The 121896-nt window shown below is 36.7% G+C and overlaps 2 protein-coding genes across 13 annotated transcripts; both read left to right on the forward strand.

Annotated features, from left to right (window-relative positions):
• The first annotated feature begins 10207 nt into the window (after nt 1-10207).
• On the forward strand, nt 10208-108466 carry PHLDB2 (pleckstrin homology like domain family B member 2). 12 transcript variants are annotated; one of them, XM_081300841.1, is made up of 23 exons: nt 11170-11352; nt 22021-22168; nt 28844-30189; nt 47205-47588; nt 54116-54259; nt 55317-55454; nt 67098-67226; nt 72707-72862; nt 73776-73886; nt 77884-77973; nt 81193-81336; nt 81974-82159; nt 84853-84993; nt 86160-86259; nt 88839-88853; nt 89889-89909; nt 91722-91757; nt 93356-93560; nt 97450-97540; nt 98476-98622; nt 100047-100266; nt 104223-104308; nt 104813-108466. In XM_081300841.1, the coding sequence occupies exons 3-23, from the start codon at nt 28858-28860 to the stop codon at nt 104951-104953; spliced, it is 4017 nt and encodes a 1338-aa protein (XP_081156967.1). In that variant the 5' UTR covers nt 11170-11352; nt 22021-22168; nt 28844-28857; the 3' UTR covers nt 104954-108466. The 12 variants fall into 12 exon arrangements, with proteins under 12 accessions (XP_081156968.1, XP_081156967.1, XP_081156966.1 ...); XM_081300842.1 differs by lacking the exons at nt 11170-11352; nt 22021-22168 and adding an exon at nt 10208-10989; XM_081300840.1 differs by lacking the exon at nt 22021-22168.
• Nucleotides 108467-109108: 642 nt separating this feature from the next.
• On the forward strand, nt 109109-121398 carry ABHD10 (abhydrolase domain containing 10, depalmitoylase). Its single transcript, XM_081300847.1, has 5 exons — nt 109109-109339; nt 111318-111501; nt 116293-116404; nt 116756-116893; nt 120726-121398. The coding sequence occupies exons 1-5, from the start codon at nt 109198-109200 to the stop codon at nt 121059-121061; spliced, it is 912 nt and encodes a 303-aa protein (XP_081156973.1). The 5' UTR covers nt 109109-109197; the 3' UTR covers nt 121062-121398.
• Nucleotides 121399-121896: the final 498 nt, after the last annotated feature.

A 121896-nucleotide genomic window follows, 5' to 3' on the forward strand; every position in this document is an offset into this window, starting at 1 on the left:
TAATTTGGGTAAGTGATTGACGATGGGATCATTTTCTACAAAAAGAAATACAGGAAATGGAGCCAATGTGTAATGAAAAGGAAAATTCAATTTTGAACATATCAAGTTGGAATATATCTATAGTATATATTTATATACTTTACATACATAGAGTATGTAAGTACAGAGTATCCAAGTATCCAACTATAGAGATATAGACTTAAAGAATGTAGATTATGAGAAATTTGTTTTTTTCTCAAAATGGGAGAAAGTGAGCTAAGCTACCACATTCCTCTTCAGCTGCATCCCCAGCCTTTTTATTTTGAGACATGGTCTTGCTAAGTGTTCAGGCTGGCCTCAAACTTTCAATCCTCCTACCTTAGCCTCCCAAGTCACTGAGATTATAGGTGTGTGCCACCACACCTAGCAGATATCAAGAATTCTTAAACTCAAAACTTAAACTCAAAATGGTCAAATACACTAGTTACTTCTCTCAGTAAAATATACAAATAGGTAATAAACACATGAAAAATGCTGAACATTGTTATCTGTTGGGGAAATGCCTATCAGTTTCACAATATGATACCACTCCACACCCACTAAGATGGCTATGATGAAAAACAGATAAAAAACAGTACTGGAACCAATATCCTTCTCCATAATATGGGATTACGTAAAAGTTAAAAGAAACAAAAATGACAAAACACCTAAGAGGGTGGCTGGAAAATAATAAGGATAGGATGAAAAACAGAAAATGAGCAACAAAAACCCCAAGCAAATACAGCCAGTCCAAGAAACTGGTCCCTCTTTCAGTCTGTGTGTTGTCTATCACAGTAGTACAGCAGTTCTCCTTTGTATAAGTTTTCAATTTCCATGGTTTCAGTGTCCCGCAGTCAACCTTATTCTGAAAATATAAATAGAAAATTCCAGAAATTAAAATTCATAAGTTTTAAACTACATGCTCTCTGAGTAGCATGAGGAAATCTCATACCATCCAACTTCATCCTGCTTGGGACATAAATCATCCTTTGTCCACTGTATACATAGGGTATATGCTACCCACTTGTTAATCACTTAGCAGTTATCTAAGATATCAAATTGACTGTCACTGTATTGCAGTGCTTATATTCAAGTAACCCTTATTTTACTTAGTAAAGGCCCCATAAAGCAAAAGTATTGATGCTGGCAATTTGGATATGCAGTATATCTGATGGATATATATGTATAATACATATATATATATATATATAATTATATATATATAATTATATATATTTACATTCAAATGAGTAAACTGTATGGTTTATAAATTATATATCAATAAAACTGTTATATATATATATATATATATATATATATATATATATATATATGATGATATGCCAAAGACAGGCCACAAAATACTCAAAATGCTCCTTTTAAGTGGAAAGGTGTATGTTCTTGACCAAATAAGCAAGCAAATAAATCATATGCTGAAGTTTCTGAAAGATCTATAATATGTTATTTCTATACACAGAAAAAAAACCCAATCACATAAATTTTATTATACACTTCCATTTTTATTAGTTACTATTAATCATCTACTATACCTAATTTATAAATTAAACTTTATCATATATAAAAGAAAAACATAGTATTCATAGGGTTCAATACCCTCTGCAGTTTCAGGCATCCATTAGGATTGATAAAAGGGAACTTCTATCCTTATTTGTTGGAGGTTTTTTTTTTTAATCTGTAAACATTCCATCTAAAAATGTGGGGGCTTTTTTTTGGTGGTGATGGTGGTGTATTTAAGTTTCGCCATTCTAAAGGAGAGTTAGCAGTGAGATAACAGAGATATCTGTTTTTCAACTTCAAAAGGAGTTCGTGTTTCCCAGATATTCAACATCTGTGTTCAACAGATGAAGCTCTGTTGACCTTCAGTATTCAGAAGTCACTTCAGCTTTCAGCTTTCTGATCATGGTGCCTCTCTTTTCTTGCCAAGTACAGACTGGTATCAGCCCCAGTGTCTCCTTTGAGAATCAGCACAACACCCTGATGGAAGAGGAAGATACCCAGAGAGAGGAGCCCAAGGAAGATAGAGTTGGTGATGCACAACATTTTGGTGAGAACTCTCTCAGTATGTACTTCATTCCCAGAGATTTTAAGCACATATTTACAAGTATCTACTTCACAATACATACTAGGAATGAGCTGGCATTTTTAGTACAAATTCAGGAGTCCAGCAAGTACCAGGAAGAGCCTGAGGCTGGCAATCCCTGCCAAGAGCTCTAGTCGCCAGCTCCCCCACAGGCACTGCTCCATATCTCACTGAAGTCATGCTGAGGGGACTGGAAGATGAAAGCAACTGGTGTGAAGTGGTCTTTTCCAGTGGCTCATTGGTCATTTAGAAAGCAAAGCCCACATAAAATGAGTGGGATGGCATGCACAAAGACAGATCCCAAGTTTTTAGGCTGTAACAGATCCTACTGTTTCCTCCCAGGAGGGACAAGGCTCCAACTTGACTGCTTCCAATTCATAGGTGCGTGGTGGTGGTTGAAATCTTTGCAAAATGTTTGCTGACAATCAAACAGAATAAATGGATTTATAAATTGTGGATTTTCTTTATTATTTCTTATTATATATAAGATGAACAAGTAAGTAGGAGGCTCAGGGATATGCTGGGGATCTGATTTCAGCCAAATTTATTAGTCTCTCCCTATGATCAGCTGATTCTGCCCTGCAGCGTCCTCCGTAATAAGGAGGGTGATTTCGAAGTAAGTTTAATTTTTCACTTACTCATTATGCTGAGTTCTAGACACAAAGAGTAAAAATAGAAAGCTCCTATGTAAGGGTTCTCCAGAAAACCAGAAACATATATTTTATATTCTCTTTCTCTCTCTCTCTCTCTCTTTCTCTCTCTCTCTCTCTCTCTCTCTCACACACACACACACACACACACAGAGATTGATTTTTGAGGAATTGTCTTACTCTATTGTGGGCAGTCCATCGAGCCTGTGTATCTCCAGCACACATGAAAAGTAAAAGAGAAAATTTGAAATGACAATGAAAATACTTTGGCACCTGATTAAAACTGGGCATGGAGCTGGGCAAAGCTTTCTGGAGAGGGTGATTCCTGAATTAACAATTGCTGGGTAAACTGTGGTTCTGAAGGAAGAGGTGAATGAGTGTGACACACACAAATAACTGTGAGTCGTTTGTTGTGATTGAAATGTTTTCTCCTTGTAGAAAGAGGAGGGAGGAAAAGGTAAACTATTCGGAAGAACCTGGCAAAACCGGATGATTTATTTTGTGTTGTTTGTTTTCTTGCTAACCTGAGGATTCCTGATTTATTTTATCCTAAAGTCCTTGAGGCGTCACTGAAGAATTCCAAGCATTGAAGTGATAAGATTAGATTTTCAGTATTCATGACCAATTTATGTAATTATTCAACAAATATTTTTAAAAAATATTTCTTTTTCAGTTGTAGTTGGACACAATATCTTTTATTTTATTTATTTATTTTTATGTGGTGCTGAGATAATCAAACCCACGGCCTCACATGTGCTAGGCGAGGGCTCTACCACTGAGCCACAACCCCAGTCCTCAACAAATATTTTATTTTATCGTCTGTCACATACAACTTATTGCACTGGGAATATAAGGGGGAAAAATCCCTGCCCTCAAAAAGCTTAGAATTTTGTGGGAAAATGGCGAAGCTAATAAAATAATTGAAAATTTAATTAGTGCTGTTGAGACCAGAAACTTGATTTGAGAGCTGCCAATGTCTGGCTACTCCTGTTCCCCAGCCGTCACATCCAACCATAACACAAGCTTCAAGTACTGAGCCATTGATGAGCAACTCCTTTATTCCCCATCACTTCTCATGTTCAAATGCATAGGGTCTCAGGTTTGATGCTTTCAGACCCTTTCTCTAAGATATGGCTCTTCTACCTTCCTTTGCCTTGGGTAAATCTTGCTTACAACATACCCAGTATCCCTCCAGCCACAGGTCTAAAAAGGATCCATATCCCCATGATCCCTGGGCTTATTCATTGTCACCTTTTGCAGTGGGATTTGAAAATATTACATAATCAATGAAAGTATAAAAGATAGGGAAAAGAGTATTACTGACAAAATTTTAAGAGGCAAAAAGGAGTAGGAATGTAGCTCAGTAGAAAGGCACTTGCCTAGCATGTACAGAACTCTGGGTTGAATCCCCAGCACTTCAAAAATAAAAAAAGGTAAAAGTTATAGGATTATATGATTTAGTTATGAATTAATAGGGATTAAGGAAGCATGAGGAACTAAATACATTTTTCAGATTTGGAGGGTTGGATATATAGGGTGATCTTTACATAATCATAGAATATAACAAAGAAGGAGCTGAATGATTTGGACATGTTGGGTCTGCTATGTCGAAGGATTTCCCTCTGGAGGTGTGCAATATGTGATCCCCACCCTCCTCTGTGTGTTCTCCTTGGTCCTCCTTTCTTGTACTGAGGATTGTGGCAGTTGGAATGGAAAATAAGGGACTGCTATTTACAATAGTACCAAAGCATTCAACTCTTTACAAAGTCATTGAGGATTTAACCAGAAATACTCTTAGCAGCCCAGGAGAGCTAAAAGTCTTTTGAAAAGTAATTGCCAGTGAATTATTCATCAAGGGTAATGTTGCTCTCCACTGATATGGAGCCTTCCAAATTGCCTGTGTAAAGAATTTTCCACCTGGATAGCCACTTTGATAACTTCTGCATGTGGGACAAAACTAGCTTTTGCAAGAGGAAAACAACAAACCACACTGGGACTTGTGTTGACATTGCTCATCAATGCTCACCAAATGTGAGGAGTGAGACTCTCCTAGGAAGTTTCCTTTTACCAGCACTTCAGTTGCATATGTGAAGTGGGGTGGCCTAAGGGCTGGGGAGCCCTGACCTGGGCAGTTTTTTAGAGGAATCAGAAAAAAAAGCCCCAGAAAACTGGGCCAATAATCCTAGTGTAGACTTTAAACATATCTATATTTGCTTTTCAACTACCAAATTCACTTCAATATATGTAACTTTCCTCCTGTGTATTATTAGATTAAGTTTTGTGTAAGGCTAACTCTAATATTAACACTGAAAATATACTAAGTAAATCCATATACCCATGTTAAAGTTCTGAAGAGTCTTATATCACTCTTGGTAATGCTGATACTTTAAGAATTGAAATCTGGAAACAAAAAATAAGAGAAGGACATTTTAAATAGAGTTTCTTTGGGTTCTCATTTAGACAACACAGCAAGTGAATTTTTATCATATTTAGGGCATATTTATAACTCACAGAAATTCTTGGTTCATGAAGATAGCCAGAAATTCAAATGCGTCTACAAGCATTGTACTAGTGATAAACATCACTACCTGTATCAGAAATAAATTCTTCCATCATTCATTTTGAACTCATTAGGGACTAACAATAAATCTCTACTTTCTTTTTCTTTTTTTTTTTTTTTTGTTTGGAGTTTATTTTTTTGACACTGGGGATCGAACCCAGGGATGCTTTACCAATGAGCTATCTTCCCAGTCAATTATTTATTTAGTGATATTAGGGATTGGACCCAGGGCACTTCATCACTGAGCTACATTCCCCAATCTTTTTATATTTTATTTTGAGACAATGGGTATCATCGAGTTGCTTATGCCTCACTAATTTGCTAAGACTGGCCTCAAACTTGTGATCCTCCTGCCTTAGTCTCTCAGATTGCTGGGATTATAGATGTGTGTCACCATGCCCAGCATAAACGATGTTTTTATTAGTTGTATTTATAAATCCCTGATAGAACCAATGAAATTATCCCCATAATGTGGAAGAGTTAAAAAAAAAAAAAAAGAAAACAGGTCACACGCTGAACGTAGCAACACATGCTTATTATAATCCTAGACTCTGGCGGCTGAAACAGAAAGATGAAGGCCAGTTCAGTAATTTAGCAAGGCTCTAAACAACTTAGCAAGACCTTGCTCAAAATAAAAAATTAAAAGGGCTGAGAATGTAGCTCATTAGTTAAGTGACCCTGGATTCAATCCCCAGTAACCAAAATAAATAAATAAATGAATGAAATAAAAAGCTCACACAAGTAGGCCTGAAACTCTGGGGGCAATCATTTAATTGTATTGTCACTAAATTTCCACTCCAACACTTGACCCAACCATTTAAAGTTACCTGTTCTTTATTTATTTCTGTGAGAATTGCATGATCTTTAACTTTGGAGTCACCATAAAATGAAAGAAAGAATAGCAGCCAGGAGTGGGAGGAGATTCAGTGTCTTACCTGGGGCTTTCATGAACACAGTTGTTGGAGAGATTCCTTGTCTACCATAGGAAACACCATCGGTACAACTTTATTGGAGCCTCTAAATTTTATGGCAAAAGCTCATCTTTCCCTTTCTCTTTTTTATTTTTTTCTAATTTGTTCTAATTAGTTATAAATGAAAGTAGAATGCATTTTGACACATCATACATAAATAGAGTATAACTTCTCATTCTTCTGGTTGTACATGATGTAGAATCACACAGGTCATATAATCATGTACGTACCTACGGTAATAATGTCTGATTCATTCTACTATCCTTCCTACTCATCTTTCCCTTTCTTCCCAGCCTTATAGAATCAGGTTTTGCTTCCTGCACAGCCACTGGTTCTTCCTGTGTTTGTCAGGCAAGGAAGGGCCAGCGCAAGTTTAGAGCAAGGAAATGACATAATTAAAATGGTATTCGACATGGAATCGAACATTCAAACCCCTGTCTCTCTGGTCCCCCCAAGTCTGGCCTCAGCTAGTTAGGTCTTATCTCCTGCACCTCCCTTCTGTCTGCTCGGGCAGGCTGTATTACTCACATTTCCCAGTCTTCCTTGGCTTTTCTGTCCTCCAGCATTGGTCGCATCATTTCCTCCACCTAGAAAGCCCTTTTCTTTCAATATGACAGTTTTATATATATATATATATATATATATATATATATATATATATATATATATATATATATATATATATATTGTCTTCCTTGGTGGACTCACAGAGGCACACATACCCTTTTATCTGAAGTCATTTGTATTTTTTCTTTATAGTACACATTATATTGTATTATCACATTCCAGTTACATATTTGGCAGTAAATTCCTCAAAGACAGGCACATCATTAAAATGCTTTCTTTTATCGCCATTTTCCCTGCATCTCACACATTGTACAGAAATGAGTAGGTGCTTAGTAAATTGGCCTTTGTTTTAACTTTCCTCATGTTCTAAATTCTAATCCTGCTCTGAGTTGTCAGAAGCCTCTCAGGCAATGAGGTCCACATACACCTGACACATCAAATTTGCACCTCTATTCCTACCCCAGGTGGCTCAAAACACATGCTCATGCACACATGTGCACAAGCACATACATTAAAACATCTTTTTTGAAATCAAGGTATGAAATAAGTGGAAGGATGGCAAAAGTCAGATAAAAAGAAAAATAAAGACTAACAGAAGAGAAGCTGAGATCCCTGCATTTTTGAGGAGCACTGCTGCAGAAGGGACTTTTTCCCCTCTATTTAAGCAGATAACTTACAAAGAAAACTCCTTGTTTTAAGCTCTTTATGCAGGTAAAGAAGACCAATTCAAGGTCCTCAAGTAATTAGAAAAGTGAGCCAGATAAAGACAGTGGGGGTAGGTTAATCCGAAGGACACACACACACACACACACACACACACACACACGCACAAATGCATACACACACTTAACATACTCACACATCACACTTAGCATCCTTTCCTTGCCTGACTGCAAAATAAATTCACAGAAAAGATTGAAGACAAGGCACAAAGAATGTTTTGATGCAGAAATTAATCAGCTGTATAATTAGAGAGCCAGTCTTGTAATAGTTTAAACATAAAGCAGCATGTGGGGATAATCATTAAACCTGTTAAGGAGACAAAGTTGAGGTATTTGCCTTTTTGTCTCCCTGGGAGGTTAAAGTGATTTCCATTGTATTTTGGTTAATTTTCTCATATTCATTTGAATAGCTAATGTGTTACTTATACTTCATCTATTAAAGTATATATTTGAGAACACAGAGTAAAATCCAAATATCCAATAAGTTTTGGGAATAAAAATACATCTAAGATGTTTAAAAGGAGAAAGCAACATCTTTATTACCATTACACAATAATTGAATAGCAAGTTTAACTGAACCTCCTGAACATTAAGATACAAAGGGAAGCATTGGTTTACAGAGTTCTCCTTAACAATGGCTGCAAATCCAATGTGAAAATGGATGAAGATATTTAAAAAAAAAAAAAAAAATTTAGGGGCTGGGGATGTGGCTCAAGCGGTAGCGCGCTCGCCTGGCATGCATGCGGCCCGGGTTCGATCCTCAGCACCACATACCAACAAAGATGTTGTGTCCGCCGAGAACTAAAAAATAAATATTAAAAATTCTCTCTCTCTCTCTCTCTCTCTCTCTCTCTCTCTCTTCTCTCACTCTCTCTTTAAAAAAAAATTTTTTTTAGTTGTAGATGGACACAATACCTTTATTTTATTTATTTATTTTTATGGTGCTGAGGATCAAACCCAGTGCCTCACACATGCCAGGCAAGAGCTCTACCTCTAACCCACAACCCCAACTCGAAAGAATATATCTTTTTAACAGAGAAAAAATTTACCCCACTACTAAATTATAAAAGGAGTGCACAATGTGGAACTCAACTTATGTAGGACAAAGTACAATGTCATGGTCAATGTCATCAATAAGAAACAGTTCCACAGAAGAATGACTGTGGTTGGAGACCCTTCTTTTGATGGCACTATTAGTGCTATCTATCCCTGGGCAAAGAATGGTACTGACATTATCACATTTATCCATAAAGGAGTTTGGAGAATCTAGCAATTTGTTTCTCAATGAGGATAAGTAATGCACTCAAATGACTTGGCTGAGTTAGGTCCTTTGCCCAGCTCTGGTGATGGATTGGCAAGAAGAGAAGTCAAGGACAAAATTTAAAAACTGATGTGGGGATGATTTCTGCGACTAAAGGACTGAGGGAGGAATTTCAGTGGAAATTTAAGTGTGAGAAGCTTAATAGGCATCCAAGTGGGAAGTTGCCAGGAGCCTGGAATTCAGGCTAGAGGTAAAATTTGGGAGTAATCAACATACAGATAGTATTTAATGTTATGAGATGAGATCCCCAAGGGAGCAAGAATAGACAAGAGGTTCCAAGTTTGAACTCAGAACACTCCAATTAAACAAATGAAACTTATAAGAAGCAGTGTAGTAGGGCACCCTCCTTCCTATCCAGTGGATAGGAAGAAAACCATGGAAATGTATAACAGAAGTCAAGTAAAAGTGATTCCAGAAGGAGAAAGTGATCAACTGCTAATTGCTTGAGTAAGATGAAGACCAAGAAACAATCTTTTATTGTTGTATCTTTTATAGTTTGATTTCAACAAGAACAATTGTAGGGACATGGTAGAAACAAAGCCCAACTGATGTAAATTGGAAGACAGAAGTTGAAGACAGCTTTTCTTAACAATTTGTTAATGGAGTTTTGCTGTAATTGAACAGGAAAAAAAGTGATAGGGGAAGTATGGGGGGGGGGGAGGCAAATGGCTGGCTGGAGGGGGAAGAGGCCACAACAGAGTTTGTTTTTTAAGATGAGAAAAAATAACACATTTAAGTTGATGAGGATGATCCAATGAAAGGGGAAAATTTATAGGTGTAAGAGAATTACTGGATTCTTTAACCACTGAATTGATCCTTGTATATTTCTGTAGGGCAAAAACTCAGAAAAGTTGAAAAAAAATGTCCTATAAAATATCAAGCATTCTTGGGGCTGGGGTTGTGGCTCAGTGGTAGAGCCCTTGCCTAGCATGTGCGAGGCACTGGGTTCGATCCTCAGCACCACATAAAAATAAATATAATAAAGGCATTGTGTCCTTCTACAAATGAAAAAAATATATTAAAGCATGCTTGTAGGTGAGGTACTTCATGAGATTATAAGCTGGGCTTTTACTTGCTTAGATGACAAGCATATGAAATAAGCTATTTGTTAAGTGACTACTAAGTCTACTCACTGTGACAGGTACTTTGCATATAATATATAGAAGCTTATTAACTGGCCTGCAGCATTAGTACCATTATTACCATGCTAGAAATTAAGAAATTGTTTCTGGGAGCTAAATGACCTAAATGCCACACTGTCCCAAGTTGAATAGTTAGTTGAATAGTTTGTTGTGTTTTCTTGCGGTTGTAAGTTCCTCTAAGGCTGTTGTCTTTCATCCCTGTAACCCCAGAGACTGGCCCAGAATTTGGCAGCGAGTTGCATTCTCGCCTGCGGAGGTGGATCGTGGGCAGCTCTGGGTCCATTTTATTGCCTTCCGAGGACGCACTGCTGGAGGACGTTCACATCAGCATTGTTTTCATTGGTTACTGCAGCTCAGAAAAATATCAGAAAATATAGAAACTTTAAGAGAAACGACTGCAAGGCAATCAGTATGAATGAATTTTAAACTCTCCAGACTTCAGCCCTTGCCTGAGGTCGTTCGCCAGTCATTGCACAGCTGCTTTTCTGACGCATCAGGTAAACCTACCCGGGGGCCAAATGTCTAGAGGAGGTGTGGTCACCTGGAGTTTCCCCAGCAGAAACTTCATCACTGGGTGAGGAAATCATCACTCCGGGACGTGTACTCTCCCGCCCTTCTTCCAGCTCATAAAGAAAGTCTGCCTTCAAAAGTCTGTACGACCTTGCGGTGAATTCGGCTTTGAAGGGTGGCGCCCAATGATGGGGCAGCAGTAAAAATCCCCGACAGCAAACTACCCTGGAGCAGCGAGGGTACTCTACTACACTGCTGGATTCCTCGGTGCCTGCCGCTGTGCTTACGAAAGGGGGCCCGGGGCGCGGGACCCAGAGGCGCGGAGCCCACCAACGCGGCCCAAGGGGGGGCACCAAGGCGTGGCGTGGCGCACCGACTCTGCCTTCCTGTCTCCTGTCGAGAAGACCTGGCTGCACCTCCGCGCCAGGTGAGGAGAGGGCTGCGGTCCGCCGCGATCAAGGAGCTGTGCTGGTTCTGTTCTCCCGAGCGGCTCTTTGGGGACAAAGCCTCCCCCGCCGTAGAGTTGGTCGCTGCCGTTTGCGCAGCGGAGGGTTGGGGGCGGAGAGTAGGCAGTGGCCGCCTGGACTGAGGAGGGGCGCGCTGACTGCGCAGCGCGAGTCCGGAGTGACTGGCTTGCGCACGGTGGTGACTGGAGTTGCGTCCGGGCCAGGGCCGGGGCCGGGGCCGAGACTAGGACCCGAGGGAGGGAGAAAGGGAGGGCGGGGGCAAGGGCCAGGCCACAGAGTGGCGGGGCCCGCAGAGAGCCGTAGCTCAGAAGAAAGATGAGACGGTGAGTAGGCGCCCAGGGCGCAGACTTTCTTTGCTTCTCTTGCAGTCAACAGGGACAAAAGCCCGGGCCAGGGTCGCCGGAGCCAGAGCTGTGCAATTTTAGGGTACTCGGAACCCCATTGTGTATGACTCTGGGGAACTGGGTGGACCTCCAGTTGAGGGAGTCGTGGAGAAGAGGTGAAGGCGATGATTCCAGAGTTATTGTAGGGAACAGGCGGGATTTAGGGGTGCCGGGGGCAACTTTTGCGGACAATTCTGGAATGTTGAAGAAGAGAGGGATGGTTCTTCTGGTTAGATCCTTTCGAGAGAGGGTCCGCAGCTGGATGGTGTGGGGAGTGGGATCCAGAAAAGATCCTCCTCCCGTCTCCAAAGGTCTGGCTAGTTATGCTTGAGCCTCAGTCTTGAGTCTTTCCAACCGAGAGCCTCTGATACTAATTCGACTTTAGATCCCCGAAAAGTTTTATGATGCAGCGGTCTCTGCTCCCCTTAAAGATAGCGAGACTGGAAACCTTAAGGTGCTTTTCAGTCCTCTGTTTCTCCAGCACCCTGTTCGGCGGGCAATAGTGAAATGTTTGTTGGTACATTTAATAACTTCGCACTAGCAATCATCACTTATTAAAGCGCTGAGGACCTGGCTAACTCCCGCCACCGCCAGGAAATTAAAAGGCTGACAGGCTGTCCCTCCCAAGGTTGGGGTTTCCTGTTTGAAAGAGCTTTGGACTGGGAACCTGCTTCCAGAGATTCCTCATTTACCTTTCATATGTAAAAGAAGGACTGACACTGTAGCTTTTTATGTGGATAATCTTGCGGGAGACTGGAAATCCTCTGGGCTAGCCTGGTCCTCTTTCCTAAAGTCTTCCTTCTGTTGTTCTTCGGAGTTGTAGGATGCTATGCTAGTCATAGCCAGGTGCAGTTGGGAGGGGATGAGAAGAGGCATTAAAATGTGGAGGCTTGTTAGTGTAAATATTTGAGAGCCACATTTCCTTCATTATGTGGATGTATAGATTCCAGATGGAGATTTTCAAGTATTGTACTTGTAACTTTAAGCTTTCTAATTTGGTTTAACCTGGGTGATTGAAATTTGTCTTCTGTCTGAATTCAGCTGGGAAACATCTGCACGAGGTTCAAAATTTCAGAGGGTTAAACTTTTGCCCTTGGAGCACTTGAATTCTTGGACCCTGGTAGGATAGCAACAGAGTAGTTGGGTTTAGGATAAATAAACCTTTGGAGTAACCCACTATTTAAAAGAATAGCCATATGCCCTCAATTGTGTAAATATTTGTTTGAATAAAGAGCTGAGGTTCTTTGAGAAGTAATGGTGGTGTCTATACATGGCTCCCTTTTCACATCCTCAACTTAGTGATTTAAAGGGCTTTTTCTTTATACATTTAATGTAGAAATTTAGACACTGTATATACATAAGAAGCTGCAAAATCTCCAAAACATCAATAACTGGTGTTAACTTTAATAGCACAGAGGAGTCAAGCTTTTGCTCTCAGTTAACTAATGTATCCTTCACCTTCTGGGACCCAAAGATTTGCAAGTCCCAGCCATTCTCACAGATGGAAAAATGAGATGTTTGGCTTAGAGTAGTCATCATTTCAGTCAATTTGCAGGCTTTAGTCTGTTTCATGCAGCTGGCAGCTGCTGTTCTTTTGGGGGCTAGATGGGCTGCAGGGGGTGTCTCTTCCATTCCTGTGTGAAGTGGGGGAAGGAAAGATACTTAGGAAATTGGGCTAAAAGCTTGCTAAATCCTCTTTTCAAGAACTTTGGCCAAAGCTGACTGCTCCAGAAGTATTATTTGTGTGTGTGTGTGGGGGGGGGGGGGGTGTAAGTAAAGAAAAAAACAAAATGATTATACCAAACTCTGGCTTTTCACTATTTTTTATTTTGAAATCTGTAAGCAGGGTTAGTTTTGGAATGCATTGGAGAAGTTACTGTGGAAGATGTGATTACTTTTGAATGCTTTTAAAGAGTAGTTGACGTTATGGTTAGTTTACAGTGTAATCCAGGTTAGGGTATGCAAATTTTCAACTCTTAGGAAGGAGGCAGTTCTATGGATGACTTAGAAAGAGTGACTTTGCATGTTTTACAGGTGAAATGCATGTGGTTTATAATCTGTTAAGTCTTGGTGTACTTTGTTAATTGTGTAAATGTTATCCATTTGGGGGAAAAAAAAACCTTCTAAAGGATGTGATTTTTCTTAAAGATGCTATGTGTTACAGCAGGGGTTTTTCTTGGGGAAGAGGGCTTGTCCCCCAGAGGATGCTGGAACAATGAATTTTTAGTTGTCATAGCTGGGAGCAGAGGAGTACTACTAACATCTAACAAATAGAGACTTTGGATGCTGCTAAACTTCCTGCCCAGAACACACAAAGAATCATCCTGCTCCAAACCCAGTACTAGAGTGTTGCCTCAGGGGCAGATGTTAACAAGATTAGGGTTCTTAATTTAATTTAGATCTTCAAGAAACTTATTTAAATTTAAGTGTAGGAGCTCAACACAAGGAGATCATGTCAGAGAAGCCTTTTCTTTGCTAGATTCTTTGCCTTTGGCATTAAGGGTCTCAGTATACCATAAACATGGGAAAACTTGAGCTTATTGATGATTCTAAGTTGGGTTTAAATCACAGGAATTTGAAGTGTTAGAGCACAATGGAGCCTCGGAGATCACCAATTTCAGTCTTTTCATTTGATAGAAGAGGTGTCCAGAGATTAGTGACTGGCAATTAGGGGCATATTTCTAGGTACAATCCAGAATTATAAAATTTAAAATTCTGTCTTTGGGCAGATGGGAATTTAGAAAAAAAAAAAAAAATGAACAAAAACTGGGCCTGACCCAGTTTGAGAGAATAAACTCTTAGCTGTAAGAAAATGAACTTTTAGATGGGGGAGGGGTGGCACTAGCTTTGATAACTGTGAAGCATATGTTCGGGTGCATCAGCCCCAAGAAGGGGGTAATTCCACTGTGTGGCCTGTGACACTCCTGAAGCCTGCACCATCCTTTCCATGGCAAAGTGGGCAACAGATGGTTTCACAGACACGACAGATGCTGCTTTTGAATCCAGGTATAAAACAGGACATTTGAGATTTTCCACCCCTGCCTTCCTTATTCATTAGGAGCAGAGCACAAGAATGGTTAGGGTTGTCTTAGAAAGAAAAATGAGAGAGGCCTCCTGAGTATGTAGGAAAAAAATGATACCTGACATCTATGAATATGGTCTGGGGCAATTGTAGGAAAAATTCATAAACTATGGGTGGGTATCTAAGATGAATTCAATTGAACAGAGTTTGGATTAGGAATCTAAAGACAATTCAAGCCTGACTAGTTTTTGGATAAGTAGGACAAAATAACTTCAGGGGTAAGAGGAATCTTACAAATTCTTTCTGTCTTACACTTTTTCCCCCAATCCACTAAGTTGGCTAGATAGTGCCGAAACAAACCAAATAGCCTAACTCCTGGGCAACTGTACTTACTCTTACACCGGGTCTCCTCTTCCATCTGTGTCCCTAATGGGGAAGAAAATGATATAAATACAAAATTATTGTTAATTTCCTGGGAGAGACTGCTAAGTATGATATTCATGAATAGCTCTGTGTATGGAAAGGATTTACTTCAATAAGTTTTTTATTATCAGAAAGTTGTGCACATATGGTCTGATCAATTGCAAACATGTGTACTCTCACATTCAAGTTACTATTGGTTAGACATTAGGTCTTTGATTGGGGGTTCTAGTCTTGTATGCCAAGTAATTCTGCTATGGTTGTTATTTCATCGAATCCTCAAATCTGTGAGGTTCTGACAATTTAGGAGGGCTGTTAGTAAGCTTTTCCTGGGAGAGGTCAGAGCTCTGAATGATGCTGGGGGAGCTATCATTGTGATAACTGGTCAATGGGTACACTACAAAGCAGAGTGCCTGCAATGTATTTAAAAATAACTCCAGAGTGATGACTTCTTTAAGAGACCTGCCCCCTGCAGGTGCTGCACTAAAGAGGTTAGCAGCCTTTTTATTACCACCTTTCATCTGGTTATCCTTATTACTCTTTTTTTTTTTTTCCTGATGGTGAGAGAAGAGAGAGAATATTTTTTCAAAAAAAAATCATTGAAAATATTTTTGGAGATTTGATTAATGTGACTCTTGTCTTTAGAAAATAAATGGAATCAAAAGAGATAGTTCAGATTTTCAAATCATTTCAACATAAACATTTAGTAATCATCCTGGAGTCACCCAGAAATTTGACTTTTTAGGGATTAAATTTGCACACAGCTGTTTTTATGATATTGAGGGGTGTTTTTAGACATTGTTGAAAAGAAACTTTGTGTTATAACTGCTTTAAAGGTAAGATTTTTAAAGCAGTGTGGCAGCTAGTGATAAAGAGAAACCCAAGAGTAAAAGTCATAGCTTGCTATATAAAGAAACAGATAAATAACTTATAGGCTAACAGGCTAAGTTATGTGGAGAAGTTATTAGAGGTTTTTATATAGCTGTTTGTTTGGTGCCTATAGCTTGACTTTATTAGATGCATTGCTTTTCTTTACAAAGTAAGAGGAAGAAAAGTTTGTGCACACCAGTATTTGATACTGTTACCTTAAGTAGGGTCACTCTTTTCTAAGATTTACTGTTAAACCTAGAGCTAGTGGAAACTAGTGTTGATGATCTTCTTAGACTGTTTTGTTTATACATTTCATGTGACTTCTCCAGATGGCAGTATGCCTGCGGAATTAACCTATGGAAAAAAGCTAAAGTTTACAAGAGTTTTCCAAGAATCATTTCTTGACCATTTTACAGCTAACACCAATGCAGGTGAAGGCAAAGGAAAGCCAACTTGTGCATTCTTTTGACCAATTCAGTCTGAATAGTGCTTTATAGCCAAGGGATGCTCAGAGGGGACTGGGAAGTGATGTCTGGCTGCCACACTGCTTATGTCATTGCAGAAGTAGGTTTTCAGGAACAGCTTAAGGTTTGTTAAGGAAATTTCAAGCCATGGGAAGGTAGACAAAATACGTCTTGTATATCATGCTGAATCTAATATCCACACTCTATTACATTAACATAATTCTGACCAGGCCTTTTCCCACTATGTTATGCTGCAACAATTTGCCATGCCCTTGGAATGTCATGGTCAGCAGTGCCAGTGAAATCTTTTCCTAATTAAATAGCTGCCACCTTATCACTGAAACATGCTTATGTTCTGTGGTCATTTCCATTTCCTGCATTATATAATGGGCACTCTTGTGTTATTTAACCTGTATCCATGGAAGTCCAGAAAGCTAGAGAAAAAACACATCTGGTTTACTCTCATCTTCAAACTGGTTTACTCTCATCCTGAAACAAGATGAAGAAGGCAGATGAAGTGGAGTGACTTGCTCCAGGTCTCCCTCCTTTAGGTTAACTGGCAGAACCAGGGCTAGAATGGGTGTCCTGACTCATGTCCTTGGCAGCCTGTCTACTGTTCTTTGTACTGGATTAACCATTACAATAAAAATAACATCCTAATGTAACCACTTCCTTTATTAGGTCTGGTGGCCAGAGTTATGAAAACCAGCATAGATTAAAATTAAATTTAGCCCATTGTTTTTTGATCTCTACTGGTTTGGATGATGGAAAACTCAGCAGATTTTTGCTCCCATGGACAAAAATCTTCAAGTCCATAGTGATAGTTTCAGGGTAAAGATAGAGGATGTTTACCTCCAATGATCCTGGAATTCTTTATTTATCTTATTTTTTGGTTGAATTCAAAGAATCAGAAGTGTTGTTGTTGTTATTTTCATCTGATTCAAAAGAAGTATCTGAAATATGGTGCATGCAGATATTCAAGACTTCCAAGTCTCTAGCACATGTCTGCCTTGATTTTGGTGGGCATCATTATACTATGGAGGACTTTTCTGGGTTCAAAGGGGACTTGGCAGAGTCACCCAAACCTGGGAATGAATTGTACCAATGGTCAAGAATAAGAAACATCTGGAAATATTTATTTAAGAAAATTTAGAAATCCTCATCTAAATACTAAAACTGTTTAGAACCCTGAAGACACGGATTTATAATTTCCTACTTAAAGAGTTGCTCCACTTTCAGACAAGCAGTAACAGAATGAAAAACTTTACAAGTTTATCAGTTCCTTCCTCATCATAAATATGTAAGTGGTGTATGGGTGTTGGTGCATTTTAGCATTATTATTTTTTTCTTTTTGAGGATGATATTCCTTACAATCTGGAACTTTTGGCTGTGTTTTGAATACTTTCACATTTCAATTTTCTGAAGAAATTCCAGTGCTGATTAGGTACTCCACCTAGAACTATCTTGCAAGTGTGCAAAAAGAATGGCCTGCTTACTGTAACATTGATAGCACATTTGCTTTCAAGTTTCTCCCAGGTATTTAAAAATAAATTCCTTCTAAGTAACATAGTTCAAGATGCTAGGGGATTAGAATTCTGCTTTTAAAAAGTAATCTAGGGGCTGGGGCTGGGGCTCAGTGGTAGAGCACTCGTCCAGCATGTGCGAGGCGCTGGGTTCGATCCTCAGCACCACATAAAAATAAATAAATAAAATAAAGGTATTGGGGCCAACTATAACTAAAAAAAAAAGAAATAAAAAAAATTAAAAAGTCATCTAGGAGCTACAAATAAGACCCTGTCCTTCTTTGTAAAGTGAATCACTGTATTTTTTATGTCTGTGTATAGATATCATTTTATTAATATTGGCTAGCAGAAGGCATAATATTTTTTAATGTTTTATTGTGGAAAATTTTAATATACATGAAATTTAAAACTTGCACTAAAAATAAGATAATGAAAGCCTAGTTACCCATTGACCCACTTGAACATTAATTTACATATGCTAATATTGCTCCCTCTGTAAGACTTCACTTTCCCTCAAAATGTGGATTGTTATAAAGCACATTGCAAATACCTTAGAATTTCATCCATAATTTACAATGGAATTATAAGAGATTAGCATTTTAAAAAATGTATTATAATCACACTTTTTTTTAAAAAAGGCAGTGATTGCAGTAGCATCTACTTTCCAGTTGTGTTTAAATTCTTTGGTATTGTCATCTGTTTTTTATAGATGGATTGTTCAAAACAGGATCCAAAGTCATGTCCATGCATTGTATTTAATTGGTGTGTCTCCTGAGTCTCTTTAATCTAGAACTGTTTCCTTTCCCTCCTGGATTTCTTCCCCTTTGCTATTTGCAGACTGAATTCACTGGTCATTTTGTTGTTGTTGTGGGACTGGGGATTGAACTCAGGGTATGTCACCCTAGCCTTTTCTCTTTTTTATTTTGAGACAGGATCTTGCTAAGTTTCCCAGGCTGGCTTCAAACTCAGGATCCTCCTGTCTCAGCCTCATGAATCCCTGGGATTACAGGAGTGGACCCCCTTGCCCGGCGAGTTTCCCACATTCTGGAATTAGGTGTATTCAAAAATATATTCTTCATAGTGTATGTCAAACTATATTATCTCTCCTTTGTATTTCTGAAAGAAGAGACAGAATACTTTTAATTTGAATAATCTTGAACTTACTGAATTAATACTATATATTAAAAATATTGCTAAAACTACTTTAATAATTGTTTAAACACAAATTTGAATATAATTGAAAAATGTCACATCTTGATTATTTAGGCAAATTTAGGAATTTTGCAAGTGGGAGGAAAGTTTAATGACCTAAAATTCTCTTAAGATTGCTTCTGGTGTTCATAGCAGCACAATTCACGATAGCAAGATTGTGGAACCAACCTAGATGCCCTTCAATAGATGAATGGATAAAAAAATGTGGCATTTATACACAATGGAGTATTACTCTGCATTAAAAAATGACAAAATCATAGAATTTGGAGGGAAATGGATGGCATTAGAGCAGATTATGCTAAGTGAAGCTAGCCAATCCTTAAAAAACAAATGCCAAATGACTGCTTTGATATAAGGGGAGTAACCAAGGATAGGGTAGGGACGAAGAGCTTGAGAAGAAGATTAACATTAAACAGGGATGAGAGGTGGGAGGGAAAGGGAGTGAGAAGGGAAATGGCATGGAAATGGAAGGTGATCCTCAGGGTTTTACAAAATTACATATAAGAGGAAATGAGGGGTAAGAGAAGAATAATACAAGTGGAAGAAATGATTTACAGTAGAGGGGGTAGAGAGAGAAAAGGGGAGGGGTGGGGAGGGGAGGGGAGGGGGGATAGTAGAGAATAGGATAGACAGCAGAATACATCAGACACTAGAATGGCAATATGTAAATCAATGGAAGTGTAACTGATGTGATACAGCAATCTGTATACGGGGTAAAAATGGGAGTTCATAACCCACTTGAATCAAACTGTGAAATATGATATATTAAGAACTATGTAATGTTTTGAACGACCAACAATTAAAAAAAAAAAAAAGATTGCTTCTGGGGCTGGGGATATGGCTTAAGCAGTAGCGCGCTTGCCTGGCATGCGTGCGGCCCTGGTTCAATCCTCAGCACCACATACAAACAAAGATGTTGTGTCCACCGAGAACTGAAAAATAAATATTAAAATTCTCTCTCTTATAAAAAAAAAGATTGCTTCTGTTTTCTGTCTTCCTTCCCTGCCTTCCTCACTGGCTACAGAGAATTATCACAGGAAACAAGCAGTCAAATTCTTTGAACAGTCTAAAGAATATTTTAAAGTTCCTACAGACAAGCATTATTTAAGGGACTAGCTAAAAAACTTATTTAAAAATTCCTATAATTGATGTTTTAACCTCTTCACTGAGTCTTGGAAGATTCTTAAGAATCCTTAATATAAAACAAACCTAGACATTTAAAAATAGCCTCTGATCACAGGAGAGAATAATCCTCATTCGATGTGTGTTTTTTGCAGTTGATGGTGATTACTTTTAGGAACCTTTGGGTACCATCTGGAGTTGCTTTTTTAAAACAGACCTTAGACTTCAATACAGCTAGGGCTAACAGAAGGGAAGGGTAGCCTGGGGTTAGTCGAATTCCCTTATTGTGACAGGAAGGACTTGGAACTTCTTTTTATTTTCTGTCCCACTTCTTCCATCTGTGTTCAATGTTCTCATTATCTCCTGTCACTCTCTGCTCCCATCTGGGCTCCTTTCTCCTCCTTATAGCCTCATATGACTCCCCCCCCCCCTTTCCTTAGTGGTCTTCCTTATTTTTCCTTTTAGACATCTTTAGAATGTAATAAAACAAAAATTCAAAAGACGAAAAAAAAAAAAAAAAAGAAAACCAAGAAAGAAATCATATATTCACTGTCCTGAGACATCACATCAACATTTAATATATGGTGACCTTCACCTTTCTCCCTAGCCTGCTGTGCATCACTGTCAACATCTGGTGAATCCTGAGGTTGCTGCTTCTTGTCTGGGTACAGAAGAGTCACCTCTGTCACAAAAAGCCTTTGTGCATTTTAGGCTATTGTGGCATGTGGACAGCATGTGTCTGTCTCTGTGACTGTCTGTGTGTATGCCTGTGTGTGTCTATACATTTAAGATTTATGGCTGCCTATTGTAATGGGCTCAATCAGCAAGAATAAAATAGGCTCTTTACTCTGCCATTAAAATACATTTCTCTCAAAGTGTGAAATATGATATATCAAGAACTATGTAATGTTTTGAACAACCAATAAAAAAAAAATACATTTCTCACCATGGAACTGCTCTTTCTGGATCTTTTGGGGAATGGAAAACATCTTCCTTAGAAAATATCAACCTATCTACATGTGTCTAGTAGATAATAATTATTCTGTTTAAACAGAATCATATCTTTGAGTAACAAAAACATGGTGCAAAATGGAGCTGGAACCCATTTGTTGCTTTGTTTATTTCAAAAAAGAAGAAGAACAACAACAATAATGCTACTATATCTGTTAACAAAGTGATCTTTCTCTCTGTCCTAGGATATAAAATCTTGGGTGCTTAAGTGTAGAGGAAGAGTTTAAAGGAAGAGAAGTTAGGAAGCCTGGATGAGTGGGTAGGGAGAAAGTAAGTTCTATGAAAATGGGATTGAGACAGTGGGAAGGCACAGGGTTAGGGACCTTCCAGAATCTGTGTGTGGGCGGTGATACTGGAAGGAGAGGGTCTGGGAGTATTTGCTAGGGGTGGGGAGGTGGGTGCTTGCAGAATCGCATGGGGATATGTGGACTGGTCAGGTTTGTTTGCAGAGATGGAAGAGGCTGAGGATGAGGGGAAATATTTGTAAAGTAGGAGGGCTTATTTGTAGAGAGGGAGTTGAAGGGCTGAAGAGTTTGACAAAAGATAGTTTTTAGAGAACAGGGGATGGGGCAAATGGGCTGCTTTTGGATTTCTGAAATAATAATATTGGATAGAAGGAAGTGGTTATTCCTGAATCTTCCAATTAGCCCCCTCCTCCTCATGTTTGGATGCTGTGATTAGTGGAGAGAGAGAGAGAGAGAGAGAGAGAGAGAGAGAGAGAGAGAGATTGAGTTAGTTAGTTTTGTATCCATTGTTCTCCAAGAGCTTAGAGTTTGGGTTTTAAATAAGTTTCTGAGTTTTCCCCTTTCAGTCCTCCAAAAGCTTCCCCCAGGCCCCATCTGCTGCCATTGGTGGCCACAGAAGTATCCCATAGAATTCATGTGAAGAATGGCACTGCTTCTGAGAGGCTAAGCTGGGTCTGAATTCAATTACGTGTCATCAGCACATGCTTTATTCATAACAGTGCCATATCGTAAACATCAGTGCTGAAAGAGACCAGCCTGTGGACCACCAGTGTGCAGAGAGAGCTTTGAACACCAGGCATCCACCACTGTCTGCCACAGAATATTTATTTGAAGCAGCCTCTCAGCTCTCCAATCCTCTGGAAGGATGTGGGTATAGAATCAGATTTTATTATAATGTGAACATTTTGATACCAGATTTTCATTTAAATTATCTTTCCTAAAACTGCTTCTATAATATACATCCATCCCCCTAAAATTGCCTCTATAATATACATCCTCTCCAACAACATGAAGCTTTCCTGTCAATTGCCTTTTTAGTATCCCTGTGATCCTAAGCAGGGTTCAGCACTTGGAAATGTGAAAAGATAAGTAAATGGTGTATCTTAGATATCCCCCCAAATCACCTGGATAAATCCCCTATATGGATAATCGCAATTTACGTAGGACAGACTTTATGCTCTTCTTCTCATACAATACAACACAAACTTTGTCTTAATGTGTTATTTTTCAAAACTTTACCCCTTGAATGTGTTTTCATTATCTTAAAGCCAAAATCCCTACAGTTTTGTCAGTCACAGTGCTGTAAACTCGCCCTTGATCATTTGTATTCTGAATCGATGAGCAGCCTTATGTTGTTATCTGCCATAAAGGTAGAATTATATTAAAACAAATGCCAGAATTGAACCAAATCAAAGAGAATCTCCAAAGAAACTTTAGAAAATGAGCCCTGAGGTGGGCTTTTCAAGTAATTTCTCCTCCAGGGAAGAAAGTGCTGTGACTTTCCTTAGTACTTCCAGAGACTTCTTCATGGCTTTTAACACTTTCTGATTGACAATGAGATGATGTACATTTCAGGTGATAAAATAACAAGAGTACTGGAGGGATTCAATTTATGGATTGGAAAGTAAATGCAAACCTTTCAACACACATTAACTTCTTTCCTGTTTAGACTTCCAGCGTTGTCTTCTCTCTCAGATGGGCACCAGATGCATTCTTCCCTTCTCTCTCACCATTCTTTGGATGTGCATGTGGTCATGAAATCCCTTGGAACTGTTTTGCTTCTACAATAACATAATGCAGGGATCACAGTTTCACTGAGACCTCTTCTTCGTTTACATAAAATGTACAGGAAACCCAGAATAAACACAGCAGCGTAGACCAAGACCACAGACTCTAAAGCATACCCATGTTAATGCAGACCTCTCTTCTTCACTGCCCTCCCCTTGTTCTGTTTGCCACCTCAATGAGGCCTCTTTGCAGACTTCTCCTTGACCTCCCACTGTCCTCTCCCTTCTTTCTTCTAAATCAGCTGGAGTCTCTGATGCATTCTGCATACAGCCTGTAATCACATCCTTTCCTCCCTCCTTGCTTAGGGAATTTAAATCCAAACTTCTCCATGGTGTTCTCCACTCTCCTGCCTCTACTCCCCTAGTCCTCATTCAAAGTACATTTGTGGTTACTGGTTTATACTTCCTAAGTGGTTCCAATTTCTAGGTGTTCAACTCATGCAGCCACACCTCAAACAAAAAGAATATTCTAGAAAATATTCTAGTAGAAAAGGGGAGAGGTATCAGTACCATTGATGTACTCATCAGGTCAGAAAGACATCTATGGGCTGATTCTCTTAACTTTGGGGTTGAATGATTTGCAGGATCAAGAGATACAAAGTTCTGATAAATATGTATATGTGTTCAGCAATGGCAGGGAAATTAAGCTTAGGGAGAATGTATAAATTCCACATCTGTACCTAATGATCAATCTTTAAATATACAACCTTTTGCACGTACTTCACAGGCCCAATGAGTTTGAAATGAAAAACTGGAGTATCAAAGATGAGTATCCCTTTAAATTTTCTCTGACATGTCCTTTCATCTATGTCATCAGTAACTTTTCTCAACACACATGCATGGCTGAAAAATGTCTCATGGCTGTCTCTCAGATGTGGCTTAGGATTTGTAAATGTTCTGCTTGTTTCTTTCCTAGAGTATAGAACCGATCTTCTTTCAGTTTATACTAGTTTGTAATATTTTGATATTGTGTTTTGCTTGGAAAATGAAACTGCCCTAGTAATTATACATTTTTATTAGGAAAAGAAAAAGACATGTGTGAGCAGGGGAAGAAGACAAATGTTAGGGAATCTGTGGTAGTTTACTATTCTATAGCTTTATTAGTCCAAATAAAGAGGGGACAGAGCTTGGTAATATTTCATTCAGGTGATGAAATAACATTTGCGATTTCAAACAGGTTCAAGTGTATTAATACATCTCATCATCTAAAATGATATCCAAATCATGTACTGCTGGATCAAAAGTTTTACATATGCATTTTCATATGAGGGGTTAAACCCTTGAATTTTCTACTACTGTAATAAATGGGTAAAAGTTTGAGCTTGGGCTGAGTGCTTGGATTTTGACTTATGACTAATGATATCTGCTCTGCCTGCTCTCTGGCCTGCTGCCTTTGCCCCATGGGAATGCCTCTTCTATTTAATTTAGCTCTGTTCCCATGAGGATCCAGGTGGTGAAGATGGAAAAAGATTTAAAATGAGTAACACATGATTATTAAATACAGTTCATTTTAGGAGAGATACATTCCTAGGTGTTTAAGAACCATGATACAGAAATTAGCTTGTTTCTTACACAATTTTTGTTTTTATTATGTCATAGTCAGGAGCCTTGTTGAATTACCAACACTGAGGTTAGACCACCTCAAGTGGGCTTGGAATTTCACTTATTTTCTTAGATTCACAAAACTTTAGATGTGAAAGTGAATTTATGTCACAATTGGATAAAACCTGCCAATCCTCTTTGGTTCACTGGGACTTGGCTTCATTGTCATTTTTTCCATAGTTACCTCCCAGAGACTGCCATTCTTACTGGATTAGTCCGACTCCATGTTCTTTACCAATCTGTTGATCAATCCTTTATTCATGTGTGAATGGTTATCATTTACTCCTATGTGCATCTTTCTCTTTGGACTGTAAGCATTGTAAGGACAAGAAGTTATATCTTGTACCATCTTTTTCCAAATGCCTAGCTCAGAGCTTGGTAAGCAAGCACTTAGTGAAGATAGCATCTTTAGAGTAACAAAAAAGGAATAAACACGACCAAATCTCAGTAACTGAAGATCATCTTCAGAGTTGGCAAGGGTGCATGTCTTCCTCATTCGGGGGTGGGGGGCGTAGGCTGAAAAAGCCTCCACAAACTTGTTTAGAAGCTAATCATCTACAGGAGGATTGGAGATGGTGAACCATGCTCAGCTCCTGATGCTTCAGCTAGAAATTGACAGGTCTCCTTCTCTCAAGTTTGATTGAAAGAAGAATGTAGCCACACATACCCTCATGGGGATGAGGAAGAGCCACCCTCCATGTTCTTGAAAAAAGGCTAACTGGAACATCAGTGACTAACACTAATGAATGCCCACTGCATAAATGTCTGATATGCTGTATGCATTTAATACCTATTTAATGAATGAGATACCCAGATCTAGTTGTTAAGAATTTTGGGTTTTTTTTTCCTGTGCAATAAACAGAACCACTTCAAATAAGAAAATATCCTAGTAATTAAATTTTTAAAAATGAACATACTAGTATTATTGTCTAAGCTATGTTCAGCAAGCATCTGAAGATTTTTTTTTTTTTGGTAACCATTCTGTTACTTTTATTCACATCAAGGATGGTATTATATTTGATATTTTAGGTTTTCAGATGCATAAAGTATGAAATGGATAAATATGTGTAATTAACATTTTTATCAGAATGTTTTAGCAGAGTAAGAAAAATGTTACAGTCTTCAAACATTACATATTAAGTTAGTCTGGGGCTGGGGATGTGGCTCAAGCGGTAATGCGCTCACCTGGCATGCACAGGGTGCTGGGTTCGATCCTCAGCACCACATAAAAATAAAAAGATAAAGATGTTGTGTCCACCAAAATCTGAAAAATAAATATTTTTTAAAAATTGTCTCTCTCTCTCTTTAAAAATAAACTCATATATAAACTATGAAAAATAAAAACTGTAGGAGACAGATAAATTAAAAATCACTGGTAATACCACCACCCCGATAATACTACTAATTTTTGGTGTAACTTTTTCCAGTCCATTGTTACTGCTGCTGTTGTAGAATAGGCATAGGAGGAAGAGAGGAAACTGGCTTGTACCAGGGAGGCAGCAGTGGAAATCGCAAGAAGTGATCAGATTGAGAATCTGTCAGGAGTAGATGTTGATAGGGTTTGTTAGTGGATACTAACAAACTAGAGGTGCTAGTGTTGAAGGAGATCAATAACGACTCCCAGGAATTTGGCCTGAGCACCTGTGTGTGGGTGGATGTGTTAGCTGTTCCTCACTGACCAAAATACCTGACAAAAACAGTTTAGAGGAGGATAATTTTATTTTGGGCTCACCATTCCAGAGGTTTCAGAGGCTTGGTCCATAAACATCATGTCAGAAGGATGTGGCAAAGGAAAATTGATCAACTCATCGAAGTTGTGAAGTAGAGAGAAAGAGAGAGAGAGAGGAAGAGAAAGGGGACAGTGACAGATATACTCTAAGGCCACACCTCCAATGACCCTACCTCCTCCAGCCATGCCCACTTGCCTACAGTTAGCATTCATCAAATGGATTAATCCACTAATGAGGTTATAGCCCTCATCACTGCCTAAAGCCCCACCTCTGAACCTTTAAAATGTTTGTTATATGAGTGCATTTTATACTATAAAATATTCTTCAAAATATAATTTTAAATGGTTGCATTCTTTTCACTCATATGATATATTGTTGATTATTCAACTCTTCTCCCTGTCAGGCATTGAAGGTATTTTTTGCCGTTAAAATAATTAGCACTAGAAAGTCTTATGAATCCATTAATTTCCATGTTTCATCAATATTGAAATATTTAATTTGGGAAAACTGGTCAAGACATGCTGAAATTTCAATACAGAAAACCAACTGGAGATAAATTAGTTCAGAAAAGAAGCAACTAAATCTAGGGGTCCTCTTAGTTTCAGTCCACCAAGGGAGCTGGATGAGCTATATCTCAAACTAGTATGGTGTTGCTGTCAAGGTTAAAATTGGTAGTCAGACAAATGCTGAAAGGGACATTTGTCTTGGGAACAGAGAGGGTATCAGCCTTGAGGAATGAAAGACTTGGCAAGGGCCAGATGACAAGGTCAGATGCCAGCTGGGAGACAAATCTAGAGAAGAACCTCAATTTTTTTTGACATACACTTTAAAAAAATTAGGCTTGTATGCATCCAAGCAAGACTTTGAAGTAGAGGGAAAGGGACCCAAGACAGAATCTTTTTGGTGAAGCTGCAGCTTTATGGGTAGTTGGATCATCACCAGGATGTAAGCAGCCATACTATTTCTTGGCTTTAGCCTATGTAAGAAGTTATTCCTCACTAGGTAACCTGAATTGCCCAGGAAGTCCTTGAGGCTGAGAAAGCAGGGTGAAGTCCTTGATATGCAGCTGGGAGGGAGTGAGCCGCAATAAAATAATGGGAGGCAGTGATGGAAATAAGATAGCAATACTAGACATACTCTCTTTAACTTTTATAGAGACAATCACATGAAACTTATCACTAACCATAAGCGACACTGTGCATATAGACCACAGATGTAATAATTTGTGTCTTTAGATCCCAGAGAGCTGGAGGACAGCCTTAACAGTGCATCTGTTCAATAGGAATGTTTAAATTGTGTTTTTCCTTTGTTGATAATTAAAGAACAATATTTTTATCCGTTAAAAATATAACCTTTTTCATTTTCAGAAATAGTTTGTACTTCAAAGACATTTTCATAGCCTAGAACTTTGGTTTCTTAATGTTATTTAAACTAGGATCCAAAACATATCCTTAAGGAAATTTTTGGAAAAGATTTTGATTGTACAAGACAGAAGAACTCTGATCTGCACTTTGAAGAACAGATAGGTTCTGAAAGGTCCACAGAGGGAGAAAGATGTTCCTGGTGGGGGAGAGAGTTTGATACCAAAGATGAGCTTGGTGGTGTATTTGGGACTCCAGGGAATTTGAAGAAGACAGCAGTTTCAGGTTTTTAAATATGCTGTCCTGACCATGTAGCAGAAATTTGGGGAACATCCTTTCCCTCTGTTATCACCTGCCTCTTTCTGATGAGTACAGGAACTATAAGTCTTCTTGTTAAGAAGGAAACTCCCACAGCCCGCTTTTAAAGAGCTATCTTCTAACCCTCATGTTTTTGATCAGTGTCTAACACAAAACTTTCTTTCTCTGCCAAATGTAGATTGTTTCCTCAGGACTACTTCTGAGCACTTAATAATTTTAGCAGGGAAATCTAAAAGAAAAACCACCGCAGAGTCCTTTTAGGCATTTGCTAGGTAGGAGCAGGTTTTTCTCCAAGGACTTGAACATCAAAGGGAAACTCTCCCACACCATTACTTGGTTAGAAATCTGCTTTCCTGGGCTGGGGTTGTGGCTCAGTGGCAGAGTGCTTGCCTAGCATGCGTGAGGCACTGGGTTGGATTCTCAGCACCTCGTATTAATAAAGAAAATAAAGGCCCATTGAAAACTAAAGAAATATTAAAAAAAGAAATTTGCTTTCCTCAAATATCATGTCCTCTTGAGATATTTTTCTTTTTGTACAAAAAAAAAAAATCTCTGATCAGTGGTCCTTTGTCTTCATTTTTCTGGTGCAATTTTATTAGGTTATTAGAAAAATAGAGTTTGTGTTTTTTCGTTGGGTTGGGTCATATTCCAAGACTATTTGTTCAGTGGTAGACTCACAGGGACTTGGGTTTTGTTGTTTTGTTTTGTTACATAAAGCTTTCTCTATTTTTTTTTCCCTTACAGAATCCAGGGAGATTATGGAAGAGTGTAGCCACATGCAAAAGCAGTTGGATTTACAAAATGGTAGCACCGAGGAAGGATTTGTAGTGCAATCCCTGGACACAGATTCCCAAAATATGATGGAGAGCCTAAGCCCCAAAAAATATTCTTCCAGCCTGAAATTTAAAGCCAATGGAGACTATTCTGGTTCATATTTAACCCTCTCACAACCCGTGCCTGCTAAGAGGAGCCCTTCTCCTTTGGGCACCAATGTCAGGAGCAGCCCCTCCTTGACCAAAATCCAGGGGAGCAAGCAATTCTCTGATGAAACCGACAAGAGTATGTCCATGAAGCCTCCCACTCCCGTCCTTAGCACTACACACTCCCTCAGTGGCTATCCACTTGGAAGGGCAGATTTTGAGCATTATACTGGCCGGGACACTGAAAGGTCCTCGAGACTTTCAGAGAAACCTCCCTATTCTAAATACAGCTCTAGGAATAAATCCCATGATAATGTCTACTTTTTTGGAGGACTGGAAGGACGAAAGGCATCTGGCTCACTGCTGGCCATGTGGAATGGTGGTTCCCTGAATGACAGTGGGCCCCCTCCCATCAGCAGATCTGGGGCAGCTAGCATGCCTTCAAGCCCAAAGCAAGCCAGGAAAATGAACATTCAGGACAACCTGGCACTTCAGCCCAAGTTAACCCGACACAAGGAACCTGCGTCTGAAAATGTCAGTTTAAGAACTAGGAAGTATTCAGGCAGCAGCCTAAGCCACATGGGAGCCTACAGCAGATCGCTTCCCAGGTTGTACAAAGCCACAGAGAACCAGCTGACGCCTCTCAGCTTGCCTCCAAGAAATTCTCTCAGCAATTCCAAACGAACCAGACCCGGGGAAAAGGATCTACCTCATAGCGTGATAGACAATGACAATTACCTTAATTTTTCCTCTCTAAGCTCAGGGGCTTTACCTTATAAAACCTCTGCCTCTGAGGGCGTTCCTTATGCAAGTTCCACCCTCAGTGTACCTGCCAGTCCTCGGGTGGCTCGGAAGATGCTTCTGGCCTCCACCTCCTCCTGTGCCTCTGATGACTTTGACAGGGCTCTATTCTCGGGGACCAGCCCAAGCCATTCATTTCCTACTGTGGAAATAGACAGAGTGTTCGTGGCCAGGAGGAACTTCTCTTGTGGCTCTGTGGACTTCGATGACACTGAGTTGGACAGCCTCAGACAGGCCTCAGGGACCCCCCAGCCTGTCCTTCGGGAAAGGAAAAGCAGCATCAGCTCCATTTCAGGACGCGATGACCTCATGGATTATCATAGGCGACAGAGGGAGGAAAGATTGAGGGAGCAGGAGATGGAGCGATTGGTAATCTTTCTGTTTGCCTCACTGTTTCATTGATCAGAATCTAAAGTTAAGCCTTGGAGACACATTCCAAGGGTGACGTGGGAATGTAGGATTAATATCACATGTACAAGCCACTGCTGTCACTTCCTAGACTCTCCCACTATCTTTACTTTTCCCAGGACACTATTGTTAGGCATGTGTGGGTATTTTGAAGGCCTGTAGGAGCCTAAATATCAATTCAGTGGCTCTTCAGAATCCTTGTAACTATACATTTGGTATAGTTACCAACAAACGGTAGTTGTGAGTTTACCAAATTTCTAGCATCTTATAAAATTTTAAGACTGAGGAAATGCGTATTTGAATTATTTATATTGTTAGATCTGCAGGTGTATGATTATGATAGATGTAGAAGGTGGAATCATGAGTCATCAGGAATTAGGCAGTGAATTTGGCAAGTTGTCTAGAACTTCGTGGCAAGTTGTCCAGAAAGTTGAAGGGTGTGTCATGGTGCTCAGCATTTCCTGCACATTATGTACCCCGTATTCTCCAGCCTTGTTTCTGAGCACATACAGTGACTCTCCATAACACATACTCACAAAATCTATTGAGTTATCCTTTTCCATTTAAAATGAATTTATACTTAAATTGGTTAATATTGAAAATAAGAAGACTAGAGGAAATGTCCCTTGAGCATCCCACTAATCAATGAAAACAAACAATGGTATTTTTCCACTCTTTGTTAAGCATATATTTTCCTCTTAAAATGAATACATGTCAGAGATCATTTTGCTTTATTAATCATTAATGATTTCCTTAATGAGAGAAGCTATGAGATGGTAAATCTGTTTTACAAAAGTATAGGATTATTAAAGTAAGGTAAGTTTGAATCACATCCCAAACTCATTAACACTCTGAAGTACAATAAAATTGTAATCCTTGGATTATAATGGGCAGAAATGATTGACATCTATACTGGGCAAAATTTGTTGGACATTTTAGAATGAGAATCATATCTATTACTTGAAGTTCTTGATAAGTTAAGGTCTATTTTTAAGGAACTTTCAAATATCCCAACTAACAGTAGTGAATAAAACAAACATAAATACCCCTAGAGAATTAGATATTCCTTAGGTGAATCAGTTATTCAGGCTCTGGTATGATAGCTCCCATTGTAATAATAAGTAATCTCCAGAGATTATATATAGTCACAAAAAGCATTGTTTTGCAGCTTTGATTCCTTGATGTAAATTCAGAAGTTTTAATTAGCATATAAATACTTTCTTATAAATTGACAGCTGATATATACTGTGCTGATCAACTATTATTAATAAAGCCAGAAAAATAACTCCATTTGATAATTTATCAAGGAGTGAGGGAGAACGTTTTCAATGGATCCTATCACTCCAGAAATCTTCCTTAAATCTTCTTAAGTATTCTATTACAAGGACAGAAAGCAAAACTCAAGAAATGTGTCTACATTGGGTTTTAGAATCTTTAAAAAATCTTTAGAATCTTTAAATGTTAGCAAATCTCTCTTACCTCTAGATTTTCCAAATATGCTAAGGTTCTTTTGACAACCCAGAGTGACCATTCTTACTGACTATAAGTTGGGACCCTCTAAGTCATAAACAGATTTAACTTTTTGTGAGAGTTTTGTGGATATTGTTCCAAATACTAAGTTCTAATAATCCCTTTTCCTCAGTATTGGGCTTGTCATACTTGATGAAATGAGGCTTTTTTTAAAAAAGGTGACACTCCATGTACATATAGTTATTTGTCTTAGAAAAGAAGGACTGTTTATTATTGAGTTTGTGCCATTGAAAAGTAAAGTGATATGGCCATTGAAAAGTAAAGTGCCTCAAAAATATTTCTTCCTGAATTCTAAGGGGTCAATGAGAACAAACTACCCACTAAAAAGAATATTTCATTTAGTTTGCCAATCAGAGTCAACTAAATTAAAGGTTGGAGATAGATGAAGATGAATGCTAGAGGGTTTCCCCATTACAACAAAAGATTCAAAATAATACCAATAATACTCCAAAACACATATCCACATTAGAAATTTGATTTCCATTAACAGTTCAAGTAGTCCTATGTAATTAATTCTTATTTAACTGCAATTTGGGCCACTGTTGTGATTTCATTAAATCATCTATTTATGAACTAAAAATAGTTCTAAAAATCTGATTTAGCTTCCTAGAACTCATTCTAGTCAAGGCCAGGTCAGCTCAGCACCTTCTCCTCACAGGTCTGTTCTCTGAAATGTCAGGAGGACTTGATAAGGTCCTATCTGTGAGGCTCTGAAACTGTCTTTGTAGAAGGCACATTTTAGCCCACAATTTAGGCACAGTCTTCAGGCAAACTCCAGAGGACACTGAGACCACGTGGTGAAAAGTAAGAACAAATAGTAGTGGTGAATTTATGGCTATTTAACAAACAGTATCAGCGTGGAGAGCTCAGATTCTTTATCAGGATGTAAGACTAATGTCTTGTTTAATCAGTGTTTCCCCTGAATGTAAGGGCATATTACAGTGAGAACACTAATGTCTATGCAGAACATTTCTGTAACACATGTACATAATTTTGAGCACTTTTAGTAATATTAATAATAATGGTATTTTACCTGTATGGAATTATCTTAGGGAACGATGAATGTCTCATTTTATTTCATATATGTCCCTATGTTGGACAGTTTAAAACTATTGTAAACAAACTTAATCATTTATAGCAGCTTTCCTTTTTGTAAGGTTAAAAACCAAAACTTATACAGATGATTATATAAAGTATTTAATAAAACTTGAAGATAGTTTAGATATAAGATATCAAAAAGGTATCTGTCTGATTTGGGGGGAAAAGCAAAATCAAATATTAATTAGAGGAGATTTCTTCACTTAAATAATATAAGATTTTGGTTGCTTGAGAGCTTATATTTTTAGTAAACTAAGATAAGGCATTTTAGAAGTTCAGATATACTAGTCTTTTCGTATTAAAACAAGTTCCAAATGTTTTTAAGATGAGATTACACGTGGATTAATTCTACACAGATTAAACAAAGAAAAGATGTGTAGTGTGTAATTCTTTTTTAAACCAAGTTATCGAGTCAGTCTGATTTGTGTAAGGATTTATTTTATATATAACTTATTTTTTAATGGGAAAAAAAGAAAGATTGTCAATCAGTTTTAATAAGAAAGGTCTTTTCCTTAAAAATATTTAAAGAATGAGAATTTTCCTTAATTTTTTTGGAATTTTGGGGCATGTTGGAATTGTTTAAATCCTTGTAAATTTTTAGAAACCAGTCAGAGCAGCAGAGCTATTCTATAATTTATTATTATCCTCAGGAGGAAGGAAAATATTTACACAAACGCAGTGAATTTTTTTTTTCCTCAAAGACTGTAGCATAAGTTCTACAGCTTCAACCATACCTTAAAAGTAAACACTGAAACAAATGTCACTCCTGCAGCTCTCAAAAGGTTGGTTGCTTTTCCATTGGGAACAAATTATTTTTCTGATCTGGGACACAAACAGAAACCAAACAAGTTCCAAACAACAAAAGCAACAAACAAATGCTTTGTCATCTCTTACCTTAAGAAAGATAGATTCCATTTCTACCTGACAGGTCACCAAGTGGTCAAACCATTAAAAAAAAAAAAAAAAAAAAAAAAAGACTAGTCATTGCATGCCACCAATGGGGATAACTCTAGTGGTATGCCAACCAGAATTCCTATGCAATTTGACCAAAATTCCCAAGCAAAAACAATGGCACAGAGTCATGAAAAGAAAAGCTGCAGAGAATGTGAGTCAGTGAAGGTAAAGCTCTAGTGCCATTTGAGATTTACTCTGGGAGCCAAGAAAAGATGTTCTGGGCTCCCAGCCTGTGAGATGTACTCCATGGGCAGTGCAGTTTAATTGGCTCCACAGTCAGTCCACTTTCAAAAAGTAAACACTACTCTTATATAAATATAGAATCAATAGATGCTGCAGACTTATTTAACTCCCTAATGAGGAAAACAAGCAGTGGAGATTTGGTTCACTAAACATGATATCTGCAGTATTTTTAGCTTGATGGTGATTATACCAGTGTTTCATTTGGATTCTTTTTTTTTTTTTTAAACATGTTCAATCTTTGTTGAAAACTCAGGGTAATTGCAGTTAGTATTAAAGGTGGAGCCATAATTATGAAACTCCAAGGTTCATAATTAGTGAACAAAGCCTGTTAATGAATTGTAATGATCCATTTTGAGTTGATATTAAATAGCCTCCAACTGCTGTGCTATTTTAGATGTTTATTTTTTTTTTCATTTCTCTCCCTTTTCTCTTCCCCTCAACTGCCAATTCATATTTTTGTCATTATGCCAGCCATTTTCTGTTTTGTGATTTTAGAAACCAGATACCAAGTCTTGATTAAAAATGTCCTGAAGTAAGGGTTACTAAGTGCAAGGGAGGTCTTGGCAGGGTGCCGAGTTTGTGAAGTGAGTGCCCTGAAGCCCACGGACCTCGCTGCACCCATCTGGGCATCAGTGGTCATTTTCACTCCCTCATTCTGAGTTCTGTTCTAAGTAGGACTGGGTTGCTGACTCTGGCAAATAAGATGTTTTGTAGGCTAGAAAAATCATTATAAAGTAGAAAAATATTCTTTTATTCGCCTTATTTGATATCTGCATACTTCCCAGTATAGAGGTAGTGATGGCTACCTAGTACATTATAGTCCAGGCAGCAAAAGTCATTTTTAAACAGAAAAGGAGAAAATGAAAAAAAGCAACCCCTGCTGCTGTTAAGAGTATTTATTTGACAACTGCCAAAAGCATCTGGGTTCTATTATGGAGAACCAATGGATTCCCACAAATTGCATTGTAGCAATCCAGTATTTTCCTTCTGGCTGATGACAGTCATCTGCAGTGCCTTGGCAAATAACAGTGTCGCCATTTAGAACTATGGAGGGTCACACTTGATACTTATTTCTCAAACATGTAATATGATGCCAGCTCTCATGAGGCACCATGGAATAGGGTTTTCTGGTTTTTTGCATACCCTATCACTATGCATTCCCTAAAGATAAGCTTGGCTTTCTTTCAAGACACAAATTAATATTTCCATGGTAGTTGTATGAATAGGTGAAATGTGTGGGTCAGCAATTCTTTGCTGTTTGGGGGGTGTTTTGCTCTTACAGCCCCTGTAAAAGCACTTTACAACTAAAGAATTTTAATTTGCAAGAGACTGGGATCATGTCTGTCTTGCTTGGTGCTATACATTCACCTCCTATTGAGATGAGTAGAGTATCAGAAGCATCATATACATGGTGTTTGAAGAGTAAGTAAGTATTTTCAATGCCTAATCATGACATTCGTTTTGTTTTTCCTTAATTTGTGACTGTTGTTGAACCCCTAGATCCCAGACAGTATGCATTTGGTTCCAGGCAACAGTGAAGCTCTATACAAAAGAATGCAAATATGTTGACATAATTACATCCTTCTTAGTTCCAGAAAGGGAAATTCCTGTCCAATTTTCAATTTAAAATGAAAATATGAAAATTAATAAATTTTCTTTACTTAGAAAACTTTGTAACATTCTTTATAAGAATTGGTGCTCTATGGGGTTATATGAAAACCAAGGCTGCAGGCCCTGGAATCTTGCTTGTGTACTGTTGAGCAGATCATAAAGTTAGTGTTTCTAAAATTAAGTGAAAGTGTAATCGAGGATGTTTATTTAATAAATTTTGGTGTTTTTTGAAATAAATGTATATGTTCTCTCATCCCTTAATGGTCAGATGCAGATACTATTTTAAAGACCAAAGAATCTACAGATTGGTATCAGTCAGTTTTGGGATTAGGAAACTACACTTCCTAGTGACTCCTGAGCCTGCAACACAGTTTAGGCATTCAGAACCTTTTTGGCTGAGCTGGGCTGAATTATTAAGATCCACAGCATTTCTTTCTTCATCAGTCAACATTCAAAGAATGTATTTTGTTGTTCAGATTACTGATCTCTCCTATTTTAAGAACAACGTCTTTGAAATGTGAAGGCACGCTTAAGTATGGAAAAGTATTTTGTCTTCCAGTCTGACTTGAAAGGAATCTCTTTCCTGATGTGGCTCTTCCGTTTGCTACATCCTGACTACAGTTTTAATTTTTTTTTTTTTTATGGTTTCACCAGTGGGAATTGAGCCAATTAAACTGCAAATAGGGGAAGAGGGTCCAGACTTTTTAAAATAATGAATGTCTTTATAATCTAGGTTTGTATGATCTTTGTTGCATTAATTGATTTATTTTTCAGATTTAGTCTAATCCTTAAATGGAATTGTTTCTGTGGATCCTTCTCTTACCTCTCATGTTTTAAATAGTCAGTATTCCAACATTCCCTGTCATTTCCCCCTTTCACTCCCTGCTGTGATGATTTATAGGATCTAGCTCAGAAATATAATGCAAGCCAGAAATGTGAACCATGTATGTAATTTGTTTTGTCTTTTTTTTTTTTTTTACATCAGGAGAAGCAGCAGGTTAAATTATAATATATTGGACATCACAAGATTAGATGGATGATGCCAACTACTGCCTAAATAAGCTATCCATTTTGGAAGGCTAAATAAACAATCTTCCTTTGTTTATAAATAAAATACATCTGTAACCACTGGGTAATAAAAAGAAGAATATTATCATCAAATCACCTTTGGTTATTATAAAGTAAAGCAAGTACTTTCTCTCTGTATCTTTTGAACAGCAAACTGCCTGCATATATGTAGATGTTCATTAAATATTAAGAAATTAATCATTAGCAAATTAGGTCTGCCAGTCGTCCTTAGTGAACTGAGAGAGAGATGTTGTCATGTTTTTTCCCCTTCCTTTTCCATCGGAGAGATAAAAGGGCAGAAAGGGAGTGAAAAGAGAAAAATAGCATTGAATAATAATTCAATTACTTCACATTGGAGAAACAGAGTTAAAGTCTTAATTAAGTCTATGTTGCTTAGTCTAAGGCAATAGCTATTAAAAGCAGGCTTCTCTATACTTGAAAGCCAATCCTGGGTTCTTGTGGCAGTACAAGCTGTTGCCTCTTGATGGTGCCACACATTTAAAAATGGCTGCTCTGAGTTAGGGATGTGTCCAAAATCAACAGTTTCACATCCTTAGGCTAAATGCTGACATATAGAAGGCATCGGCATCATGCAAGCTATGGAAGAAATTTCATTCTTTCATTAAATGATAAATCAAGATACAAACACTTGTTTTTAAATAAGAAATAAAGCTTATGAATAAAGTTCATGGGGAAAATATGTATCAATGAGATGAAAATTGAAAATATAGTGTATTGAAATTTATTCTTCATAGTAAAATGATCCCCATATTTGTTGTCAAAATACCCAGTGTATTTAAATTATAAGTGACTTATTGAGCTTGCTTTTTATTTTTTTAAATTCTTATCATCGAATAGGTTTTAGTGACTCTTCTGGTTGATTCAATAATGTGAAATTTTCTTACCCAGTTCTAGAAAAGTTTGTGGGAATATTTGCCATGGATAATATTTTTAAGGTTCAGGATTGATTTTTCAGAAAAATAAAAAGAATCCAAAATACTCACTACAATAGAAACAAATTCTTCATTTTCTTGATGGAAAATTTTTGTTTCAGCTGTTTCAATGTGCAGGTTAAGACCTATTAGAAGACACTTTGTTTGAAACATTGAACTCTTTAAGATAATCGTAGAGTCACTTTTTTTTTTTTTTTTTTTTTTTTTAGAAATAGTTCAGGGAGTTCCTGTATACCGTTCACCCATTTCCTCTAATGGCAATGTCCTGTAAGCTAAGGTACCACATCACAGCCAGGGTATGACTTTGATACAATCAAGACACCGCAAGGTCCCCAGTTGGTTTTTTTATAGACACACCCACTTCCTTCTCCCTTAACCTCTAATAATCCCTGATCTGCTCTCATTTGCATAACTTTGTCATTTCGAGAATGTCCTGCAAACATACTCTGGACAGCCTGTAGCCTTTTGTCACCCAAATTTGTTATCTGGAAACTGAGTCCATTGTTTTATGCTTCCCTCCTCCATCTCTGAGACTGGAGATCTGAGTAGAAGGAAATTACAGGGACCACACTTGGGGCTCTGTGGTCCTAGCTAATCTGCTTTCTTCTTTCCTCTTTTTAGAGTCTTCTTTTATTTGTCTTACATATAATGTACCCGGTCTAGCTGGACTTAAAAGGAGGAATAGGAAAAAATATGGCTAGTAAGCTTCATCTTCCCCGAAGTCGAAGTCAGTGAAATTTGGTTTGGAACAGCCAAGAACTTTGCTCTGGTGAAGTCTAATTCACTGTAGGGGGGGAATCTTTCTGTGAGGCATGCTCTGTTGACAATCTTTGGGTTGGGTAAATTGCTGTTTCTCATTCAAAATTGCTAAAATCATATCCCAGCTCTGGAATCTTAATTGAATTTTGAGTAAAGACAGAAGTTTTAAAAAGTGCTGAGTAGAAGTAAAAAAAAAAAAAAACAAAAAAAAAACAAGTTTCTTATATATTTAAAATATACTTTTTTTTGGTTGTAAAAAATAGCTCTGCTACTTTACATAAGGTCATCTTGTTATCAGATCACAAAGTCTGGGCCTAAATCATGTTAGGCCAGAGTCAGCCTTTACAATTTGTTCTGGAAGAAAGAAAAATATGGTTTGTTTCCTGACATTATTCTTAGGTCTGGAAAGAAGACATACCATCTTTTATGTTGCCTTCTATACATAAAACTTTGTAAAATACATTTAAAATTTTAACACATAGTATTTTTGATGTGATATATCTATCTCTCATAAAATCACATAACGGTACTGTTCCAACTGATATGTTGTTTGGGTAGTAGTTATTAATGAGCAGTGAAATATGAAGGTTGGGGCTTCAGCTTGCCACTCTCCTGTGATAATCTGAGAGTCCTCCTTTTTTGTTACATGTAGACTTTCCTACACCCTTACTAATTATGCATTTTAAAAATTCTTATTTTTAAAATAAAAATAGGATAGGTTTAAAATAGGATAGATTTTCAAATGTGAAAAAGATCATGATCTCTCTAATGCACTGATCATGATTGAAAAAAATAAATATTAAATATAATTCTAAATTTTACATTTTAATTTGGGCTGGAGATGTGGCTCAAGCTGTGGCACGCTTGCCTGGCATGCGTGCGGCACTGGGTTCGATCCTCAGCACCACATACAAGTGAAGATGTTGTGTCTGCCGAAAACTAAAAGATAAATATTGAAAAATTCTCTCTCTCTCTCTCTCTCTCTCTCTCTCTCTAAAACAAAACAAAAACCATTTTAATTTATTATGTTTTGTAGACTGTGGTCTTTCAAAAGAAACAAACAAGAAAATTTCTGAAACTTTGTTAAAGCCAAAGTGAAAATGTAAACAGATGATGGTGCTATTAGATTTTGTCATGTTTTCTTAAATGGAGCAATAGCATAATTTCTTTAACAGAGGAAAGTCAGGTACCTTTTGGATTTTCTTCTGAAACAAGGTCAGTCCACTTAAAAGTAAAATCATCTGGCACTTTTTTTTGGATGTTATGTGGAACTAATGGTCATGTTGATCACATGAATTTCCTTTCTTTACAGCCAGTGCTTTGATAGGGAGATGTGCATTTACCCCCATTCATAATGGGCATTTTCTTTCTATTGCTATCTCTTTTTAAATTTTTTTTAGATGTTGATGGACCTTTATTTTATTCATATATTTATTTGCGGTACTGAGAATCGAGCCCAGTGCCTCATACATGCTAGCCAAGCTCTCTACTACTGAGCTGCATCTTTTAATATTTTAAAAATAGTTCACTTTTGACCTTAATTTTTTTTTTAAAAAATGAACATCTCATAACCCACAGGCCTGCCAGTTGATTTTAAATGGCAAAATGATGTAAAAAGGCATCACAAAAAGGAATAAAATACAGAGAATCCTAGCTAAATGATATCTAGGACCAGAGATTAACTTGAGCCTGCCTAATGGAACTCTAGGGATAATTAGGTAGAAAAAGTATGCCTTGAAAACATTACTGGATAAAAGCTAACAGGATCAATTAAACCAAAGTTCTATTACTTCAGAGCATGTTTGGCATAAATGAAAATAAAAACAAACATGTATTTTATATGATTTATATAATTCATGACATTATTAAATATTTTTATTAAATATTTTAATAATTAAAGATATTATTTCTTAGGTATATCTATTTTTTCAAGTACAAGTGTCTCCTAAAATAGGAACACAGCTAGAAATAGTAGTAGGCAGAGGCAAGTGGGTTTGAGGGAGATGTCACCACACAGGTGAGTAATAGTGAAACAATTAGGTGTGTGAGGAACAGATTTATGAGAGGAGATTAAAAGAACTGAATGTCTTCCTGTGGGAATGAGTAAAGGTAGGAAGTGACAGGCTCCTCAGGTATTTGGATGATGCATGGCCTCATTGGGGTAAGATACTCATGACCTCTGAGGCTTAATGTGGAGTCGGGGGCAATGTGAATAGAAACCTGAGTTTTATGTCAAGAATGAAGTGTGTGCACTGGTGGGAGAATGGATTTATTTGGGAGGGTAGTATTTTCTAGAAGCTACTCCAGTGGCCTTCCTGTGCTGTAGGGAATATATGTGGTTTGTGTTGGTGGGGATAGAGGGACCAATGACAGTGAGAGATGGAAAAGATTCCTTCTCCCTAGGTTACTGTGGAAACTGGAGAGAAATCTCCACATCTCTATTATTTCATTACTCTAGTTATCCCCTCTTTTACATCCCTTGTTTCTGGAACACAGAAAAGCTGAATGCCTTGTGTAGGGCCACACAGATAGTTACAGAACAGGATCCAAACTCAAACAGTCTGGCTTCAGAGCTCATGCTGTCAGCCCCTGTGATAACCTTGGAGGAAGGAGGATCAGACAGATACAGAGGGAAATCTGGGAGTTTAAGCAGGATGGCCTTTATCTCCTTAGGGTGTTTGTTTATTTTGGTATATTTAGTGTATTTGAAACAATATACTAAAAATCACTGAGTGGCATCCATTGCCCTAGTTATTTGTATATGTCTTACTCTCTTGATATATAGTTATTTATTAGTACAGAGGAGAACAGGTGTATATGATCAAAAACCTTAATCTGCACATGATGAAAGGTTGATGAGAAGTTAGTATTTGTCACATTATTAGTGACTTACCATTAAGCTACAGTTTCCTCCAGAGCAGGCAGTCCCCAAAATGATGTGCCCTGTTTCTAGCTTAACCCCACCGATGGGAACACACTCATATTCAGTACAAACTGAGGGTACAGAATGAAGTGCTTTCTTGAAAACTTGAAGGCCGACTTATCAGTCCATAAGATAAAATGTTCTTAGCAAAGCATTAAGCTGACCTTTTTGAAGATAATTTGTAAAGCCAAACAATAAAAATCCCTTACTTTCATGTACAGATTCTTAATCAGATTATCTGTTCTAAACTGATTAAAAACAATTCTGAGGTAATGTTTGGTAAATGTGAAGGTCAATTACAAGGTTAAAAAATACTGTCTCCGCACAATATTTCTCTGGCTTCTGACACTTGCCTTCAGGAGTTTCCAAGACTACCCTCCGGTTCCATTGTTCACTAGAGGACTCACAGAACCCACTGAAAGTAGTACAGTCTTGGTTATAGTTTATGACAGGGAAAGGAAGCAGATAGAGACCAGCCAAGGAAAGAGGCACAGGGCAGAGTCTAGAGGGTTCTAGAAGTGATACTTTCATCGTCCTCACTCTGTCAATCAGGATGCATCTCTCCACCAAATTTGGGCATGATGTGTGCTAGTACACACCCACCAGCGAAGCTTGACCTAGTTCTAGTTTCCAGAGTTTTTATCATGAATTCATTGTATAGTTTTGTAGATCTGTAGATTGAGTGAGTGAGTGATTGCCCATGTGGTTGATCCCAGTTTCCGGGTTGACTGATATCCCATGACCCAAAGCTTTTACACTGACTCACATAGTTAATTGTTCTGGTGGCCAACCCCCATCCTGTGATTATCAGGTGCAGCCAACTCTGCGCTAGACAGAGACTCCAATTCACTATGACTTAGGTCACCTTCCAAAAGTGAAAGGCAAAGGCCATGCCTCTGTTTGGATGAAACCGAATTCTTGATGACATAGTAAATAACTGAGATTTCCTTAGGAGGTTCCTTGAGTTCCTCCTCTCCAAGTTTTGAGCCAGGTTTCTGCCTAAAATTAAGCACAGTTTATCAATCATAATGAGTTTCTTCTGTTGGAAAAGGAAAAGCAAAAAGAAAAATGTATCTTGGAGGTTTACTACAGCATAGATCTATTTCTCCCCTATACTCCATAGCCAGTGTGGGTTGATTGAGCCCTCTATTTCATCTCTTCACTTGGGACCCAGGGTGATGGAGACAGCACCATCTGGAGGGTCACTTTGCCATAGCAAAGCAAGGCATTTAATGAATTATGTACTTACTGTTCATGCGGGAATGACACTGCTTCTCAAATTTCACTGGTCAGTGCAAGTCTGAGGTCCACATTGAGTTTGGAGATGGGCAACAGAAGAGATTTTTTGCCCCAGTTACTACCCCCAGGGATTTAACTATAAAACCAAATAAACTCACATAAAAGATTTTCAGCCATTGCTTCTTTTTCCTCCTGACTATCCCACCTGATTAACACACCAGCATGTGTTGGTGAAATCCTGGGAATTCTTCACACTTGCTACCTCTTCTTATTCTGCCGCTCATTTTAAACTAGGGTTTATGACTCTTATTGATGTATTTTAGGAATCTTTTCCAAAAGTTTATTTGGAACTGTTGGAATTCCTTGAAGAGGAATTTCTATGTAGGAACCTCATCCTACTTCCTAGCTGAGAATCCCTCACTCTAGCTACAGTCTAGTTGCTAATTTCTGAGCATACCATGACATTCCTCAATTCTGTATCCTTGGTTCTGTTATTCCTTCAAGGACATGCCCTGCCTACCCACTGCCCCAACATACCACAAGACTTATATTTATCCTTAAGGACTCAACTCAAATTTATTTTCTGTAATTTTTGTGTATTGTTTCCCCATATGTGAATCCATAGGTTTTCCATAAACTGTTACCATTGTTTCTGTAACTGATCACTTATTCGGACCTCCTGTTAAGGACTTGATGGGGGATACAAAAATTAAGAAAACAAATTTGTCTTTTTTAATGTCTTTTTAAAATCTATGTATCCCAAGCACATTACTAGGCAGCAAGTAACTTAATAAATTTTTTGTCAAACAGAAGATTATGGAGACATTGAATCCCTAAGGTTAACGGAAGAGAAAAGTAAAACCATACTTACAGTACATGTCTTAAAAAGAAAAAAAAACTAATTTCAATTTAATTATATCTAAGTATTACAACCTTTTGTTGTATGCAATAAGTGACCCAACATACAACAGAATGATTTAATAAAGATTTCACATGTGCTTAGGTGTCAACAGTTGTTTCTCTACATAATTATTATTATTATTATTAGTAGTAGTAGTACTGGGGATTGAACTCAGGGGTACTCAACCACTGAGTTACATCCCCAGCCCTATTTTGTATTTTATTTGTAGACAGGATCTCACTGAGTTGCTTAGTGCCTCGCTGTTGTTGAGGCTGACTTTGAACTCCCGATCCTGCTCCCTCACCCTTCCAAACTCCTGGGACATAATTCATTTTTTATTCAGTACATTCAGTCCTAAGGCCTAGATGGACTGGTGTTGGATATAGGAGACAGGGTGCATGCAGAATGTGGATGGCTATGTAGCTGCAGTGGGGCAATGTCAGACGCATGCCTCTGAAGAAGAAAGAAAGCTCTGAGGTCCAGTTCACAATTTTTTTTAACCTCTAAGAGAAAAACAATTGAATAGCAATATTTTTTAGGTATTTTTTTCTAACATCTGAATCCCCTTCAAAGCTTTTTATGACGTGGGGGATATGAAGATGGAGGGAAGAGAAGGGAAACACAAATTTTTTTAATATTTTAACTAATTTGATTCAAAGTGACCTAATCTTAAATCCTTAGCACCAGTGTTTTCTGGTCATTTGCGGGTATTTAGTCTTCGTACTGGTAGCTTTAAAAAAAATAAATAAATGGTTGATGGATGGATGATTTGGGAAACTGGGTAGGATTTGGAGAACTTAAAGAAGGTAGCCTCCTGAATTTGCAGGTTTCCAGGTGAAACTTCAAGGAAAGTTGAATTTTGGGGAGGACGCTGTGCCTCTCAGTGCTGAGAGCAATTCCAGTTTGTATTTGAGATTTCAGCATCATTATTAACATTGCCCTCTTTGATTCTCAGAGAGTCCTTATCCATAATCATTACTCTTCTTTTGGGTCACAGAGTGAAGGATATTATTCTGGTGGCAGCTGCAGAATAAGATGATGTATAAGAAGAAATAAGATGCCAGAATTCAGAGGGCTGAAGGGAGTATTATCTTAGGAGGGTAATTTCTGTTCGGGTTTTCCTTAAAAGGCTTCCTGAAGTGCTTTCTGGAATGCCTTGCAGACTTTCTTCTGACGTACTTTTCGACATCAGTTTATTTTTCTTCGGTGTAGCTTTTATGGGGCCAGAGTGTCTCAGCACAGCCTGGATTTCTTTTAGACGTGTGAGCAGCATTGTGGTGTGTGTGTGGTGTGTGTGTGTGTGTGTGTGTGTGTGTGTGTGTGTGTGTGTGTGTGAGATTCAGGACTGAACAGACTGGCTGTGAATGGTGTGATGAGAATAGAGAGAGACACATACCAGTAGACCAAACTTCCTGTGCACAAGCCTTTGAATACTGCGTTTCACTGTCTGAAATAGCATTCATCATAAGGCTAGGATCATTTATTCCCTTTGGAATTAAGCAATAGCCCTGGCAGCAAAAGAAACTATTTGGGGAAGGATGTGGGAGGAATTTTGCTATGTGTTCCAGTCTAGGCAGAAGTATCTTTCATGCTTTTGAAGACAGCAGCCTTCACTAGATCAATGGAAACTGATAACTTTTAGATAATCCTGAATGTAATTCATGCCAAGACTAATATATGCATATAAAGATCTATGAAGATTACTAAAGGCTGAGGTTAGGTGCTTCAACTTAATTATCTAAATGCCAGAAAGGGAACTGTTCTTTGGAGATTAGCCTCTAATGCAGATGCTGTGGAGAAAGGGTAAGATAACTTTTTGCTCCTGTCCCTCTCCCCACTTACACTTTTGCAAGTTGTTCGAGTATTTCCATGTAGAATTTTCTTTATTGTTGGAGAAGTTTAAAACAAAGCAATGAAGGTTGCATCCTGGCAATCCCTCCCCATAAAGCTGAAGTGGGTAGGGCTTGGCAGCTGGTGGCAGCTGTAGAGATAAATAAGCAGCAGGGTTGCTGGATGGACAGGGTGCCGAAGAGCCTGGGGCTGAAGATGTGTGGCCATGAGTGCCTGCCCTGGGAAGAGGCCATGAGGACCGAGCTGCAGCTGGAGTCCAGAAGTTCAGGCAGTGAAAGGGAGGTGGGAGTTTATGGGAACTAGTTTAAAGGTCTCTTTGATCAAGCTATTGCCCCCTTTTTCAGGGGAGTACTTTAGAGGGTAGATATAAGTCAGATATACCTTACATGACTTCTAACTTGTCATTTAATTGATAGGTTTAATGGTAACTAGGGAGTTGGTCTGTTCCTATTTGACTTTTCTACTTGTTTCTACCTCAACTAATAAAAGAACTAACTGCATCTGAGTTTTGACTTTACAAATTAGCTAAAATTGGAATGAAAACAGCTGTCTAGTGCTGCTTAATATTTTCCTGTTTTATTACTGATCAGCAGTTTGGAATGTATTTTTATATGGAGGGCTTTTGGAGTCTTCCTTCAGTGTGGTAAATATAATCACAACAGATAGCCTTTGTTTTAGGCTCTTTTTTTTTTTCATTTCAGCATGAGAATTAATGTGAAGGGTAAACACATTGAGGTCCCCCACCCCAAACAATGCTGTCTAGGTTTATGAGAGGCAATTAGTAAATTGCTTCCCATTGCTCACAATATGTAATTAATCTACCTAAAATAAAAAAGCATCAATGTCTGTTCTGCATGAGGCATGTGTCAAGGGGGCATGTTGTAGGACTATTTTAGACATCAATGGCCTATATGTTGATTTTTTTTAAGCAAATGAACTATCATTTTATTTTCCAGCTCAATGAATCAAATGTTTAATGATTTTAGAATTTGAGTTACATTGATATCTCTCTATTTGGATTTATTGTGGAATTGTCATTTTAGTGCAACATTTGTACTTTTTAAATAATTTAAATTATTCACATAAGAAAGTAGTAGAAAAGATCTTTACATGATAACCAGGCATAAAAAAGTTTTTCAAATTTTGAAACACTTCAAGAAAATTAGGAAGACAGAGATATATCTTTTTTTTTTTTTTTTTTTTTTTTTTTTTTGGTACTGATGATTGAACCCGGGGGTGCTTAACCTCTGAGACACATGCTCAGCCCTTCTTTATATTTTATTTAGAGACAGGGTCTTTCTGAATTGCTTTAGGGCCTCACTGAATTGCTTTAGGGCCTTGCTAAAATGCTGAGGCTGGCTTTGAATTTATGATCCTCCTGCCTCAGCCTTCTGAGCCTCTGGGATTACAGGCATGCACTGCCGGGCCCGGCAAGATAGAGATGTATCTTTTAAATTAGAAGATTTTTTTAAGTACTTTTTTTCTCTTTGTGTGTCTAATAGTGAATAATAGGTAGATAAGTAGAAGGTGGTAAAGGATGGATAGGAAGAGAAGATTTTAAACATCTTTGGAGTATTTAGAGATTTAGTCATAAGAAATGGCTTCCCGAGTGCTAAGATATGCACTAGAGTCAATCCTGAGATATAGAGATCAACAAGGACAGCCAAAATAGTGTCTAGGACAAAACCAGGCATTGCAAACAGTTTCATCTTGATCTTTAAATACATCCTTAAAAGATGATGCAAAGTCAGCACCAGCCAAGTGTCTGTGGGTTGATAGCCTTTATATTGGGAGTTGTCTCCATTCTCACAAATTCGTTGACCTTGCCCTTCTCTCTGTGCTCTAGGAAAGACAGCGTCTGGAGACCATCCTCAGTCTCTGTGCTGAGTACACAAAGCCTGACAGTCGCTTGTCCACAGGCACGACCGTTGCAGATGTGCAGAAAATCAACAGGGAACTTGAAAAGCTGCAGATCTCCGATGAGGAGTCCGTGTTTGAAGAAGCCCTGGTGTGCCCTGACACAAGATACAGGTGTCACCGGAAGGGCTCTCTCCACAATGCGGATTTGGCGGGCTTTGGGAGCCTCAGTCAGAGCAGTGCCAGCTTCCTTGCCCCCAGGAACATCAGGAACGATGAACTGCTTGGCGACCTCACCAGGACTTCCCCAACACCCCCGTCTGCCTTTCTGAAAGCTTCCAGCGAGTCCTCCTACCTAAGTATCTTACCAAAGGTAATGCCGGGTAGCAAAGAAACCAGGATTTCGAGCCTAGGGATATGCCTGTGCTTTTGGCTGGAAACCAGAGATTTTATCACACACGTTTTCCAGAATATTTTCAGCGAAAAATCAATATACAAGGTTTAGAAAATTAGAGTGTTTACTGATAAGTAAACAATAAGTAACCAATTTACATTGTAAAAAATATTCAGTACAGATGATAAGAATGAAGTTTCTCCCTCTCCACTCCCAGTTGTACACCTGAGAGATAAGTATAGTTAAATGTCTCACCTGTCTTCCTAATATTTTCTGTTCACAAACAACCACATATTATAGGCATAGGCACACATATGCACACCCATGATAGTATGCATTTATCCTTATTACTATATATACTGGGCATTTTGCATATTAGTACACACAGCCTTACTCCATTTTTTTTAATGGTGAAATTGAATTCTATATTTTGAAGATACCATGGGGGTTATTCCAAGTTGTTTGCTAATAAAATCCACAGCCAAGATTCTAGGATATATATATATGTTTGTTTTTTGCACACTGTGCAAATGCATCTGTAGGTTCACTCATTTTAATCAATATTTCCAAAATTACACTCTCTAAAAATTATATTTCCATGTGACAGTGTCACTGATAGTTTATGAGCATACTTTCATCTCCATACATTGGCCAAAGTTGCATATTATCAAAATTTTTCAATTCATCATATTGATAGGTATTCAAATTTATCTTTATACATACAGTAGGGCATATTTTTACATTTTGAATTGTTAATGTATTTTTCAATCCACATATTAAAAATTGTTTCGTCCTGTGTTTTATTGTAGAAGAGCTATTGTAGGCAAATTAAGCTATCACCATGAGTGGTTATCCCATTGACTTTATGGGATTTTTGTTTGTATGTTTGTTTTGCTTTGCATGTAAGAGTTTAACATTTATTTGTAATCATAATTATGACTTAGTTTTCTGATTGTAGTTGGTTTAAAAATGTCTTATCAATTTTAGGATTTCCTAAATTGGGTTCAAAGGCAATCATTAGTATTATTATTATTATTAGTAGTAGTAGTGGTAGTAATAGCAGTATTTTTGCACAATTAAAAATTTCCCCATTCTTTTCTAAAAAGGAATTGAAGGAGCTTACAATAAAAGATATATATTTTATTAAACTAAAATTAGAACACCAAAATAAAAGGAAAAACAGTGCCATAATTATAAGGTAAATTTATTTATTTAAGAATAAATAGGATTAATTAGTTAACTTAAGTAATCTTACCATTAAGTCCCACTCTGAATTCTTGGTGATTATGACCACAGAACAATAACAACGTAAAAGGACACATCAGGAATTTTTGTTATAAGGAAAGGGTGCACATTGATTCTTTGAGAGAAACATCATGGTGTTAAATTCTGATAGCAGTTTATCACATAGTCATATTCAGAGGAGTTTGTGTGTTTGGTTTATTGTTTCTGTCATTTCAGGGATTTTTGTCTGTTTTTTTTTTTTTTTCGTAACCTCCATCTCCTTATTGAAGTAATCTTATCTAAATGACCTTTTACTGCCTGTATTTGCTCTCTTATATCATCCTTTAATTCACAGAACATTTTAATTATGTACATCTTGAACTCCTTCTCTGTCATTTCTTCTGCTGTGCTGGCCATGGATTCTAATAATGTAGTATCTTGATTTGTTTGGGGTACTTTCTTCCCTTTTTTTTCATGTTGTTGTGTGTCTTTCCTTCTAGCACTGCAGATCCGCGGTGTTACCTTTTTTTACACTTTAGGTTATAGTGCCCCTGCAAGATTCCAATACCTCTCCTTTGAGGGAAAGAACAATGTTAATGATCCTAATATACAACCTTAAACCAAATGGTTGCTATTAAGGCGTTCACAGTTTGTCACAATATACAGAAGTGGTGAGTTCAATTGATTTCCACAATATAACAGTAGGTTTGCAAAAGGGTTTACAGTTTCTGATGGTGGACAAAGAACCAGGAGTGAGGTATAGGATAAGATGTTGAGGGGGTAGGAGGTGAGGATATAGAGTTATTAGATCTTAGGACATATGAAAAAGAAATCTGAAGAAGACAGTAGCAGGGGAAGAGAGAGGAAGTGATCTTGGGGAGACAAGTAAGTGGGGAGACAATAGAGTATATAAAACACACATAAATATTTAAAAAAATAAAAATGTAAAAACAGGAGATAAAAGAATATACAATACAACTGTAATATACTATTCAGACATCCCCATTCTCAGTATCCTAATTCATGCACAGCACTTGGTTTCACAAATGTTGGGGATGTGAGGGCAGGAGAATAGAGAGGGATAAAAAAGAAAAAAAGTCCTGAAGAAGAAACAAGGATTGTTTTGGTTCAATATCAGAATCTTTCCTGCTTCCTTTCTCCTCCAATAGGTGGTGTTTTCTGTTATTTGCTGGTATCTCCACCCTCAGGATGTTGTAGGTTACCAGGGTGGAAGGGTTGGTCTTGGGTGTAGGGCACCTGGAAGTGGGGTATGGCACCAGTTGGTCCCAGATAAAAGACTGCACCCCAAGCATCTCCTTTGGGGCCTGCTCATATGATGTGGGTGCTTGGTCTTATCTCCTTATATCGCCTGTAGACCTCACAGTTCCTAGTCTCTAATTTAGTCCCTAAACTGTATTTCACTCACCCTCTTTCTTTCTACTTCCTAAATGAAAGACCTTTCTCCCGGGAGGTCTTGTGGGTTGTGCTCAGGGGTCTGCAAATCTGTCTCGGAGAACTGTTTTGTTTTGCGCAGTCACTATACCAGGTTAACGGCTTCCAGGGAGAGGGGTGAGTTGGGGACTATGGATACCTGTGCAGCCAGTGTTCCAAGCTGGGAGTTACCACAACTGAAGATGGCAATGAACGTGTCCCAAGATGGAGACATCTGCTTTCAGCCATGCAGTGTCAGGTCGGGGGTTGGGAGGTGCGGGCTGTGGCATTGGGTGTTCAAAGGGGCAGTGCAGCCTCTGAGGGTGTTGATGGGGCTATCCTGGTCCTGCCTGGGCTCCACACTGGGACTGTGGGGCTCTGGAGTTTGTATGTTTGTTCTTCATTTTTGTTTGACTTCAGCAAGACTTATCTTGGATGTTCCTAGTCAGAAGTCCTTATCTGCCTGCCAAGTCCTCCTATCACATACATTAGGACTCTGGACCATTAAATCCAGCTGGACTTCAATCCCTTCTTTGAATGACTGTATTTACCTTATTAATTCTGAGTTGAGAGAAATCCTGAATAGGACATCTATCATTATTGCTAGAAAGTTAGAACTGTTAGAAATTTAGGATGGCGAGAAGAATGGAACATGGAAGAATCAAAAGTTGTCAGTTGTTCAGGCTAAGTATTTGACCCAGTTGAAAAATGTGATCTGTTGTCGTCAGCCATTGGGCTTCCTTAGAAATCTGTGACTTACTTTTCATCTTAAATTTTTCTACATCTCTCCCTTGATGGACATCTGCTCTATTTTGTTAAAAACATTGAGCTGTGTGCTCTCTTGGAAATTGCTTTGACAGGTTTCCTTCTGGAGAAGGCTTTGACAAGAAAGCTGTTGGTGTGTAAACAGGCAGATCCTGGCAGATGTTTTTAATTTCTCAAATATACTCCTGTGGAATAGGAGGCCTCTGAAGCTTAGAGCAGCATCCATTGTTACAAGAGACATAAGTCCTGCTTCCTTTAAGACAGGAAACTTCAGGGGCACCTCAGGTTACCCTGCAGCAGCTTATAATGCAAGTGAGAGGCTGATAGGTCTAAAGGAAAGAGTTTTCACTTACTACTTTTCAAAGACAGGGAGGCACATATTAACTCAAGAAAAAAGACAAAAGGCTCAAAACAAATGAAAAACCCTGACCATTTGTTTTGGATATTCTTCTTCTGGTAATCTTTTCACTGGATTATTTGCTTAACGAAGTATATAATATTCATTATAATCAATTCAGGAATAAATATGGAAGGGAGGAATATGAAAGCCACTCTAAATTTTAACTAAATGAAGGTTTAACTAAATGAAGGTTTTAACATTATTAATGAAGCCTGAGATTCAGCATTCTGGAACTTACTTTACCCAACACTTACTTATGCACAGGAGTTGGAAATATGCTACGTTTAAAGGGCCATTGTGAACCTGCCAACCACCACCTGAACCAAAAGCTGAATGGAGTAGCTCCCGCCTCCTCTTTCTGACCAGTTGTTCCATCTATGGTGGAAAGTTCTGCACCCCCAACTCCTTTGGTTGCAAGAGGGTTCTAACAAGATATCTGCCCCAAAAAGGGACAAGTGGAAAGTATCTTGTTCCTACTATCTCTCACCTTTCTCTGTGTGGATTAGATTACCTCAGAGATGGCATATTTGAGGATGCATATGTATGTGTAATGTGCTTATTAAAAATGTCACTATATCAGTGTTTTCTATCCATTACTATAAAAAAATCCCAAAGAAGTTAAAATGAACTTACATTTACATTTTCATTTTTTTTTTTTTTTGGTCACCATAAAAGAAACAATTCATTGGCTGCTGCACCTTGGCTCTCTATAGGGTTTCTTTATTTGATTAATTAATAAGATTACAATGTTTTCACCTCATTCTATCATAAACATTCTGTCTTAGAATGCCTTTTGATTTTCCTTCTTATACACAGCAAAAAAAAAAAATCTCACAGATATTTCCTAGATGCCATGTATTTCTATAAATAGCTTTTATTGTTTTAGCAACTTCAAATTTCTAAAAATTTTTGAGTTATGTGCAAATACCCATCATGGCTGCTCTTTATTATCTTTATCCCCCTACTTACTTATAAAGTTTATCCTTTGCAGATTGTTCAGTTGTTTTGTCTTTTCTTAAAGCTTTGCTTCCACCACTGAGAGATATTTTTAAACCGCCTTGGAAGTGGAAACCTAATATGTAATGTTGACCCAACAGGATGTTAGCCTTCCTGAGCTTTCCTGCTGGGATGTCTGTCAGTGATTCTGGAATGCCATTCACTGTGGCAGGCATTCCTCACAGCCTGAAATAAGCGCCCAAGTATTAAGACAATGAGCTCCATTGTTTGTGATAAAAAGGTCAGCAGTTGTTTTATTTGATAAAATATTGGACTTGAGTGACAATTAAATCCAGCAAAATGTCAAAGCTTGGAAAAACCGGGTTCCCTTGTTCTAACCACCCTGAGATATTGTATGCTCTATTATTTAATCTCCTTAAGTAGCTACAAAGTAAAGAAAAAAGAATATGAGTAAAGAACACATTAAATACGACATGATGGAATGTTTTCTTAAAGTTATTAGGATTTATAAATAAGTTAAATAAACCTAGTGAGGTATAAGTAAATTTCAACAGTTATTTTGGTTTATCTGAATATTCTTTTTAAGGATTAGGGAGTAATTAGTCTTCAATAATTAATTGGGTCGCTGTTTTCAATCTTTAATTGTAAAATTGCCTAATTACTGACTTATTCATTCAATATATTCTTTCTTTTTCAAAGAAAGATAAGAATCAAATACATGGTATGTCAATACTGGCATGTCCGAAAGACACCACCAGGTGATACCCAAGATTGTTAACCTGAAATTCTAGGAAGAAGAGGCTCTTTTAATTTTACTACGTTCTCTTCTCAAACAATAGGTGGTCATATTTGAGCTGTGTGTTATGATCCACAATATTCCTTTCTTCTTTGAGTTTTTGCCATTAACTTTGTTCAAGACTATATGTATGCCCTCTTTCACTTAATTTGTTGGTTGGGTTTCTCATTCCTTGCCAAGGAACTCAGTATTTTATGAAGTAAATGAATGTGTCCTATTTTCAGTCATAAAACCCATTGTATCCAGATAGTGTCTTAAACATCATCTACAAGAAGTTCTGTAGAACAAAGACAGCAAATAGTGCCATAACAAAAAGTGAAACATTAGCTGGCAACATTGAATGTGAAGTTCTAAGCATTTGGGGAATTGCCAAAATGATGTGCCCTTGTTTTCCTACCTTACACTGAAAAAGAAATTAAAAAAAGCATGAATTCTCATTTGCAGATAACCCTAGAAGTGACATCACAGTTTGGATAGAAATTCAAGAGGCTTCCATAGGAAATGAGAGAAAATATTGAGCTTGCAATGAAGGTGGACAGCATGCTTGAGAGGTCCCAGAGGAAGATGTCTACAGTCCTGTCTTAGTTCTAGTTCTCTGTTGTGCCAAATTTTCTCTGTAACATTGCAGAAACCATTTCAATCTGTCTATACCACAGCTTCCTTATCTTTTTAACCACTTAGTTATTTTAGCTTTAAAATAATATGGATTTGTGCATTGAGGTTGGTTTATTCGAGCTTATCTGAGGACATAGCTGCTGAGGATAGCATACCTCTATGGGAAAATGTATTAGAGTTCAGATTAAACTGTTCCAGGGATGCTTTGAGTATCTACATGGTCATGGAGGTTGTGAGACAATAGATCTACAGCTGGCTTGTTAGTCAAATCAGGAAATTATAGTGTGAGAAACCCATTTCTGTGTTGATTAATTTCAGACCCCAGAAGGGATAAGCGAAGAACAGAGGACTCAGGAGTTAGCTGCAATGGAAGATGCCAGAATCACAATTCTGAACAACCTTGAAGAACTTGAACAAAAAATCAAAGATATAAATGACCAGATGGATGAATCCTCCAGAGAGGTATAAACCATGAGCTCACCCTCTCCTTTTTCCCTTGTAGCTTAAAAACATTTCTGCTCACTAAGACACAGTTCTCAGAGGCCAAATACATAGAGGTTGACACAAGCAGACATCTGTTCAATGGGTACCATGTGTAGAGCAAAAGTGCCCTATATACCTTTATTTTCTTTCTGTTTTTTTTTCTTAATCAGATGATAAAAAAAATTAAGCCATCTTTAATGAGCTTTAAACCAACTTTCTCTTAACTAGTATTATGTGTGTCTGATCACAGAATCTGTTATCTGAAGTACCCTATATTTAGGTATTCAGCTTCAAATCTAAGCAACATTTTTCTGAGCATATTACTATGAGTTATATATCACAATATCACTACAGGGCAGTTCCACACATGAATTAGACATAAACCCAGCTTTCTAGAGATTTGTGAAACAGGGAGCAGATAGCACATATTCTGTAACTCTAATGGAAGATAGTGGCAATTTTATGTTTCTGTCATGGAGTGAGAGCACATAATTATTCCTGGTGAGGATCTGCATGTCTGCACTTACAGATGATGTCAATAGCCCCATAGAGGAGTAAGGGGACTGCTCACCTGTCATCTTGTGCATAGACCCTGGAAGCCCCTCCTGCCAGCATTGTTAGGAATGCGGAGCCCAAGTGCTGGGCTGGAGTAACTTTCACTCCTTGTGCCCTAAGGACAAAGACAAGGCTGTTCTCAATGTGGTTTGTGACAAGGCTATTTCCAATGTGGATTGTGCTTGAATCTAAGTAAATAGCAAAATATCTCTGAAAAGTAAGCAGAAAGGGGGTTGTACTAGAAAAGTTAAGTGACAGGATGGCTAGATTTCTTAGCAAATACACTCTGGGCTCTCCAATTTTCTTATATAGAAAATTCTGAGTCTCACATGGGCTCTTTGGAGTGCTCTCTGTGTCCCCCAATCTGGCTGATATGGTAGTACTTTTTGACATCGTTATCTATTAAACTGTGCCAATGCAGTGGGCAGTTGAGAATATTCCTGAAGGTGAAATATTTCTGAGTTTTGTTTTATGTCCTTAGTTGGATATGGAATGTGCTCTTTTGGATGGAGAGCAGAAATCTGAAACAACTGAACTTATGAAGGAGAAGGAGATTTTGGATCATCTAAACCGGAAAATAGCAGAACTGGAAAAGAACATTGTTGGTGAAAAGACCAAGGTAAAAGAAAATTATATTTGAATGCAATTCTTATGGTTAAAGCTGTGAATTTAAATGCTAAATGGAATTACCATATTCTTGGATTTGTGTGTCATGTTCCTGGAGATAGCAGCACCATAGAAAAGTTCTAGATCTCATATTGTCACAATACTGTCAGGTACTGAGCAGGTGAGGCAGAGAAAGCAGAGCCCATATGAATGATTTGCAATCTGATATTTCGTGGCAGCTCATTCTATTTGAGGTGAGTTGCTTTTTACTTTTCCATCAGCTTTTCTGTTTCATTTTTAGAAGAATTTTTTCCTTTTTTTTTAAAGTATAATGAGCTTTTTTTTTTTTTTTCTTAATCACTGTTGCCCTGTAAGGTAGGCTTTGGCATATTCAAATAAGGTTGCCTCTTTTTTTTTTATTTTCCTTTCTATTAAAAAGATAAATGGGAGCCATTCATCTTACCTGTCTTGCCTTGCTATTGTCTCCAATGCAAGTGCACTGCTCTTTGAAAAATATGTTGAAGTTTTCAGGGGGTTCTCACACACTGCCAAGTGAAAATTGTCTATGAGACACTGACACTTAGCGTGGATGAGGTCTTCTGTATATATTTCAGGCCACAAACCTGTATGTTAGCTGATATCTACTAGGGGAAATATGGAAAATTACCTGCAGATTTTAGAATTCTAGATGTTAGTTTGTCTGTTTCAATTTTTCCTTCCCTCTGAGAATATTATAAATTTCTTTCATTATGATTTAGCTACAGCTAACTAAACCTGATATTAAAAATAAAATTTTGATTTTAGAAAATAAAAAGCAAATGAGCTTTAGCACATTTTTTCTTACCCATCATGTTCTCTACTAAGCTGAGAAAAAGTAAAATGTTCCTATTTGAGTAAATACTAATGGTCATGTGTGGAAAGAATTTCTGCTGAATGTGACTTCCTTTTTAGGCTCTTATGTGTTTGAGCCTATAAATAAGGGCATTTGATCTTGGTGCCAAAGAATGAGCTCAAAATGATATTATCAGAAATGGAAGTTGCGTTAAAAACTACACATCAATTTTTGGGTTGCCTACGTGTCAAAATTAAACTGCACAGCTTCACATTAAACTTTGTGGGGTCGGCTTTAGCTCAAGAGGTTACTTCCTCATGATGGACTTCCAATCCATCATATTAAACTTCATGTGTGCTCTTTCTACCTCCAGCCTTTGAAATAGTAAAAAATCTATTTGAGTAGTCAGTATGTTTTTCTTTAGAAGCTCACAGCAAGTCAAAGGATTGGTTTTCTAAATCTGCAGTGCAGTGGAATTCATTTAATAGCTTATGTTTTTCAGACTCTGCATTGATATAGTCAGAAACATTTTGTGAGGGGTGGAGTATTGGGGATTGAACTCAGGGGCACTCAACCACTGACCCACATCCCCAGCCCTATTTTGTATTTTGTTTAGAGACAGGGTCTCACTGAGTTGCTTAGTGACTTGCTCTTGCTGAGGCTGGCTTTGAACTCACAATCCTCCTGCCTCAGCCTCCCAAGTTACTGGGATTACAGGCATGTGCCAACGTGCCCAGCAATACAGCTAGAAACTTTTGATGGAGGCATCAGATGTCTTGTTTGGGCATTTATTAGTTTACAACAGTATTGCTTAATTCAAGGAGTATTTACTAATACAGTAGCATTAGTAAATTAGCTATACTATAGCATTATATCAATACTATAGTGTTATAGCATTAGTATTCATACTGTGGCATTAATACCATATATTAGTGAATACTACTTAAGTAATGCTGCTGTAAAGTATTACTGTTTATGTCATGTCGAAAAGTTTGTGGGACATAGGAATAAGGTATTGCTCTCCCTGCGAATCCTCTGCCTTGCGCATCTAGTTATTTGACTCTGTATAGCTCACTAATGGCACAGCCTACAAATTCTATTTGTCCATCATGAGTATCAATTCTGCAAAAAAGTGACGCAAGTTGAGTCAATGCTAAATCTCACTTCCTGAGGAAATTGCCATGTTTTCCAGACCCAAGGTAGAGAAGAACTCCAGGAACATAAGCAGAAACAGGCGAAGAAGCCACCCCCATCCCTTCTGTTTTGTTTTGGTGGCTTGACAGAAGCTATGCAAGGAAAGAGGACTGCAGGGGCCTAAAGTATAGTACCCGCTCATGCAGCTGTTGGGGGATTAGATGGTCTCAGCAGGCGGAATTATTATTGTCTGTCATCACATAGTGTGAAAAATGGGAGAAACTGGCTTTGGGTAAGGGGCTCCAGAAAGTGATGAGGGGAGTGGAAACAAAGGCTGGGCTAGATGATGTTACACTGTTCTTGAAAAACAGTCTTAAATAGAGACTCAGCACTGCTTGGCAGCATGGTTATGATTCTCACATAAGCTTGTTCTGCCATTTTATGACATAGCTATTTTGTACCTTCACTTTCTTCAAATCTCTAGCCCATTTTCCTCCCACTGGCTTAGAAATGATCTCACCACCTGCTTCAGTGAGAAATTGGAAGCATCAGTCTTCTCACTACCAAGGAAGGTGCTCTCCTCTCATCAAAGATCAGTCCTTATGGATGTGCCCGGAGTGCCATCCCATCCCACCTTCTCAAGCCTTCAATCAGTCCTTCTGCACAAACCCTGCGAGTTTGTTGCACTCTGATGTTGTCATGCCACCAGTATCATTTAAAAAATTATTGTCATTTAAAAATGAGCTACTATCCTATAATATGAAAATAAATTTCTACCTTATCTCTCCCCTTTTTGCCATAGATAAACTTTTCAAACAGTTTTATGGGTACACTATCTCTCTTCTCCTTCATTTCCAAATTAACCTTTCTTTTCCTTGCAGTTGGCTTAAACCTCCACTAATCCAATAGTTTTCTCATTTTAAGATGACGGAAGACCTCAGTGCTTCCCAGGCGACTGGTTGCTTTTCAGTTCTTTTGTGATCATACTCCTGAGCAGCATTCACTAGAGAGGACAGCTCCTATTCTCGGCTCTTTCTCCCTCCTCCTCATCTTTGCTCTGTGCATCACCCTCTTATGGTTTTCCTTCTATTACTCTTCTCTCTCTAATCATACACATGTCTCTAGCTCATGATGCTTTTCTGAACTTCTGACTCATCCTGCAGTCCCCTGACATCTCTACTCAAGACACCGCACAGTTATTTCCCATTGAACGCATCCATAGCTAAAGTCTGATCTTGACTTTCTGCTTGCCTTCCCACAACAACCTGCCCCAAACTGGTCATGGTCCAGTTTTCTCAGTCTAGGAAATTGCATCTCTGCCCTCTGATGGGTTCAAACAGAAATCTAGAAATTGATCTTGACACTTCTTTTCTCCATCACATACAGCTGATTACCAAAGTACATCTCAATTACTTCAGTGTTTCCACATGTCCACTAACTGCATTCTTTCCTAAATCATTGAGGTCTCTTTAGTCCTTTTTCAATGTTTCCCTTCCAATCTATTTGCAGCAAATGAAACACGGTGATTTAAAAAAAAAAAAAAGGAGAAGAAGAAAGAAAGAAAACAAATTAGAGAATAGAAATCTTTCAGTATAACACTCTGGATTGTGCCCCATTGTACCCTATGTAAATCTAAATTCCCAGCTGTAATCTGTCACTAGTCTTTCTGTCACCACCTTTCCCATACTTCATACCATCCTTGCCTTGGCCTTCTTTTTATTTGTTCTAAGATCCATCCTCGATCCCATCCCATCACCCTTGGTCCTTCACACTGTTTCTCCTGCCTGGGATTTCCTTCTCCACACTCCATGGTTTCATTGTCTCTGCTTTCAGGGCTAAGGTTCCCTGTCTGTTTTTTAGAAAAGCTTTTCCAGATCTTTCTAGTTGAGATTATATTCTCACGGCTGTTCTTTTCAGATCTTTTATTTTTCATATTTTATAATTCACATTTGTTTTGGGAGTACTGAATATTTGTTTTCCCCTCTAGCCTGTGAAATAGAAGAAGGCATTGTGATCCACTGTTTATCCATCCTGTAGTAGGTGCCAAAATACTGCCTAGTATGCTTTGGGAATATTGTCCTTGGATTCTCCTGCTAACGGCTGGGCCAGGCTGGGCATTGCAGAAACACAGAGCCAAACACCTGCCAAAGAGCTATGTGTGGCCAAGTTTCAGGACAGCTGCTGTGAGCTGCCCAAGTGCACATGCCAGGGGCCCTGTAATCACATTGCCAGTCAAGCCAGAGCGTAAGACAGAAGGAGGAAGTGGCCTTTGCCCTTTGGATCACGTTTCCCTTTCCATACACCTGTTGCTGTGGTCAGATATAAACTGTGGAATGAGAAGAGCAAAACCTGAAAAGATATCCCTGCTGGGCAAGTTCCAGTTTAAATGTTGATAGTACATCCTGTCATCTTGTCCCTAGTTTTTTGTAGACAAGGCCTGTAGCCTCAGAACTTAAATCTTAGTGTAAAATTATTGGCAGTGTTTCCTTGGTTCTTGACAATGGTCCTTAATGTTATTTCTTTTAGTGGATTTGGAACTAATATTTTATTTCACATATTTGGTAAAAATTAATACATATTATGTGTGATTACCATTCATTATGTCACATAAAATGCAAACCATAGACATAATTATATATACAGCATCAAATATAGACAAGGTATTTTATTATATATTTATTGAACATTTTACCAGAGGTTCTGTGGGCTGGCCTTTTGCTGTCACAAGCATGACTAAGCCTGTTTCCATGTGACTTCAAGTTAAATGCCCCCTGTGTGCTGTATTCTCAGGTAGTAGCCATATCTCTAGTATAAACATGAATAAATCCTGAACAAATATGAGTGTCTGATTTGAGCATAAACTCAGAGGGGATGTTTATTTAGTGAAGCACTAAGTGAAGAGACCATCAAGTGAAAGGAGAGGAGAATGTTACCACTGGCCTAGTTTTCTGTTTTAGTTTAATGGTTTGTTGACAGAGTTAGGGAAGCTACCAGCCCATGAAACCCAGTTCCGGCAAAGTCTTCCCTTCACTGCCACTCCCCACTCCAAGGGCAAAGCCCAATTTTAGTACCTTCTGAGAAAGTACAGACATGTACATCTATTTATGTAGTTTTCTTTCATAAGACAGGTTGTCTGTTTCTGACTATATTAAAAATTCAAAACTAAAAATAGTTTTTCAGTTTCTGCTAGTTTTGGATTATCTGTTTCATCTATGTTCCTTTAGCACATAAATATCAAAAGTCAATTGTGCCAAAATCAAATAAAATGCTTAAAGAAAGGTTCTGCTTCCATCCTCTTACTGAAGTCTTTCCATTACCCAGATGTTAATCATAAAGCTTAAACCATCCTTTTGTAAATATTTTATGTCTTCATGTGGATATCTTGTGATATTTCATAGTCACTCTGGCCTGCACGCTTGTTTAGCTACCCAGAATTAAATGTGAACTGAAGGTTAGATTATTCTCCATATGATATATTCCTAAGTGAAGTCTGAAATTTTTGACTTCCTAGTTTTTCTACATAAGCATATATTACTAAGTAGTTAAACCGTATTCTCCATGACTATCTTGCCCAAGTACCTGTTACTTCCTCCCCCGCTTCCTTCAGCGCCAGGGGAAGGCAGTGAGCCTGGCCCACATTCCTCAACAAGTGTTCGTGCCTCCCAAGTGCAAAGCATTTGTCAAGGACCCAGCCCTTCCCATGCCTCTTTCTTACATTTCAAAGTTAGCTCCCTGGCTAGAGGAAGTGGAACTATATCGTGGGATTTGGGGATTAAATCAAGAGGATTCCAGATGGAGGTTATTTTTTCTGATGGTTGCTTATTTCATAAGTCTCCAGTGTTCTGATTTGCTATTTTTTTCTACAGTAAACATTCATCAATTGTGTAATTAAAATGTCAAAGCCAAAGGAAAAAATATCCTCAGAAATAGATAGAAGGATGTACCTCTTTAAGGAAAAACAATGGATTCCCAATTTGTTGACATGGGTCCATATCTTTCCTTTGTAGTTCCAAAACCTGAAAAGATTTTGGAGAAAAAGTGTCTTGTAAAATTGACTTTCATAAGTGTAGCTACAGAAATAGTAATATGTTTTATTAAAGGGTATTGCCCCAGACCTCATTGGAAATGCCATTTAATATGTGCAATATGAACAATGCTATCTGCATAAAATTCAGAATATCCTGAAATTTAAAACACTTCTAAACCTTAAATCATGGTATATGCATATATACAAATCATCAAAATCAATACATTAAACATAAATTTTTTATGCATCAACTATATTTCAATAAAGCTGTTTAAAATAGTTTCCACAATTTCATTCACAATAGCCTCAAAAACAAATAAAAAACCCTAGGAATAAATCTAACCAAGGAGGTAAAAGCCCTCTACAATGAAAACTAAAGAACATTGAAGAAGGCACCAGAAGATGGAAAGACCTCCCATATTCACAGATAGGCAGAATTAATACTGTTAAAGTGACCACACTACCAAAAGCAAAATAGAGATTCAATGCAATCCCCATCAAAATACCAATGACATTCTTCACAGAATTAGAAATTCTTCACAGAATTTAGGGAAATGTGAATAAAACCTACACTGAGATTTCATCTCACACCAATCAGAATGACAGTCATCAAGAATACAAACAATAATAAATGCTGGAGAGGATGTGGAGAATAAGTAATATTTTACACTGTTGATGGGATTGTAAAAGTACAACCACTATGGAAATCAGTAGGGTGGTCCCTTAAAAGATTAGGCCCGGAACCATTATATGACCAAGCTATACCACTCCTCAGTATTAATCCTAAAGAATTAAAGTCAGCATGAGAGAAAAAGGGAAAATTGGTGAAAGATATTAGCCAAATTATATTGCTATATTGTGTACATTATGAATGAGTAACAATAAATCCCACCATTATGTACAATTATAATTCACCAATTTTAAAAATTGTGGGAAAAAAGTTTTAGGGCTATGATTGTATCTCAGTGGTAGAGCATCTGCCTAGTATGTGTGAGGCTCTGAGTTTGATCCCCAGCACTGCAAAAACAGGAAAAAAATCAGATTAGTACTTACAGATCTAAAATAGATGACTCATCTTTGACGCTATGGGGATGTCTGCCTTCCACAAGTTTTAATAACTTAAAGAAAAGGGATTATTAGGATATGGAGAGGACTTTGGGTTGACTTTCCCTAAAAATAATGACTTAGGGACTACAAATTTTAACACATTGCTGCATCTGTTCCCAACCTAAGTCAGAGTTTCATGAACAGGAAGCACAGTTATGTTTCAATTTTAGATAAACAGAAAATAAGATTTTTTATATGTATGTCCCAGACAATATTTGGAACATATTTACATTAAAAGATCATTTCTTATTCATCTGAAATTCAAATTCAGTGAAAGGTGTCCTCTCTTTTACCTGGCAGTCCTTCAAGCTAATAAGGTAAGCCTCTTTTCAGGATAACCTTGAACCATCTGCTTAGTATTTCATGCTTAGATATGATAAAACGATTCTTACGTTGGTATTAAAGAATTTTTTGTGTGTGTATCATTGGAATTCACAGAGAGCCAGAAAGTTAAATTTTAGTTTCTTCCTTCAAGAATACTACTGAGAAGAGAGAAAACTTATTTATTGTCTTCTAACCCAAAGATCTGGCAAAATACATAATCCTATGATGAGCCTTGGACATTTATTCATTCGAGATTATTGGCAATTCTTGGATATAAGTTCAAATTATTTAGGGTAAACTTATAACCATTCCTAATTATTACATCAGGCAGGCACTCTGCATCTGAACTTGAAACCTATCATCTCTTGATTTACTAGCTGCATTTAATTTGAATGTAAAACAATTTACAGTTGGAATACTACTTGCAATAAAGGGCTTTTATCCTATGAAGAAATGGCACTAGGCACTAAGAACAATTTTTGATGGATCTTGAATTAATGTCTTGTGTCAACATTAAAAAAATCAAGTCATAATTGCCGCGTCACTCACATAATCTCTGGTGGCTGTCAGTAGTTCTCAACCTGGCTACCTGGTGTTAAACTTGGAAAGATTTTTAGAATGCTTGTGACAGTCTTTATGCTCCATATTTGTGACCCAATCAATACAGGTGCCTGGAACGTTGTATATGTAAAACCTCAGGTTATTCTAGTGTGCAGTCAGGGTTGGGAATCACAAATCTAATAGAACTGTGCAATATAAGGAGAATGCTAAAATTTCCTCCTTTCTCTGCCTCTGTCTTCTTTTAATCTTTGTTGAATAAATGAACAGACATATCACTATGAAAGCAAGCATAGTGAGCCATCTGTTTGCTTGGATTCTGCATTCACCAGTTCAACTAACCAAGGATCAAAAATATTTTTTAAAAAATCCATACTGAGCATGTATACACTTTTCATTATTCCCTAAACAAGGCAGGATAATAGCAATTTATATAGCATTTACATTGTATTAGGTGTTATAAGCAATTTAGAGATGGTTTAAGGTATGTAGAAAGATTTATATATAGGTTATATGCAAATTTTATGACACTTTATATAAAGAACTTGAGCCTTCACAGATTTTGGTATCCTTGGGAATCCCAGAAATTAAAATTCCTTAAAGACACTTAGGGACAACTGTATATAACGATTTTACACACTGGTTGATACTTTAATTTATCCCTGAGAAATTTATCATTGGCCATGTATAGCTATAGAACTTTAGGAATATTAGTCTTAAATATACAAAATAGGCAGAATCTCACAATAAGTTTGTGATCCAGCTGACTTGCCAGTACATCAGGAAGACAAGGCAAGGCAAAAAAAGAAGCAGCTTGTCTCTAGAGAAGTCCCTTTCTATTCCTGTTTTGTTAATGTCCCCTTGTACATCTGTATTGTTACAGAGTACTCCAATTCCTTATACTTATATTTCTTCAACAAAGTGAAATTTGTTAAATCTACTAAAAATGCATTTAAATCCACCTATTTCCTGAACATACACTTTTGAATCTTGAAAAAAAAAATGATGTTCTCTCCTACTTTGATGTTTGGAAAATTTCATCTATAGTTGTATCTATAGTAGTTGGGATAGATGAGTTTACCAGTTGTAATCTGGAGAAAGAGAATAACACTCAGTCTTCATATTTTATGTGTAAAAATCAAGAATCCCTAAACCATCCAATGCTATCTAGTTCATCCATGTATTTTACCTTCACTAGAGACAGTGATATTTCTCCTCTAATTAAATGTTTGCCTCCAGCTAATTTTCCTTTGAAAACTCCCTGCATGATAAATAGAAGAGAGGAATATCAATTTCCTTCTGGCTGGAAGTTGTTCCACTTCTGGCTCTCACGGGGATAATCTCACCTCTGTGGTCCTCTGTGATTTATGACGCAGCCCACCTGCCACTAGTCCTTCTCGAATCCTTCCCCTTTCACTTCCTTTGCCCTCACTTTGGCCCCACGGAGCTTTTGCTCTGAGACCAGGTGCTGGTCACAGCATTAGTGAAAAACCACAGAGAAGCTGCCGAAGGCCCTCATGGTGCTTGCTTGCATAATTCTCTTAACTGCCCCCTTGTATGGGATTGCAAAACGCTTTGAGCACCTCAGAAGGAAGGCACTGTGTAAACATGAGGTATTTTTTTTATTAGTTGTTTATTTGTGTTCATTATTAATGATTAAAAAAAATGAAAGCCTCAGAGTGCTACTTTGGTAATTTCTTCAAGGTTTGAGATCATGTTTTAGGGCAGTGGCTTTCCATAGTTCTAATACTGCATCAATGTTTTCTGTAAACAGAATTTTAGGGCTTTCCACCTGTGGTATTTAATTGTGATGATTATTTATTTTTAAATTTCCTGTTTAGAATTAAAATTGTGGCAAAATCTGATGATACCATATTTAGAAATCGGACTCTTTGGGGATAAAATTCTCTTGTTGTGTAAATCGGGCAATCTTTGGTCCATATATAGAGGAAATAATACATTTTCTTAGCCAGAAGTCAACAGGTATTCTGTATTGTTGGTTTTATTTAGAGGAAAACAATTCTGAAACCAAAGGCTAAATGGTTACATTGAGGTACTACTATATTCAGTTTTCCTATGGATTAACTTTTTGGAATTCTTTTTTTCCTATTAACTGAACCCTTGAGTTCTCCAGCTCTTGCTCAATAGGTGTGCACACTGAACAAACTTCCCATTAAAAATTGGACAAACTTTCTTTGTAGAGGGTTTAAATTGTTGTAGAATCATTTTTTATTTATATATGAAGCAGAATTCTCAAGTTTATTATTTCTGGACTTAATTATTTGGGGAGAAAAACTGCAACTTAAATAAATATTCTTCAAATAATCAGGAAATTTTAAAATTAAGTAAAAAATGGAGGCTTAAGTGAACCATTATAGGTATTGAGTGTCACACAGTTTTAGATTCATTGTCAAGAATCCAAATGTGTGCTAACAGGAAATCATGACTATTTGGATTAAGAAATCAGAGTAGGGATAATTTGATAGGGCTATTTTAGAACTTTATCCTTTAAAAATTTCTTCTGTGATATGTTCAGAAGCTAGTTTTCTTTCTACCAGTTTCTATAGAGGGAACATAAGGAAAGTAAGGTGGTCATCAAATCATCATAGTGCTGCATAAAATGCTTTACTTTGGGATGAAAGAGTTACACATGGAGAGACTCATGCCTAAAATTTGCTTTAAAGTGTTCAGAGCATCACAAGTTGACAAGACTGGCACTAAAAGAATTGAAGTTTTATTTTTCCATTTAAGGGGTGGGCACCAAGTCAGGATAAGCATGGTGCTACAGTATGGACCTGTTATATCCTGGAGTGTGTCTGGGGTCACTTTGGCATGTGTGGCTTGGCAGGGATTTAGTGTTACCTTCTTGTTCTGCTCTTCTCTCTCCTGGTGTCTCTCCTTTATTTCACAGTTTGTGTTTTTCATGTTTCGTTTTTATGCCATTCATTTTAAGGAAGTCTATGTTTCCACAATGTCACAGTTGTGCTGTGTCCAAACTGCCTCCTAACCCTTCCCCTTGCTGTTTTGTCAGTGTTACATTTGTACCAGCTCTCTCAAACCCTGAATTGGATGCTCTCCCTGAGATAAGATTTTTTCATTGCTTAAGCTTCTAAAGCTTTTCAAATAGCTAGAACTATATCAGATGACCCCGGTATCAACTAGTGCACATAGCGAGACTTTGACCTGAGAACATATTTCTAGGACTTGCTTAGCAAATAAATGCCTTGAGCAAATAGAACCATGGGATAGTACTTTGATGTAAATAAATGCCCGCTTTTTCTTGTCTATTCCCTGACAAGTGATTTTTGCAAGGCTAGCTTCTGAATTTGGTTGGCATTTCTTTTGTACTTTTTTGGCCATGGACCAACATTCAATCGTAACTATTGCTTCCCTGCTTTTGTAACAGGGTGGCAGGAAGGAGGGAAGGAAGGAAGGGTGGGTCGTTCGTTGTCAATACCCAATTAAATGGGCTGTTTTGAGAATGCACAATCTGGGTCCCCTTGTCTTAACTTCCACTTATATCCCTTTTTTGAAATCACTAACAAGCTGTGTTTCTACATTCATAGAATATCTAGAGTTTGTGTATGTTTGTGTTATTCTTGGAAATGTTTGCTAACACCCTGCTTGGGGTATGAAGGTAATTTCTATTCTATTTTCTGATTTCTGAACTTCAGGAGAAGGTAAAGCTTGATGCTGAAAGGGAAAAACTAGAGAGGCTTCAGGAGCTTTACTCCGAGCAGAAGACCCAGCTGGACAATTGTCCTGAGTCCATGAGGGAACAGTTACAACAACAACTGAAGAGGGTCAGTAGCAAACAGGAATGCACCCATTGTTATTCTTTTTTCTTTTTTTCCCTCCTAATTAAGTTCCACTTACCTATGGCTTCCTACTTTACATAGGATAAATTCTTAGTTCTAGTCATTATATACTTTTAAAATAGGAATATGCATGCTAACAGTAAATATTATTCCATACTAATCAGTTAAAATATTCCCTATTAGAATCTTTCTTCTAATTTATAATGCAAAAGCATTTCTGGATTTGTTTTTTGTAACTAAAGAAAACTCATTCCTGATTTAGGACCGACACCAAAATTGCAGTGTTTAAATCAGCTAGCATATCCCTTGTCCCTTCTGATGTATTGTACTATTTTTCCTTGATTTTTTTTCCTTAGTGGATTTTATGTTCTCTCCCCAAATTATTCTATTCTGATCTGCCCTTCACCTCTTTCCATTGCTTTGCTTTTCTATTTCTTCTTGCTGATTAGTAACATGGAAGTCATTAGCATGATTACAACAGTCAAACACCAAGGATCAAGACACAGGGCATTAGGAATGTCCTCAGCATCTTCTTATACAAGCATCCTATTTTTCAAAATACTTATTACTATTTAAATTTTCTCAGGTTGAATAACCTGAACTACCACAGTCAGAGATGACTGACTGTGGTAGCTTCTACCACTGATATTGAGGTCTACTAATTCTGTTTTCCAGAATTTCTACTAATTCTCCTATCCTGAATGTTTGCAGTGTTTAACACAACCATGCTGTTTCTATTCTGCAAAGGAAGCTTCCTAGGTGGATAATTTTATAAACACGGACACAGCCACTTAGTATTTTACACTTGCTTGACAACTGAGTTGTTTGTTCTGAACAGCAGCCCAAACCAACTTTGATCCTGGAGCAGCTGTTATTAAAAGTCTCGCTCCTCTAAAGGAGTTATGTAATAGTAATTTGTCCTAAGTGAGTAACAATTTATGATTTCATGAGTCAAAAATTGAGGCTAGTTCATTTGTTTTGTTTGTCCCTTCTTGTCAATAAGCTGAGTTAAAATGTCAGTTGACACACTTTTGAAAAATTTCAAGATGACCTCTAGAACAAAAACACTGATACATCTGAGAATATAACTGGATAATGAAAAATCACAATTAAAACTAATGTATTGCAGAGGTTGAGAGCATCTTAGTAAAATATCCAATGTAGATAAGTTAAACATCAGCATAATAATTTTAACATTTATTTCTTTCAGTATTGAATCAAAGAAAGTTGTGACAATTGTGTATTCCTGTTTACTCATTTTAGTCAAAAGATGAACTTGCTGTAAGAAGATAAAACTTGTTGTCTCTTGGTGTCACAATTCTCTGGAAATTTTGTGATAAAAACGATTGGAGAAGACTAGTATTTATAAAAGTATTTCAGTTGGTAATTGTTTTGTTTATCCCACTTAACAGAAGAGGTGGGAAACCTGAATCTTACATTTGTTTACTGTTTTTCAACTCCCTTATGGCTAATGATTTTACGCAGTCATTGTAATTTTTCATTTAAGGTCAGCATTGTACTTTTATATTTTGTCCTTTCCTCTAGTTGCCCTTTTATTATTTGTATTCTTTATAAATGTTGCTTCCAATAGAAGCTGATAGGTTCTATTAATAACCTGGACCCAGTTTAATTTAAATAATTACTGTATGCATGATCTAGATTTTGAAGAAGAACTCATAAATTTTCATGTGTTCTAAGAATTTTGACTGCAAAAGAGGAAAAGAAATAACGCAGTCTGTTCCATTAACTGAAAGCAAAGACTCTTTCCCTTTCCTCTCCAAGCAGAGTGTAAAATTCTTATCATAAAGACCCCTTTCCTTAGCAGAGATGACTGACTGTGGTAGCTTCTACCACTGATATTGAAGTCTACTAATTCTGTTTTCCAGGGATGATGACCAGCATAACTCTTCACCAGACCCTTGGCTTAATGAGTAAAACCTTACTTATTTCATAAGAAGCCCATTTATATTAAGAACTTTCTGTGGTATCACACTTATTTCTCTTTAGACTTTGAATCTTCAGAATACCATTCATTACCAAGTTTTTCCAAAGGCATTTAAACCAGATGTCATGAAACTTATTTGATTATGATTAACTTCATTAGGTGGCAAGTCTCATAGCATAAAAGTACATGAACAGAAGGAAAATCATTTTCTTAAACTTCATGTTCTCTTGAATACTTAAGCTGTAATGATGAAATGATCTTGTGCATGCAACATTTTGGACTTACAACTGGGTTTTGTACCTCTGAATCATTGCTTAGAGTCAAAATATGGTTTTCAGTTGATGTTGACTTCATAGCCTATGACTGGCATGCAGTCAATATGGGCTCACCAATCCCAGGATACTGGCAATGTGGAAAAGAAAGCTGATGTTAAAAGTGACTCATTTGCCAGGATAGGGCCTGCTGTAAAAAGGAGGTGACAGATACATGGAAGGGGCAATGTTCCTCTACTTTTGATATTTCTCGACTGAATTGTTGATTTTGGTCTCCTGATTTTGTTTTTAAACTCTACCCAGTGATCTCCACAATTAGGAAAAACACTTAACCCTATCACTGGCTTCAAAATCAGTTTATCCTTCAGTATTAGAAAAGCCATTCAACCTCTATAGGCTTAGTATCTCAGTATAAGAAAGAGGAGGTTGAACTATTGTCTTTTTCATATTTTAAAAGCATGTAAAATATTTGACTTTTAAGCAGAAGATGGAGAAAGGTTAACAAAATGAGCCCCATTTATGTTTGCTTCTAGTGTTGGCCTTAAGCCACCATGAGGTTGTTTCTACAATTACTCCTGGCCATACCACATCTATTCTCTTCTTTTTCCTCCATTAGGCAAAAAAAAAAAAAAAAAAAACCACAAAGATCTTGTATATATACTTCTGTTACATAAATTATCCAAAAAAAAAAGTTGCTGGAAAGAAATTTTTTAAAAAAGGAATTGCACAGAATTTTCTTTATTGCGGTTGTTTTAGTTCCTTTTATGCTGGCCCCCAGAGCTTGCCAGTCAATAGAGATTTATAATGTCCTTTTAGTGACTAAAGTTTATAGTTAAAATTTTCATTCAACTTTTCAAGTACTTTGAGCTTCCTGTATATATAATTCTGTCTCAGTTAAACTAGTCCTGGCCCCAAATTCCATTCTTTGAATTCTTATTCTTATCTAAAATCTTTTAAAAGTTTTTATTCCCCTCCCAAATAGTTTTTCTTTCAAAGTCAAAGTTTATAGACACGTGTTTGAATGGTTTAGATGGCTTGGTTAGATGATTACACCACAGAGTCCAAGTGCTGAGCTTGGCCTAATTTCCAGCTTTCCAACCTAGTGTGCTATAATTTTTATGCAATGGTTTAAATATTTACTACAGATATTTACTACAGATAAATTAGTGAGTCTGTGGCCTTCATGCTAACCATTTGTGGAGTAGGTGAAGGCCTTGCATAGAGTACGTGTGTGTATTGTGAGCCATATGCCCACTTCTGATGAAGATTATTTATAAACCAAAAAAGTGTTTAAATTTTTTATCTCAGTACTCTTTAACCACAAACTAAGCTTAAATGAAAGACCTGGAAAACTTGAGTGTGTATGCCTATATAAGAAAATATATAAGCTGGTCCACTATTTCAAGACTGTGGATATTTTGTTACAACATGTAACACTTGAATTGTCTGCTATTTTTTTTTTTTAGTTTCCTTCATTAATTCATTCATTTAGAAGTTATAAACTTGAAATGTCTGATAAACAGCAAATGTCAACCAAAAACTTCAAATCAAGACCACATTCTTTTTGGCCAAATAAAATGTAAAGAAGTGTAAGAAATGCTGAATATATTCTTCAAATTGTGTTTTTCCTGCTCTTAAAATTGGAGAACACACAGTCTGTGTTAACATAATAGCCCTGTTGCTATAGTGTTGACCGTAATTACATGGTAGCTAATAGCCCTTCTATGAATCATTGCTAGAATATAATTCATTGCAGAAGATAGAAATATATTCCATTGATTAAAAACCCTAATTTGTCATTACTTAAAAAGTAGAACTAATTTACCATACAATTATTTTCCAGTTCCCTTTAAGAATTCAAACATAATGAAATGCCCTGATTGTTTTAGCTATGTAGAGCTAAGAGCCACATAGCCCAGCTACCTCTTCCTTTTGCCCATAGATTATTTAAAATTTTTATTTTTAAAAAATTCATCTACACATAACACTTTTATTATTCTATCAGAGACTCCAAAATTAAATGGGTGTTTTAAAATTTATTTTAAAAAGTGTTTTGTAGAATATTTTATACAATGTGTAGTGATCTCTTGTATGAATGCAGATACACAAATAGCATTCCTGTCTTCAAGTATCTCATAGGTTGAAGAATTCCTATTCAAAGCCATCTGATTTTCATGTTGATTTTCTGTAAATGCCTTAAAGATTATTCTTAAAGTAGTAGTGCTTAACTTTTTGAGTTGAACTTGTGCCTGATGAAAGCTTTTGTTCTACTCTTAACCATTTAAAAAATTTTATGTGATTTTAATGGATTTATAAAAGGCTACTTTGAAAATTTGGTCTCCAAATATTTTAATAGAATTTTTTTTAGAGCAGTTGTAGGTTCATAGCAAAATTGAGCAGAAGATAAAGAGATTTCCCATAAGCCCCTGCCCCACACATGCACAGCCTCCTCCATTATCAGTATTCCCCACCAAAATGGTTCAATGGTTCACAATTGCTGAACCTATAATAGTACATCATTATCACCCAGAATCCATGTCCAAATGATTTTGATTGCTTATTCCTCCAGAAAAATTATTTGAGCATGCATACTCTACATATATAAAACATTTAACCTATATTATAAATATATTTATTGCATGCATGCTCAAAGTATAAGTTTAAAATTGTGTATATGTACTATTCTACTGGTATGAATGTTAGAAAATATTTATTAAGCAAAGAAAATAAAACTCCTCACAATCTACTGCATTGTGCTGTGTGCATTTTGGATATATGAATCCTGCTTAGAGAATTCTTGCCTGAATTTTGCTGAATTTTGAATTATTTAATCTCCATACTAAAACCTTATATAAAAATTGTGAAAAAAAACAGAAGAATTTGCTTGAGAAACTATAGCTTACCTTTGATCTGCAGATAATGTTTAGGTTATTTGTTGAATACTTTTTATACTTCACTATCCATTTTAAAGCTGCTTAGTAGATTTAAAGCAAGAATTTCTAAAGCATGGAACAATCTAAAACAAAAGGTAAAGTAAATGCTGCGCTTTCCTGTGGTGTCCCCTTCAGTTCCACTGTAGAGGCACTGCTCTGGAGTTCAACTCCAAATGAGAGGGTCATCGTATTCTAACCCTGGTCCATGTTATAATCTAAAGTTATCTTGGACTATGACTTTTCATATCGTTTCTTAATATTAAGAAGGTTGCAGCCATTCTGGTGTGTCTTCTTTTCATTCCCTTTTCTCCAAAGGATGCTGACCTGTTGGATGTTGAAAGCAAACACTTTGAAGACCTAGAATTCCAGCAGCTTGAGCATGAGAGCCGTCTGGATGAGGAAAAGGAGAACTTGACCCAACAGCTCCTGCGTGAAGTGGCTGAATATCAGCGGAACATAGTCACTAGAAAGGTACCTTTCCCAGGTGATGTTTAATGTGAAAAATCAAGATATATTCCTCCTATGTGACAGTAAATAGCATTCCTATAGCTATGGTATGTGTGTGTCTTTGTATCTGAATATCTTTGTGTGCTTAATCCCATCATATTTAGCATATTATGGGGCTCTGAACATGTTACAGTCATCGTTACATAATGTTGTGGATGTATTTATGAATAATAGCCAATTTTATCTTTATGTAAAAACCAAGTCTAGAAAATCAGGAATTCAGATATTTGTTTTAAATTACTTCCTATTTAAAGCACAGTAACTAAATTCAGAATAATTCCATGGACAAAGTTTAATTTGGAATTTTTTGTTTCCATTGCTGAATAGTTCCCCAAACTGGCAGATAGCTTATTTATTATTAGAAACCATTCAGTCAAATACCATGCAGATTACTACTAACTCCACCCAACACTTAGCTGTCCAGTCCAGAATTTAGTTTCTATTCCAAAATTCAGAACTATGCCCCAGAACTCTAACCTGATAACACTGAAGGATAAAATTGAGGGAAGGATGAAAAAGTGACTTCTCCAACTCAGTTTAAATAAGAAATGCCATTGTTATCTTTTCCCAATCAGTCATCTTCCCAAATGACGTTTAAAATTAATTGATAGTCTAAATCAAGATTTCCTGTTCATTTCTGGACTCTTCAAATAGAATTTAAATCACTTGAACTGTGTTAACCGTAAGAAAGACATTGAACTTGGCAGGTCAAAGTAAATGCCTTCTTGTCTCTAGGTAATACCAACTGCCTATCACCTACTCAAATGCAGTCACCATTATTTCAATGGTAAAGGCCTTCTCCCCCTTTCCCACTACAGACTGGCAAACCTTGGAATGTCTATTGGGCACCTTTCTATGATGATCTTCTTTCCTACAGGAAAAAATTTCTGCACTGAAAAAACAAGCCAATCACATTGTTCAGCAGGCTCAGAGAGAACAAGACCATTTTGTAAAAGAAAAGAATAATTTAATAATGATGCTACAAAGAGTAAGTATTTCCTGTTCAGCACTGGTTATAATATAACAGAGCTTCCAACTCAGGGAAGGTTGCCTCTTTCCAAGTAAATGCCTTTTAAAAGTGAAAGCCTTCAGAATCAAGGAAGATTTTTGTGTACATTTTTATTTAATTTTCCACACTAGTAAGCTGATCCCTTGCATGGTTAAAATTCAGCAGAAAATCTTTACTTTTCCTTATTTTCTTTTCTTAAAAAAAAATCACATTTTCAATCAAATAGTTAAAATATATTCTAACACAAGTTTAGGGTAGATTTAAGGGAAAATATTCTTTTCACTGCTGTCAAATATTGTGGCTCAGCTACACTAATGTTTTGAACTCCAATTATTTGTGCATGTGTCTTCCTGGAAAATGTCACATTGGAGTTAGATTGGCTTAGTTGGGTTATTAGACACCCCAGGTGATTTGGTTAGAGGAGTAGCAAAATCATCCTCAAGAAAGGAACCATGTCCTTGTTTGTCCCAGCACCTAAAGTGACAAAGGGAGTCCTTCAACTAAACTCAGCAACCTGTGTCTTGACTTTCTGACATGGTTCCTGGTGTAATTTCATCAAACATAAAAGTTGATGGGTCCAGTCTCATGGTTGAGCCAAGCATGCAGGCCACTACCTAGGAAAATAATGTTTTGGCTCATGGAAATATCAGATGGACCTAGAATGGGATACAGGAAGAAGACTAAATCCAGAATGAGGATTAGGGAAAGAGGCTGTACTGTGACATGCACATTCCTACCTACAAGAAATGAGCATTCCTGTCTAGGTTCAGAAAGTCCCTAAGGTCCATGATTCTGGTATAAATCTGCCTGGGGTGTCTATGCAGCCCTTACGGGTTCCTGACACTGTCCTCCTGCCTTTTCAGCAGCTAGAAATCTATAAATGGAGACTTTTCCATCCCAATCCCCTTCCCTGATCTGTGGGGGTAAACTCTGTTGCCATCAGCTTCCCTATGACCACTTTACTCTTTGTGAAAATATTCAAAGGTATAACAAATTAGCATCATATGTATTTAAGTAGCTGTTGATGTTTTAGGAAAAAAAAGAGCAAAGAAAAAAATTTCTAAGTGGTAGGTCTTTAAAAAGGGGTAAGCACAATCACAGATATGACAGTTTCTAATTAGAAATACAGAAAAGAAAATTAGATTGTAAAATACAAAGACCATAAGTATTAATATTTTTGGTTTCCTAAAATAGCCTATAGACATTTTAATCCAAATCAAATCCCAACAGGTATTTTTGTAGCAATGACAAGCTGGGCTTAATCTTTATCCTCATCACATATACAAATCCATTATTTCATGGATTCCACATTTGTGATTTTACCTTTTGTTAAAATGTATTTGTAATCCCAAAATCTATACTTGTAGCCCTTTTACAGTTATTCATAGACATACACAGACCAGTGGAAGTTTTGAATCACCCAACATGCATATTCCCAGCCAGGGGTGAAGGACGCAGCATCCAATCTCCCCCTTCATCTCTCGTACTGTAAACAAGTGTCCTTCTGGTAGACCACTTTAGGGCTGTGATTTCCCTTTTTTTTTTTTTTTTCCTTTTAGTTGGTGATTTTGCTGTTTCAAATGGCTTCCAAGCATGGTGCTAAGTGCTTCTAGTATTCCTAGGGGCAAGAAGGCTACTGTGTCTTGTGGAGAAAATACATGTGTTAGATGTTTTGCTTGCATGAGTTACATAATAATGCTGTTGAATTTTGTTAAATGTTAATTCATCAAGGGCATATACTACAGAAAGTGTGTTCAAAGAGAGACACATATAAAACAAAGTTATTATTGATCAGCTTATGAAAATGTGACCAGAGGCTCATAGGAACTTAACCCTGAATTTCCTGAAGGAACAGTGGTTCAGTACTTAAACAATTTAGTGTTTGTGGCAACAGTAAAGAATGTAACATCCACAAATGTGAAAATTGGCTATATATGAAAATGCAAAGAGCCTAGAATAGCCAAAGCAGTTTAGAACAAGAGGAACAAAGTTGGAGGATTTTTACTACCTGATTTCAAGGTTTACTATAAAGCTACAGTATTTAAAATAGTATATAGTGCAGACATCCAGATATTCATTTAGATCAATGGAACTGACCCTAGAGTACAGAAATAGAACCATATTATACAGTCTATTGATTTTTCACAAAGTTTCCAAGATAATTCAATAGGAAAAGGAAGTCTTTGCAACAAATTATGCTGGATTACCTGGGTAACCATGGAAAAAAATAAACATCAGATCCTCATATCACATATATAAATTAATTCAAGAGAGATGACAGACTTGAGAACAAAAAATTAACATGATAAGGATTCCAGAAGATAGCATGAGAATACAAATATATCTTCATGATCTGGTGAAAGCAAAGATTTCTTACAGGAAATGACAAAGGACTTGAATCTAGAATATGCTAAAACTCCTACTACTCAATAAAGAATAAATATCAATGCTTTTTTAAAAAATCAGGCAAAAGTCTTAAATAGACACTTCACAAAATAATATATACTTAGGGCCATTAAGTCCCATTGAAAAGTATTCATCATTAGTTATCAAGAAAATATAAATTTAAACAGTAATGTGGTTCCACCTTGTACCACCTAAAATGACTTAGGTGAAAAAGTGAAGCTTTCACATGTTGGCATGGATATGAAGCAACTGGAACTTTGAGGCATTGTTGATATGAGTGTGAAATATACAGCCTTTTCAGAGAACTCCTTTTATAACTTTTACTATACACCCACCCTTTGACCCAGCCACTCTACTCCTAGCTATTTACACACTAAAAATAAAAACATATATTTATCAAGAAAATGTATCAAGACTTTTTGAAGTAACTTTTTTTTATATTAAACTGAAACTAGAAACACAAAGTAAGTAGCTATGGAGAGGGGCACAGATAAAGAACTCCTCACCAATACACAGGAGTAAACTACCATTGCTACAACATCACAGAGAAAAAGAGGGCAGTACAGAAGCATGCATATTGTATGGCTCATTTATGTCACGTTGGAGAACAGGCAGAATTAGTGTAAAGCTATGGGAATTGGAAGAGTGCTTGCTCATGGGTAGGGTTGACTGGAAGGGGGCATAAGAAAACATCTGGGTAATATAAATGCTCTTTATCTTAGTTATGATGATCCATTCGTTAGAAGCCATCAAATTATTTTTTAATTTTTTAATTTGTTTTAGTTAGTTATATATGACAGTAGAATGCATTTATGCACTTTGATATATCATACATAGGTGGATATAACATCTCATTTTTCTGAGTGTACATGTTGCAGAATCATATTGGTCATGTAGTCACATAGATACATACAGTAATAATGTCTGTCTCATTCTACATCTTTTCTATCCCCCACGTCCCTTCCTTTTCCCTCCCATCAATCAAATTATTTTCTTAACAGTTGTGTATTTCACTGTATGGAAATCACTACCACCAGAACTAATGTGACCCATAAATAGTTTTCCTAAAGTTTGTTTAATACTGGATTAATTTAAGTGGATCATAGACCCAACTTCAAAAGCTAACACCATAAGGTTTCCAAAATAAAACCTACCTGTGGATTGTGATGCTACATCACCAGAAGGTACACGATTACCTTTTACTTAGGAGGATAAAAAAATAATCTTAGAAAATATACAAAAGACAAGGACTGAGAGGCCCTCTGGTTCCTCCCTCCATTTTTGGTCCAACTAGAACACCCAACTTATTTTTTCTTAAATATGCTTACACTTTGTAAAATTAATCCTGAATGGAAGGTTATAGAACTAAATATAATTGAAAACAACTCAAGCATCATGTAGCTAGCAGAAGGTGAGATATATACTAACAGGAAGTTCTGACTGAGTGTGAGGAGGGGAGGTGGAAATGGGAGGAGAGTGCAGGATTCTGATGTTCACCTCTTGCGCAATCTCTGTGCTTCTGTGGTACCCAAGGTCAACTCCGTGCTTAACAAATTTTGTGTTCCTTCAGGAAAAGGAAAATCTTTGTAATTTGGAAAAGAAATACTCCAGCCTTTCTGGGGGAAAAGGGTTTCCTGTTAACCCCAGTACTCTCAAAGAGGTAAGCCGTGATTCTACCTGTCCACTCATAGCATCTTAGAAAAGAGGAGCTGTGCCTCAGTGTTGTGTGACAAGCTGAGGAGCAAAAATATTACTAACCTAAGAGATGTAAACGAGCACCCAGTGCTTGGATGGTTTTCCTGCCTCTCATCATTTGTGCTTTGAGAATTCCAGGGATAATCTTTATGTCCAATTCACTGTGCACGAGTGTGAGCGTGTGTGTGTGTGTGTGTGTGTGTGTGTGTGTGTGTAGTTTGCTTGGAATTGACATTGTGGAGTAACTTGGAGGTTTGAAATATTTAGGATCTAGACCAAGATGAGTCTTCCCTTCTTCTCTTTCCTCCTTTCAATCTCCTTCCCCTCTCTTCTCTTTCTCTGCAATTTTATACAAGAAAATGTCCCCAAACATTTAAGAAGATTGTTTGCTTTCTTTCTTTTCTTCAGCTCTTTCCCCCACCACATGTTTTCTGCTGCTTCCTCCCCTGAATTGGGAACCTTTGTTTACAGTAGGCTGTATTTATCCTTAATCTATTGTTCCCTAGTCCCCAACACTTCTCTTTTCCAAATGTCCTCTTGTAAAGCTACACTGTCTCGTGGGTAGAATATTTTAGCTCTGATTTGGAAAATTATAATGCTGACTAAGAAAGAAATCATTTTCTTTTATTTGCATTTACAAGCTCAGGAAAAGGTTAGCTTCTACATAAAATTTTGCATAACCAAAAAATTTGCTTTTGTTTATAAGTTACTTATCAAAAGACAGCAGAGTTAGGAGTTTCTAGACAAAAGATTTTTTTTTTGTAGGTGAATGAAGTAAATTGCTCATCACAATAAAAGTGTGACTCAGTGTGTACTTCAGAAGCATTTTTTAAAAAAATATTTCTATGACCATTTCATCAGATTATTATTTTTACAGTTTCTCTCCATTATTCAGAACATGGAACTGGCAGGTTCTATGAACAAAGGGTGGTTTGTAAATGGAGTGTAGTGGCATAAGATAATGTCAAGGAGGTGGTTAGGAACAGGCCTGATGAGTCATGTTGGTGAAATACAGCTTATCTTAGGTGTGATGGGAACTTCTCAAGTGGCTTTAAGAAGGGAGGTGACATTATGTTAAAGATCACTCTGGACTACTAAAGAATACTGGATCATGAGGAGTTGAGGAGAGGCAGGGACGCTAGCGTGAAGATGATTGCAGTTGTGTAGCCAGGAGATGGTGAGGCTTGAACTAGAGCAACAGCAGAGAGGTGGAGAAAATGAGTTGGATTAGTATATATTTAGAGGTAGAGCTGAAAATTCTTGCTGATAGATTATGTGTATGGATGAAGTAAATAAAGGGAAGTGTCAGGAGAGATGATGCCAATTGCACCTTGAATAGTGAGGTCGATGGTGAGTACCTTTTCCTGAAAGAGGAAATTCTGGAGAAAGAGTAGGTTTAGGAGGGAAGATTTGGAGTTTGACCTGGGCATTGTGAGTTTGAAGGTCTGTGGCATCGAATGAATTAAGCAGGTTCAATACTTCATCTATCAATAGAAGAATAAAATTTTTCCTTTTCTACTAATGAATTGGCCTTTTTTTTTTTTTTTCCTGAAGACCATGGTTTCAAACATACATTTGGTTTTTGGTTATTTGGGGCATCTCTGCCACTAGTGCTTATTGAGCAGCTGTTTCCTCTTTTATCTACTAAGCAAACTTGACTTCTGTTTTGATTTTTTTACTGTCTTTTTGCATTCTCTTTCATACTCATATTCTCTCTCCCTCCCTCCCTCCCTCCCTCTCCCCCACTCTCCTTTTTCCTACTTTTGAGAAGTGATGTTTATAACCTAACTCCTTAAAAGAGCTTTTGACAAGCAGCATACATTTTTGAAGCAATGAATTGTATTGAATTGAATTGTATCTTGGCTTTGAAACACTCTATCAACTGAGCAGAAGAATAGCTCCATGTTGTTAATTTTCTTTTTGATTCATTATCACAGGCAAAATGGAATTTGACAACTTTGTTGACTACTTCCTTTCTTCTGTTTAATCTTACACCTGGCTCTTTCTGAAGCGGAAGACTTTAATAGATCCAAATTATAAAAAGTCAATTCTAGTTTTTTTCTACTTTGTTGTAACTATAAGTTCTCAGTAAAAACTTTGATATCCTTCCTGGACTTTTCGTTTCAACAGCATCACATCACAATGCCATATCTTTTCTAGAGTCACTTTTTGAAAGGATTGATGGGCTAATAGAAGACACTGAGTGTTAAATTTAACTTGCTTTTAAAGGAGTGTTATTTTATGCTTTATTATTTTTTTCAGATTGTTTTATCGGTATGGCAAAAATCATAAGTGCTCTGTGTAATTCCTTTACATGATAATTTACAGGTGCCTTTTCCACAAATAAAAATTCAGGATTTCTGATTTTCAGAAAGTTTGATTCATATATCTTCTTTCAGTTGAATCAAAACTGAATTATTGAGTTTGAAAGTAACTGGAAATTCTCTGTCCTAGGGATAGAACTGAGAGCTGGAGAAACTACCTTGAATTGAAACACCCTCCAGTTGCAACTCTACCTTAGAGTTGTATGTGTGTGTTTGTGTGACCATGTGTATCTGTATTCACTTGAATGAGAAGATAGTGTCCTTTTTATTCTCATGTGATTGAGATGCTCAAAAGTTAAATTCCATTACAAATGAATTACTGTTTTATAAGTCTTTTCTTAGTGTAAACCCAGTATCCCTCAGCCCACTTTTATTGACCCTCTAATTCATCAGGAAACAGCAGGCTCATCAGGAACTAAGCAGGTTCAATACTAAGAGTGAAGATTTGTGGAAAAGGCCCTTGAATCAGGCAGTGAGTGATTGCATTATCAATTTTGTACCTCAGAATTTTTTGATGTGTGATTCTTTCAATGTATGTGTAGTGACAACCTCATTCCATCCACAGAATGAATCCTGATGCCTCTGGATAGTTTGAATTTGAAGGTGTTGGGTTATTGATAATATAGTCATTCTGATTTCACCAGAAAATTTCTGTTTAATGTTTGCAATGCCATTTGTCAAGATTAAAACACCATAAATCCATTTTAATTGCTGATTATTTCCTTGATGAAACATTTGATCGTACCCAGATAGCTGGCTGTGCCGCTCTCAGCTAACTCCATTGTACTGGGAACATTAATACTCTCGCATGCCTCAGCTTTTGCTTTCTGTGTGTCTAACTTCTGAATTCCTCCTTTTAGGGCTATCTCAGTGTAAGTGAAATTAATGAGCCATGTGGCAATTCCACGAATCTGTCCCCTTCCACTCAGTTCCCTGCTGATGCTGATGCTGTTGTCACTGAGCCCGCCTCAGCTGTGCCGGTGAGCCAGCCACAGAGTACGGAGGTGTGTTGGCATGACATTTCATTCATTCACTGCTTTTCCTCATGTCAAAAATTAACCCACGGTTAACTGAGAATAAGCAAAATGAAAGTGTGTGTGACAGATACATGTCTATTTGATCCGAGGGCCAGAGCGATGTTAAGTTTATAAAATGAACTGATTTGGGAGTTTTCCTCCACCACAGAAAATGCTAGAAACCATGAAATATGAGGTACGGGGGGGGGGGGGGGGCTAGAAGAAATAATGTCAAACAAATGAGCTCAATGCCTTAGCACTCTAACCCAGTCTAGTATTATTAGAAACTAAGAAGTCGTTCTACAATTGTTGTTTTGAATCACCTTTTCAGTTTGACTCTGTTTTTTATTTTGTTTTGCAATCTGAATATTTTTTAATGTTATACCTTTTTAAAGCATTCTTGGGAATGTTCCATGATAGTAAACTACAATGCCCTCTAAGAATTCAAGATGCTTGTTTGTAGTGTGGGATTTTTAACAAGACTCTGAATTGAAAGAGACTGTCCATCATTTGTGACTTCTTGATTAACTTATAACAAAATAGAACAGATTGTCAATTTCATTTCTTTGTCTTTTTCCTTTCATTTCATGTGGACACATGTATACATTTTCTTTCTCCTATAAAGCAAAGACCACCTGTCTGTTCTGGATTTATGTTTCCTTCCACTCTTTCTCCTCATCCTGTCATTCAACCTTCATCAACCCCTTGGCCCGAAGTCATGGCTCCACCTGTTGATCCTTTCCCTTTAAATGACACACCTCCTCCTCTACCAGCTAAGAAACACAGAAGGCAACAGCAGCAGGAACCACAGGTAATTAGGGCCTAGTATTTAGGGTGTGGGAATTTTACCTTGATGACAAAGTTACTTATGTGGAATCTTTCTTCAACTTTTCCAAAAGAGGATTCATACTTCTCTGCTTTTATCTTAGATTTTTTTTTGTATGTTCTAAGGGTGTTAGGATTATTATAAAGCTTTGAGATCTTATTCATCCACAACTGGCAAATTTTACATCTTTATGTTTCACTTCCCATTACAAAATATTACGACTTTTCTAGGTCTTTCTCAAGATGCTAATAGGTATTTCCATAAAATCCATCATATAATAGTTGTGTTGCCAACACCAAATGTTTTTAGTATGTATTATTGAAACCATATAGAATTCCTTCCCTTGCTATATACCAAAATTTACTAAGCACTTTATAAATATCTCTTGAGCCTTCTAACAATGCATTGAAATAATATTTGTATCTGTCTTGAATTTAGGGAATTGAGGCTTAAATAGCTAAGCATCTTGTCCAAGGTCACATCACAGTAGAGCATTTGGTCCCTAGAAAACCCAGTTTTTATTGAGCATATTTTTAAATAAAAAATTTATTATTATATTGCATTCATTTTATTATGTGTACATGTAAATTAATTCTTAGTTATTTTTTAAAAATCTATTTCAAGACTCCATCTCAACTATTTAATCATTAGTTCCTCAAAGTATAGGAGCCCTGGTTTGTTATGCCAAGTCCTTACATTTCCTTACATTCCTTTACTATCAGCATTTGTTAAAGATTGTATCCTGTATTGCCTCACTTCCTTCAGGGTACTGTCTCCTAAATCGATATAAAAAAGAACTGATGCATTATAATTATATGTAGACATGGGATTCATTGTAGTGTGTTGATATGTGGGCACAGCATAATTTGGTAGATTTGTTCCCCAAGACTTCCCCATGCTCTCCCTTCTCCCTCCCTCTAGACCCCCTTCCTCTACTCTCTTCCTCTCCCTTGTATTTTAATGAGGTCCCCCCTCCTTTTTAAAATAAATTCTCTTTTCTCTTCCCTCTCTCTCTCCCCCCCTCCCTCCTTCCTTCTCTCCCTCCCTCCCTCACAGCCCCCTCTTTCTCTAATATGAGAGAAATCATTTCACCAATAATAGAAGGGAAGTCAGTAGAGCAGAGCAAGCAGACCTGGGAGAGGGAGGAGAGAAGGAAAGGGAAGGTACCAGGAAAGAGATTGATCAAATTATGTTATGTGCATGTACGAATACAGCATAATGAATCCCATTATTATATATAATTATAATGCACCAATAAAAATAATTTAAAAAGAGTTGATGAAAAGAGTGGATCAAAACAGGTGATATGTAGAAGGAAGAATGAAGAACTAAATGCCTCCAATTTTGATGTTATGTTTATTGCATTAATAATTTCATTCTGGTAGCAAAACAATCACAGTTTTCAAACCTGTTGTTTTCTGCCAAATATCAGTTAGATTATGTTTTCAAGGGCTTTTGCTACCTATTTATTATTTTATTAAGCTACCATTATGAGATATTGAGAAGTTTTGAATTTTGGCATTTGTGACATTTGGTCATAACAGAAAAAAAGATTGAAGTGTTCTGATGTCATCTAACAAAAATATAGAGCATGCATTAACCAAACCATGAAGTTTTATTATTAAAATGTGAACTACCTCGCCATGAATTCTAGCTCTGCCACTTTTCAGCTATGTGACCTTGGGCAAGTTTACTGAACCTCTCTGCCTCCCAAATTCTTCATTTGTAAAACAAGTATGCAGAATCTGCCTCACAGGAATGTTATGAGTTGAATGAGATAAGGCATGTAGAGCAATTAACCTGGATCATAATACACTCTTAGTAGATTTTAGCAACTATAAATAGATAATTGTAAAGTTAAAATTTGTCATAATTGGCATTCATTCATTTTTATATATTTCAAAAGCTTGAACACAGCATTAAAATGATCAAACCTAAAGAAACTTTAATTAAGAAATCACGTTACTATTGAAGACATCTGGGGGAAGAGGCCAAGAAAAATTTGGATAAATTTCAAATTGACACAGTCTTGCCTTAGAAATCTAGGGGAAAAGAAAGAAGGGTATGGGGGAAAGGAAGGAGTTACTATAGGATTTTTAATTATGCGGGATTACTGTAAGATCTCTTTGGCCAAGATCTTTTAAAATATAAGAATAACGTAGAAGAAACCTTACATGGATCTTTATATGGATTTGGAGTGTGTTTATATGACTGAATTTATTACCACTTTCAGACACCTTCCAATTGTTCATTCTTTCTCTTCATCCTCCTCCTCTTCCCCTCTCTTGTCCCCCTCACTTTAGAATCTGTCCATCACATAGACGCATCTGAACAGACCAGGGAAGAAACCGCTTACTTGCTCTGGCCACTGGCTGTCCATGCCATCCAAGTGGTGGCCATGATAATAACTTGTCCTGAGGCCTCAAAGTAGCAAGCACTATAGAAGTAAAAGGTGGATTTGTAAAATGTATTTAGGTTCAGCTACAAATTCTTCCAGTGTTTATTATCTTATCATACGCTATCCCAAATCTGGTAATGAACACAAGAATAAGTTCAATAATTAAAAAAAACTGTGTTAAATTCCAAAACTTCTTTTTAAATGCATAATTCTTCATTTTTTTAGTGATCTGTTTCAGTCAGTCAAGTTTTGCTATTTTGCTTTACATTTGCATTTAAAGCACTTTAGAAGTCTGGAAGAAAGGAAAAAACAGCATAAAGAAGGCCTCTATCTGAGTGACACTTTGCCTCGAAAGAAAACCACACCTTCCATCTCCCCACATTTCAGCAGTGCTACAATGGGGAGAAGCTCCACCCCAAAGGTAGGACACGGAAGAGCCACGGGCTTCACAATCCGTGAGTCTTCTTATATTCACTGATGTGCAAAGGCCTTTAAGAACAGTGCTAAATAATAAACCATTAAATGTGCTCGTTCGGCAGACATCACCACTAAATCAGCTTTTCTATTCTGTTCAGAAGATATTTGAAATTGTACTTTCTGGGATAAAAGAACATGGTCCAGGATCTTCTCTGTCACCACAGTACAGGTGGTGTGGCTGACTTCTACTCCCGTGATGGACACTCAAATCTGCATCCCAGATTTAGTAATGAGAGGCTCTGGGTTTCAGGAATAATAGCATTAAATATTTATTGGGTTATTCCTAAGTTCCTGACCCTGGGATTAACTTATTTTTGTCAACTGTCTCATTTTAAAACCCAGCAATATACTATAAAATAGGGGTTCTTATTAATTATTATCCCAGTTGTATATATGGATAACTTGAAGTGTAATGAAGCTAAGTGCTTACCTAGTGGAGCCAGAATGTGATCCTGTTTGTTCTGACACCTGCACCCTCCCTCTCATACTGCTGATGTGTCCAAGGGGTCATTGAAGAAACAGAAGAAGTGACAAATGAGAAGGGAATCCTTAGTGGAAAAGACTTCGGACCCTTCTCCTGCCCTTAAGCAGACTATCTGTGTTTTGATTCATTTTATAAATTGGTATCTCAGATGTATGTTATTTACATAAAGGAATTTGCTCTTTAAAGAGAATGCTAAAACCAGTGAAGTATCAGTAGTTTTCTCTAGTTTTCAACCTACATATAGTAGAGGCAGATGGAAATTGGTACATTTAGAACAAATGTAAATCTTCGCTGTCCTTGTGCATGATGTGCATGCATCCCTGCCCCTGCATCTGCCCTCTGCTCCTTATGCATGAAGAACTTGCAGACAGTGTCTTCTTCCCACTGTCTTCACTCGTGGAATTGCTGCCATCAGAGGAAGTGCTGTGATGTTGAGACTGCCATGGAGCTTCTAGGGAGGGACAGCAGCTGACCTGTACCAGTTGGCATCAATAAACAGGACACAAGAGCCTACCCTCTCTGCCCTCCACATTTAGACAGGAGCTATGGAAACAGGGATGTGGCTTTTTCCTGAAGAACCATTTGGTGTGCATTTTGGTTAAAGTGTACCCTCCTGGTTCCCACAGGCTCACCTGCCTCTGGGACAGAGCAACAGCTGTGGCAGTGTGCTCCCTCACTCTCTGGCAACCATGACCAAAGACTCAGAATCTCGGAGGATGCTCAGAGGTAAGTGTCTTTTAAATCAAATACCACGTTACAATTAGAATTCCTCAGGGAGGAATTACATTACTCTTCAATGTTTCACTTTGGAGGAGGGATATATGTATATTCTTATTGCATCAAGATGATTTTTCCTATTTATGCATAAAGCTGATCCATTTTAAACATATTCATTGTACTTTATAAATTCAATAGAACTCTCCAACCAGGAAGACCCCTAGAGAATTACTAACCTTCTCATTTGATGGGTAGAAAGAAAAGAGAAACCGCTGAGATCCAGGGAGATGATCAGGGTGCTTAACCAAGACCACTCTCCTGGTTTGTGGCTGAGCCACTATGTTGAATGAGCCTTGAGCTGAAGTCACTGAGTTGACACATAACATAGAGCACTGGTGGCCCACAGCAGAAAATCACTGGGCCTTTAATGTAGGCTCAAGCTCTTATACCATGTAGTCACTCTGTTTTAGATGGACTTTGATTCTTCCCATATTTTCTTTGTAATATTATTGTGTGTTTATGAGAGTCTAAAATAGTCTTCATGAGGCTGGAAGAAATTACTCTAACATAGTTCCAGAAGTGAGCTTCTCCTTGAGATAGATTTATAATGGTCTTAACATTTGAGCAGAAGAATTCTAGGTACCAAGAATGCAAATAAATGACCATCCTTGCCTTAAAATGCATAGTCTAGTGAGGGAAAAGGCACAAAACAGATGACTTCAGCAATATGCAGTCAATGCAGTACATCCTGACAGTATGACCAGGATGTACGTGGGAAAGCTGACAGGATGGCAAGCGTTGGCTCCACACACATTCAGGCATTGATAGGATTGAAACCACTCCCTCTGAACAGGCTGAAATTTAATTCTTTTTTTTTTTTTTTTTAGTTTTCAATGGACCTATTTATTTATTTATGTATTTATTTATGGTGCTGAGTGCCTCATACATGCTAGGCAAGCACTCTACCAGTGAGTCACAACCCCAGCCCCTGAAATTCAATTTTGACCGCTTGGCCACTCTGCTTATGGTGCTGAGGGATAATCACTGATTTCCCACCAGCAGAGAAAAAGTATATATAATATATATATATATATATATATATATATATATATATCACATAATAATATATGTAAATAAGTTTATAAATACATGTGATTATGTATGTATGTGTTTATATGACATATATATTTGAACAAGGCTTTCAAATTATTTATTACTAGTGCTTCACACTAGAAGTGATTTAAGAGGCCATAGATTCAGGAAAGGTTGATATGTATCAGAGATGTTTACACTGGTGATATTTAAATAAAATACACTTGATTGACCTTCTCTATTTTTTATATAATTCTTCATAAGCTAAAATATCTCTTAACATTCATAAATAATAAACATAAATGAGTCTTTCTATTTCAGCTCTCATGTATCATTGTTAACCTGTGGGTCAAGTCTATTTTCTGTTGAAGTATTTTTCTGTACTATTAATAAACTTCTTTTTAAATGTATTTTTTCCACTGGCTGAAAATGTCAAAGCTTGGTTTGGCCATGACACCAACTAAAACCATTCACATGTTCATGTGCTTTTTGTATTAGAGTGATTTAAGGAAAGATTGAGCACTAAGGATGGAGGGTGGGATCACAAATGATTTAATTCTGTGAAAAGCTATTAACATTATCATGTCTGCAGATTCTTGTGAAAATACTTTGAAACTGAAGGAATGCTTCAACTTTGTTTTCTAATCTCTGTTCTCCCTCAACAAATGGGACTCCTCATGATAGTTTCATAAAGGAAAACTGAGCCAATTTTCTTATGTCATATGATGGATGTGCGACCTGCAAAATCTTCTGTGTTTGATTTATCTTTTGTGAGCTTCTCTTTCACTGATATGTCTTCTGTGCACCTGAGAAGACAGCAGCATCAGTCCTTGCTGCAGCTCTGAAATGGGGTTCTGCTGAGAGAGTGTGTGCAAGGATAGGGCAGCTTCTGAGGAAATAGAATACCATCGTACCTGTGTCGATCCAGGAGATATGTCCTGTGAGTCCAGGGTCAGGTTCCCCCACCTAGAGAAGTGGGTCAGAGATGGTAGTTCTCACAGCCACTGCCATGGTAAAAGTGGCAGCAGAACCCATACAGGTGGCTCACAGAGATCAGGAGGAATGAATCCTGTATTCATTTAGGATTGTTTCACTGGCATCTATTGGTTTTGTTAAAATAGCAAATGCAATTCAAACTCTAGGGTTTTGATAAACAACTGTACCTAGCACCTTTTGATTAACTGAAATTTAGTAGACTTTATCATTTGCTTTTTACCTACACAATTAACTTAAGTGCACCATTTTTTTGCTGCTATTCATAATGGATGCATCAAGGACGATGGTGTAAGTATAAGCCTTCCCACATCAGTATCATTTTCAAGGTGCTGACAGTGGGACTCCCACAAAGATCTTGAAAACAAAGTTAAAAGCTGAGAGCTGAGGAACCCAACTCCTGAGGTTGTAATGGTCTTTGGTTTTTGCACAATTTATCAATTGTTCCTTTGTAAGCTTTAGAATGAATGAAATCTTTGTCCTTTTGTTTTTATTAAATACAGGAAAGTCCAAGAAAGGTATGACAACTTCCTTGTGTGCTGTTTTTGTTTCCAGCAAATATAGAAAGGTCATTGTCAAGTCATCGTTAAGAAACGAGTGGATTTTAAATTCTACAATGGTGGATTTTTAGGCTAATGATTATTCCTTTGACACAATAGAGAAAAAAATGTTGCATATTTGCACAAAAGCATAATGCTGGGGGCAGCTGCTGTCCATTCACAGGCAGCTGCATGACCCTCTTGGTCTTGGCCTTTTATCATAAGGTCAGACCATGCAGGAAATATGGGCGCTGTGGAACCACTGATTTGTAAGGCTCAGGATCTATATAAAGAGAAGAGTGAGCATTGTGATGTATATAAGCTAAGCTTAAAATATGCTGTATCTCCTTTATAAAAGCCAGGTATAAATAAATCAAGCAGGCTGTGAGGGGTGAGACAGAAGGATTTAAGAAGCTCCTACTTATTCATTCCACTTAAGCCTGTTTTAAAGAAGACTTGGTAGAGACAGGGGTAGCTTACATGACTGGCTTGAATAAGCAAGCTGGCTATTACAGAGGGGAATTAGGAAGATGTAAGATGTTAGAAGACTTGTCATTAAAGCTTGATGGACTGCTTCAGATTGTTGAATGACATTTTTCAAACCTATCTCTTAAAAACTACTTGCTATTGTCTGCTTGGGGGGAAAAAAGAGTTGTTTTGTAAATATAACTTATTCTTGCTCTTCCTATTTTCTGGTTGATGTGTAAGGGTAAAATGTTTTTTTTTCCCCTCTAAAATTGCTTTTTGACTAACTATGCATGTATCTTAAGAATTTTTTTAACTTCTTGAGTTTTCTCTGTAAACTTAGATTTAATCTAGAAATGTGAACATCATCCTGTGTTGCTCAGGTATTGTTACTAACACCATCAGAGAGACTACATGTGGGAAGTGTTGGATATTTTTCCTGTTGCCTTGTCATCCTTTTGATCTTATATCTTTTTCCCTTTCTCCATCCTTCTCCTCATCCATTCCTGACTTGTCCTGTATCTTCTTCTGGCTGTGGATTGTCATTAGGAAGAATCAATTCCTTAGCAGGTGAGCTATGAGAGGCTGAAGTGTTGGAAATCTGGCTCATTCTATCCTTCTAAGCCCAGGTTACAATTTTAGATCACCTCATTTTTCATGTGAAGACCTAGATAACCATGTAAAAGTTTGTAGCACACATTTGGAATATATAGGCAAGACTCTATATCTCACATGGCTAACTCCAAAAGGCCCTTTGGGTCCACTTATCCAGAATTCATACAGACTGGCATTAACAATAATGATAATGATAACGAATGGACCTAACACATCCAATTTGTTGGCTTTCTTGGGCAAGGAAGAGAGCAGAGTTGTTTTGTTTCCTAGTGTATGCTATGAGATAAGCCTCAGATATTACCAGTTCTCACTTTATCAACCCCCTTTAAGCACTATATTTTTATAGATGGCAAGAATTTAGGGAATTTTCAAGGCCCCTTTTCCTTCTTAGTTGTTGCTGAATGTTATTCTTGCTTATATAATCAAAAAATAAAAACAAAATCCAAGTAGACATGGGTTGGAAAAATGACAAGTCTCATTTTTCCCAGTCTAGTTCTGTTGTCCTGCCCCCAAAAGTAGATGCATTCCACTTCCATATCTGGCCACTAATATAAGGAATTTACAGCTGAATAAAAACACCATTCAATGACTTTTTTTTTATAACAGTCATGTATTAAATAAATGGGGATCCTGTGGTTAGCAGGACATTCCTGTCCTCCCTGACAGAGCTAACTTGGTGGATGCTTAGCCCAGTTTATGGCTATCCCAGAGCTCTTTTCTGCACTAGTGGTGCCTCCTGGGCTCCTACCAATTACCCTCCTTCAGCCCCAAGCTTTTCTATGAGGTTTCCTTTCTGGAAAGGACCAATGCTTTTGCATGGCTGGGCCAGAGCCTGAATTTCCAGACCAGCTCTTCATGATCATACAAGTACAATTCCAGGATCCCAGAAGAAAGGTCCTGGCCCTTATTTATAATGGTAGGTAAAAATTTTTTAAAACCTTGTTCAATAAGGAAGAGGTCAAGCCAAGTGACAGTTGGGTTCACTGTTACCACTGAAGTGCTGCCAGTTGGCAGAAATGTGTAGCTCTGTAAGGGGGACATCCCTGCTCACGTTGGACGTATGGCAAATGAAAATCCTGTTCTGGGAAAACATAGACTCATTAGCCATAGGCTTTTCCATTTAAGCTGAAATGAAAATATAAGTGGCTTATCCTGCCACCTGAATATCTAGAAGATTCTTTCAAACAGAGTTAAACCTCGGTGAATATCAAGTTGGTCTGGGGATTCTGTGTTCACAGTCTATAGAACACTGTGCACTAGGTCACAACTGCCCCTCATGAACCGTCTGAAAGATTCAAGTCCTTGTAGTTTACTGGTTACTCTCTCACCTGAAAATTATAACTTTGCTTTCTTATTCTGTGATACTTATGAAAAAAAACTACAATGAAAACCACAACCCTGGAAGAGCTAAGGGAGGGACATATAGCTGCTTTAAGAAGAAACAGACCCTCTTTCTGCTTTGCCACAAGGTGACTCCCCCTGGCTTTTCCTCTTTACAGGAAACTGAAGGACAATGGGAGGTCTTGGCACAGTCATTGCCAGGGAAATAATTCTGGCATGTTTTAAATTTCATGGCCGACTTTTAGGATATGTTTTTCATATTAAAACAAGGAAATGTCTTCCATGTAGTTGGTGCTGATGTGAATTTTCAATGCCACAGACTCTTTTGAAATCATAAGGAAACACACATGTGTAACCTTTTTAATAATTTCTGTTATTTTTTTTTGTCCTCCTTGTTATAATGAATATTTGGAAACAATTTAAAAGGCGCAATTAGTAATTCCAAAAGTTCAAGTGTGAAAGGTAAATATATGAGTAATGAATTATTTGTCTTTCTTTACAACAAAAAGCACGAGCTCCACGCTTAGGAATTCACTGGCTTCATTTTATCCTTTATGCATTAACCAGTATTATTAATGATATTGTATCTGCTCTCATGGTGTGCTTTTATATTTTGCAACTTCCCTTGGCTAAGTGATATGTGGCTTTAGAATATACCTACGCATAATCTGCCATGATTATGATGGCAGATTAAATGACGAGAACATTTTCCAAGAAATGAATTAATTTGAAATAACATTTTTACCTAGACATCTAAAGCTGCTCCAAATACTAATGGCATGAAAACTCTGCATGAAACTAAAATGACTTTACAGAAACTTTGGATGGATAATGCTTTGTTAAAACATCATGGATGTGGCTTCTGTTTCTAAATGGAAATGTTTAATCAACTGCCAAGGAAACTGTTGGAAATATCCCCCCTCCTCTTTTTTTTTTTTTGTCATTTTGCCTACTTTTCACCATATATCACTAATTAAAGTCTCATTGAAAGGTAAATAGAGCACAAGAGTCAAATTTGAATAGTCCAATTGTAAACTCTTAATTGGCATTAACTCCCTGAACAAGGGGAGATATTCACATAGTCATTTCTTTAACCAAGGAGAGAGAGATTTAAAACTGTAGAGAAAAACCTTTTGATGAATTTAGAGATGTGTTCATCATCATGATCCGTACTTACTGAATGTATTCTAGAACATTGAAAAGATGACGGTTTGATTTATAATGCCTGAAATTACCTACTGGTGAGAAAGCCAAAGCAATAACACAAGATAAAACCAATAACCTAATATGCCACATGTTTGAGTATCAGGGTAAAGAAAATGCCTTCTATTTATGGTGTTTTTGATCCTATTTATGCCTTCATTTTTCAAGTGGTTATCACTAGCTAGTTAAAGGCTGATTGTTAAGCTTAGAAAAGAAGAATGTTCGAAATATAGTATTTAGGAGGAGTCCAACCATTTGAATGAGTTGGCAGTCAAGAGGCAGATACAGAGAGAAAATATGAATGAGAAAAGTACATAGTTTGGATCTTAACCAGATTAAAAACATTAGACCTGGCATGAAATGTGAGTTTCTCAAAGCCTACACCTGAACAATCCACCTACTGTTTTATGACCTGAGTGCCCTGAAATTTGAATGCCATTGAAGAAGCAAGTGCCCCATAACCCTGGTGTTGCTTGTCACTTGGCATCACTTTGCCTTCACTTAAACAACTATTTCTAGAGGATTCAAGGTCTTTAATTGCATTTCTGGTTTTCCGTTTCTTTGTAGTTGTGTGTGTACTGATATGTTATTCTCAGTTGCACTGAATCGTAGGAATGAGATAGGAAAGTGCCAAGTGATCCCCACTGACAAAGTCACTCACAAGACCACTTCTTTGAAATTCTTGCTTGCACTGAGCATGATGTTGTTTCTTTGATCTTCTTGGCTTCAAAACAAATTCGAACAGGGCTCAAACTTTGTATGCAGATGTTTTGGGTTGCTGTCTTGAGCCTGTAGATTTATGAGATTCTAAGACTGATAAATGAGGCCTGTTTACATATTCATGGATTTTCCCTTAGGTTATAATCACCAGCAGATGAGTGAAGGACAAAGGCAGAAATCCGAATTTTACAACCGCACAGCATCTGAGTCAAATGTGTACTTGAATAGTTTCCATTATCCAGACCACAGCTACAAGGACCAGGCCTTTGACACTTTGAGCCTGGACAGCTCTGATAGCATGGAGACCAGCATCTCTGCCTGCTCACCCGACAATATCTCTAGGTAAGATTTCTTTATGGGTAAGATTTTTGGTTTGGAAAAGCACCTTCTGTTTTCAAGCCTAAAATCATCAGTTTGGGACATTGTATATGTACAAAATCAAATGCAGAAGAGAGTTGGGGGTCAGGGTGACCTTTGAACCTTGTGTGACTTAGCCAGTCGGACATTATGTAGTCCATTTTCCTACTTTATTTACGTTTGAGTTCACCTTTATACTATGCTTCAAAATCAAGTGCCCTCTGTTGATGGACTCCAAGTTCATTTTCACAGCTTTTGAACAAATAAAGAAAGAAATTCCAACAATAGAGTCAGAGCTCTATTGTTTTATCCTTAAGTTTTGTTAGAAGGAAAGCCTCGCTGTTCTGGACACTAAAATTTGGTGAGAATGTAACTATTCACATTTGTGTTCATACTTTGGAGGAAAGCAAAAGTAGTACTATAAAATTGGAACCAAAGGCACACATAAATATAAGCTGGTCACAGGGTTTCTCCTCTTCTGAAGCTTTAGCAATGCCCAGCTACCTCCTGAATAAAGTCAGATGCAGGTCCTGGCATCTTGAATCCAGCCCTGCCTTCCCTCCATTCTCTCCTGACACCCATCACAGAACGACTATTGGTTGAGAGGGAAGAAACTCTCAGATCTCTGAGCCTTTGTCCATACTGGCTGTTAACATTTTCTGAAAGTACAAGCACAGAGTCAGGGCTTTAGGAAGATAACCAAGGCAACAGCAATAACAGGTGTCATTGCAGGTGGCTTTCAGAAGATTGTTCTAGAAGATAGTTCAATAATATTAGCAAAATAAGGATTTGTGCAGAATTGACTATCAATTGCTAGCTTTCTAAGACCCAAGACCTATTTTCTGAGCCTTGTGTTTGTTGACAATGTAAGTAGTGGTGCTGAAAAAGCAAAAACAATGTTCAGCTCATGGAACATTCTGGTAGTCACAAAAATGATGTCTCAACAAAAAGTGGAGGTAAATTATCCACAACTGAGTAATTCTATAACTCTATGAAAAGCTTTTTGTGACATAATAAACCACAAGACCAAGTTTATGTTACTAGAATTTCAGCATGGAATTACCTCTTTAATAGACTTATAATTTGGGGATATTTTAATGCATAATTTTAAAAAAATCTTCAACACAGCAATTTTTTTGTCTTTATTATTCTACATGTCAGTCTTCAAGAACTTCCCTATTGAGATTGTTTTGTCATGACACTCATTCCAAATATTAATTCCTATTACTTTCTTGGTACTTATCATATTATTTTCTATCATACTAAAGGATAAAAGCTAATTTTACTGTAACATGAATATTTTTAAGGCAGATGATGACACAAACGAGAAATACCAATTCTCCTCTCTCTTCCTTTTACTTTTAATCTTTCATAGGAATCTTTTACTTTGCCCTCAATTTTTGGACATTTGGAACATTATAAACAGTACTAGTAATTTCTGACCATGAGGACTGGCTACCTGTGACAGTACAACTGGGTCAGTACTGTGTGAAGCAAATGTGAACAATTATCATGGCCAGGCACAAGTATTTTCCAGGATCAATCATTCCACAGTAGCATCATATAAAGAATTAAGGGACAGTGCATCTTCACATTCTCACACACACACACACACACACACACACACGGAAACTACGTGAAGTGATGGGTATGTTGTTGGTCATGATAATCATTTCACAATGTATACATATATCAAAATATGTTCTATACCACAAATCTATACCATTGTCAATTATTTATGAGTATATATATACTATGTATATATACAATAAATAAGATATAAATATATAAATACAATAAAGTTGAGAGAAATGAAACAAGAAAACAAAATGGTAGACAATGAAATATAAATAGTATAGATTGTATAAAACTGGAACAAATAAGGGTAGTCTATTGGTGAGGTTTTTTTAAATTGGTGAGTTTTTAAAACTGAGAGTTAATAAAACTCAAAAAGTTTCCAAATTAATTGGAGACACAAAACATACATATCTTATGTCCCAATTAGTTCTATAGAATATAAGTATAATTTTGTGCCATTACATGGCCTACCACTATATATCTTCAGCTTTCTCAGTTGGGCCAATGAAATTTGTCTCTTTTTCGTCCATGAATCAGATATTGTCAAAGAAGGAAAAAATAAGAATTCCTGCACAAGCATTAAAGATTTTTTTCCTCAAATTCTTTTTTTTTAAAGAGAGAGTGAGAGAAGAGAGGGAGAAAGAGAGAGAATTTTAATATTTATTTTTTAGTTTTCGGCGGACACAACATCTTTGTTTGTATGTGGTGCTGAGGATCGAACCTGGGCCGCACGCATGCCAGGCGAGTGCGCTACCGCTTGAGCCACATCCCCAGCCCTTTCCTTAAATTCTTACTAGCTGAAAAGAACAAAACTTACTCTTTTGTACCTCTCCCAATAGCTAATGACAAAAAGAAGAAATTACTGGATTCTCTTTCTCAGGAGAAAACACCTGCCTAAACAGTTGGGCCAAAGTCACTCTAAGAAGTCAGCCTTGTTGTTAAGCTTGAGAGGATCCAGTTGCTCTCTCTCTTCCAAGAGTGTGTTTTTTAATGGAGCTGACGATACTGACTTTAAGAGAAGCCATTGCCCTGTGATACTGTGGTCATTTATCTCTTCAAAAGAACTCTTAGCCCTGGATTTGAGTCATCCTAAGTTTGGTTTGAACAAAAATATAACTTAGGGATATTATACTAACAATCATCTATGACCAAGAGGGCTCAGCTTATTCATTTTTAACATGCATTGTTATAAATTCATTATTGCGTGAATGTTCACTGTCCCTTAACTCTTTCTGTAATGCTATTGTGGAATGATTGATCCTGGCAATCATTGATCCTGGCTCATACCAGGCTCTGTGCTATGAAGACACAAACATGAAAGCCTGTCTGTGCCCAAGAGAGACAAGGAAGATGACAGGCCCTTAATGACTTCAAGGTACATAAGCACAAGAACAGCAATGGCTCCCCAGAGTACAGAACCAGGGTAAAGAGGCTGTGACCCAGACCATGTTCATCCTTCCCAGAAAAATTAAGAAAAATGTAAACAAGTGAAAATAAAATGTTGTCTCGAGTTAAACATTTCCAATTCTTTCCTTCTCTTTGAGTTCCCTGAGCTGTTCGTGTGTCATTCCCTCTGTAATGTTTTCCTTTCCTTGTTCATGTGACGTCTCTTCCAAGATGTATTTCTTTCGAAGCTCCTGAATCACTTTGTGGGTTTCTTCATTCACACCCTGGGTAGGTTAGTGTTCGTGAAACTGGCTGCCACCCAGCTGCTGCATCTATGGATGTCATATTTTAATTTGCATCATCATTTAAGAAGTGAAATGTCCAGTAGTAGAAAGACACAACAAACAGCAGCTGGGGACACATATTCTGCAACTGAATAAAATGACTTCAAGCGTTAGGTGTCATTTGTGTAGAACTTTGGTGACAGTCTTATTAGGTGGACATCTGAACATTAAACCAGTGGGAGGGCCTGCCACAGGCTATCAGTTTTAGACTTTGAAGGATATGTTTTGAAGTCACACCTGGCAAGATTTGGCTTTGGTTTATTTATTTATGAGCAAAGCAGTTTACATTGGAATTATTTTGCTTGCCTAGTTTTATCCCCTAAACTGAGATAAGTCAGTGTCACCTACAATTTTCAAAGTTGAATTGATTTGCCTCTTCAGAAAAATGACTTGTAAGGAACATCCTTTAAGTTGTGTATGATCGGGTTTTGTCGTGCACATCTCTTGACTGTGTGTGTGTGTGTGTGTGTGTGTGTGTGTGTATGTATGTATGAATGTTGTCTGTCTGTCAGAGAGACATGTCAGTCAGAACCAATATTCTTAAAAGGCTTCTGTGTTTGCTTCAGTGCCAGTACTTCAAATATTGCTAGAATAGAAGAAATGGAGAGGCTGTTGAAACAGGCTCATGCCGAAAAGACACGGCTGCTTGAATCCAGGGTAAGTATAATACCTAAGTGCCAGAGGTCAGTGATGTGGTAATTGGTGCAGGGAACCCTGTATTCCATATCAGGAAGTACTCCTCCTTGAAGAGCCTTAATAAAGGCCGTGATGTTTGAAAAGTCACTCAGTCTTCTCAGTCTCCTTTTTTATCTGAAATGTAAAAGTGTTAGAGGGTTGGTTTCTAAGACTCTTCCTGTACTGCAATTCCCATAACTTGAAGTACATATAGTGCTGATATAAACTGAAATGGAGCTTCGTAGTGTGTTTTCCTTTGATGGACACTTAATGACTTTGCCAAGGAACAGAGAAGAATGTCTGTCTTTATGCATTCTCCCTTCCTTCCCAGCTTGTGCTAACTATATGGCTGTAATATTAAAAATCCCAAGGCATTATGATTATATTTCAAGTCAGAACCCAAACTTCCTTAGAAATCCCCCTAAATGCCTCTGCATCCTGCCCAGAGGGCACCTCCTTTCCTTTTTAACTTCCCTATGTGCTTCCTTTGTGACCTTCAGCCAGGAAGCTATGGAGTAACAACAGGAATTGAAAGACCCATGACCTTCAATTAGAATACGGCCCTCCAAAGAAAGGCTAAACCCCAGGACTAGAGTTGGGGGACATTTTGTGAGACTTTTTATTAAAGATGGTAGAGCTATGTCATGGATACACAATAACTGCATATAGTCACAAGCTGGATTTTCACCTAAGATCAAGATGTGTTAATTAAATTTAATGATTGCATTTCTGTGTATGAGTTTGGAAGCTATGCCTGAAGTGAGTATGGGTTGTGTTAACCTGGGTTATATATTTTAAGAGAATAAAATGCAAACCAAAAATTATCTGATAGAATTTTGTTTTAGGTATTGGTTGGAACCATCCAAGTATAACCAGGATGTCTTAAAATAATCATTGTTCTGCATCATGATATTTAGGAACGGGAAATGGAAGCCAAAAAACGAGCTCTGGAAGAAGAAAAACGACGTCGAGAACTCCTAGAAAAACGATTGCAGGAAGAAACTAGCCAGAGGCAGAAATTAATAGAGAAGGAAGTGAAAATAAGGGAGAAACAAAGGGCGCAGGTTAGTCGGTAAATCTAAATGAATAAGCATGGGTTGCCCCCTGGTGGTCATTTCGTAGAAGACAGTCATCCTGTGTGAGGTGCCCCTTTCTTCACCCCTCTTGAAGGCTGAAGAGCAAAAACAGATGAAAGGTGTCTGTGAGTGGGCAAAAATATTTTATTTCAAAACCTCTAGGTAACTACCCATCAAATGACATTTTACTTCCATGGAACATGTTGATGGGAGAGGATATTTTCTTCTACCCATTCTCCAGAGTACACTTAAAAGGAGAATATTTTTTTGATCCACTTTGAAAAATGCCACTGCGTTAGCCTCTGAAAACAAATACAATATCAATACAAAATTCAAAGACAAAAAACATCGTTTCCCTTATTCTTGCTAGTTACTTGCAATTTGATAGTACTGCAGTTAAAGACTCTTTAAAGCTTTGTGTGTTCCAAGGGCTCAGTAAGTTGTGACACACGACCACAGTCAAGAACCACAGAATCAAAGGCAAAATACAGAAGAAAAATACAAAGTAAAACTTGTTTATTTCACTTTCCCCTACCAAATTCTGTTTTGCAGTGAAGGTCATCCATGCCTATTTAGTATCCAGTGCCAAACCAATAATCACAATTCTACTTTAATCCAGATTATAAGTTTTTGCCTCCAAGTATATGATTACATCATCTCCCCAGGGCCAAGGGGTAGAGTTATTTAACAGGATAAAATAGAACACCATTTCATAAATATTACCCATGGTTATATTAGGTTATCTTTCTTGGTTAGATAAGCCTTTGCACTATTAGTGAAATGAAAAACATCTAATACCTCCCTTTGACCTCTAGTTCTGAATAACTTATGTTAGGTCCAGCTTTGATTTGACTTCTAACATTATGTTAGCTTCACTTTTCAAAACATACATTTTTTCCTTCAATTTCTTTCCAAGTGTAGATAAGCTGACATTTATAATTTAGGAAGATCTCTGGGGGTTGTACTTATTAAATAGTGTTCAACCAGTCATGCCATGACTGGAATTACTTAAGGAGAACTATTGTTTAGGTTGTGGCAGGGAGAATGGAAATCTTCCCATGGAGGAATCTTCATTTGCAGGAAACAACCCAAATAGCTTTATGCTTCATTTCCCTGTGTTTGTTAGGAGCTAAGTACCTCTTTTAAGCTAAAATAAATGACATTTTTTCCTTCTCCCATCTGCCCACCTCAAGGAGTAGGATTTATTGGTCTGAGTTTACCTATCCTTTCCGTAGTGCTCAAAATAATATCCACTACTCAGTCTCCAAATGATAAGCATTTTATCCTAAGCTCTCATAATGATATGGGCACTTTAAAGCTTAGACTTTTACTTAGTTTCTGCTTCTAAACATCTATAACCTAATGAAAAAAAATACTTAGCCTTATTTGGAACGAGTTTCATTCTTTTTCAGGCTCGTCCCTTGACACGTTATCTACCTGTCCGGAAGGAAGACTTTGATTTGCGGAGCCACGTAGAAACTGCTGGCCACAATATTGACACCTGTTATCACGTATCCATCACAGAGAAGACCTGTCGAGGATTCCTCATCAAAATGGGTGGAAAAATTAAAACTTGGAAAAAACGTTGGTTTGTTTTTGATAGAAATAAGAGAACATTTTCTTATTATGCAGGTGGGTGATAAAAAAAACTTGAAGTGATATATTCAAAGAATATAGAAAATATTCTATATTCTGTTAAAGAGGAAAGGCAATTGAGAGTCAGTATAAACAGGTTGGTAAGTAATAAGAGTAATGGAAACATTAGCTTGGAGGATGTACCGTATTTTATATTTAGATTGTATAGTTCAATGTGGTATGAATTTCCTTTTCTCAAATAATAAAAATATTATTAACAAAGTGTGAATCAGTCCATTCCAGTTCTGCAATAAACTGCAACCCAAACACATATTAAGTGGAATTTATGCTTTTAACATTAAATATTGGCCTTTGAACCACAAGGCCAGAAAAAAAGTTTCTTCTTATTTATTTATTTATTGCCATATATCTTATTTAACACATACAATTAAGCAGCCCTAGCTGACAGTCATTCAGCTAATGTTTACAAACTGATATGATCTTTTAAGTACAGAGAGTAAAGCTCCTCTGTGAACTAGTGAATAAGTAAATCCATAAAGCATTTTTGGACTCTCACTTGCTGGATTATAAGAGATGTACCCTATTGAATCTTATATAAATACAAAAATATTAGTATTACTGGCCTACTTATATACTTATTAATATAACTGGCCTCTTATTTACTCTTGGATCATATGTGAAGTATGTACAATTATTAGCAAAAGTCTAGCTGTACTCTCTTTCCAGCTGCTGAGGAGGACAGGTATCTTACCAGATATTATGCTTTGGAGTGACAGTATCAGCAGTCATGAGCATCTCTAGGAGTTGTTGTAAATTGTGTTAGTGTAATAAATGTAAAACTTCCAGGTGCCAAGGTGCATACCTATGATCCCAGCAGGTTGGAAAGCTGAGGGAGGAGGATCACAAGTTTGAGGCCAGCCTCAGCAACTTAGCAAGGTCCTGTCTCCAAAAAAAAAGGTGGTGGGGGGAGAAAAAAGAAAAAATGTAAAACAACAGTTCAGCCATCTAAGCCAACCAGTGAGTGCAGGTTACTGTATTTAAGGAGGAGTGTGAAAACCCACCACCCTTCAATTCAGTGAAGGACACACTGGCTTAGAGAGCCCTAGAATTGGGGTGGAAATGGGCAGGAGTGCATGCCTTTCAGTAAGGGGCTTCCTTGAGTGGGGTCCAGCTATTTCAGAAGTCAGTGGTTGAAGAACATGGCCTGTCCCTGGGAGGTGCCTGCTTTGCCTCCCCAGGGCTTTCTGACCTTGGGTTTTATAAAAATCCAGAGCAGCTCTCTTCAGTTAGTGCAGTAGTAAAGATGCCTATTTAATAAGAAATCCCACCTCTTGTTGGCAAAAATTCCCAAACAAAATTTTGCAGCATGCTAGACAACCTCACCCAGAATTTTCCAAAAATAAAACTTTAAAAGAACTTCAAAGACATTTCCATCTCCCACACTCCTCTTCTTTGTCAACTTTATTTCATTTTTTCATTCAGCAGCCAGGTGACTGGCTCGGTCCCCAGGCCAGCTTCTCAAACTTGTATCCTTCTGATCCATGTAAAGGCAACTTTCCAAATCAAAACTTTTGGTGATTGTTTTTCAGTTTTTTAAAAAATATCCAAAGCTTTCTGGTATATGAAAGACTACTCAGAATGCTAATACATCAAACAGATAAAATTCCGTTTCATCAGCTTTCTAATACTTACATAAGATGTAAATGACCAGTGAGACCTAGTGGGACAAATGCTTCCCAGTAGGCTCTGTTCATAGCCATCACCATCAGCTTTGTCCACTCCCAACCACATTCATACCTCTACCAGGTCCCCTTGCCAAACACCAACAAGCACAGGCTTAGAGCAGTCCTTATCTAGTCCCCCAGATGGCTGCTCAGGCTGGACCTGACCCCACAGGAGCAGTGCCCTTCAGCTTTTCCCCGCGTGACCTTGCATGCCTAAAGAAGCTGCAAGTGTGAGTGCTGAAGGCTGAAGTCCCAGCTCTCTCCATTATTCATGATCCTGCCTTTGTCCTTGGCCTCCTGTACCTTAAAACAGAGAGTCTAGAAAGAAAGCTGAAGCACAGAAAAAATGTCTGAAAATTGAGGGAATAGTGCTGTTGAGAGAGAAAGAATAACAGCATTTGCTGGTCCATGTACAGTAGCACCATTGATCTTCTTGCCCCTCCATGTGATTGAGAGGCTTCTGTTCTGCAGAGGGCTTTCCCACAGAGGAAGTGCCCTACAAACAGAAGTTTCATTCCTTAGTTTTCTGTCTGCTTGAAACACTGACAAGATGTACTTTTATCTCCAGATTGTATTTTGTATCTGTTTTGAGAAAGTAAGGTATCACTGTATTCCCATGGATTGTTGCAGGAGCCTTTCCATGGTAAATGTTTGAGGGACACATTGACCTTTTCTTTCATTCAAACTGATTGAAACCCACTCAACATGGGTATTAATAAAAACAGTATTTCCCAAGGAAGAGCAAAACACAAAGATATAGTCCATTATCAAATAGTTCTGGGTTAAATGTAATTAAATATATTGTTTATTTTCTGAGGAATTTCTCTGAGTCACTATTTTTTAAGATGAGTTTTTTTTGTTGTTTCTTTTTTATTATTATTGGGGAAAAGATGCACTTATCTAGTAAAAAAATTTCAAAATAAAATAAAATCTATATAATGAAAGAAAATCTCTTTTCCATCAGAGGTGTCCTGACCTTCTGCCACTGTTAAGTCTGAAATATTCTTTCAGATTTTCTGTCTTTGTTTTTTTAAAACATATTTTTAGCTGTATATGGACACAATGCCTGATTTGTTTTTGATGTGGTGCTGAAGATTGTACCCAGTGCCTCATACCTGCTAGAGAAGCACTCTACCACTGAGCAACAACCCCAGCCCCTGTCCTTGTTTTTTATATGCTTTGTTATGTGTATATATTCTTTTTTCTTCTGTGCCTTTTGGTAACAAATTATTCACTTTGTTCATGCCCTATTTCACATAAAAGTATGTCAAGAGTGCTTTCCTCTCCGTATACACAAAGGCTGCAGTGGTTTTAGTGGCCGTATAGAAACCATTGTGTGGCTGGCCTATAATTAAATCAGTACCTTATTAAATCTCAAGCAGATGTCCTGTAGCCAGTGTGCCATAACAAAGTAGATGTTATACAATAAAGTTTTAAGGTAGAATTAGTAAGAGGATTTTTGCATTTTTAATTGTGTTTGTCTGTCTACCAATTGCCATCCAAAAGGGACTGTCTCAATTGTATTTCCACCAACTGGGTGTGACAGTCTCTTTCCTTGCCTCCTGACCCATGCTTTTAAAATTCTTTAATAGGCTCACATGCATTGTGATCTTTGTAGAGTTCAAATTATAAAATATTTCAAGAACTTAATAAATCACAGAGTGGTGCTTTTCATTGGAGCCTTTTGTTGTTTTGTATTTTGTTTTCATGATTAAATCTAAAAAAATCTTTGGAAACAAGTTAAAAATGTTGCATTGAAAGGATAATAAATTATTGATGAGAAACTGTTCAAGATAAGAAAAAAAATGAAACATGTTGGACAAGTTTGATAAAGATATAAGTAGAATATTATTTAAATTATAAATAAAAACACTCAAAAATTTCACTATAACCAATCTGCATGTTAATATTTCCATTATGAAGATGTTGGAGAATGTGGGAAAAATTTTGTATGGGTTTCAATAATGTTTCTGCTTTGTATGCTCACCTAATAGTCAGTAGTTCTGGTTGTTTTGACTGCTAATTTGCTGAAGAGCCTTGAACCAAGTCATTGAGCTTCTTTGGCTTGGAACTGGGAATTTCATGGGTTTTGGTGGTGATAGTTATTATTATTATTATTCCTTCATAAATAACAGGCCAATGCACTAGCCCAGGTTATCTTAATAAATCTTAGATAATTCAAATGGTAGGTAAATATGTTAGTGGTGATAATTATGAGTTTACCATTTTTCCTGCCCATCAGTGGTGATCCTCAATCTGTCTTTGCAGATAAGCATGAAGCTAAATTAAAAGGAGTAATATACTTTCAAGCCATTGAAGAAGTATATTATGATCACCTTAAGAATGCTAATAAGGTAAGCATCAGTTTTCTAAATTCATACAATTCAAATGCATAATTAATCTGGGAAAATATATTTTTGGATTTTAAGCAATTTACTTGTTCCAGAATAACAAATAGATATGATCAGGATGGTGCTGGAAAATTAACATTAAAATAAGTAGGATATTGCTTTTTGAAAGGGAAAGAAGTTATGAGGGGAATGGTAGTTTAATAAGATCTTAATAGAGCTAAGAATACCAGCCACCACTTATTACGTACCTCTTACCAGCTAGGTACCAAGCTTTATAAACTAATCACTAGTAATTAGCTCTGTGTGAGATATCATGTGCGGAAAGACCAGAAAGATGGTCAATCCTGAGAAAGGCATTGGGAGTTGGCATGGGAGTTATAGTTAATTAAAAATATAAATTTCTATAAGGAGGAACATTTAAAGAGGAAGAACCCTTCACACGTCTTTGTACTTACTGTTATAACTTCAAGATGCTTGTTTGACATTCTTTTTGTTTTTGGAATTTAGAGCCCTAATCCATTACTCACCTTTAGTGTCAAGACGCATGACAGAATCTATTATATGGTGGCCCCATCACCCGAAGCCATGAGGATCTGGATGGATGTGATAGTTACCGGGGCAGAAGGATACACTCACTTCTTGTTGTAGTGAATAGAAGAAATCGTCCACTTCAGGGCAGACTGCAATAATCCCATACAAGAATGAAGCCATATGCAATCTCAGATGGAATGACCTGACACACCCCTCCTTTAACTGTACACGCTCAGAACTCTTTTCTTATTGGGAAGTCTTTTGTAAAAAGAAAGAAGAAGCTTAATTCAAAGTTTGATCATACATAGCAAAAGAATTAAAGTTCCTGTGAGAAACACTATTTTGATAAATATCACATATGAACATTTCATATGAACTATTTTTATCAATTGTTGGTTTTGGTGAAATGAATAACAGTTTACAAAATGTCTGTATATATGTACTTGGAAATATGGAATTATTTTAGCATCCAAATCATTGCTATTGACATTATTGGTAATCAACTGACTTTTTAAAAAACAGCATTTTATAAATACAAGCAAATAAGGGCTTGGAGGAGAATGTCCTTTAAGAATTTTGCCTTAATTTTTAAGTACTGCACCAAAACCAAAGACTTGGCATGACTTCTATTTAACAGTAGTAGTTTCAAGTAGTGAACTGCACTTGGTGTTGCTCTATATTTTAAAATGATATTTTGATGCCATTAAGTGTCGTGGAAATTGACAGTGCAATGTCATCATCAGTATAAGCTATGAAACATATATAGTAAACCATTTATTATAAAAGAAGAAAAAATAGCTGTGTGTTTAAAAAAAAAAAAGCCCCTGTAGACAACAGACATTCTCTCAAATTGGACAATTTTAAATAAAGAGAACATTTGATGTTAGGAACTTATTTTGCTGAAGATTTCTCCATTCCCAATGCTGAGAGTAAAGGCAACCAGTAGCATATTTTCTTTATGGATTGTTATGGAGCATACTTGTTAACTGCAGCCTCTCATGACTTAACTCTGAAATCATAGCTCTGTTTTCGCCAAAGAACAGAATAATTAAAATGCCTATTTACAGAAATGGTGTAGTTCTATAAAAAGGCAAGCAAAGTTCACTTAACATTCTCTATAATAGTTTATTATGTATTTCTTTTACTTAGCTTTTGTTTTTTGGAGTTAAATTAATTTTTGTTGAATTAAATGACTTCAGGCAAGTCTCTTTTATAATGGTTTTTCGGATGCCATTTAATCTAGTTTTTCATGTTTTGTGTGTTTGTAAGTATGAATGTACTCTTTCCCAAACATGGCAAATAAATAGAAGTAGAAAACAATGACATAACTTACAAAGGGGAAATGACTAGCTTAAAAGTGTCTATAAAATCCGTCAGGCCTGATTGGGTACAATTTTCTTTTTTATTTTGCAATGTAGTCTGTATACATATGTACCTGTTGCCAATAATAAGATTTTGCAACTGGATGACACAAGATTTTACTTGAACAATGAAGGACAAAAATCATGATTGTAGAAGATATTTTTAAAATCTGATTTTACAGAGATCACCTTTAAACTGATTAATGATCTAAGAGATTGAAATGCAATTGTTGAGATTTTGTTGGTTAATATTAAGACAAAACTTTTCTGTACTGTATTATCTCCATAGGATTGTAAGGGTATTCTAATCAATTTTCATGATTTAAACCTTTTAAATTTGTGTGTTAAATGTATTGAGTTTGGATTAAAATGTTGACCTGATTTCACATTTGAAAGTAAACTCCTCTCTGATTAAGAAGTTACCTATCTGCAACATGATGGGAGATTGATTAATCAGCAAAAATCAATTGTAGAATCCACATAAAGATTGTTGTGTGCTAACATTATGATTTTTAGCTTGAAAACTAATAATTGGAAGGATCTCTGGCCACATTGCTATTGCTTACAAAATGAGATGAAACTTAAAAACTCTGACATCTTATTGTCTTCTCGCATGAAGGCAGTAATAACTGTGGATTTCCAGGACTCTGTTTACTTATCTTTCTATCCAACAAGAAAAAAAAAATGCAAATGTGAAGGAAAGCTTTGGGATTTTATTTGATGAGTACTTCATTTGTCCCTCTAAATTAAGATAGCAGATTTCTGAAAGAGAAACTGCCCTCAACAATATGTTCTTTCACACCGTTGTTAATGAAGGCAACGTTGACAGTAGATGGCCAGAATGAAAACAAGTTGGTCAATATCAAGTCCATCACTGTCAGGAAAAGTATTTACACTTGTCTTAAGCCACAGATGTTCCTGAATTGCTAGGTTAGGATGAACAAAGAAAATGATTAATGGGTTTGCTTTTTCTGTGCAGCATTTTTCAGAGTATGAATATTGCCACTAGTTTGCTGCACATAAAATACCAAAAGACCTGAAAAAATAAAGGGGAAAGAAGGAAGAGGAATCATTGGAAACATTTGCAATTATCCAAAAACAAAAAAGAGAAGTGTTTTGTTGTTAAAATACTCGGGATGGTGAAGTGACATTCCTTGGGTATCACCTTGTAATTCAGTCCCTTTGTAGCCTAATGGAAAACTAGCAAAATAGCTCAACATCTTGTGTAGTATGTCCTGAAGTTAAGTCCTTACTCTATGTCCTTCCTATTTGGGAGATATTACAACTGTTTTTTTCGTTGTAAAAGGACAGAATGCCTTTATTTGTTTATTTTTATGTGGTGCTGAGGATCAAACCCAGTGCCTCACACATGCTAGGAAAGCACTCTGCCACTGAGCTACGGCTCCAACCCCGACATTATACCTTTTAAGAAAGAGATCTATTCAGTCTCTATTTATCCAACTTTTCCAGTTTGTTCTATTCTAACAGGACAGGTTCTTAAGACCCCAAAGACATGCTGGATTTACTATATACAACATTTGCCTTTAGCTCTGGTACCAGTCATTTCTCCAAATTTTATAATTAAAAATAGTCAAGTGGTTTCACCTCAAAGCATTACACCAACTAAGTGACTTTTAAGCAGAAAAATATTAGAGAAGGCCTTATTGGTTGATATCTGTGGCCCTCAGGAATTACTTTGAAGGATGTCAAGAGTTTTAGTCCAGAAACACTTGTATAATTTATCCAACTTTTTTTCTATGGTCCATTCATTTTTTTCCCTTGTCTGCCTCCAAGAAATGGTGCTGTAGTAGATAGCATGCATCATAATGGACTTGTGTTTCTTGTTTTCAATAAGGTACTCACAAATGGGAGGGCACTGGGCCAAAGGGCATTGAAAATAATGCTTATTTTAAATTGTATTAAATGTGGCCAGATTACTTGTCAAGATTTTAGCATTTCACCCTCCCAGCAACAATACATAAATGATAGTTTCCATCATCTTTGCAAATAGTTGCCCTTTTAAAATTTCTGCCACTCTGATGGGGTGGAAAAAAGTGATATGTTATTTTTTAAATTCACATTTTTTTTCAATTAGACATCATGTTTATTTACATAAACTGCCTATGCTGTTGGTCAATTTATGGAAATTGTTTTTCTTATTTCTAAGAGTAAACTGAGTAGAATCAATGTATCTATGCTGTAAAGCCTAGTTTTTTCCTAGGTTCTCATTGGACTTAATGTATCTTGCCATTAAAAATGTCTAAATTCATATACAATCAAATGTATTTTTCTGTATAATTTGGGGTTTTCAAATATTAATTTAAAAATTCCCTTCTATTCCTGGATTATAAAATATTCTACTAAAGATTATCTACTCTTCTAAATCCTATTCTTCCATTTAGATGATTTAATCTGCTGAGGTTATTCTTCCATATAGGAAGAAGCGGGGGTCAAGATAATTCAATCATTCAGCAGGCACATGAAAAACTAGAACAAATACTATGACTTGAAAATGGGCAAGGGAACCAGAAGATGTCTGATTTCACATCAGAGATTTACACATCAGGATTAAGGTCGCATCTTGGAGGCGTTTTCGGTGGAGGTTAAGACTGTCATGAAGTCACGGGAACTTGGGATGCACCAAGCCTTTTGGTTCCTCTCCCAAAGGTCCTCCGAACCATAAGAGGGTTTCCTATCTAGAAACTCCGGATGTGGTTCCTCTCCGAGCTTTCAGCAGCCAGCTGAGAAGGCAGCTTCTCGAGGTCACTCAAAGTATTCCAAACTGTTAGAGGCAAATTTCCCTAAAGAAGAAACAACAATGCAGTAGAAAGAACGGGATGCGCGACGGATGCTCTACGCATGCGCGCTCTTCCGAGCGGAAAAAGCTGAGCAGCAAGGTTTACCAAGTTCCGCCTCTCAGTGAGCTGGGCATGCGCAGCCTGGGAGCTATGCGTGTTGCGTCTCTCTAGAAGCCGGCTGGGCGCAGGGACAGCTGGGAAGATGGCGGCTGTGGGCTTGACGGCTGTGGCTGCCTGGGTACCCTGTCGGAGCTGGAGCTGGGCAGCCGTCTCCTTTGGCCCACACCGTGGCCTCAGCGCGTTACTTCCACGGAAGCCCCAGCGGGCGCCCCGGTGGCTCCCAGGTTAGTGTCCGAAAGGCGGGAGTAAGCTGCGTTCCTTCGAACGCGAACACTCGGCGTTCGGTCATTTCCTGGGCAATGCATTTTTGGCGCTCCGTTCAAAAGCGCTTTGCCTTTTTTCTTAGTACTCCAGGCGCTTTGTACATTTCTGGTGGAGTCTGTGAGGAGAGCCCTGCTGGAGCCCTGGGGTATTGGAAGCCCGGGTCCAAGGCCTTTTACTCCCTGCAGTTTCAGGAGCTTCTGCCCTCTACTTGCCTGCTTTTTCTGCATGCACTTGGTTATTACTCGCTTTGGGGGCTTTACGATTTAAAATACTTAGACCTGCCCTCCCATGACTTGAAACTTAAAATATGAGGCATGTTCTTTTAAAAAGTGTAGCTGCCACTCTTTAATCCTAATTTTGTAGTGTTGTTTTCTTGATGCTCCCACTCAGTGAGGGAGCCATAAAGGAAACACGTTTTTGGATCAAACATCAGAGACTCTCATACACATACACACACACACACACACACACACACACACACACACACACACACAAAGTCTTGTTGAATTTTGTCCTTTGTCTTTTCACACCCTTATCACATAGCTGTCAGATGCTTGGTATCTAGGATAGTAATTAATTGGTCATTGTAGAGAGCTTTTGTTTCTAATTTTAAAAGTTAAACTTACATAGTAAATTTAACTTTAATTATACACAACGAAAAGTATGTGTTATGTATAAGTACTAGCCAAGTATAGAATGTCCGTTCATTAAGCTCATTAAGGGTATACTCTTCTGTTTAGTAAATACTTTTTGAGCATTTATGTACCTAGCTTTCAGCTAATCTTTATTGTACAAAAATGATTAATGGATATGATGTTAAGAATATATTCACTTTAAATAAATTATAATTGTCTTGGGGAAATTCTTATGCAGCCAATATAATAACTGCAGCCAATATAATAACTGGAAGATGAGAGAAAGGAGTTTTTTGAGTGCTTAACTGAGGAAATGGAAGATGACAATTATTGCTGATACAATTGCTGACCAACAACTGGCCCAGTTTTTTACCAAAGGTTTTAAATTGGGCATATTTCTCTATATATTGAAACTTTGAAACAGGCTTATATGTAAAAGGGAGAGCATTAAAGCCTTCAAATAAGCTTTTTTAAAAATAAACATAACAAATCCAAAATGGGGAAAGTTTTCACAGCATATATGGAGGGAACTGAGAGGTTTTCCCTAGCTGCAAGAAAGTGGCGGAAGCTCCATTTAATGTAAAAGAAATTGGTTAGTGGGGTGGGGGAGGACCCCACATTATAAGGAAGTACACAAATGTAATGGCTTTGGAGGGAGAAAGAGGGGTGTGTGTTAAATACTATATCTTTTGATCTTTTTAATCAAATATTGATTTATTCTAGGGAAAACGTTTTTTTAAAGAATGAAATGAACTGACTTTGTAAAGTTCACCATTTGTGCTGCTCTAATTAAATTATTCTAATACCTGTGTGAATCATTCATGAAAAGCCAAACCAACACAAATAAACAAAGTGTTTGCAGAGTCCTATGAGAAATCTTTCCAAAAATATTTGCAATTCAAAGAGTAGAGGATGTGAAACTCCTCAAACAATAAAAAAGATGACAAAATCTCCGAAAAGAGGGTTTTAACTAGTATAGTTAATGTTCATCAACACTGTTGAGGATAGGTTATATAGCAGCAATAGGAAAATGGTTTTTGATGTATCTCTTTTATTTACTTGAAATTTCTACTTCATTGTGTAATTTGGAAGATTGGACCTTGAAGTTACTGGTTTTGACAAAGTTGTAAAACAAAGATGCCATGACTAATGAATTTAGTACTTGTTAATTTAGTCTGTTTTTTCCCCTATCAAAATGAAATGGTATTTAATATCAATGAGTTAAGAAAGGTAAAGTTTTATATATGATTTTCAAAAAAATGTACTTAGAAATTATAATTTATGTTTTTTGTACTTTGTTTAGTTTGCAGACAGAAGACATCAGTCTCTTTCCTTAATCGACAAGACCTCCCCAAACTGGCTTATAAGAGGCTAAAAGGCAAAAGTCCAGGAGTTATCTTCATTCCTGGCTATCGTTCTGATATGAATGGTACAAAAGCAATGGCAATTGAGGAGTTTTGCAAATCTCTAGGTCACGCCTGTATAAGGTAGGAACAAAACATTTCAGAGAACATTGGTATTATTTAGCATGGTGGTGGAGAATTACTTCTGCTATAACCAATTGAAGTAAATGCCAACACTTTTCTAGATTAATTTATTTTAATGGTCTGTAAACTTTCATCTTGTGATTTAGGGTGACTGTAAAAGCAACCTTTAAAGACCTTTTTAAAAGGTCTTTGTGCTGACTGACAATAGTGGTAGGAAAGGATATGTAACAAAAACAGATATATTAGTTGGCTTTCTTGTAATCTCTTTTAATTTTATTGTGGTTTTCCCCTGGAGACACAAGGATTTATTTGACCATTGTTTATTGCTTTCTAAAATGTGTATTTAGGGCTGGGGATGTGGCTCAAGCGGTAGCACGCTCGCCTGGCATGCGTGCGGCCCGGGTTCGATCCTCAGCACCACATACAAACAAAGATGTTGTGTCCCTTGAAAAAAACTAAAAAATAAATGTCAATCTTTCTAAAAAAAAAAATAAAATAAAATATGTATTCAGGGATGAGGTTGTAGCTTAGTTGCAAAAGAGTGTTTAGTATACTTAAGTGTGAACCCATGTTAGATCTCCAGCATCACACACATAAACACAAAGTAACGTAATTTATGTACTTAAAAGTATTGTAAAATTAGTGTTCTATGATTCACATTTTTGCTGAGTTTTCTCTTTTTTTTCAGTCCTTGAATCTTAATATTTATAAGCATAAATAGGGATTGGTGGTGTTTAACTGAAGATTAATTTTACATTTCCTAATTTTTCACCCCAGCAATCATATTAATAAAATAATTTGTTCACTTTGTTGTCAAGTTTATCTGTAACAGTCACTTATTTATTATCTAATTTAATAGCAGAGTATGGTTTAGTCAAAAGAGTATTAGCCTGGAATTCAAGAATTTGGAGTTCTAGAGTAAATTCTTTCAGTAATAGTGACAAACAAGTCAGTCAATAAACACTGAACCAAATTTTGTCAAAACAAGGAGGTTAAGTTAAATATAATTTCTGAGGGTTTTTTTTTTTAGCACTAACTGCACAAAAATCTATTCACCTAAGTTTTTAAAGTAATTTTACTAATATTCAGTAGTTCTATAAAATATAGCTAGATATTCTCTGTTCAACCTATTAGCAGAATTTATATAAATTATATGGATTTAGTCTTTTTCCCTCCCAGCAATTTATCAGAATTATTTTCATGGTCAGAGCTCTTTAAAATCTCTTCCAACTTAACTTATTCTGAAGACAAGTATTTTTTTGAAAATAGTCTCTAGCATTATACTGGGTGCTGAATAATAAGAATATAAAACATTGTACTTGTCCTTAAGATTCTTTCAATCAGGGTGGAGACAATTCAGATAGGAAATTAGGCAGAAATACTCATCAGAATGTGATAGTCAAAAGAGCAACATACTGGGGCTGGAGTTATGGCTCAGAGGTAGAGTGCTCACCTACCATGAGTGAGGCACCAGGTTCGATCCTCAGCACCGCATAAAAACAAAATAAAGATATTGTGTCCTCCTATAACTAAAAATAAATGTTTAAAAAAAAAGAGCAACATACTTAGTTATGTAAAGTGAGAGAAAACTGAGGATTGAAGTGGATAGAAAAGACCTCATAAAGGAGCACTGAAAAGTAGTTAAGATTTAAATAAGAGGGAAGTTCTGTCCAGGGAGGGAGGCTGCCCTTAGCAGAATATCATATCACAAATATTGCTATTACTATTTCTTGACCCCCACCCAAATTTGAATTAACAAATCACCTTTTTGCTGATTCTTAAATTTCAGCTGAGCCTGTGAGAACTATAACCTGTTCCTCTAAGACATACTGTGAATTTTCTGCATTTTGGATGGTATACTAATATAAATTATACCTTGTTTGATGATGGAACAATAACTATAAAGTATAGCCCACTTACTAAAATTTTTAATTTGATTAGGTTTTTTTATTTGACCTTATCAAACTTCATTACAGTATAGTCACTATTAACTATTGATTGCATTTTAGTTTACTACAAGAAATTTTATCCTCAATTTACATATTTTTCCTAATTTCTCAATTTACTTTTTTTGTAATTCTCACTATAAAATTTAGATGTTAAGATGAAGTGATTAATTTATTAGATAAGAAATGGTACATATGGCCATGTGAAAATGGTTTCATAATGTCTTATCACATTGCATGTAAAGTAAAATTGCATCAGAATTCAAGGAAACACACACACATATATACACACACATATATATACATACACACACATATACATACACACACACACACACACATGCTGCTCAGGCTAGCATTCTCATAATTATTTCTAGTGGTATTTTTAATTTGGGCCTATGCCCCTGAAAAATTGAAGTTGCTAGAACAAAGTTATATTGCTGTTTAAAAGTCTTAAAAATAGCTGGGCTCAGTGGCACATACCTGTAATCCCAGTGACTCAGGAAGCTAAGGCAGGAAGATCTCAGGTACCAGAAAAAAAAAATGTTTTAAAAATACTAAATTGTTTGAATTAGTATCCTTTGTCTCTGGATTAAGATGCAGCAAGAGGGAGCTATATATTTTTTATTTGTAACCTATTAGCATCACTAAATGTATTAATGCATATTTTACAGCTTCAAAGTTAATGGCCACCCTGCACCAAGCAAGTGTTTCAGCATCATTTTTCCAACGATTCAGATGTCATTTTTAGCAATAAAATTTTTTAATCAAGTTATGTACTTTCTTTTAGACATACTGCTATTGCATACTTAATTGACCACCATATAACATAAGCCTAACTTTTATATGCACTGGGAAGCCAAAAAGTTGTGTGACTCTCTTTATTGTAATATTCTTTTTATTATGGTGGTGGGGAGCTGAACCTGCAGTATCTCTGAGGTATGCTTATATTTTTTTCATAAAGGAGCTTCACAAGTATTTTGCATCCTCTCCATATATTTGGAAGGTAGTTGTAAAAGATGCAGCATATAATGATACCTCATTGCCCACCAAGGAGGGAAGAAAGGAAATCCAGTGCACTCTTCTCCTTAGTTGATCTTCTGGGTACCCTGGATTGATGATGGAACAATAACTATGTTTTAGACTATAGTAACAGCCTTGTTCAGATTTCCCAAAGATATGAAGCCATTTAATTTCAAACCTAAAGAAAATGTAAATTTCTGTTTCTTTGTTTGGGCACCTGGGGATTGAACTCAGAGCCACTTGACTACTGAGCTGCATCCCCAGTCCTATTTTGTATATTTTTAAGAGACAGGGTCTCACTGAGTTGTTTAGCACCTCGTCTTTGCTGGGGCTGGCTTTGAACATGCAACCCTCCTGCCTCAGCCTCCTGAGCTGCTGGGATTACAAGTGTGCACCACCGTACCCAGCTTTCTTTATTTTTATCACTTAAAAATAAAATTAATAATAAAATAATTTCATATACTCTAATAACAAAGATTCACTGGTTTTCACTAGATTTTCAGAATCAGAAAAGCAAGAAAACTTTGATATTTGAATAAAGTAATTTTTCTTTTTCTTTCCAGTTTTATTCATTTAGTAGATGTTAAATTCAGTGAGGTTTCTCTATCTATTGAAAGAATGCAGAGAGAAAAACAAGTTTATATGATGTGACTTAAAGAACAGCTAGGAGTTTGGGCAGGGAAAGAAGGCTTTGTAAATAGTAGAACAGTATGCAAAGGCTCAGAGTTATGAAAGGACTTGTCTGGGAAATGGGAAAAGTTTAATATGACTGGGGTTTAGGATAATCTGTGGGCATGGTATTGATACTTCATGATTTATTGAATTGGGACCTGAAGGGAGAATTAAAATTTACAGATTATATAAACTGCCCCTGGATACCTAGAAAGTTACAAAGAGAAATGTATAGGTTCATAATGATGAATTTGATTCTGATCTCCTTCCTTACCATTAATTCAGCAAATATGTATTGAACATTTACCACTTACAAAGTACTGATCTAGACACTGGGAAAGCGGGAGTAAACAAAACAAACTGTGGGCCCATTTGAAGCCTTCATTCCAGTGTGGAAGACAGGCCACAAATCAATGATCAAGTGTCTTATCTGTCAAGTATAAGTGCTATGAAGAAAATAAAACAGTAAGGAAATACAGAATGATGAAAGAAGCATAATTTTAATGATTGAACAGCCAGAGAAAATTTTCCTGGGGGTATAATATTAGAGCCAGAGGCCTGAATGAAGTGAGAGAGCAACTCGATGGATATCTGGAGAGAGAATATACCATGTAGAAAGGAAAGCTGATGAGGCAGGGAAGTGGATGTTGTGTTCCTTGAATTCAGTAAAGGAAGAGAGAATACAGTTGGGAGGGAGGGAAAAAGAACAGTAAGAGATAAGATTTCTAATAAAAAAAATTGGTCAGGGTCCAAAATATGGTAAGGACTTTGGGTTTTATTGAAGATTATAGAAAGCCTTTGGAAGGTTTGTGTAACACATGTATTTGTTTAAAAATGGTCACTCTGATTTCTATGGGGAGAATAGAATATGCAAGTGGAAAATAGAAACCAGGAGATTTATGGAAAGATTTTTTATTAGTCCATTTGAAAGGTGATAATGAGTTGGGCTAGCTGTGGAGCAGGTAAGAAGTGATTGGAAATGGAAGATATTTGAAGGTTAAGCCAATACAATTTGCTAAAATATATATACTATGATTTTTCACTATATTTTTGATATTTTAATAACAACGAATGTACCATCTTCAAAATTAAAGAAGCAGATATACAGAGATAAATAAACATTTAGGTATAAATGTATTTTTTTTTTCAGGTTTGATTACTCAGGAGTTGGAAGTTCGGATGGCAAATCAGAAGAATGCACAGTGGGGAAATGGAGAAAAGATGTTCTTTCTATAATTGATGAATTAGCTGAAGGACCACAGGTGACTGTTTTTATTAAAGATGATAATTATAAATTATAGTCTCATGATAGATATGAAAATTTAATATTTTAAATGTTTAACAATGTTTTATGAACAATTTTGATTTAACATTTTCCATCATTTTTAACTTTCTAATAAAAAAAATAATTTACTTTTCATTGTATGAATTTTATTTTCAAAATTTTTGCCTAATATTTCTACAGAGTTAATTATAATTGAATTTTACTTTGTGCCAAATATTAAAAGTCTGGTAGCTATGTGTATATAGAAGAAAAAAATACATATATTTATATTAAACTACTTCCCTTACAAACATTCCTCTCTAAAATGGTAATATAATTTTATTCTTAGATACTTGTTGGATCTAGCCTTGGTGGATGGCTTATGCTTCATGCTGCAGTTGCACGGCCAGATAAGGTCGTGGCTCTTATTGGTGTAGCTACAGCTGCAGATGGCCTAGTGACACAGTTTAATCAGCTTCCTGTTGAGGTGAGTCACAGGTCACTTTGGTAAACCCAGAGGTATACCTCCTATCATTCTTCTAATTTATCTTTTTTTGAATATTGGTTTATGTATCATCTGTCACTTGACATCATGTTGGCTCATCTTTTATCTTACCTGATTTTTTTGTATGGTCTCTTTACAAAGTTTGTTTGGTCTCTTGCTTAAGGTTTCCTTTACAGTTCCTTTCAAGTCATTCTTCCAAATATTTGAGCCATATTAATAATAAAATCATACTTTGTGATTTATTTTTTACGAAGACTTTCTTTGCCTTTTTTTTTTTTTTTTTTTTTTTTTTTTTTTTTTTTGTACTGGGAGTTGAATCCAGGGACATATTGTGCATTACCACTGAACCATATCCCCAGCCCTTTTTTTTTTTTTTTTACTATATTTTTATTTTGAGACAGGGTCTCACTAAGTAAGAAGACTTTCTTTATTAATCGCATTTATGTGTTTGGATCACATATCATGAACTACTTTTGTGCCTCCTTAACTTTGTGGCATTTAGGTAAGTACTACCTATTCCCACTACTGTTTTAAACTGAACTAAACAATTTAAAATTTGTTTTAGCCTGAAAGCAGCCCCAGATCTTCGGGACAGACAGACATCAGCCAAAAATCAGTGCATACAGATAAAATTTGTCATTCTGGATTAGTTACATAGTAGCATTCTTTTTCTACTCCAAATTCTTAGGCAGGGGGAAGAGGGGCTTTTTGTTATTAGCATGTTTTTTAGCAGATCATGATACAAATGAGGTTTTTGAAATAACTGTCAAGATAGCTACTTTATTACATTCTGTTCTTGGCCATATGTTTAAGCATATTATTTATTTTCAACAATAAAAAATTAAATAATGAATAGTAGGTTCTTATTTTTGTATAGTTTTATGTGTTTTCTAATTAATTGAATTCTCCCTGGGTTGTTTTTTCCTAGAGACCTAAATTTTCAGATGTGGGACTAAGCTCCTGGCAGGTCAAGGCACAGAAATTAAAGACGAAAAAACAATCAAGAACAATGGTTTTAAAAGTACACTCCCCAGTCAAGCAGATAGTCATCACCTCAGAACTTGATAAGAATGCAAATTTCTGAGCTTGAGCTTTACCATGAATTAGAAATTGAGGATGTGGATCTAGTAATTTGTATTAACAGGCCACCAGAGTAAAATTTGAGAACCACTGCTATAGAGAATTCAGAAAGAGAAGGAAAGAAAGAAATAAAAAGAAGATAATAAAGTATGTAGTATTGAATAGTAGAATGTCATTGACTTTTACCTCAAGTTCAGCATTGCAATCTGTGCCGTATATTATCTGTTCTAAGTTTGTTCTTAGTTCACGTTCTTAGCTTCTTAAGAAATATTGTCTGTCTAGTCAGACTCCGCCTATTATTTCCTATCAGGGCTAAAATTACATCTTCCTTGCACTTAGCTCTTATTTCTGAAATGTTTTCTTTCTTTTCTTTTCTTTTTTTTACACTTGTACATAGTTGTTGCTCAGTCCTCATGCTTTTCCTACTATTTTGTGCATCTAAACACTGGACCCTTGACTCCATTTACTTGTCTCAATAATACAGTTCTCATAAATTATCTCAAAAATGTGGCAGAATGAAAAGGAGTTAAAAACATTTTTATTTTGTAGTACATAGGACAAGATCTATGTACATTTGCTTTTGTATACGTGTATCCACATCACTCAGCATGAGGATTCGGTGTATAGTCCCTAATGACTGTATAGACCTCTAGTCTGAAGATCAGGGCATATATTTGCTAATTCTAGATCACATTAGCAAAGTTGTTGATTTATAAGCATGTAAAAGGAAAGAGCAGGGATACTGGGACCACTGTCTCTTTTCCACACAAATAGCTAGCCATAGCAATGTTAAGAGAACAGGAGAGAATTTTACATCGTTTTTGACTTTGGGAATTTTAAACTCAACATTTCTCATTGTTTGCCTTGGAACTTGATCTCTCTCATAACTGCTGCTAATCATCTCCTCAGACAGGATGCACAGCTGTTTTGAATCTAAGCTTCTGAAGATCACATTGCCTTGATGATAATTTCTTCTTGGTATAAAAATTACATATACTGAATGTTTTCTTGGGATAATACTGTTTTTGCTATTTTTGAACTTTTTGTTTTTGAGAGTTTGGGACATGAAATATTTTATAAAGTTAATAACTTGTTCTTGAAATGAAATATATTCATTTAATTCAGTGGTAGATAACAGATAGTTGGGGGTCAGGGTGCGTAATGTGAATATTATTAATTCAGTGTCTCAGTAATTAGCCTAGCTTCTATATCAGTCAATAGCCAATGGAACTAAGTTTTAATTACTGAAATATACAAATTAATGAACAATCTTGCTTGAAGATGACTGAATATCATTTTTCTTTTAAACATTTGGTTTGTATGTTGTTTTACTACAGAAAACCCCATGTATTAATAGAGTCATACATTTTTTTATCTTATAGAATTTTCATTAATTTAAAATCATTTGGAGACATACTGAGAAGCACAGCTTTCAGATATTATGTACAGATCTTTTCTTTTAAAGATATTCAGTGAATAATAATATGGGAATGGTCAAGCTAATTATTTTAAGTTGATCATAGTAGACTATTCTGCAGCCTTTAAAAACTAGAATTTTGAAAAACCCAGGAATAATATTAAATTAATAAAGTATTATAGAAAATTGTATATGGATATGTAATAAGTAACATATTTTACATATTACATATATAAAAACCAAGTGCATAAAAATCCTGAAAGTCAGAATAAAAAGGATTGTTATTTCCATGAAGTAGGATTATAGATAGTGATTTTTTTCAGTGTACTTGCTTATATTTGCTGTGATTAATAAGTATATGTTATTCATTGAAAGTTCTAATTTTTAATTTGAAAAAATGAGATAAATTATAATCTCAAAATTAGAAATTCTCAAAAGGATTTATAGAACATATAATATTTCATTTTAAGGGAATAAATGTAGAAAATATATTTTTAAGTTTTTCAGGAAGTATTTGGAAGACTTCTGTGTTATTCAAACCAAGCTATTTTTTTTTCTCATTTCTAAAATGCTGAAAAGTAAAAACTATACATTTTACCTTCAGCCTAAAATTGCATGAACATGTGTTCATTTCTGTCTTATTTTTCATTTTTAATTCTATGCTGGATTTTTCCTGTATTCCATACCCATTCTACATACTTCTTATGGTTTCTTTTCATTTTACGATTTTGAAATTTAAACAACTTTTATTCTAAGATCTGATTTTAAGTAAATATAAGTGTATTCTTGGACTGATTCCTAGAAATTATTGTACTTTTCTCTTATTGCCCTTTTCAGTTGGAGTGAAGTGATAACTGATTTAAGCAGTATGATAAAGTTAGATAAATCTAAATTTGATTCATAGCCATAACATTCACTTTGAACTCCAAACATAATTTCTGATTTCTCTAAACCTTAATATCTACTTTTATAAAAATGGAATGATAATAGAATTCTTATCAAAATCTTATGAAATAATATGTGTAAAGTACCTATCATAGCACCTTGCACATAGCATTTTTCTAAATATTTATTTTTTAGTTATAGGTAGACACATATCTTTATTTTTATATGGTACTGAGGATTGAACTCAGTGCCTCATGCGTGCTAGGCGAGCGCTCTACTTCTGAGCCACAATCCAGCCCTATAATATTTAATTTTTGATAATTATTATTGTTATATTTTTGTCCTCTTATGCAAGGTCTGCTTTCCTGAGACAAAGCCTATTGCATGTGTTAATGTTACTTACATGCTTTTTTTTCTAATTTTTCCCAATAGGTAAAAAAGGAAGTGGAGATAAAAGGTGTGTGGTCCATGCCATCAAAATATCATGAAGAAGGATTTTATCACATTCCGTACAGTTTCATTAAGGAAGCAGAACACCACTGCTTGTTACATAGTCCAATTCCTGTGAACTGCCCTATAAGATTACTCCATGGCATGAAGGATGACATCGTACCTTGGCATACATCTATGCAAGTTGCTGACCAAGTCGTCAGCAAAGATGTAGATGTCATCCTCCGAAAACATAGTGATCATAGAATGAAGGAAAAAGCAGACATTCAACTTCTTGTTTATACTATTGATGACTTGATTGATAAGCTTTCAACGTAGTTCACTAGAATCACATTTTTAATAGGTATGTAAATTATTCAGAAGATTGAAAGCAATACAGCAAATCAAAGACCCTTATACTGTAGGTTTTTCCCTCTTACCTCTATTTTGTAAATATCAGAAAAGTATTTATTTAATTATGTCTTTGCACAACTAATACACATTGTGATGGAAGTACCGGCTGCTGTTTAGAAAAATTTCTTCTTCCTTCAATCTTTGACTTTTTTTCGTTAAAATATTTCCTATTTTTTATTCAAGAGATGTTTACTTTCCTTATGTATATGTTAGCCTTGCCAATTCTTATGTTCTATTATTAATAAAATTTGAATATTTTGGGTTTTGTTTGCCACATTTATAAATGGAAATTTATAAAATTCTGATTTTAAAATGCAGTTCACAAAAAATAGGAAGATGTTTATTGAAATAAATTTGAAATGTCTAAAGCATAAGAAAGTTCAAAAATAAGAATATCATTTGAATTTAAAATTAAGGTTTTTAGTCTTTTAAAGGCTCATAGCTTTTTACAGTGATATAAAATAATTTCTAAATTTTGACTACATGTCATTTATTTAAATGGGAAATTCATCTTAATGTAGCATTTGTATATATTATGATTGGTAAAAACTAAAGAGGAAATTGATCTTTTTAATATTGCCCACTTGCAGAAATACTTTTTATTAATTTGTGCCCTAAGTACAAATAGCCAAGTGATTGCCACTTAAGGGCTTTCTGAAGTGTAGAGAATCAGGGGGGAAAATATAAAATGCAAGTACAAAGGGTTTTTTAAAAAGTATAACTTTTTTAGTAGTCAGCCTTGATAATATTGAGTTGGTAG

Source organism: Spermophilus citellus (genome assembly GCF_964194105.1).
Source record: "Spermophilus citellus genome assembly, chromosome: 7".
In the NCBI taxonomy this organism is placed as follows: Eukaryota; Metazoa; Chordata; class Mammalia; order Rodentia; family Sciuridae; genus Spermophilus; species Spermophilus citellus.

Excerpts from the sequence above, each read along its gene's own strand:
- PHLDB2 (XM_081300834.1), top strand. The coding sequence starts at position 14,379 with ATGGTTTCACAGACACGACAGATGCTGCTTTTGAATCCAG. Across the intron at positions 14,419-28,843 it reads GATGCTGCTTTTGAATCCAG|AATCCAGGGAGATTATGGAA; the intron begins GTATAAAACAGG and ends TTTCCCTTACAG. Across the intron at positions 47,589-54,115 it reads ACCTAAGTATCTTACCAAAG|ACCCCAGAAGGGATAAGCGA; the intron begins GTAATGCCGGGT and ends GATTAATTTCAG.
- ABHD10 (XM_081300847.1), top strand. The coding sequence starts at position 109,198 with ATGGCGGCTGTGGGCTTGACGGCTGTGGCTGCCTGGGTACCCTGTCGG. Across the intron at positions 109,340-111,317 it reads GGCGCCCCGGTGGCTCCCAG|TTTGCAGACAGAAGACATCA; the intron begins GTTAGTGTCCGA and ends TACTTTGTTTAG. Across the intron at positions 116,405-116,755 it reads AATTAGCTGAAGGACCACAG|ATACTTGTTGGATCTAGCCT; the intron begins GTGACTGTTTTT and ends TTTTATTCTTAG.